The 133,619-nt window shown below is 42.8% G+C and overlaps 3 protein-coding genes, 1 non-coding gene and 2 pseudogenes across 6 annotated transcripts; 3 read left to right on the top strand and 3 right to left on the bottom strand.

The window, feature by feature from the left end:
* Positions 1–14,573: 14,573 nt before the first annotated feature.
* On the top strand, positions 14,574–31,411 carry LOC106612404 (matrix metalloproteinase-23-like; annotated as a pseudogene).
* Positions 31,412–32,623: 1,212 nt separating this feature from the next.
* Positions 32,624–62,000, bottom strand: LOC106612410 (choline-phosphate cytidylyltransferase A). 2 transcript variants are annotated; one of them, XM_014213512.3, is made up of 9 exons: positions 61,804–62,000; positions 61,062–61,191; positions 56,171–56,267; positions 50,825–50,941; positions 45,033–45,184; positions 43,520–43,598; positions 40,896–41,038; positions 38,114–38,302; positions 32,624–35,953 (listed from the first exon to the last, which is right to left on the bottom strand). In XM_014213512.3, the coding sequence occupies exons 2-9, from the start codon at positions 61,182–61,184 to the stop codon at positions 35,756–35,758; spliced, it is 1,098 nt and encodes a 365-aa protein (XP_014068987.1). In that variant the 5' UTR covers positions 61,185–61,191; positions 61,804–62,000; the 3' UTR covers positions 32,624–35,755. The 2 variants fall into 2 exon arrangements, with proteins under 2 accessions (XP_014068987.1, XP_082812260.1); XM_082956134.1 differs by lacking the exons at positions 61,062–61,191; positions 61,804–62,000 and adding an exon at positions 58,664–58,783.
* On the top strand, positions 47,227–47,302 carry trnav-uac (transfer RNA valine (anticodon UAC)). Its single transcript has one exon. It is a non-coding gene; the product is annotated as a tRNA-Val (tRNA).
* Positions 62,001–62,271: 271 nt separating the features above from the next.
* LOC106612411 (stress-associated endoplasmic reticulum protein 1) lies at positions 62,272–67,140 on the bottom strand. The gene is made up of 3 exons (XM_014213515.2): positions 66,743–67,140; positions 66,499–66,574; positions 62,272–62,874 (listed from the first exon to the last, which is right to left on the bottom strand). The coding sequence occupies exons 1-3, from the start codon at positions 66,824–66,826 to the stop codon at positions 62,834–62,836; spliced, it is 201 nt and encodes a 66-aa protein (XP_014068990.1). The 5' UTR covers positions 66,827–67,140; the 3' UTR covers positions 62,272–62,833.
* LOC106612409 (eukaryotic translation initiation factor 2A-like) lies at positions 67,141–86,621 on the top strand (annotated as a pseudogene). The gene is made up of 14 exons (XR_014378849.1): positions 67,141–67,364; positions 67,723–67,792; positions 67,900–67,971; positions 68,215–68,333; positions 68,767–68,866; positions 79,252–79,334; positions 79,565–79,638; positions 79,753–79,897; positions 81,189–81,755; positions 82,227–82,340; positions 82,529–82,645; positions 82,962–83,027; positions 83,160–83,219; positions 85,936–86,621. The product of XR_014378849.1 is annotated as a eukaryotic translation initiation factor 2A-like (transcript).
* A 17,031-nt stretch (positions 86,622–103,652) lies between these two features.
* Positions 103,653–133,178, bottom strand: LOC106612412 (clarin-1). The gene is made up of 3 exons (XM_045724313.1): positions 132,608–133,178; positions 106,060–106,239; positions 103,653–104,697 (listed from the first exon to the last, which is right to left on the bottom strand). Exons 1-3 carry the CDS (start codon positions 132,858–132,860, stop codon positions 104,432–104,434), a joined length of 699 nt encoding a protein of 232 aa, XP_045580269.1. The 5' UTR covers positions 132,861–133,178; the 3' UTR covers positions 103,653–104,431.
* Positions 133,179–133,619: the final 441 nt, after the last annotated feature.

Raw genomic sequence — 133,619 nt, 5'->3', positions numbered from 1 at the left:
GTGCTTCTCTAAAGCTCTCTAGCCCCCATTCCATCGTGCTCACTGTCTTTTCCTACACTCAAGTCCTCTACTATTTCCAATAGCTGTGAGTTAGTGTTATTGTCATTTATGATTCCTCTATTTACGCAGATATAATAATGAAGATTTTTTATCTGTGGTTCCTGTTGTTTTCTGTCTAAGTGCTGCACATTTCTATATTGTATGAATCGAGCAGAGCCAGTTGTTACGGTCTCAAGAGTCTGCTGTTAGTGACAGTGTCTGTTTAGGAGTCTCAGTTGAGCAGATCTCTGTGTGTGTCTGTGTTGCTATTCTTCCCCAGGACCATGTTCTGCTCAACATCTTTTAGGAGTCTGGAATTCTCACCCTCCCATACGCTTTACTTTAGCATGGGTGTATTTCTTGTCCAGTTAAAGGGATAGTTCACCTAAATTACACTGGCATTGGTTTCCTTACCCTGTAAGCCAGTCTATGGACAAGGTATGACAACCAACATGCTTTGGTTTACTTTCCCTGGCACTGTTTTCACGTGCTAACGTTTTAGCATTTTTAGCACAAATCTCATTCAAGTCATGGGACCAATATTGGCATTTGTCATGCATCATGTTCATACATTTGGACATGATGAATACGAATTTGTTCTGACTTTTGTTCTGACTAACTGACTTGCCTAGTTAAATAAAGGTCAATTTTGGTCATTTTAACATCTTGACCATGTTCTGTTATAATATCCACCCGGCACAGCCAGAAGAGGACTGGCCACCCCTCATAGCCTGGTTCCTCTCTAGGTTTCTTCCTAGGTTTTGGCCTTTCTAGGGAGTTTTTCCTAGGGAGTTTTTCCTAGCCACCGTGCTTCTTTCACATGCATTGCTTGCTGTTTGGGGTTTTAGGCTGGGTTTCTGTACAGCACTTTGAGATATCAGCTGATGTACGAAGGGCTATATAAATACATTTGATTTGCTTTGTTAGATTAAAAAAATATGCGTAAAAATTGCTAATATCAGTCCCAAGACTTCAATGGGACTTGTGGCCCAAATGCTAAAATGTTAGCATGTAGCAACGGTGCCAGGGAAACTAAACCAAAGCATGGCTTGCTCTCCTACCTTGTCTAAAGACTGCTTACAGGGTAAGAAAACCAAATCGTAATTTGGGGGAACTAGCCTTTTAAGCTTCAATAAACCGCTATACTCCATGTGCACTGATTCCCCCACCCGTACAAAAATATTGTTTACAACTTCATTTTGAAATCCGTTTAATGAAGGGGTTTGGATTTATGGAACAATGGTGTGTGTTACCAGAGAGCAAGAGATGAACTGCGTCCCAAATGGCTCCATATATAGTACATTACTTTTAGTCTCGATCCCAAATGGCACCCTGAGTGCTCAACTCCTCTCAGCCTACTAGACTGCATTTCAAATTAACATTTTAAAACATTCCACATTTTCACTGAGTGCGGGTTGAGATAGCATTCCTCTTCCTCCCATATTCCTTCTACTTCCATCATGGCTTTTGTGTGTATTAAACAAAGGCTATCAGATTGTCTGAGCAGTTGCAACAAACACTGAGTGACACTACAAAGTTTCCATTCTCTTTTTCTCTGTCACTACATTCTACTAATTAACACTAAAATTGGTTCTGCTAACTTCTGAAAAACCCTATCTCTCTGGCTGTCTGTAATGGCACACTATTCCCAAAACCCCATGGGTCCTGGCCAAAAGTAGTGCACTATATAGGCAATAGGGTGCCATTTCAGACCTAGTCTCTTTCTCTGGTCAATGCCCACTATGTCATGCCACACCCTGAGAGATGGGGAGGGAGAGTCCTGGGGGCTTGCCCCCTCCGCTTCAATGTTTCAATGGGCTCCATTTGGTAACTTTGTGACTGTCAAGGTAATCCCAATAAAAAGAAAGGTGTAACCAATGGAATCGTGTCTATTGACTTATTTCTGCAGCAGAAGTTCAGTTTCTGCCTTGCCGGTTCAGTGCCTTCAGAAATTATTCCCACCCCTTGACCTTTTCCACATTTTGTTGTGTTACAGCCTGAATTTAAAATGGATTCAAATAGTATTTTTTGTCACTGGAATTGTTTTTTTTATTGTTTATTATTCATCAAAAAACAAATGTGTTGAGTCAAGTATTCAACCACTGTTATGGCAAGCCTAAATAAGTTTAGGAGTAAAAATGTGCTTATCAAGTCACATAAGTTGCATGGACTAATTGTGTGTGCAATAATAGTGTTTCACATTATTTTTTTAATGACTACCTCATCTCTGTACCCCACACATACAATTATCTGTAAGGTCCCTAAGTCGAGCAGGTGAATTTTAAACAGATTCAACCACAAAGACCAATGCCTTGCAAAGAAGAGCACTTATTGGTGGATGGGTACAAAAAAAAAGCATAAATTGAGTATCTCTTTGAGCATGGTGAAGTTATTAATTAAACTTTGGATGGGGCATCAACATACCCAGTCACTACTGTGGAAGGAGCACCAGGGGGCAGGCTGGTCCCACGGATAGTTGCCCAGCCGGCATGTAAGTAAAGGTGATCAGAGGCAGTTAAGCACAGCTGACAGTACTAATCACCTATTTTCTTCCCCCTACAAGAGAGAAGAGGGAACCAGCAGTGAGGGAGACTGGAGGAAAAAAACAGTGATTCATTCTCCAAAGGACCGGATTTACCTGACGGAAGGGAGAAGAGGACAAATTACTTCTTGGGAATGGCAACCACGGATCCGCACCACCACCCGAAAGGAGCTCTCCACAAATGGATAGTTGAGGCGGTGACACAACCGTGATTTATGTTATAGTTAAAAGTTACTGACCTTGTGTTCCTTCTTCCTGTAAAGAAGAAGATTTCTGTTATCCTTGTGAGATCATCCTTGATTGTTTAACAAGAAAAAAATACTTCAATAGAGAACTTTGTTCAATGTAAGAAAACCTGCTACCGTCTCATTTATTCTACCTTTCTGCTTTAGAGCAACCGAAAAATACTTGGTCCGCTCACTACAAAGATACAGGCATCATTCCTAACTCTGTTCCCGCTCAGGGATTTCACCATGAGGCCAATGGTGACTTTAAAACAGTTAGTTTAATGGCTGTGACAGGGAAAAAAACTGAGGTAGATCAAAAACATTGTAGTTTCTGTGAAAAGGAGGAAGCCTGTACAAAATACAAATATTTTACAGTTTTGACTTAAATATGCTTGAAAATCTATGGCAAGACATGAAAATGGTTGTCTAGCAATGATCAACAACCAATTTGACAGAGCTTGAAGGTGTTGAAAGCTATTAGAGACTTACCCAGAAAGACTCACAGCTGTAATTGCTGACAAAGGTGATTCTAACATGTTGACTCGGGCTTAAATACTTATCTAATCAAGATATATTAGTGTTTTATTACATTTTTAATATTTTTTTACTAATGTTGCAATGTTTGTTCCACTTGGACAGAGTATTTTGTGTAGATCGTTGACAAAAAAAGGACAAATTTTAATCCCAGTTTAACACAAAATGTGGAAAAAGTAAAGGCATGTGAATACTTTCTGAAGGCACTATATATTAATGTTTACACTTAAGCAATAAGGCACGAGGGGGTTTGTGGTATGTGGCTAATATACCCCGGCTAAGGTCTGTTCTTATGCACGACGCAATGCGGAGTGCCTGGATACAGCCGTTAGCCGTGGTATATTGGCCATATATCACAAACCCACGAGGTGCCTTATTGCTATTATAAACTGGTTACCAATGTAATTAGAGCAGTAAAAATACATGTTTGGTCATACCCGGCTGATATACCATGGCTTTCAGCCAATCAGCATTCAGGGCTCGAACCACCCAGTTTATAATAAACTATATAATAATCCATCAAATGTGTATGAATTGTAATGCTTATATATCATTCATAAATGGGGGAGGACTCATTAGTAGCCTACCCACTACTTATGAACAATTAATGAATGTGCATTCATGAACGTCAATATGTTAGCAAAGGGATTTTTCTGTCTAATTTAAAAGGAAAAAATGTAAATGTTTAAGCGTGGTTGAGTGTTGTGTAGGCTAAGTCTAATAGTGTGTTACTGACTTTAAAGTAAAACTGTGGGTATAAGCAAAGGCTTCAAGTAAAACTATGTGGGGATAAGTTTGAATGGGTTATAAAGTGTTTGTAGGGAGGGGGTTAACTGGAAAAATGTGTGGAAGGTGGCTGTTTAGAAAAGTTAGCTTGTGCAGTGTTGGTGTGGATGGACAGATGAATAAAGAGATGTGTAATTCAATTCTCATCTTTCAGGGTCCCATGAAAGATCTCCTGTCCAGCTTTTCTTTTCAACTACCCCTTTTTCCTCCTTCCTTCCCTATTTTCTCTCTGCTCCTTCCCAGGGTGGGTGACATCGTCGGATCAGGCCGCCCCAAGTTCCGCAGTCACCTGGAGTGCAGCCAGACCCTGGGCACAGAGCCAAGTCCAGTGAGGGGTGAAAGTTATGAGACTGCCATTCAGGTGCCCTTTATTAAAATGTCTGTTTCTAGAAAGCATTTTTTCCCCCTTTTTTTACCTCATGTGAACCAACGTGGACGTCTTAGGCTACACTCTTTAGGTTTAGGTTTATTTGAACATCTTGATACATACAGACATGTACAGAAAATGTGATATCATACAATATATAAACATAAATAAAAATATATACTTTTAATGCGTTAATAGTTTAGATATGTGTTAAAGAGAAGTAGTTTTACAGCATTTAAAAATGTGTGATATTCTCTGACGGTTCTTTCAGTATTCCTCATCTCTCATTTCTGGTTTTGTGTCAGGGCAATTTTAAGTTAACCGTAGGCCTGCAACTAGCTAACTTTCTCAGTCAAAAAGTGATTAATTGATCATAACTCTTTCGAAAAAAGATTGCAGTCAGAGTGCAGTATAACTGCATTTAGAGTGCAGTATAACTGCAGTATACTGCAAAAACTGCCCAAAATAACTTTTTTTACTGCAATAATTTTGCAGTGTAATTGCAGTTAGAGTGCAGTGTAACTGCAGTTAAGCTGCAGTACACTGCAATTATTCTGCAATTACTGCATCCAAATACCACAGTCAATTGCAGTTACTGCACTTTTACTGCAGTTTCAAAACTGCAATATGTTTTGTAAGGGAATTTATTGGAGGAACGACGGGACAACAAAAGCATTTTCGTTGGGCCTGATCCGTAAATATCATGCAACATAACCTCCAAATTCTTTCTATATGTTCTTAAGAGTCACAGGGGCCTCTTCTATTGAAAACCATAGGCTGTCTCGGGGTCTTCCTTAGGTCTGTCACGTCCTGACCAGCAGAGGGAGCAATTGTATTAATTTTGGTCAGGACGTGGCAGAGTCGTGACAAGGTCAGCCCGAGTGATGGGGATAGGGGGAAACTGTGGACCACTTGGCCAGCCAGACCATGGGCAATGCCAAAAAGTTCCATTGAAAAACATTTTACCTCATTCTGCACAATGGATTTTTTTTTAATGAGAGCACACACTTCACATGCAGTTGAGTTTCGATTTGACACCGTGGGCACTTTCTGAAGGTGACTGAAGGGAGCTAGGGTAGAACAAATCCCTGGTGAAGCCTAAAGCCTGTTCCTGAGCCACAGCATTGCAGATGAGACACATTGCTGTAGCCTAACCAGAATGGGGCATACTGTGGGCTAGTCATGATAGCCTTCCTCTTCAATGGATGATCCATCATTTGCTGAGGAGCTATCACACCTAGATGGGGTTCAGGGAGAGTTGAGATAGGCTAGATGTATGCCTAGCTTTCAATAATTATTTGATAATTACCATTCCAGTGTTTAATTGCTATATTGTAATTACTTCGCCACCATGACCTATTTATTGCCTTAACTCCCTTATCTTACCTCATTTGCAATCACTGTATATAGACTTTTTTTTTATCCTAGGGGAAAAGCGCAGGATTCTGAATGATATGAGTTTGATGGTGAGGGATAATTTGGAGCTCCATGCACAAATCCCCAATTCTCTGCAGAATTTGGTTTCCACGTTGTGATACGCACCGTGTTCTGGTTCAGAGGAAGGATAGCCTACTCATGCTTTCTGCATGAAAACACCTGAATAAGGTGAACCATGTGCTGAACCATTTAGCTGAACCATGTGCTGTCAACATTGATTGTAGGCTACCATTGACTGTCAATTGTAAAACTACTACAGGTTCCAATGGAGCACAGGAAGCAGACGTTCATGAGTTCGCCCAAGGGCTTCGTGGCTGTGTTCGAGATACGCAGAACTCGTCCAATACTTGTTCTACTAGTGCTGATGTTGGTAGGGTTGGATGGGGTCGGCGGACTCCGGACGTGTAGGAGGAAAACGGTAATTATATATATTATATTTTTTATTTAGGGTGTGTTTGCATTAATTTATTGTGTTTGGTATCGTTTTTAACAGAAGAAATAAGTGTTTTAAGTTGACTACACTTATTATAAAACAATTCTGTTTTGATCCTAATGTATATTTGTGCATGTTTATTTTTTGATGAGTGATATATATAGCCATCTATACTAATGCATTGATCAGTGTTACAATAGCCTAGAACAGGGGGATAAATGGGGGGAATGAAGAAAAGAAAGGAAGGAGTGGTGGTGGTGGTGGTGTTGGTGGGGAGGGGAGGGCTGGAGGAGTATGCTTCTGTTCACATGTGGGTGACAGATATTTTAGCATGGATAGATGGAGAGGGACTGTCAATGGATGATAGCAGAGGAGGATTCCACATCTGTGTAGGATTAAGTTGTGATTCGGTTCCTTATTGCACTTGTGCCACATGTGTTTTCCTAGAGGCCAGACATGCTCCCTTTGCCAGGAAGCCTGAAAAATGCAATGATTTGACTCCTTTTTAACTCCTAGTGGAAGAACAACTCTAACAAACTATTTTGAGTTGAAATCCTCTCCCAGTTGCAGATTTTGTCATCATTGAAGTGATTTTAGTCCTGTCTTGTTCCACAGGCTATTGCTAATTTGTTTCAGGCGCTGTACCATTCTCTACTGCAACATACAGACTGTGCCACACACACACACTTTCAGGGGAGAGGAGGGGGATGAATGAGCCAATTGTAAGCTGGGGATGATTAGGTGGCCATGATGGTATGAGGGCCAGATTGGGAATTTATCCAGGACACCATGGTTAACACCCCTACTCTTACAATAAGTGCAATGGGATCTTTAATGACCTCAGAGAGTCAGGACACCCGTTTAACATCCCATCCAAAAAACAGGTGCATCCTGATTCCATTGATCATCCTTGAGCTGTTACTACAACTTGATTGGAGTCCACCTGTGGTAAATTCAATTGATTGGACATGATTTGGAAAGGCATAGACCTGTCTATATAGTTGACAGTGCATGTCAGAGCAAAAACCAAGCCATGAGGTTGAAGGAATTGTCCGTAGAGCCCTGAGACAGGATTGTGTAGAGGCACAGATCTGGGAAGGGTACCAAAACATTTCTGCATCATTGGAGATCCCCAAAGACACAGTGGCCACCATCATTCTTAAATGGAAGAAGTTTGTAACCACCAAGACTCTTCCTAGAGCTGGCCGCCCAGCCAATCGGAGGAGAAGGGCCTTTGTCAGAGAGGTGACCAAGAATCTGATGGTCACTCTGACAGAGCTTTAGAATTACTCTGTGGAGATGGGAGAACCTTCCAGAAGGACAACCATCTCTGCAGCACTCCACAAATCAGGCCTTTATGGTAGAGTGGCCAGACGGAAGCCACTCCTCAGTAAAAGGCACATGACAGCCCGCTTGAAGTTTGCCAAAAGGCCCCTAAAGACTCTCAGACCATGAGAAACAATGATGAAACCAATAACTATTTTGTCTGGAGGAAACCTGGCACCATGCTTCACCGTAGGGTGAAGGGGACGTGGGGATGTTTTTCAGCAGCAGGTCCTGGGAGACTAGTCAGGATTGAGGCATAGATGAACGGAGCAAAGTACAGAGAGATCCTTGATGAAAATCTACTCCAGAGCACCCAGGACCTCAGACTGGGGCGAAGGTACACCTTGCAACAGGACAACAACCCAAAAAACATAGCCAAGACAACGCAGGAGTGGCTTCGGGACAAGTCTCTGAATGTCCTTGAGTGGCTCAGCCAGAGCCTGGACTTGAACCCGAGAGAACATCTCTAGAGAGACCTGAAAATAGCTATGCAGCAATGCACCCCATCCAACCTGACAGAGCTTGAGAGGATTTGCAGAGAAGAATGGGTGAAACTCCCCAAATGCAGGTGTGCCAAGCTTGTAGCGTCATACCCAATGAAACTCGAGGCTGTAATCCCTGCCAAAGGTGCTTCAACAAAGTACTGAGTAACGGTCAGAATACTTATGTCAATGTGTTATTTCAGTTTTGTATTTTTTATACTTTCGCAAAAATAACATAACAAATGTGGAAAAAGTCAAGGGGTCTGAATACTTTCTGAATGCATTGTATAGTGTATCTATAACTGAGCATTTACACACGACCACTCATGCTGTAAACACAGTCCAGTTTAAAGAGAATGGCACAGATCCATATATGTCACTGGTCTATCTGCAGCTCTGATTGGTGCTGAATCGTACTCCGATGCGTTCTGCTTACAACAAAATCTCTTGCATAGTTAATTTTGCATACTAAGTCTTGCATAGTTCATTTTGTTTCAGTATGTTGTGTTGAAAGTGACTAATATTGCGTTGATTTGATCACAATTCCCACAGTAAAGGGAAACGTTAACTAAGGGGAAAAACTGTAGAAAGTTAAGTGAAGTTCAATCTCGTCCTTCTCTGCGTAGGCTGATGGTTCTTCTGCTTGGAAGTGCCGGATCAGCTGCACGCCCATGCGCAGTTTAAAGGGAACATTGTTCACTCCCCTTGACATTTTCATATTTTGTGGTTACAGCCTGAAATTAAAATGAATGAAATTGAGATTTTTGGTCTCTGGCGTAACACACAATACCCCATAATTTCAAGGTGGAATTATGTTTTTAGAATTGTGTTATAAATGAATTAAAATTGAAAAGCTGTAATGTCTTGAGTTAATTCAAACCCTTTGTTTATGCCAAGCCTAAATCATTTCAGGAGCAAACATTTGATTAACAAGTCACATAATAAGTTGCATGGACTCACTCTGTGTGCAATAATAGTGTTTAACATGATTTATTTAATGACACATAATTTCTGTACCCCACAATTCTGTACCCCACAATTATCTGTAAGGTCCCTCAGTCAAGCAGCGAATTTCAAACACAGATTCAACCACAAAGACCAGGGAGGTTTTCCATTGCCCCGCAAAGAAGGGCACCTACTGGTAGATTGGTCAAAATAAAAAAAGCAGACATTGAATATCCCTTTCAATATAATGAGGTTGGTGTATAAATACACCTAGTCACTACAAAGATACAGGCGTCCTTCCTAACTCTGTTGCCGGAGAGGAAGGAAACCGTAATGCTAACATATATGACAGAAGGAAGCCTGTACAGAATACAAATATTCCAAAACATGCATCCTGTTTGCAATAAGGCACTAAAGTAAAACTGCAAAAAATGTGCCAAATAAACTAACTACATGTCATGAATACAAAGCATTATGTTTGGGGCAAATACAAAACATCATTGAGTACTACTCTTCATTTTTTCAAGCATGGTGGTGGCTGCATCATGTTACGGATATGCTTGTCATTGGCAAGGACGAGGGAGTTCTTTAGGCTAAAAAGAAATGGAATAGAGCTAAGCACAGTCAAACTCCGAGCAGGGAAACCTGGTTCAGTCTGCTTTCCAACAGACACTGGGAGACAAATTCCCCTTTCAGCAGGACAACAACCTAACACACAAGGCCAAATATACAATGATCAACAACCAACTTGACAGAGCTTGAAGAATTAAAAAAATAATAATGTGCAAATATTGTACAACCCAGGTGTGCAAAGCTCTTAGAGATTTTCCTAGAAAGATTCACACCTATAATGGCTGCCAGAGGTGATTCTAACATATATTGACTCAGGGGTGTGAATGCTTATGTAAATGTGATACATCTGTATTTAATTTTCACTAAATAGGCACAAAAAACATGTTTTTACTTTGTTATTATGTGTAGATGAGTGAGAACAAAAATACAATCCATTTTGAATTCAGGCTGTAACACAACAAAATATGGAATAAGTTAAGGGGTATGAATACTTTCTTAAGGCACTGTAGATAAGAAATATAGCAGCAATTCCACCTAACCTATCAGTGGGCAAGGTTCCACCATATTACTGACACCTATCCAATCCTCTCAGATGTAGTGTCGAGGGGGAAGTGACTAGGGTTGACTTGGGATTCAGGGAGTGAGAGAGGAAGACGCCAATGGGAAAGAGATGGAAGAGACTGGGAGGTCGGCTTCTGAGTAGTGCTTTGAGAATTAGAGCTTCAGAGAATGTTGGGGGATGGCCCACTGGCCAGATATACAAATATTATTTCTGTCATCAAAATTGATAATGTACAGTTATTAATACAACTATTGTTCCCTGAAGGGAAATCAACAACCATTCATATTCCCCTGAAAACTGAAATCACGCCCAACTGGCCAATGGATGCCAAGCCTGCCCTCGGAAGCCGCGCCTTCCTGGCTATAATACCAGGGCATTAGTTTCCTCAATTCAGTAATGCTTTTCAGTGAGCCCAAATCCCCTGCGCAAAATATGTTATACCTCATTACCTCCTTAACCTGTTGGGGGTAGGGGGCAGTATTGACACGGCCGGATAAAAAAGGTACCCGATTTAATCTGGTTACTACTCCTGCCCAGTAACTAGAATATGCATATAATTATTGGCTGTGGATAGAAAACACCCTAAAGTTTCTAAAACTGTTTGAATGGTGTCTGTGAGTATAACAGAACTCATATGGCAGGCAAAAACCTGAGAAGATTCCTTACAGGAAGTGCCCTCTCTGACAAGATCTTGTTCTTCTTGTCTCTGTTTATTGAAGACTGAGGATCTTTGCTGTAACGTGACACTTCCTACGGCTCCCATAGGCTCTCAGAGCCCGGGAAAAAGCTGAATGATATCGAGGCAGCCCCAGGCTGAAACTCATTAGCGCATTTGGCAAGTGGCCGATCAGAGGACAATGGGCTTAGGCGCGTGCACGAGTCGACCCTGTGCTTTATTTTATTTAGTCTGTTTACCTAAATGCAGATTCCCGGTCGGAATATTATCGCTTTTTTACGAGAAAAATGGCATAAAAATTGATTTTAAACAGCGGTTGACATGCTTCGAAGTACGGTAATGGAATATTTACAATTTTTTTGTCACGAATTGCGCCATGCGCGCGACCTTTCTTTACCATTTCGGATAGTGTCTGGAACGCACGAACAAAACGCCGCTATTCGGATATAACGATGGATTATTTGGGACCAAACCAACATTTGTTATTGAAGTAGAAGTCCTGGGAGTGCATTCTGACGAAGAACACCAAAGGTAATAACATTTTTCTTATAGTAAATCTGACTTTGGTGAGTGCTAAACTTGCTGGGTGTCTAAATAGCTAGCCCTGTGATGCCGGGCTATCTACTGAGAATATTGCAAAATGTGCTTTTAAAAGCTATTTTAAAATCGGACATATCGAGTGAATAGAGGAGTTCTGTATCTATAATTCTTAAAATAATTGTTATGCTTTTTGTGAACGTTTATCGTGAGTAATTTAGTAATTTTTTAGTAAATTCACCGGAAGTTTGCGGGGGGTATGCTAGTTCTGAACGTCACATGCTAATGTAAAAAGCTAGTTTTTGATATAAATATGAACTTGATTGAACAAAACATGCATGTATTGTATAACATAATGTCCTAGGTGTGTCATCTGATGAAGATCATCAAAGGTTAGTGCTGCATTTAGCTGTCTTCTGGGTTTTTGTGACATTATATGCTAGCTTGAAAAATGGGTGTCTGATTATTTCTGGCTGGGTACTCTGCTGACATAATCTAATGTTTTGCTTTCGTTGTAAAGCCTTTTTGAAATCGGACAGTGTGGTTAGATTAACGAGAGTCTTGTCTTTAAAATGGTGTAAAATAGTCATATGTTTGAGAAATTGAAGTAAAAGCATTTCTAAGGTATTTGAATAACGCGCCATGGGATTCCACTGGCTGTTACGTAGGTGGGACGATTTCGTCCCGCTGACCTTAGAGAGGTTAACTGAACAGTAGTTATTTTCATACATTCCCTTTCAGTCGGTCACTTGGTATAACATACTATGGGGACATACAATCAAGTCCCAAGCTGGCTCATTGGGTACCAAACTAGGAGACGCATGGCAGCCCAAGCATACACACGTTCTATCAGTCAAAACAGGGTCTACAGAAGCCACTTTTTCCCCTAATACTTACCCGAGAAGCCTGAACTGTCAGAGCCTCATGAAGCCTGAACTGTCAGAGCCCCATATAGGGAACCAGAATCTGCTGCAACTTGACACGCTGCCACTGCAGCCCAAGTCCATAGACCCCCTGGTTCCAAGAACAATACTTACCTTATGAGCCTGAAATGTCAGAACTTGTACAAGGAACCGTAAGTCCAAAACAACAGAACACCTGTCGTGACATGGTAAAGCGCACACTCGCGCTGCATAGCATCAACCAGAGTCAATGAATCACGGCAAGGTTACTGTGGTAACCTTGATAATGCACACTTTACGCGCTGCCGCACCCCAAGGCAGCCCATGGCTCAAACCACAGGGAATTGTGGTCAACCGGATAAATGTGCAACCTGTACGCTGCCAACACCCACTCCTGGACCCAACCTTAAGAACACTATGAGCCACACTAGGAGAAGTTACATCCAAGTGTTAAAATCTCACAAGGGTATGTCGGGAACCCTAACTCGCTGAAGCACAGATATCACCAATCATCATGCCCCAGAACAATGCCCAAGCAGCCGCCACACCCCTAGTGGAGCGAGCATGCACACCTATAGGCAACCCTTGTCCTTGTCAAAAGTGAGGGACCTGTAAGACATAGGCATAACCTTCGGAGCAAAAGCTGCATTAGGACGTTACATCATTTTGGAATCGGCAGGTGTGGACTCCAAACAGGAGTGTGTGGAGATCTCCAACATGCTAGGCCGATGCCAAGGCCACGAGCAGGGCAGTCTTGTAGGAAAGGAGCTTCAGGTCCACAGACTCTAATGGTTCAAACGGAGACTCACACTGAGCGTCCAGGACCAAGGCCCGGTCCCTGGTCGGCGTCATGAGTCGACACGCCTTTTAGGAACCACACCACCGGAGGATCAGTCCCCGGGGTGGAGCTGTCCATCCCTACATGACACGCAGAGATGGCTGCCATATAAACCTTCAATGTGGAAAAAGAAAGGTCCTGCTCAAAAAGCTCCTTCAAGAACATCAAAATGTCTACCAAAGAGCTCTGAAATGGAGAAACCCTTTTAACCATCCCTAATGTATACAACCCTCTTGTAGAGGACACACGTACTGACTGTATAGTCGTAATCATGTTCGATGGTAAACCCCTAGCCTTCAAATTCAACCTTTCAGAGGCCAAACCCGCAAATCCCATATCTGCAGTTGTGGGTGCCAAACTCCCGTGTACCTGGGACAATAGATCCCAACGACACAGAACCCAACACGGGTCCCCACCCAACAGGCGGATGATCTCCGGGAACCAGGGTTGTCTGGGCCAACAGGGAGCAGCCAGAATCATCAACTGACCCTCCTGACGGACCCTCTCCATGGTGGCCTGAATCAGGTCCACCGGAGGAAATGCACAGAGCAGGATCCTAGGACACTGATGCGCCAAAGCATCTGTTCCCAACGGAGTGCCCAGATCCCTCATTGAGAAGAACAGATGACAACATGTGTTTTCTCACGAAGCGTAAAGATCTACGTAGGCCCTGTCGAACCGGTTCCATATCTGGGCAACCATTGAGGGGTGCAATAGGACCCCCCCCCCCCCCCCCCCGGAAAGTAGATCCGCACCCAAGTTGATAGATCCAGGAAGATACATCGCCCTGAGTGACAGGAAATGCGCACTGCTCCATACGAGCAAATAACGGGCCAGGTTTAGGAGAGAGCGAGACCGTGTCCCCCCCTGACTGTTGATGTACGCCACCGCCGTCCTGTTTGTCGGACCTTACCATCACATACTGGCCTTCCAACATTGGAAGGAAACGTCTCAGCACCAGCGAAACAGTCAGTAGCTCTAGGTAATTGATATGCAACTCCCTTTATGCTGTTGACCAAATCCCTCTTTGAGTAGCCCACACACAGTACTCCCCATCTCATAAAGGATGCGTCTGTCATGAGCACCCTGCGGGACATTACCCGGCCCATGAGAACCACCTGCAACAGAGAACCCGCAAAACAGACTCATCAACAGCACTGAAACAGACATATCAACAGAAGTCCTAGAGACACAATAGCTATCATAAAAGAACTGTACCAGAAGAGCTGGAATGCGAACCTACTTTGTTGGGACCAAAACGCATGATTCAGAACTGAGTCCAGGAATTGAACATGCTGAGTCAAACCACTTTTCCTGTGATTCACTCTGAACCCCAGAGACTGAATATGGGAAACCAGTGTGGCAATATGGAGCTCCACCTGTACCCTCGACTCCACTACGACCAGCTAATCGTCCAGATAGGCCAATACTCTGATCCCCTGGCACAGCATCATAGAAAAGGTGCGGGGAGATAAAGTCCAAAAGGCAGGACCAGAAATTCATAGGCTACACCCTCGAAATGAAACCTCCGGAACTTTCTGTGTGGAAGATGTATAGCCACATGAAAGTACGTATCCTTCAGATCTATGGACATGAACCAATCACAGGGATGCGCTGACTGCAATAGCCAGCAAAGTGTGAGCATTTTGAACTTGCAAAACCAATTAATGCCAATAGTGTGCAAAGCTGTCATCAAGGCAAAGGGTGGCTACTTTGAAGAATTTCAAATATAAAATATATTTTGATTTGTCTACATGATTCCATATGTGTTATTTCATAGTATTGATGTCTTCACTATTCTTCTACAATGTAGAAAATAGTAAAAATCAAGAAAAACCCTTGAATGAGTAGGTGTGTCCAAACTTTTGACTGGTACTGTGTTTTATAATTTTTCTTTCATACTTGTTTTCATATCCACCACCCTTAACAACCGTGTGTCTGAATGTGGGGAATGAACTTTGTTTATTATGCCCACATCTGGACGATGCCGTACTCTCGATACCCCTGAACGCAGAGAAACCTTGGGTAGAAACACTGTGCTTTCGTGGTACCGCCATTCTGATACCCAGCCAACACCGGGTTTGGGGTCTTTGGCAACCAGTAACTTGCCCCCATTGACCGAGCCACTTGAAAGCACTGTTGCCATTAGTAAATGTGGAGGAGGGCTCCGAGAGCATGCCCCTCCCCCGGCCTCAAGCTAGGGTCGTGAGGTCTGCTCATTCCCCCACGCCGCGGAAGAATCAGCTTTCGCCCCACTCTCCTTCGACCCAGCACAGCATCTGTGCCAAGACTTCCGCTGCTTCCCAGAAACACCAATACGGTCAAAAACCAACCTCAATGCCAGCCTCTGGCCTGGACTCTTTCCTGGAACTGCAAAGCTGCCCCCACAAAGGATCTTTCGTGGGAAAGGGACCTGTAGAGCTGGGTCCTGTTTTTGTTTCTTCTCGAAACAGGCCTATAAGGACTCCATAGCAGAGCCAAACAACCTTGTTGGCGAAACTGGCTCATCCAAATACTGCCGCCTGTCCCTTTCAAGAACCACACCCTCAGCCTGGTATACTTTGTCCAACTGTTCCGCCTAGAACCGGGACTGTTTATTCAGAATCACTGATTAGCCTCTGGAGCTAAGTAACTCGGCAGCTTTCCATCCATCGGTGGTGTCCAAATGAGCCCCGCCTCCTCCATACTGTACATTCATGAACTCACCATAACCTGGTAGCACCAGCCTGGCAGAATAAGGGGAATCGCAGGTCGCCTCTAGCGCATCAGCGACAGAGTTGAATCTCATAGTCTTCGTGTGCTTGAAAAGTTTGTCATTTGCATTACACGGTCTTCCTTCAGGCGGGCTGAAGAGAGAAGAATTGAGGAAATGGATGTGAGCCCCGGTATTATAGTCAGGAAGGCAGGACTTCTGGGGGTTGGCTTGGCATCCATCGCCCATTGGGCGATTTCAGTTTTTTCAGGTGAATATAGTTGGTCATTGACTCCCCATAATGTTATACTGAGTGACTGACTGAAAGGGAACAGCGCTGTGTTTTTGGGAATCCAAGTTAGTCGCATTGTCTGTCACTTTCCTGTCTGTCTTTCTGTTTACATCTGTATGTCTGTCTGTCTATGTTTGTCTGTTTGTCTGCGTGTCCGTTCACATCTGTCAGGATCGTGAAGTTTCCCAACACGCTGAACAAAGATGACACCCGTCAGGCCATCAACATTGCGTTCTCTAAGTGGAGCGACGTGTCCCCTCTCTACTTCGCCAAAATAAAAAACCCCAACAAGAGTGCTGACATTATCATCGGTGAGACCACATAATTCATTAGAACCACATTGTATCACTATGGGTGAGACCTTAAGATAAGGGTGTGTGTGAGTATCTCAATATTTGTTAAGTCTTTAATACCCTGTTGTGTCTCTAGTATGATTAAATGAGATGACATACTATTTTATCAAATCGAGTACCTAACTTCTTACATCTAGACGTTCCGAAATACAAACTCCTCGAAAATCCGAAAACTTCAATTTTTCAAACATATGACTATTTTACACAATTTTAAAGACAAGACTCTCCTTTATCTAACCACACTGTCCGATTTCAAAAAGGCTTTACAACGAAAGCAAAACATTAGATTATATCAGCAGAGTACCCAGCCAGAAATAATCAGACACCCATTTTTCAAGCTAGCATATAATGTCACAAAAACCAAAACCACAGCTAAATGCAGCACTAACCTTTGATGATCTTCATCAGATGACACTCCTAGGACATTATGTTATACAATACATGCATGTTTTGTTCAATCAAGTACATATTTATATCAAAAACCAGCTTTTTACATTAGCATGTGACGTTCAGAACTAGCATTCCCACCGAACACTTCCGGTGAATTTACTAAATTACTCACGATAAACGTTCACAAAAAACATAACAATTATTTTAAGAATTATAGATACAGAACTCCTTTATGCAATCGCGGTGTCCGATTTTAAAATAGCTTTTCGGTGAAAGCACATTTTGCAATATTCTGAGTAGATAGCTCGCCATCACGGGCTAGCTAATTTGACACCCACCAAGTTTGGTACTCACCAAACTCAGATTTACTATAAGAAAAATTGGATTACCTTTGCTGTTCTTCGTCAGAATGCACTCCCAGGACTTCTACTTCAACAACAAATGTTGGTTTGGTTCCAAATAATCCATAGTTATATCCAAATAGCGACGCGTATCGTGACAAAAAAATTCGAAATATTCCATTACCGTACTTCGAAGCATGTCAAACGCTGTTTAAAATAAATTTTTATGCGATTTTTCTCGTAAAAAAGCGATAATATTCTGACCGGGAGACGTCCTTTCCGTTCAAAGACTCAAAATCTAAAATGGACTCTTCACGTGCACGCGCGCACCCGTGTCATTGTTCTCAGATCGACCACTTACCAAATGCGCTACTGTTTTTCAGCCAGTAACTGCAGAGTCATCATTCAACGTTCTGGCGCCTTCTGAGAGCCTATGGGAGCCTTAGAAAGTGTCACGTTACAGCAGAGATCCTTTGTTTTGGATAGAGATGACAAAGAAGGCCAAGAAATGGTCAGACAGGCTACTTCCTGTACAGGATCTTCTCAGGTTTTGGCCTGCCATTTGAGTTCTGTTATACTCACAGACACTATTCAAACAGTTTTAGAAACTTTGGAGTGTTTTCTATCCAAAGCTACTAATTATATGCATATTCTAATTTCTGGGCAGAAGTAATAACCAGATCAAATCGGGTACGTTTTTTATCCGGCCGTGAAAATACTGCCCCCTATCCATAACAGGCTAACATTTAATTACGTGATTTGAATTAAACCATGCAACAATTAACTTGTTAATAACCTGGGGAACCACAGAAGTGTTTATAGAGCTGCTGTCTTCTGAATAAACTCTTAAAGATCTGAAGGTCTTTTATATCAATAGCAGTCAATTATTAATCGTCACCTTATTCAGTCTCATCTGAACGTCGTAATTTTCTTGGTTATCTGCACGAACCCTGGCTAACAAGTTGAATCAGTAATACAAAAATTGGCGTAATGATTTGTTTACTAAATACCTAAATTATCACACAGAGTTACATATATATGCACAGGATAGATCATACATCGATTAATAATCATGTCATAAAAGAAAAAGTCCGGATGAAACCGATATGATGGCTGGTTACACAAAGAAAGGGTTTGAATGAAAGAGCGGGAAGACTGAGGGACAAAGGGGATTAGGTCTATATCGGACCTTGAGAAGCTATGCTACCGTAAATACAGAATCTTATGCATTCTAATAACCGCCCATTCGGAAGAGGAAAATGCATGATATATATTTACTCTGAGTTGCGTTTTGATAGATGGGTCGAAGAAGGAAGACTGGTTTGCCCAGCAGAGATCGCCATTGTTCTTTGAAGAATCTTTCTGGTCGTAGTGTTGTAGAGCGGATATCGTTCTTCTGAGATTGTCTGTCCTTTCCTAGGCCATGTACGTTTACAGCTGCAGCTGATAACCCGACGTCTAGGAGGTATCACTTCTTCTTTAGTGAATAATCATTCAAAGTTCCTACCAAGTTGCCATAATCAGCTCGCGCTGTATTCTGGCAGGTCTAGTCGAAATTCACCATTCCAGCGTGGTGATCGTCACCTCCACATTGAAATTCGCCCTTTTAAAGAATATGATGTCAGATCAGTTGTTGTCTGGGACATTATATCTGATGATAGGACAACAAATTGTATCTTGGAAAGTCTACACATTCTAGTTATATTCACATGGAACTGATGTGCAATTTAAATGTTTAAATATGAAACTATTTGTGAGAAGACGAAATGTGATTTTAGCTTCTAAATTAGATAATTGTTTTCATAAGTAAACTTATGCTCACTCAGTGGCCACACCCAAGTGAACAGACATTGGTTGAGAACTATGAAACACGCCCTTCTCTCCCCCAGTACAAAAGCCCGTTGACGGAAGTCAACCTCAGTTCCCGATGACGTGAGGACTGGTGTCCAGATGTTTAAAAGGGCTAATTTCACCTACAACCTAACGAAATTAACATTTAGTTCCAGAAATGTCAGGACTGCTGGACTTTCTCTGTGGTAACACAGGGCTTTTCAGGAGTCCATTCTGTAGAGTGGAGAGAAAAGGGGGAAATGTACTTATGTGGGGGTCATAAACCTCACCCAACAGGGCAACGTCATGACAACCCCCTGGTGTGTGTGTGTGTGTGTGTGTGTGTGTGTGTGTGTGTGTGTGTGTGTGTGTGTGTGTGTGTGTGTGTGTGTGTGTGTGTGTGTGTGTGTGTGTGTGTGTGTGTGTGTGTGTGTGTGTGTGTGTGTGTGTGCGCACATGCTTCCAGGCTTCTACACATGGAACCACACAGACTGCTGGTGGTCTCCATTGCATCCCTGTTTTGATGGGCTAAACGGGGAGTTGGCCCATGCCTTCCTGCCCCCACGCGGGGAGATCCAATTTGACAATCATGAGTTCTGGATCCTGGGGAGGTCCCACTTCAGCTGGAAACAAGGTGCAAATAATATCTACTTTCTGTCTGTCTGTGCTCCGATTCGCTACCCTACCCCCAAAAAGTGTACTCATTCACTTTCTCCCACCCATGGATTTCAAAGGAATCGATTGACGTCTGTGACATCATTTTAGATGTTTTTATCAGATATAATCTTGAAAGAAATCTCTTTACCTGGTTGTAACAGAGACCAGTTGGTTATAATCTGGTTGATGTATCCTCAACCAGAAAACCAGTTTACAACCAGAGAAGGACATCATTAAGTTGTCATTTGCCACATTTTGCCTGCTGGGTAGATGCACTTGATATTGTGTGGTAGATGGGCGCGAAGAGTTTTCACTTTTGTGCCAACTCTGCTCGCGAGACGAGCTAAATCGAACATACTTCCGTTAGCCCCCTTGTCCTTTTTTTGGGGCGGAACATTTTATTTATTGGTTTTCACATTAAATAAATCTTTCATGTGACATTCAATAATTACATTTTATAAGCACAGCAAATAATAACAACAACAAACAAAAAAAATACAGAATATAGACACATCACACATACAGTGCATTCGGACAGTATTCAGACCTCTTGACTTTTTCCACATTTTGTTACGTTACAGCCTAATTCTAAAAAGGTTGTTTTTCCCCCTCATCAATCTACACACAATACCCCATATTGACAAAGCAAAATAGGTTTTAGAAAATGTTGCACATTTATTACAAATAAAAAACTGATATCACATTTACATAAGTATTCAGACCCTTTACTCAGTAATTTGTTGAAGCACCTTTGGCAGCGATTACAGCATCGAGTCTTCTTGGGTATGATGCTACAAGCTTGGCACACCTGTATTTGGGGAGTTTCTCCCATTCTTCTCTGCAGACCCTCTCTAGCTTTTCAAACACCTAAAACAGCCTTTGGGTAAAAGATTGAAAGCCTGTGAGTCTTACTCAGTACATTTAATAGTTGCTTGCTTTTCTAAAGTCTACCAACCTTGCCAGCAGGCATGCCAGCAAAAATCGTTAGTCAAGCTAGCTACTCTAACTTGATTGATAGCCTGAAATGGCTTCTTAGTAGCTTGTTATGAGGTTGGGAGATTGGGACCCTATCTGGGCTAGCTAAAGCCAACTTCATGAAATTGCTAGTTGGCTAGTAGTATTACAGATAAACAAACAAACAAAAGCATATATAGAGTAAAGTATTCACACCCCTTGACTTTTTAAAAACATTTTGTTGTGTTAAAAAGTGAGATTAAATTTTGTCAGCAATCTACACAAAATACTATATGAAAAGTGGACATTTAAAATATCTTGATTAGATAAGTATTCCACCCCCTGGGTCAATAAATGTTAGAATCACCTTTGGCAGTGATTACAGCTGTGAGTCTCTAAGAGCTTTGCCCACCGGGATTGTACAATATTTGCCCATTATTCTTAAAGCAATTCTTCAAGCTTTGTCAAATTTGTTGTTGATCATTGCTAGACATCCATGTTCAAGTATTGCCATAGATTTTCAAGACGATTTAAGTCAAAACTGTAACTAGGCTACTCAGGAACATTAACTGTTGTCTTGATAAGTAACTCCAGTGTCTTTGGCCTTGTGTTTTAGGTTATTGTCCTGTTGAAAGTTGATTTTGTCTACCAGTATCTGTTGGAAAGCAGACTGAACCTGGTTTTCCTCTAGGATTTTGCTTGTGCTTAGCTTTATTCCGTTTATTTCTTTTTTTTAAACGCTCTAGTCCTTGCCGATGACAAGCATACCCATAACATGATGCAGCCACCACCATGCTAAAATATGAAGAGTGGTACCATGTGTTGTTGGATTTAACCCCAAACATAATGCTTTGTATTCAGGACAAAGTTAATTTATTTGCCAATTTCTTTTGCAGTTTTACTTTATTACAAACAAGATGCATGTTTTGGAATATTTTTATTCTGTACAGACTTTTAGTATTGTGGAGTAACTACAATATTGTTGATCCATCCTCAGAGTTTAATGGCTATGATAGGAGATAACTGTTTTAAAATCACCATTGGCCTCATGGTGAAATCTCTGAGCGGTTTCCTTCCTCTCCAGCAACTGATTTAGGAAGGGTGCCTGTATCTTTTTAGTGACTGGGTGTATTGATACACCATCCAAAGTGTAATTAATAATTGCATCATGCTCAAAAGTATAATCAATGGTTTTTTCTACCAATAGGTGCTCTTCTTTGCGAACCATTGGAAAACTCCATGGTCTTTGTGGTTGAATTCTTGCTTGAAATTCACTGCTCGACCGTGGAACCTTTTGTATGTGCGGGGTACAGAAATGGGGTAGTCATTTACAATATTATTGCACACAGTGACTTCATGCAACTTTATCTGTGGCTTGCCATAACAAAAGGGTTGATATAAGACATTTCAGCTTGACATTTTTTATTAATTTGTAAACCTTTCTAAAAACATAATTCTGCTAAGAAATTATGGGCTATTGTGTGTAGATCAGTGACACAAATTCTCAATTTAATCCATTCCCCATGAAGCTGGTTGAGAGAATGCCAAGAGTGTGCAAAGCTGCCATCAAGGCAAAGAGTGGATACTTTGAAGAATCTCATGTGAAATATATTTTGATTTGTTTAACACTTTTTTTGGTTACTACATGATTCCATATGTGTTATTTCATAGTTTTGATGTCTTCACTATTTTTCTACAATGTAGAAAATAGTAAAAATAAAGAACAACCTTGAATGAGGTGTCCAAACTTTTGACTGGTGCTATATATATATATATATACAGACAGACAGACAGACTTGAAGTCAGAAGTTGACATGCACTTAGGTTGGGGTCATTAACACTCATTTTTCAACCACTCCACAAATTTCTTGTTATCAAACTAGTTTTGGCAAGTTGGTTAGGATATCTACTTTGTGCATGACACACAAGTAATATTTCCAACAATTGTTTACAGACAGATTATTTCACTTAATAATTCACTGTATGACAATTCCAGTGGGTCAGCAGTTTACATACACTAAATTGCCTTTAAACAGCTTGGAAAATTCCAGAAAATGATGTCATGGCTTTAGAAGCTTCTGATAGACTAATTGACATAATTTGAGTCAATTGGAGGTGTACCTGTGGATGTATTTCAAGGCCTACCTACAAACTCAGTGCCTCTTTGCTTGACATCATGGGAAAATCAAAAGAAATCAGCCAATACCTCAGAAAAAAATTGTATACCTCCACAAGTCTGGTTCATCCTGGGGAGCAATTTCCAAATGCCTTAAGGTACCACGTTCATCTGCACAAACAATAGTACGCAAGTATAAACACCATGGGACCACGCTGCTGTCATACCACTCAGGAAGGAGACGCGTTTTGTCTCCTAGAGATTAACGCACTTCGGTGCGAAAAGTGCAAATCAATCACAGAACAACAGCAAAGGACCTTGTGAAGATGCTGGAGGAAACAGGTACAAAAGTATATATATCCACAGTAAATCGAGTCCTATATCGACATAACCTGAAAGGCCGCGCAGCAAGGAAGAAGCCACTGCTCCAAAACCGCCATAAAAAAGCCAGACTACGGTTTGCAACTGCACATGAGGACAAAGATCGTACTTTTTGGAGAAATGTCCTCTGGTTTCATGAAACAAAAATAGAACTGTTTGGCCATAATGACCATCGTTATGTTTGGAGGAAAAAGGGGGAGGCTTGCAAGCCGAAGAACGTTCCAACCATGAAGCACGGGGGTAGCAGCATCATGTTGTGGGGGTGCTTGGCTGCAGGAGGGACTGGTGCACTTCACAAAATAGATGGCATCTCGAGGAAGGAAAACTATGTGGATATATTGAAGCAACATCTCAAGACATCAGTCAGGAAGTTAAAGCTTGGTCGCAATTGGGTCTTCCAAATGGACAATGACCCCAAGCATACTTCCAAAGTTGTGGCAAAATGGCTTAAGGACAACAAAGTCAAGGTATTGGAGTGGTCATCACAAAGCCCTGACCTCAATCCTATAGAAAATGTGTGGGCAGAACTGAAAAAGTGTGTGCAAGCAAAGAGGCCTACAAACCTGACTCAGTTTTATCAGCTCTGTCAGGAGTAATGGGCCAAAATTCACCCAAATTATTGTGGGAAGCTTGTGGAAGGCTACTCGAAACGTTTGACCCAAGGTAAACAAATTGAGTGTATGTAAACTTCTGACCCACTGGGAATGTGATGAAAGAAATAAAAACTGAAATAAATCATTCTCTCTACTATTATTCTGACATTTCACATTCTTAAAATAAAGTGGTGATCCTAACTGACTTAAGACAGGGAATTTTTACTAGGATTAACCTCTCTTGGGTAGGGGGCAGTATTTTGACGTCCAGATGAAAAGCGCGCCCAAAATAAACTGCCTGTTACTCAGGCCCAGAAGCTTGGATCTGAATATAATTGGTAGATTTGCATAGAAAACACTCTATAGTTTCTAAAACGGTTAAAATTATGTCTGTGAGTATAACAGAACTGATATGGCAGGCGAAACCCCGAGGACAAACCATCTCCCCCTCCCCAAAAAATCCAGCCTACCATTATTTTCAATGGCTTTCACTTTTATTATAAGGCCAAGTCCTCCCAGATTGCAGTTCCTAGGGCTTCCACTAGATGTCAACAGTCTTTAGAAAGTGTTTCAGGCTGGTTTTTGGAAAAATCACCCAGAAATTGTTGTTTTACTAGGTGGCTCCCATTTTGGCAGTAGTGTTTCCAAGCGCGTGGAAGAGAGCGCATTCTTTGGTATTTTTCTCCGGTAAAGACTAACGATTCTCCATCTTAAATTTTATCGTTTATTTACGTATTAACCTCTTACATCTAGACGTTCCGCTAGCGGAACACCTGCTCCAATATCCAATGGCGTGGCGCGAATTACAAATTCCTCAAAAAACCCAAAACTTCAATTTTTCAAACATATGACCATTTTTCACCATTTTAAAGACAAGACTCTCCTTTATCTAACCACACTGTCCGATTTCAAAAAGGCTTTACAGCGAAAGCAAAACATTAGATTATGTCAGCAGAGTACCCAGCCAGAAATAATCAGACACCCATTTTTCAAGCTAGCATAGAATGTCACATAAACCCAAATCACAGCTAAATGCAGCACTAACCTTTGATGATCTTCATCAGATGACAATCTTAGGACATTATGTTATACAATACATGCATGTTTTGTTCAATCAAGTTCATATTTATATCCAAAAACCAGCTTTTTACATTAGCATGTGACGTTCAGAACTAGCATACCCCCGCAAACCTCCGGTGAATTTACTAAATTACTCATGATAAACGTTGACAAAATACATAACAAATATTTTAAGAATTATAGATACAGAACTCCTTTGTGCAATCGAGGTGTCCGATTTTAAAATAGCTTTTCGGTGAAAGCACATTTTGCAATATTCTGAGTAGATAGCCCAGCCATCACGGCTAGCTATTTTGACACTCACCAAGTTTAGCCCTGACCAAACTCCGATTTACTATTAGAAAAGTTTGATTATCTTTGGTGTTCTTCGTCAGAATGCACTCCCAGGACTTCTACTTCAATAACAAATGTTGGTTTGGTTCAAAATAATCCATAGTTATATCCAAATAGCGGCGTTTTGTTCGTGCGTTCAAGACACTCACTATCCAAGGGTGACGAAGGGTTACGCGCCCGACGCGTTTCGTGACAAAAAAATTCTAAATATTCCATTACCGTACTTCGAAGCATGTCAACCGCTGTTTAAAATACATTTTTATGCAATTTTTCTCGTAAAAAAGCGATAATATTCCGACCGGGAGTGGTGGTTTTCGTTCAAAGATAGAGAAAGTAAACATGGAGTCGACTCGTGCACGAGCCTGAGTCTCATAGTACTGTGACCGGCCACTATCCAAACGCGCTAATGTTTTTCAGCCTGAGCCTGCAAAGCCACGATTCAGCTTTTTGCCGCCTTCTGAGAGCCCATGGGAGCCGTAGGAAGTGTCATGTAACAGCAGAGATCCCCTGTTTTGGATAGAGATAATCAAGAAGGCCAAGAAATGGTCAGACCGGGTACTTCCTGTACAGAATCTTCTCAGGTTTTGGCCTGCCAAATGAGTTCTGTTACACTCACAGACACCATTCAAACAGTTTTAGAAACTTTGGAGTGTTTTCCATCCAAAGCTAATAATTATATGCATATTCTAGTTTCTGGGCAGTAGTAATAATCAGATTCAATCGGGTACGTTTTTTATCCGGCCGTGAAAATACTGCCCCCTATCCATAACAGGTTAAGGTACCTAAGGTTTGATTATAAACGTTGTTTGACTTGTTTGGAAAAATGTATTAGTAACGTTTGGGATTCAATTTGTATGCGTTTTGATGCAGGGAAACTGGGTGGATTATTGACTGAAGCGCGCCAGCTAAACTGAGTTTTTATGGATATAAAGAAGGACATTATCGAACAAAAGGACCATGTGTGATGTAACTGGGACCTTTTGGAGTGCCAACAGAAGAAGATCATCAAAGGTAAGGTATTTTTTATATCGCAATTTCTGACTTTCGTGTCGCACCTGCCTGGTTATAATATGTTTTTCATGTGTTTGTATGCGGGGCGCTGTCCTCAGATAATTGCATGGTTTGCTTTCGCTGTAAAGCCTTTTTGAAATCTGACACAGCGGCTGGATTAACAAGAGGTTAAGCTTTATTTTGATGTATTACACTTGTGATATTTTGAAAGTTAAATATTTATAGTACAGTCATTTGAATTTCGCGCTCTGCAATTTCACCGGATGTTGGCCAGGTGGGACGCTACCGTCCCACCTGCCCATAAGAAGTTTTAAATGTCAGGAATTGTTAAATACTGAGTTTAAATGTATTTGGCTAAGGTGTGTGTAAACTTCCGACTTCAACTGTGTGTGTGTGTATATATATATACACACACACACACACACACACACACACACACACACACACACACACACACACACACACACACACACACACACATACTACCGTTCAAAAGTTTGGGGTCACTTAGAAATGTCCATGTTTTTGAAAGAAAAGCAAAATAAATTGTCCATTAAAATAACATGAAATTTATCAAAAATAAAGTGTAGACATTGTTAATGTTGTAAATGACAGAGGCCTATTAACTGCAACCATCACTCCTGTGTTCCAATGGCACGTTGTGTTAGCTAATCCAAGTTGATCATTTTAAAAAGGCTAATTGATCATTAGAAAATCCTTTTGGAATTACGTTAGCACAGCTGAAAACTTTTCTGATTTAAAGAAGCAATAAAACTGGCCTTCTTTAGACTAGTTGAGTATCTGGAGCATCAGCATTTGTGGGTTCGATTACAGGCTCAAAATGGCCAGAAACAAATACCTTTTTTATGAAACTCGTCAGGCTATTCTTGTTCTGAGAAATGAAGGCTATTTCATACGAGAAATTGCATGGAATAGCCTCCCTTCACACAACAGCACAAACTGGCTCCAACCAGAATAAAAAGAGTGGGAGGCTCCGGTGCACAACTGAGCAAGAGGACATTAGAGTGTACATTAGAGTGTCTAGTTTGAGAAACAGATGCCTCAAGTCCTCAACTGGGAGCTTCATTAAATAGTACCCGCAAAACATCAGTCTCAACGTCAACAGTGAAGAGGCGACTCCGGGATGCTGGCATTCTAGGCAGAGTTGCAAAGAAAAAGCCATATCTCAGACTGGCCAATAAAAATAAAAGATTAGGATGGGCAAAACACTGGAAGATTGTAAATAAGTGTTATGGACAGACGAATCTAAGTTTGAGGTGTTCGGATCACAAAGAACATTCGTGAGTCGCAGAAAAAAATGTAAAGATGCTAGAGAAGTGCTTGACGCCATCTGTCAAGCATGGTGGAGGCAATGTGATGGTCTGGGGGATGCTTTGGGGGTGGTACAGTTGGAGATTTGTACAGGGTAAAAGGGATCTTGAAGAAGGAAGGCTATCACTCCATTTTGCAACGCCATGCCATACCCTGTGGATGGCGCTTAATTGGAACCAATTTCCTTCTACAACAGGACAATGACCCAAAGTACAGCTCCAATCTATGCAAGAACTGTTTAGGGAAGAAGCAGTCAGCTGGTATTCTGTCTATAATGGAGTGGCCAGTACTGTCACCGGATCTCAACCCTATTGAGCTGTTGTGGGAGCAGCTTGACCGTATGGTATGTAAGAAGTGCCCATCAAGCCAATCCAACTTGTGGGAGGTGCCTCAGGAAGCATGGGGTGAAATCTCTTCAGATTACCTCAACAAACTGTCCACTAGAATGCCAAAGGTCTGCAAGGCTGTAATTGCTGCAAATGGAGGATTCTTTGACGAAAGCAAATTTTAAAGGACACAATTATTATTTATAACATTGTCAATGTCTTGACTAGATTTCCTATTCATTTCGCAACTAATTTCATGTATGTTTTCATGGAAAACAAGGGAATTTCTAAGTGACACCAAACCTTTGAACGGTAGTGTATATATATATATATATATATTTTTTAACAGGACAAATATGAGGGGGCGTGACGCCTCTGGCATAGATTCTACAAGTGTCTGGAACTCTATTGGAGGGATGCAGCAACATTGTTCCACAAGAAATTCCGTAATTTTGTTGATGTTGGCTGTCAGCCGCCGCTACAGAATCTCCCATAAGTTTTCAAATGGGTTGAAATCTGGTGACTGTGAGATGCGCGTGCACACACACACACTTTAAATCCCCTAAGCTCCTTTGAGACCCCTCTTTTAAAGTCACTGAGATATCTTGTTCTAGCCATGGTATCCAAAATAATGGTTAACTGAGCATTTATATGCATAACCTTAAGCATTACTTTCTTAATTAACTCTGAAAACTACACCTGTGTAGAAGCACCTGCTTTCAATATACTTTGATCCCTCATTTACTCAAATGTTTCCTTTATTTTGGCAGTTACCTGTATATACCAACACACCATTCTAGAATCTACATGTTATCTCAAATCACACACCATATACACAAGACTGATCACATGACTATGTATTCTATCCAGGGATCCCAATCCCCCTTGTTCTTTGATATAATTTGTGCACGTGCCTAATTGGGTCTGTTCCCTTCCCCAGGTGTGTGGTTGAATGACCTGGTACAGGTGGCGGCTCATGAGATTGGGCACGCCCTGGGGCTGTGGCACTCCCGTGACCCCCAGGCCCTGATGCACCCCAATGCCACCTACACGGGCCAGAGGAACATTGCTCAGGACGACATCTGGGAATCCAGCGCCTCTATGGTAAAGGAACACACAGATCAAACATGTTTGTTTTGTTTGTTTATGATGATAAATCAAGACTTTCTATTTTTTTTGTATACATTTATTGTAATGATGTAATTTCTAACATTGTTTTAATATTGTCTAAACATTTGTATTAACATTCTCTGTTCAAATTCACGCTCAACTCATTATGCAATTACAACACGATAGCAATACAATTACTACAGTACTATGTAACATGTTAATACAATGTTATTGCTACACGAGTAATTACAGTTTTATTACACAGGTATAAGACATAACACTAAGAAAGCATTAATACCACAAATGTCTATATATGTGTTGTATTCCAGGATGCATGGACAAGAAGCGCGTGTGTGATCCATGGGCTCGCCTTGGATTCTGCGAAAGGAGGAAGAGCTTCATGAAGAAACACTGTGCCCGACGATGTGATCTCTGCTATGGTCAGACAGTCATATTGTCCACTCTTGATTGGACATGACTTTAACTACACCGCAGTTCACCAGTTGGAATTTAAAGTTGCAATCTCCATATACACTATCTACATGAGATCCGATTAATGGAATGCTTTTAGGACTGTCTTAAGCCAGCAAATGGATCAGGACTTGATAGTTAAATGTGGATCTAGCCTGATTTTGGACGTTTTAACACAAACTGGCTGCCTGGTAGGTGTCTTTCCTATGAATTACCATTGATTATGTCTCCAAATCAGATGTGTAATTATGGACCTGCCTGGATTTGTAAGGCACATTGAATGACAGAATTTGTTAAATGGATAACTAAAATGTTTAACCACGTGCTATGTTGCCAACATTCAGGCTTTAGCTTGCCCAATGATGTGTCCTGTGTCATCCCATCTCCTACTGTACTGATAACACCTCTGTGGCATATGTTTTATCCCCAATAAACTATATTTCAAATCTTTACACGATTCCTCGCATCCTCTCTTCTCCTCTTTCTCAACCATATTGGAGAACGCCCAAGGTCTCTTCCCTCATACCTTCTTCTCCTATTTGTTTTGAGAAGGAGGTGAGGAAAGAGGATGTGAGGAATTGAGGAAAGATTCATTGAGAAAAAGCCATAGAGGAATATCTTGTGGGGGAAGTCTTATGACTATCCTGGTATTTCACTCACTTCCTGTAGAGCCTCTTGAGGCCGTTACCACGCTAAGTCCACCGCCTGCCAACGTCAAGATCAAGATAGTTCCTCGTGGAAAGGTTGTGGGCTTCCGCTGTGGGACGAAGAATCCTAGATCGCCTCCCAAAGTCAGGTGAGAGAATAGTCTAAATACAGTAATGTACAAATGGTATTTTTTTGTGTTTATTGGACAGGATAGAGGTAGATAGGAGGAGAGAGGGTGCTAGAGCAGTGTGTTGGATTCAAACCAATACACGCAATGGCAGTACACAATACATGTGCTCCAAAGGCAGGGGCTTAGACCGCTTGACAACCTTGGACCACTATATACCATAATTACTGGTCGGATTCTCCCATCGTTTTATCAGGTCTTTTTATAGGAGCATTTAAACAGCATGCAGGTCGTTTTTTCTTATTTACTATGACTATGTTTCTGGCAAAGGTTGTTAGACATACATGACATTTGAATTGTTGATTCCTCTCTCCCCGTGCTCTTCCCTGGTATGACCTTTGACCTTGCTCTAGTTGGTACAAGGATGGAGAGCAGCTCGTGATCTCTATCCCTGGCTACATCACCATGAAGGACCGTGACCTCCTGTGTCGTCGCCAACGAGTTTAACGAGGGCACTTATATCTGTCACGTCAATCGTGGCGGCAATGTGGTCTCTGCAAACTCCTGGGTCAGCCGCCTGAACAGCCGAGCTGAATGAAGAGAGTGAGGGAAGAATGAGAGCTGGGAAGGAAAGAATGAGGCATGGAGGAAAAGAGGACGAACCCACCGCAACAATTACAATATTATAGGTGAACTCAGCAATACAACATCCTCATACACAGCATGACGACTTCCTGCTTACTAATATTAAATATGCCAAGACTGCCACATATTGGACCTTATTCACGCAGGGATTGTGAGCTTTCAAAATACAGCTTTGTGTGATAAAAAAAAACAAAAAACTTAAGGTTAACCTTGGAATCAACATATAATTGACCAATGGAAACAACCCTCTATTCTAGAGCCAATAGTGTCAGTCTTACCACATCAAAATTCTGTTGTTGATGTCTGTAAACTGGAAGTTGCCCCGGTTTGAAGGATGTCGTCATATGGCTGAGTCTAACTTCAAGCAGGCTGTGTACTCTGACAGTACCCTCTTGAATCCAGGTCATAAATGGAATAGATCCCAGAACTCAACCTTGTCCTTGATGATGAATGAAATGTCAGACTTTAACATCCAGTCAGGAAAGACTAGCTTTGCTCACCCTTTAAACATGATGACTGTTATTTTTATGCAGTTGTTGTATTGATACATCTCACTTTGTTAAAATGTCTAGGGCAGAGTTGATATTTCTATGTCCTGTGTCACTTAACAGTATACTAATTTGTTTTGAGATAAAGGGTGTAAATATGATGCAGCTATCACTGTGTACAGTGCTTATGGAAAGTATTCTCTCCCCTGTTTTCTATTACTTGCCTTGCATTTAGAGGGGGAAAAAAACATTACATTGGGATTTATTCACAACAACCTTTCAAAAAAGGTATTTATTCGTACCCCAGAATCAATACTTGGTGGAAGCACCTTTAACAGCAGTTTTACCCACTTTTTGAAAAAGTCTCCACCAACTCAATCGGAAGTTACCTTTAAATGTAAATAGTACTGTAACATGGATCTTCAGCACTAGATCAGGACAAATGTTAGAACTGTGTAAAAACAGGGTTTCAGAGACATTGAACATCTTGGCAAGTCACTCCAGTGCAGCATTGGTCTTATTTTGGGTTATTGTCTTGGTGAAATGTCAACGGCTTATCCAGTGTCAGGCATTCAACAGACTGAATATGTTTTACGTGGCCTTTGCACCATTTTTCTTTTGACCCTGCTAGTATTGGAGTGACTGCACTGTTGATCTTTCCCCCCCATCCGAACCAAGAAACTATTTTACAATCACCATGGTCTCACCGTGACATTGCATTATCTTCTTCTGAGCCTGGGTGATGTGATAAATCATTCACAGCTTAATTATTAACTTGACCATGCTTAAAAGGACCCTCCCCTATCTGTACCTGCCTACAAATGTATTAATGAGATGTTCTGAAAGCTCCAGGGTAGCTTTGAGGTTAACTCTTTGCTTGAAATCGATTAACTGAAGGACCTTACAAAGATGGGTATTTATTCTGAAATATTGTAAACAAATATTGTTGCAAAGGGGGTGGATACGTATGCATTCAAGCAGAAGTTCATTTTAGAACTTTCTAGATTTTGTCTCACTTAAAATGTGGTGTAGGATGTGCAGATCAGTGAAAAATGCCAATGTTTTTCATTTTTATATTTAAGGCAACATGTAAAAACTGTGCAATTGAAGTGAATACTATTGCCTGTTTTTCTACCATGTTAAATTGTTTGGTATATATTTTCCCTCCTGTGTAACAAGGAATGGTTGCCAGAACTGTATATGCACAAACACCACTTTAGAAATATGCAACAACACATTGCCAAACAGACAGTATATAAGTGATTTTACTTCAAAATTGAATATTCTTCTTTGTACATATTTATTTTAGTCCTGTTATAACTGATAGTAGTCAACAGGTTGACAGTTCATATGACAAGACAGACATTTCCTTTGCCGATTAAAGGGCAGAGAAACAATGAGGACATTTAAAAACAGGACGGTGCTGTGTTGGCCCTCATTCTCATAAGCCTGCCACTGGAATGCATACATTTTGGTCAAGGTGACCAGCAAAAACACAATGGAAGCAGTCACGAGCTGCTTTTTTCACACACACACAGAAAATATTCAGACCCCTTGACTTTTTCCACTTTGTTACAGCCTTATTCTAAAATTGATTAAATTGTTTTTACTCATCAATTTACACATAATATCCCATAATGACGAAGCAAATAATTATCAATTGATTGGACATGATTTGGAACGACACACACCTGTCTATACAAAAGGTCCCACAGTTGTCAGAGCAAAAACCAAACCATGAGGTAAAAAGAACTGTCCGGAGAGCCCCGAGACAGGATTGTGTCAAGGCACAGATCTGGGGAAGGCTACCAAAAAGATATCTGCATCATTAAAAGTCCCCAAGAACACAGTGGCCTCCATCATTCTTAAATGGAAGAAGTTTGAAACCACCAAGACTCTTCCTAGAGCTGGACGCCCGGCCAAACTGAGCAATCGGGGGAGAAGGGCCTTGGTCAAGGAGGTGACCAAGAACCCGATGGTCACTTTGACAGAGCTCCAGAGTTCCTCTGTGGAGATGGGAAAACCTTCAAGAAGGACAACCATCTCTGCAGCCAGACAGAAGCTACTCCTCAGTAAAAGGCACGACAGCCTAAATGACTCTCTGGTCTAATGAAACCAAGATTGAACTATGTTTGAGAACTTTGAATTATGACATTTTGTGGTTTTAAATTCGGCGCTCGGATTTGTCACTGGCTGTTGAATAGTGTGGGACGATTTCGTCCCACCTCCCCTAGAGAGGTTAATAAATCATGTCTGGGAGGAATGTTACAATGCAGCTCTGATTACACATAGCATCAGCACTCTGGGAAATGTAATAAATCACCCCCCAAAAAATCATGTCTGGGAGGAATGCCACAATGCAGCTCTGATTACACATAGCATCAGCACTTTGGGAAATGTTTAATAAATCACGTCTGGGAGGAATGTTACAATGCAGCACTGATTACACATAGCATCAGCACTCTGGATAAATGTTTAATAAATCACCCCCAAAAAATTATTTGGAATCTATTGGCATAAAGTTGTGGAGATGCACAATGCATTTGGAATTACTGATTAGTGGAATTACTATTTTCTACAACAAAAAAAGAAGAAAAATCAGCAGAAGGTTTTTCCAGGAGGTATACAAAAATGACATCTATACAAGATGAAAGTACATACAGTAGATCGCCTTTAACACAAACCAACACACTTAGTACATATTAAATAAAAGTAAATTACAAAATACGAGGATAAAACAACAACTTTTTTTTGGTGACTAATCTTGTGACCAATGTAGTCAAAAGTCCTCGATCAACCTAATTACAGTTACAGAGTAGGGAGGTTATTAAGTGGAATGGAGTATGGTCAAGTTCCCCCTGATCTTGGGTCAGTTTAGCATTTTCTCCACTAATGGGAGGTGTATTGGGGGAGGAAGCTGATCCTAGATCTGTCCCTAGTGGAACTTCACTCCTGAGCAAGTGGAACAGCCTTAGGCACACCTTTAGGTCAACTGGCCTAGTTCACACTCAGGTTGTACAACGCATTTGATACAACAGGTATTTGTTATGCATTTGTCTGCACAAAAATATTTACCCAACCGCTCTGGAGACACCAAACAACAATATTTTAAACGTTTCAGTTAAAAAAAAATATCCATTGCATCACAACTGTTGAGTCCAATGCATTGTACATCAGTTGTACAGCCTCAGTGTATCCTAGGCCTAAAAGGACTGAATAGGTGTATCCAACACGGTGAAAATGCCACCCTGCCAGAACGCAAAAGCTATCTCATCCTTTCAGATCTACAGGAGTGCCTAGGCCCTAAGGGGTGGTAGGGGGCTATTCGGAATTCTGCACAAGGCTTTCTTTCTACCCAAGTTGTATTTTTCTGTGGAGGCAGTTGAAGAGAATGCATCTACGAGGGGAGGGAGGCTCACTATGTCTTTCATTGATAACAAAAGGCTGCTGTGTTGCTCCTGTAGCGCGATCACTAGAGGGAGGAGGGATGGCATTCTACTACTTCATATTGGAGGAACCCCCCCCACCCCCACCCCCCCACCCACCCATGTTTGAAACCAGCTTTTGTTATGGGATAAAGAGGCAGACAGCTGGTATGAGGTGCCAGCTTGTTTTAGACTGGGAAACAGTCTTTTTGCTCACTCCGGTACGATGGTTAACCCCTACTAGATTCAATAGATTCTTACCCATTGTCGTGCTATATCCATGTGAACTATGCTTTCACCAGAGAAGTTTAAAAATCCAGACGACTTAAGCGATTACTTCATGTAACTCCCATAAAGAAAATTCAGAATGAAATCAAATGGGAAAGTAGAAAGTTATTATTTACAGAAAGTACCGGTTATCACTTGTTCAATTTTCTCTGGCGCTACTATGGATTTAGCATGGCAAATACAATTCAGTGTGTGTTCGGAAGAACATGCAAGTCATTTATGAGCGAATGAGTGTCCCATCACTCACGCCCGTATTGGCTGACACATTCCCATGTTCATTAATTCATTTTATACATCATCAATGAAACATTTGAAAATCGATTTTGTGAATAACAACAACACTGTGACCCCAAAGAACAGCCGTTTTACAGAGAGTTATGATTAAACTTGCTATGCAATTGTGTCGTGGTTTGCTTCCAACACCTAAACATGACAAAGGCCTGACTGACACTGGAGGCCTGGTAAAGAGAACCAGTAATGTGAGCGGGAGTGGAAAAAACGCAACATGGCATCCTAATTCAAGCGCATGTGAATAATCAATTCCTTGTGAGCACTTGGGCTGGGGTCAATTCCATTTCAATTCAATCAATTGACTGAATTGAAATGGTATTTACCCTAACCCTGACCATCTCAGCCACAGGGAGAGAAAGGAATGGAGGGAGGCTCCTAATCGTCATCCTCGCTTATGCTGTCTGCTCCACTGAGGTGGTAGGGCGAGGAGGGAGGGGAGGTCTTGGTGAAGAAGGGCAGACGGAAGGAGGGCGGCGGAGAGGGCGAGCGCTCTCTGGTCGGGCTGCTGTTGGGGCTCTGCCTGGGGCTTATGGCTTGCAGCATCCGCCCCTTCCCCTCCTTTAGCATGTGCTTCTATAGAGGGAGAAGAGAAGAAATGAAAGAGAGAAAGATATTGAAAGACAGATCCTGCGTCTCAATATGGGCTACACAAGGATGTTTCCATCATATTTCTTATTCTACCAGTTATTTAGTTTCAAATACATTATTGTGTCTCTAGTATGGTTAAATGAGATGACATGCTATTTTCAAATAGATTATCTAACGTTTAATTATTTGATTCAATTAATCAGGCAATAACTGACTCATTAGGAATCCTGGGCACCACGGAAGTATTCGTTTATATAGAGCGGTTATCTCCTGAATCCACTCTTAAAGATCTGAAGATCTTTTATATCAATAGCAGTCAATTATTAATTATTCTTTACCTTCTATCAGTCTCATCTGAACGTCGTAAAATTCTTGGTTATCTGCACGAACCCTAGCATAAATTATGAATCAGCAATACACAAATTGACTTAGTAAATAAATAATTAACTAACTAAATAATCACAGAAATAATAAACAGTAGATATTGGTTACTAACAATGATGGAAAAGTCCCTAGTGGGCTAAGCCGATATGACAACTTGGTAGAGTGAGAAAGAGCGGGAAAGACAAATGGATTCATTACACAGTCTATAATTATATTAATTGAAATGCTAATCCTTTGCACATGAACGGCCACTCATTCGAGAATAATTGCAATGAATATATATTTACGCCCGTATGTCGTTGTTGTCTTCTCTGTTAGAATCCTCGATCGTCCTGTAGGGTTCATCAGTCTCTGGTTAACTTTCATTGAAGTTAAAGTCTTTCGTGGTTGTAGGTGGTTGGAATGGATACTTCAGAGTACCATTCAGAAATGTTCTCATAGATTAGATACATCGGCGGTTGTCTGTTTTCTCGTCCGAGGTTTACGTAATTTCTAGCTGCAGAATAGTAATTATACGTCTAAGATTTGCTCTTATTCTGTAGGGATTGATAGTCTCAGAGTTGAACCATTTCCAGTCGTGTAACCAATGCTCCACGTGGTATAGCCTTGTCCTTTGGTAGAGTTGTAGTTTAAACCACTTCACACACCAGCGTCACCAGGCATGTTTTGGGCCTCATAAATTCAACCATTTGCAACCTTAGCTTACACCGGGGTTTGTGTGGTCTGGTGTGAATTTCATCAGGAGTGGGTTTTATACGTTTCAGTAGAAAAGGGCGGTTCCATGACACCTAATGTGATATCTGGGCTCATGGGGGTGTGGCCACTGACTAGTTCATCTTTATATGAAAATACATGCTCTCATTGAGAAGGTTAACATCACATTACATCTTTTCACAAATAGTTTCATGTTTAATCACATATGTTTCACAAGATTTAAATGTAAACTTGACAGCTGGGAAATGTACACTTTAACAGATACCATTGTGTGTTTCCTGTCCTTCATGAGATCACCAAATGAAACACACTCAACATAACTGTCCCTTAAGAGTCCATGGATCATTCCCACATTCTCAAAAGTAGAAAGACTGTTTAATTCTCCCATTTTGGGGATTTAGGAGTTTGGCTAAGTGAAGTCCATTGTTCTCGCTCTGTCCTCTCCCTCTCCCTTTCTGCATGACCAGGGGGATAACAAAACCTGGGTTTAGGAGAGAGAGTGGGGGGGGGGGGGTGGGGGGGGGGGGGGGTGGCACGATCTACACCCAGAAAGGGGCACGTCATGACAACATGAAGAAAAGTGAACCCATGCACACTTCGGGAGAAAGGATAATGTCAAAAAGGATAGTTCAGAAATTCTGAAACAACAACCCATAGCAACTGACAGAGGGGCTTCACTGAGCTAGCTTGATGCAGAACAGTGGCTAGATCTGATTGGTGTTGGACAAAACAAAGCAATTAGCCTAACCTACTTTCCTGGGAAGAATGGGACCCCTAGCTGCTCATGAATGGGGAGCCAGGAAATTTTGCTGACCAGGAAACATGTGGGGCCCTAGTAACAGCCTATAACTGGGGCCTAGTCACAGGGTCAGGAAAAACTCCTGGGTCATGACCCACACCCTGACATTCTCAAAGGTTCTGTTCCAAGTGTCACCATATTCCCTACACAGTGCGCTACTTTGGACCAGAACATTATGGGTCCTGGTTAAAAGTAGTGCACTACATAGGGAATAGGGTACCATTTAGGACGCATGTAGTGACACTCACCAGTGCTCCCTCTGGGCCAAACATTTGCAGGAAGTTGGCGATGAACTCTCGGGACTTCTCTTCCCACTTCTGGATCAGGTCGATGCTCTTTGTCTCCACCTTCTGCACAAACTCCTTGGATCGCTCCTCCACATCCTTCACCCTCTTCTTCACCTTGTCCACACGCTCCTGCAGGTGGTACTTCTTCTCCTGGAAAGATAGGGGGCAATGTTGAGACGCACACCAAGGTCCGTAACCACAAAGCTGATCTAGGATCAGGTCCCCAACTGTCCATATGATCTTATTCATTATGATCTAAAAGGCTAAACTGATCGTGCTTATTCTGAGGCCCTGTTTGAATACTTAATAAATGCCTCCTTCCTTCGTTCCTCCCTTTCTTTGAGGTAACAAATGATATAAGGTGAGTGATGTACACTACAGTTGAATGACAAATCACAAAGAAAGGAATGAAAGGCGGATGCATTTTCAGAGTATTCGAAGAAGGCCATAGGCTAACTAAATTCAAAAGGAATGCCAGAGGTAAAATGAGGCTTTTCTGATGAAATGTTTTTATTGTTATAGTCCTGTAGATACAGTTGAAGTCGGAAGTTTACATACACTTAGGTTGGAGTCATTAAAACTAGTTTTTCAACCACTCCACAAATTTCTTGTTAACAAACTATAGTTTTGGCAAGTTGGTTTGGACATCTACTTTGTGCATGATACAAGTAATATTTCCAACAATTGTTTACAGACAGATTATTTCACTTAATAATTCACTGTATGACAATTCCAGTGGGTCAGCAGTTTACATACACTAAGTTGCCTTTAAACAGCTTGGAAAATTCCAGAAAATGATGTCATGGCTTTAGAAGCTTCTGATAGACTAATTGACATAATTTAAGTCAATTGGAGGTGTACCTGTGGATGTATTTCAAGGCCTACCTACAAACGCAGTGCCTCTTTGCTTGACATCATGGGAAAATCAAAAGAAATTAGCCAATACCTCAGAAAAAAAATTCTATACCTCGACAAGTCTGGTTCATCCTGGGGAGCAATTTCCAAATGCCTGAAGGTACCACGTTCATCTGCACAAACAATAGTACGCAAGTATAAACACCATGGGACCACGCTGCTGTCATACCGCTCAGGAAGGAGACGCGTTTTGTCTCCTAGAGATTAACGCACTTTGGTGTGAAAAGTGCAAATCAATCACAGAACAACAGCAAAGGACCTTGTGAAGATGCTGGAGGAAACAGGTACAAAAGTATATATATCCACAGTAAAACGAGTCCTATATCGACATAACCTGAAAGGCCGCTCAGCAAGGAAGAAGCCACTGCTCCAAAACCGCCATAAAAAAGCCAGACTACAGTTTGCAACTGCACATGGGGACAAAGATTGTACTTTTTGGAGAAATGTCCTCTGGTCTGATGAAACAAAAATAGAACTGTTTGGCCAAAATGACCATTGTTATGTTCAAGGAAAAAGGGGGAGGCTTGCAAGCCGAAGAACACCATCCCAACCATGAAGCATGGGGGTGGCAGCATCATGTTGTGGGGGTGCTTTGCTGCAGGAGGGACTGGTGCACTTCACAAAATAGATGGCATCATGAGGCAGGAAAATTAAGTGGATATATTGAAGCAACATCTCAAGACATCAGTCAGGAAGTTAAAGCTTGGTCGCAAATTGGTCTGCCAAATGGACAATGACCCCAAGCATACTTCCAAAGTTGTGGCAAAATGGCTTAAGGACAACAAAGTCAAGGTATTAGAGTGGCCATCACAAAGCCCTGACCTCAATCCCAATTTGTGGGCAGAACTGAAAAAGCGTGGGAAGCTTGTGGAAGGCTTATTTTGGGAAGCTTGTGGAAGGCTACCCAAAACGTTTGACCCAAGTTAAACAATTTAAAGGCAATGCTACCAAATACTAATTGAGTGTATGTAAACATCTGACCCACTGGGAATGTGATGAAAGATACAAAAGCTGAAATAAATCACTCTACTATTATTCTGACATTTCACATTCTTAAAATAAAGTGGTGATCCTAACTGACCTAAGACAGGGAATTTTTACTAGGATTAAATTTCAGAAATTGTGAAAAACTGAGTTTAAATGTATTTGGCTAAGGTGTATGTAAACTTCTGACTTCAACTGTACATTTCTGGCCCCAAAATGTACTGTTTAGTGAAACTGTTATTTTTGGCCTGAAATATCAAACTTAGAAACTTTGACTGACAAGGAAGAAGGGGTCATGGTGATTACGATGACTTTATTCATCCAATTGTACACAAGGTCCAACGGATTTGACTTCTGCTTAATCCCAACCCCTCCAAAAGACACAAACAAGGTTGGAGCTGGGGGCTGCTATACTATGGCGGCCATGGAGCAGTTGTTGTGGAGAGTTAAGTGCTTTGCTCAAGGGCACAACGCCAGGCAATGGCATCTAATATTTGATTTCAGCAACCCTCCGCTCACTTCCCGCCAGACCAGGGATTTGGAACTGGCAACCCTCTGGTTTCTGGCTCACCTCTCTAACAGCAAGTCCCTCCAATTATGAATACATTTGAAGTAATGCAAGTTTGATGTACTGCAAATGAAAAATAAATAGAACTAAAGTCAAAGTCAGTGTGTTTTTCTACACTTGTTTAGAATGCAAGCTTCAGTGGGACATTTTTTTTCAAAAGAAAAGTTGGAAAGACATTGACACATGAATGAACCATTGGGATATCCATTCCTATGGTCTAAAATGTATACATCCTTATGAAGTTGACTACATTGCTAGAAAAGGTGAAGAACTCACATTGATGAAGCTGACATTGAGCTCTTTGGCAGTGTAGCCTCTCTGCAGGTTTCTGCGTGCGTACACGTCATAGTCGCGGACAATACGGGTGATGATGTCAGAAGTGGAGATGCCTTCTGTCCGCTGTGTGGGTGCGAACATGCCTGAAGGTGAGGGGAGAAGTCAGCTAAACCCAATGCAGCAAAGCCACACTGGCATCAATATTTTATTTTATTTCACCTTTATTTAACCAGGTAAGCTAGTTGAGAACAAGTTCTCATTTACAACTGCGACCTGGCCAAGATAAAGCAAAGCAGTGCGACAGAAACAACAACACAGAGTTACACATGGAATGAACAAGCGCACAGTCAATAACATAATAGAAAAAAAATTAGGTCTATATACAGTGTGTGCAAATGGCATGAAGGCAATAAAAGGCAATAAATAGGCCATAATAGCAAAGTAATTACAATTTAGCAGATTAACACTGGAGTGATAGATGAGCAGATGATGATGAGCGATGATAGTGTGTAAGTAGTGATACTGGTGTGCAAAAGAGCAGCAAAGTAAATAAAAACAATATGGGGATGAGGTAGGTAGATTGGGTGGGCTATTTACAGAAGGACTATGTACAGCTGCAGCGATCGGGTCGCTGCTCAGACAGCTGATGTTTAAAGTTAGTGAGGGAAATGTAAGTCGCCAGCTTCAGCAATTTTTGCAATTCGTTCCAGTCACTGGCAGCAGAGAACTGGAAGGAAAGGCGGCCAAAGGAGGTGTTGGCTTTGGAGATGACCAGTGAGATACACCTGCTGGAGCGTGTGCTACGGGTGGGTGTTGTTATCGTGACCAGTGAGCTGAGATAAGGCGGAGCTTTACCTAGCATAGACTTATAGATGACCTGGAGCCAGTGGGTCTGGCGACAAATATCGAGCGAGGGCCAGCCGACTAAAGCATACAGGTCGCAGTGGTGGGTGGTATAAGGTGCTTTGGTAACAAAACGGATGGCACTGTGATAGACTACATCCCATTTGCTGAGTAGAGTATTGGAAGCTATTTTGTAGATGACATCGCCGAAGTCGAGGATTGGTAGGATAGTCAGTTTTACTAGGGTAAGTTTGGCGGTGTGAGTGAAGGAGGCTTTGTTGCGGAATAGAAAGCTGATTCTAGATTTGATTTTGGATTGGAGATGTTTGATATGAGTCTGGAAGGAGAGTTTACAGTCTAGCCAGACACCTAGGTATTTGTAGCTGTCCACATATTCTAGGTCTGAACTGTCCAGAGTAGTGATGCTAGTTGGGCGGGCGGGTGCGGGCAGCGAACAGTTGAAAAGCATGCATTTGGTTTTGCTAGCGTTTAAGAGCAGTTGGAGGCCACAGAAGGAGTGTTGTATGGCATTGAAGCTCGTTTGGAGGTTAGTTAACACAGTGTCCAAAGAAGGGCCAGATGTATACAGAATGGTGTCGTCTGCATAGAGGTGGATCAGGAAATCACCCACAGCAAGAGCAACATCGTTGATATATACAGAGAAAAGAGTTGGCGCGAGAATTGAACCTGTGGTACCCCCATAGAGACTGCCAAAGGTCCGGACAACAGGCCCTCTGATTTTACACATTGAACTGTGAAGTAGTTGGTGAACCAGGCGAGGTAGTCATTTGAGAAACCAAGGCTATTGAGTCTGCAGATAAGAATATGGTGATTGACAGAGTCGAAAGCCTTGGCCAGGTCGATGAAGATGGCTGCACAGTACTGTCGATGGCGGTTATGATATCGTTTAGTACCTTGTGCGTGGCTGAGGTGCACCCATGACCAGCTCGGAAACCGGATTGCACAGCGGAGAAGGTACGGTGGGATTCGAAATGGTCAGTGATCTGTTTATTAACTTGGCTTTCAAAGACTTTAGAAAGGCAGGGCAGGATGGATATAGGTCTGTAACAGTTTGGGTCTAGAGTGTCACCCCCTTTGAAGAGGGGGATGACTGCAGCAGCTTTCCAATCTTTAGGGATCTCGGACAAAACGAAAGAGAGGTTGAACAGACTGGTAATAGGGGTTGCAACAATGGTGCCGGATAATTTTAGAAAGAGAGGGTCCAGATTGTCTAGCCCAGCTGATTTGTACAGGTCCAGGTTTTGCAGCTCTTTCAGAACATCTGCGATCTGGATTTGGGTGAAGGAGAAGCTGGGGAGGCTTGGGCAAGTAGCTGCGAGGGGTGCGGAGCTGTTGGCCGGGGTTGGGGTAGCCAGGAGGAAAGCATGGCCAGCCATAGAGAAATGCTTATTGAAATTATCGATTATCATGGATTTATCGGTGGTGACCGTGTCACCTAGCCTCAGTGCAGTGGGCAGCTGGGAGGAGGTGCTCTTGTTCTCCATGGACTTTACAGTGTCCCAAAACTGTCAGGCGCTGCCCAGAAGCAGCCCCTAACCTAGCCCCTGCACACCCTTGGCACTTCCTCTAAACATTAAAAGGAATAAGAAATATGGCAGTTGCTCCACCTAACCTTCTGATAGGCTTAGTAGAACATTCACCATATTGCTTACACCTATCTGATGCTTTCAACTGCAAGTTCCTAGGGGCTAGGGTTTTTTTCTGGACTGGGCCTAAGTCTTGCCGGTGCAGCCTTTACTAAATGTGGCGACTATACCCACCTGCCGCCTTGATGTGCTTGTAAACATCGTCACTTCCTGCCGAAGAATATGGGTAATCATCATGGGCGACAAAGTCAATCTGTCAAATGTAAGACAAACAAAATGTTAGCAGAACTGATGATAGTGACAGATGGCCAACACACCGCCTGGAGAACTACAGTGCCTTCAGAAAGTATTCACACCCTTTGACTTTTTTCACATTTTGTTGTGTTAAAGCCTGAATTGAAAATATATTTCTTACAAATGAATTTAAAATGAAAAGCTGTCTTTCATTTTAAAGTGTCTTGAGTCAACAAGCCTAAATAAGCTTAACAAGTCACATAAGTTACAGGGATTTCACCAAGAGGCCAATGGTGACTTTAAAACAGTTACAGAGTTTAATGGCTGTGATAGGAGAAAACTGAGGATGGATCAACATTGTACTGTAGTTATTACTCCACAATACAAACCTAAATGACAAGAGTGAAAAAAGATGGACACCTGTACAGAATAAAATCTTGTTTGCAATAAGGCACTAAACATTAACTTTATGTCCTGAATAGAAAGCATTATGTTTGGGGCAAATCACTGAGTACCACTCTTCATATTTTCAAGTACGGCAAGGACTAGGGAGTTTTTTTATGCTAAAAATAAACTGAATATAGCTAGGGACAGGCTAGAGGAAAACCTGGTTCACTTCCATCAGCCACTGGGAGACAAATTCTACTTTCAGCAGGACAATAACCAAAAACAGAAATATACACTGGAGTTGCTTAACAATATGACATTGAATGTTCCTGAGTGGCCTAGTGTGGCCTAATTTGAGTGGCCTAATTTGGACTTAAAATTGACTTGAAAATATATGGCAAGACTTGAAAATGGCTGTCTAGCAATTATCAACAACCAACTTGACAGAGCTTGAAGAATTTTTAAAGAATAAGGTGCAAATACTGTACAATCCACGTGTGTAAAGCACTTAGAGACTTACAGCTGTAATCACTGACTTAAGGGAGTGAATACTTATGTAAATGAGATGTGTTTAAATTTCTATATATTAGCAAAAATGTCAAAAAAATATGCGTTTTAACTTTGTCATCATGGGGCACTGCATGAAATGGGTGAGTTTATTTTTCATACATTTTGAATAAGTCAAGGGGTATGAATGGATAAAATTCAAAATGGATAAAAAAAATTATATAATCTCATCCATTTCAACACAATACCCCCTGATGACAAAGTGAAAACAGGATTTTGGGAAATTTTTGCAAATTCTTCCTGAAGGCACTGTACAGGTGTGCAGGCTTTAACTCCAGCCCTTCTCTAAGACAGAATTATACTCATCAGTTGCTCATTTAGGACCTTGTTTAGCTGAATCAGCTGTTTTCAAGTAGGGCTGTATCAAAAGCATTCATACCCAATAGCTCTAGTAGTTTTAGCCATCCCTAATACAGAGTGCAAAAATCTTGTGAAAAGTTATATTCTTCAGTGCAGACTGAGTGCAAGCGAGTCCTGTCCTCTGACATTTCTCACTCACCCTGTGGTCAGCCAGGAATTCCGGCGTGAGCGTCCACGGTGCGTTCCGTACGATCTCATCAACGTAGCGACAATGACTGACGGTGTCGTAGCGTTCGTCCTCGTTCATTACGGTGAAGCCCTTTAAGTTGTGTGTCAGGTCGTCACTGCATACTGAGGAAAGGGAGGTCACAGGGACTATGGTCACTTGATCTGATCGGTCAGTAAGAGAAGGATTATATAATCCATGAGCCAGATCCCCAAATTTGGGCCATTGTGATTTTGTTGAAGGTAGGGCTGCTGCGGTGACCGTATTACCGCCACACAGGAGGTCACAAGTCATGATGGCAGTCAAATTCCACGTGACCGTTTAGTCACAGTAATTAGGCTTCTCCAAAGCTCTGATGCTGCTGATGGTCATTAGTAGCCTACCAAACTTGCTACCTGCCTGGTACTCAGCACTCATGAGTGCCCATGAGCTCATGTTGCCCAACATTTCTATAGGCTATGCAATTGCGTGAGAAAACAGAGTTTTGATGGACTCTATTAAAAAGAGGATCCCATCAGCTTTCTACAGGCCAGGCCTGCAAAATGTTATTTATCAACTTTCCTAATATTAAGAACATTGACAGGAACATAGCCTACCTGGCTGGTATGAAAGTCAACCATGGGAAAAGCATCCTCTATTCGCTATTTAAGTGCATAGATGGCAAGTATTTTTTCCCCCCTGCTGAGACAGGTGCATGATAATGGTCCCATTCAAAATCTAAACTAATTTCACACATATATTGTGCTGGGCGGGGTCTGTTACCTACGGCAACGGCAGACCTTCCGTGGGGACTACTACACCAAGCAGTACCTAGGGCCTTCAGACATGCAGAAGGCTCCTCCACAGCACGAGCTCCACCCCTCCAAGCCTGCCAATAACGTTTTTGTAGACAAGGACCGCGAGGAGTGGGGTGACCGCGAACGCAACCACGAGCGGGACCGCGAGCGACACCACCTGCATCCAACATCAACAACCATCATGAACAGCCACAACCACAGAGAGCCAGAGCGCCAGCCCAATGGCCGCACGAGGGCGATGAGAAATGGAGAACACCATGACCACGACCACCTGCGTAGCTACCCCAGCCCCCACCAGACTAGCCATGCCAGATACGCTGCCCCACCACACCCGCTGAGCAATGGCTCCCCCTACTTGTCGGATGACTGCTATGACAGTGGGGCCGAGGGGGACTATGTCTCTCATATGGATGGCTCAGTGATCTCACGCAGGGAGTGGTACGTCTGACCCCACCACCACCAGGCACGCTACTCTGCCAACAGACTCTGCCACCAGAGAGAAGAGAGACAACGCTGCAGAAATCACAGGAGGATTTCATACATTATTCAACAAAAGAGAATACTCACACGTTCTGCCTCTCTCTCAAGCTGTCATACATTTTGGCATCATCTCCTTAGTTCCTTCTCTTTTTCAACATGGTTTGTCATTTCGCAGTTATTTTCACTTGATTTTGATGGTCATCATGGAAGGTGTGTGAATTGCCTAGCCACACTGTGGACATGCCTTCATTCTGCACTAGAGGGCAAATCTGTGTTAACTAGCTAATGTGGGGAGGGAGGGCTTTCCCCAAAGAAAGATTAAGTAGGAAGGGAAGAGAGAAATCAAAAAGTGTAGAGTATTTCTGGCACATACGATATTATTTGGTGCAGTACGTGGATAGCATGGCTACAAATCACACAACATTATACTCATTATGTTCTGTCCCACACGTGTGTGTGTGTGTGTGTGTGTGTGTGTGTGTGTGTGTGTGTGTGTGTGTGTGTGTGTGTGTGTGTGTTATGAGTACCAGTGCCAACTTCGTCAGTAGATGCTGTCATTGCAGCAGGATGTCATAGGCTAGAACTAAGTCTGCAATGTTATGTATCAGTGTGGTGGTCTGTTTCACTGTCTCAGATAGCAGTACCGTAATGATAACTAATGAGTTAGAACTGGGTTTTAGTTAACCTTTTATATCACCTTTTCATACAGCGATTTTCAGCCCTATATAGAATATAAAAAAAGAAACTGACATGAGGGGGCGGCTGTATATTGTAAGAGGAGTTGCATGCGTTCTGTAAGCTCTCCTTGTCTTTATTTATTTATGCTTTAGTATGCGTTAATATATAATCTGAAATGCCCGTAGTAATAGAATACGATTAGTAGACTGCAGGGTCCCGTGTGGCTCAGTTGGTAGAGCATGGTGCTTACAACGCCAGTGTTGTGGGTTCTATTCCCACGGGGGACCAGTACGAAAAGGTATGCACTCACTACTGTATGTCGCTCTGGATAAGAGCGTCTGCTAAATGACAAAAATGTAATGTAATGATATATTAATTAGTATATCTAAAGACAAGATCAAATTAAGAATAGTCTGATGGGTCACCATATTAGCCTATCACTTCTGAAGGATGTATTATCACTTGTGAATGATGCCCAGCTTGTGCATTAAGGCACGAAACGGAGCATACCATTTTCCCTCCGACTTTTTCAAATCATAGCCGCACACCTCATGTATCCTAGCCCATATGCATATATGTTTTGATAAGGTTTGTATCACACAACTAAATAACCAAATTACTTCTTAAAATTAAGCACATGAATCCGCTTTATAACCAGTGTAGAGCCTAACTGGCATACATAGGCTGTGCGTGAGTTTCAAGTTTGGGGAAGATCATTTTCACCATAAAAATTCACCTTTATAATAAAGCATTAGATGCATAATCACATTTGCCATCACTTTAGAGAACAGTGTTTTCCCACTAATTGATTGCATTTTGGAACATTTGCGCTTATAGCCTAATGCAGTGTGCGCATTGCTGCACTTATAATGTGAAGAAAATAGCCTGATCATTTAGCTTTAAAATGTTGATAAACTATCAGCCTCATTGCTTCTAAAAGTTTATTTTTTTTATGTGAGTGGTTGTATTAATTTGGGATCTATCGCATCCCACAACTGTCCAAGAGTATGTTTGGAATATTTGTTTATTGCACAGAAGGACAAATTGACCAATAGAATTGGTCAACTTCTGTGCTATGGGGATGTTAGATTGACATAGGCTAGTGCTTTTGCTGTTCGTTAGTCCTACTCATCCTGTTGGCTGATGAAAAGTAAGCTAATTGTGGACAGTTCTAACATCAATATGCACCTCGGAATTCGTTAAGAGTGTCTGTCTTCATTCACTTGTAGCCTAATTCTTAGCTGAAATGCCTGTTAGCAGGACCCGATCACATGACGGGCATTGGCTACATCTGAAAGAGCCATGTGAGTGAGAGGTGCTTCGTAGCACGGAGAATATTATCAAGTTCTTGTCAAATTGTGAATGAGAGACTGATGAAGTATGTGCAGCTTACAACTTTTTTCTAAATCATCATTAGAGTCCCATCATGGAGCCTTAGAATGTATTAAAAATCTAAACATATAGCTGCATGTGTGCACTTCCTTTGAAATCGTTTCAGAAAATATCCTATTTTATTAGTCTAACGTCAAATGTATTCTTTTGACTATAAAATCATAAAAAAATAATGCCACAGAATTCTAAGCAATCTTGTCTGCTAAATGAACTAGTGTAGCCCACAGCTATATGGCATAGCAATTTCAGGGCCTAACATAAGGACAACTCAGAGTATGCTATTCTGTTCTTCTGAAATAGACTACATATTCTTCATATCATGTTTCTTTAGACCCGTCTAAAATAAATACATGTGTAATACCCTTGGTAGAACCAAGTATTGAGTTGATTTGTTATAATTAATTGGTAATGTACAAGTGAATAGGTTGGTTTACTTTTAAGTCTTGACCAATAAGGTCGCTTGCTAAGCTGTGGCCAATGGGAGTTGACCTGGTTAATGGAAGACCTGGGGGTAAAAAAAGAGGGAGAGACATTGAGAAAAGGATGGACATTACGACCATTGGTGAAGAAAAATGATAAAAGATCACGATAAAAATAGAACAAAACCCATACCTACCGAGTTTTGAATGGAAATACCGATTTTATTTTATAAGAGTTATAATTTTGTTAAGAAAGACTTAGTAAAGACTGAAGCTACCGTCTCATAGTGGAGATATTTGAGAGCCTTGAGGTTAGCCTAGCATCGTGAAACACCAAGAGAGAATTGCTTGGGAAAGATTAACGAATTCATGTTTCTATGAGATATTGGTTACTGCTAGAGAGTACTGTCTGCATTGATAGCTGTGCTTTCTGTGGCTCTTGTGAGGAAACCTGCACGGAACTGCCATACTTCGCTGAGGGAATATCTACGAGTAGTGAGTAACCACAACAGTGGACTGCTTCTGGACTTTATGTGTGTCGTCAATTTGTTTTGGAGCTCCAATGCACGCCAACGGGGTTAAGCAAGCTCGAAATAATTTGGACATGGGTTGTGCACGACTCATTGGGATTTATTATTTATTTTTATTTTGATGTGGTGCATTGAAAATGTAATAATACACATCGTGAACCTTATGTATGTTGCCTTGGTGGAGTAATTTCCTGTTTCAATTTCATTTAATGCATGGGATAGCATATCCTTATACAATTACATCTGAAGTTAATACCCTATTTGTCATCACCCTAGATAGTTTACAATAGGGATTCTTATTGGACATGTCCTTCTCACCTAATATCCCATGCGGTTGAGATATTCTTTGTAAGGTAATATCGTGAGAGTCAAATTCGAGCCTGGTGAGAGGGTTACACATGTATTTATTGTGATGGTGTAGGCTATATTAAATGGATTTATTAGACTTGTAGGTATTCCAAAGGTCTGCATCAGTAGGCTATGCGTGGAAGCCAGGAGATGCTAAACGTGTTTATGCTAATTGCAAAATTGTCCAATAAGACTCCATTGAGTTGTTTGGTGGCCATATTGGCTTCTGTGGGGTTAATGCGTGAATTCTGTGATGCCACATCTACAAATATTTTAAAAACCATGTTCTAGCTTTGTGTGTGCAATTTGGTGCCTCTATAACCAAAGTTACAATTCAAAAACATAGCTGTCCCAATACATGTATTTCTATGGCTAAGCTTCCAACATTCTAACACCAATGGCACAATATGGGTGATATGGTATTTTTAAACAATAGTTGTAGCTTTGCTTTCAAAGTTGGTTATATTATACCCATATAATTTGAAATATAATTTCATGACCTTTTAGAAGCACTTGTCAAACATAGCTTAAAATGTATCAGGGTGTCCTTTATAAAGCCATTTATACATGTCATTCTGATATGTCCCCTAGAGGACAAAGGTCAAATTTCTGTTGAAATGAACATTCCGAGAATTAGTCTGATGGATTGCTGTGAATCGAAGCTTTCCAATTATATATGATTTAAGAGTATAAGTGAGCAATAACTTGTATACTGACATTGTTTGTCAAAGGGTAAAATCCCTGTGGGAAAAATTTATGGGATGGGGGGGATGAATGAAATAGTTATAAGTTAACAAATGCTGCACCGTTATCACAAATTTTCCAACTCTAGGGACATAGACCTTCAAAAAAATCACAATGAGACATCGTTGACCCAAGAGAGCCTGACTGACCCCCCTGACTCATGGATTAATAGGGCAAGGAGTTGCCTTGGCCATGTGACCTGCCCAGGAAAAACTCTGGGTACCGTAGTTTAACTATGGCATTCATCAATTTAGTGTGACTGACCAGAATGTATAGGAGTGAGGATAATTTGGCAAAAGTGACATTCAGAGATGCCTTGCCCCTTCTGGTGATGAAGAGGTCAAGAGAGAAAATATACAGTACTTATCAACCCTGACCTCCAACAATTAGATGGGTGTTTGGGAAGAGCCCCTTGGCTTGCATCAGTGCTCGGGCGTGGCCGGAATGGAACATGTCAAAGATCCCATCTGCATATACCCGCACTGGACGCTCTTCTGAAAGAGCGAAATGGGGAGTGTGAGGGTGTGCGAGTGAAAAAAGGGAGAAAAAACAGAGAGAGATGGAATGTTAACACCAGGGTTGTGTTCACTAGGCACAAGGCAGTAGTAAACGGTCCTTCTATAGGACGGTCCAAAACTTCCATAGGATGTACTTCCAATACAGAACTTTTCATTGCGGAAAGTTTTGAAACATTCTGCTACAGTGTGCACAAATGAACACAACTCAGAAGTGCAAAACTTTAGCTGGGGCCAGGGGGAGCTCTGATATTTCTCTAAATATGAGTCATAATACCCATAAAACCTAGCGGTCAAACAAGGAAATGGTTCCAATCATTTTTCCACCATTCATTTTTCCCCATAGGTAATTTTAGTAACACTTGAAATAAGGGCTGTGTTTCATGTAGGCTTACCCTGGTGTGATGTTTTGATAACCGTGTAAATCTCCCAAGAACAAGGTAACTTTTATCAATATATTCGCCTGTATTTACCCCCCCCCCCCCCCCCAAAATGAAATGATAATTAGCTGCTAATGTGGCTATCATAAATAACTAAAAATGTCAAGATGATCTGGACTAGACTGATAAATCGGGGCAAAGGTAAGAATCTCTGGATCTAATGTTAGCTACATTTTGTAAAGAATAAATTGGATACATTTCTTTAAATTGACAATTCTGTGAACTGTCTGTGCTAATTTCTTACTGAAACAATACCTGTTAGCAAAGGTGTCAGCTAGAGATGACGTGCAAGAGTTTGCAGGGATTTGTAATCTTGCGTGATGTCTACCTTGATACTAATTACCATTTTCGAATCAGAGTAAATTTGTATTTATTATGGATCCCCATTAGCTGCTACTCTTCCTGGGGTCCAGCAAAATTAAGGCAGTTATATAAAACAATTTTAAACAATACAATACATTCACAACACATTAAGTGTATGCCCTCAGGCCACTACTCTAATACCACATAGCTACAACAAAAAATCCATGATTACGTGTGTGTATAGTGCGTATGTTATCGTATGTGTATGCATGTGTCTATGCCTATTTGTGTTGCTTCACTGTCCCATAAGGTGTATTTTTATCGTTTTTTTTAAATAACATTTTACTGCTTGCATGAGCTACTTGATGTGGAATAAAGTTCCATGTAGTCATGGCTCTATGTAGTACTGTGCGCCTCCCATAGTCTGTTCTGGACTTGGGTACTGTGAAGAGACCTCTGGTGGCACGTCTTGTGGGGTATGTATTTGTGTCCGAGCCAGGGCTGTGGCGGTCACGAAATTTCGTCAGCCGGTGATTGTCAAGCAAATAACTGTTGGTCTCACGGTAATTGACCGTTAATTATTATGAACACATTTAGCAACTCCTGGCTTCCACACACAGCCTTCAAGCCATTTAGAAAAGTCTAATAAATCCATGTAATATAGCCTACACCTTCACAATAAATCCATTATTTTAGACAGGTCTAAAGAAGCATGATATGAAGAAAATGTAGTCTATTTCAGATGAACAGAATAGCATACTCTGAGTTGTCCTTATGTTGGGTCCTGATCTGGCTATGCCAAATGGCTGTGGGCTACACTAGTTCATTTAGCAGAAAATATTTGCTTATTATTCCGTGCCATTATTTTATAGTATGTAGAATACAATTGAACAAAGCTGAATAAAATAGATATTTCTCCAAAACGATGAGGGAATATTCTGTGTTGAGCAGTTAACAAAGAAACAGGTACACCTATATGCTTAATTTAGAGTTATTAATGTAACTTTAATAGTTCTACAAATGTTGGTCTATATGTTTTAATTTTGAATACATTGTAAGGCTGCATGATGAGACTAATGATGATTTGAAAAAAGTTGCTTGAAAGGCATGAGCTCTGCTTTGTTTTTTTGCGCAGGCTGTACACACTCCAATAGTCTCTCACTCACAATATGACAAGCACTTGATAATGCCTCAAATTTTACGGCGACATCCCCTGGTGGCCATAATGCACCCTAAAAAAAAACATGCCTTTTGCGGCCCAGAATGCTGCGTTGTGCCATTCTCCCAGAGTGTGCTGCACAATCCGAAGTGCCTCTCACTCACATGGCTCTCCGTCACGTGATCGGGTCTTTCTCACAGGCTACAAGTGAAGACAGACACATTGGGGACGCAACTGCGCGCATCCTGATCCAATTCCGAGGTGCATATTGAAGATATTGGAAGAGCTGTCCACATTTACTTCGCCAGCCAACAAGATGAGTAGGCCTAACGAACAGCAAAAGCACTAGCCTATGTCAATCTACTATCCCCCATAGTACAAATGTCAACCTATTCTATTCTGTGCAATAAATAAATATTCCAAACATAGTCTGGGACAGTTGTGGGATGCGATAGATCCCAAATTAATTACAACCACTAGCATCAAAAAAACTTTTTTACGCAATGTGTCTGACGCAACCGATCAGAACGTTTAGCTCAAAATGTTGATCAACTATTAGGCTATTTCTTCACATTATAAGCGCAGCAATGCGCACATAGTAGTAGGCTATAAGCGTCAATGTTCCATTAGCGGGAAAACACCATTCTCAAAAGTGACCGCAAATGCAATTATGCATGTAATGCTTTTATTATTCCTGATTGTACCTGGATTATGTTGGCGGCTTCCATTAAAGAACACCCTCTGATCTGATAGACAGGTAACTCTTTATAATAATATAGTAGGGGGTGTAAAGCCATAACACATATGTTATTCCAGCAGCAGACTGATAGATAATGTCAAAAGCAGCACTGAAGTGTAACAGCCACCAATCTTTTTATCATCAATTTCACTCAGCCAATCATCAGTCATTTGTGTAAGTGCTGTGCTTGTTAAATGTCCTTCCCTATAAGTGTGCTGAAAGTCTGTTGTCAATTTGTTTACTGTAAAATGGCATTGCATCTTGTCAAACACCATTTTTTCCAAAAGTTTATTAACCTGTTGGGGCTAGGGGGCAGTATTTTCACGGCCGGATAAAAAAAACGTACCCGATTTAAACTGGTTACTACTCTTACCCAGAAACGAGAATATGCATATAATTAGTAGATTTGGATAGAAAACACTAAAGTTTCTAAAACTGTTTGAATGGTGTCTGTGAGTATAACAGAACTCATATGGCAGGCCAAAACCTGAGAAGATTCCATGCAGGAAGTGCCCTGTCTGACAATTTGTTGTCCTTCTAGGGCATCTCTATCAAAAATACAGCATCTCTGCTGTAACGTGACATTTTCTAAGGCTTCCATTGGCTCTAAGAAGGCGCCAGAAAGTGGAATGAGAGCTCTGCAGTCTCTGGGCGAAAAACAGCAGGAGTGTTTGTGAGTGGTCAGGCAGGGAACACTGACACTGGAGTGCGCGTGCACGAGAGGACTCCATTTTTTTCTTTCTCTCTTTGAACGAATACAACGTCGCCCGGTTGGAATATTATCGCTATTTTACGAGAAAAATCGCATACAAATTTATTTTAAACAGCGTTTGACATGCTTCGAAGTACGGTAATGGAATATTTAGACATTTTTTGTCACGAAATGCGCCCGCGCGTCACCCTTCGGATACTGACCTCAACGCACGAACAAAACGGAGCTATATCAATATAACTATGGATTATTTCGAACCAAAACAACATTTGTTGTTGAAGTAGAAGTCCTGGGAGTGCATTCTCACGAAGAACAGCAAAGGTAATCCAATTTTTCTAATAGTAAATCTGAGTTTGGTGAGGGCCAAACTTGGTGGGTGTCAAATTAGCTAGCCGTGATGGCCGGGCTATCTACTCAGAATATTGCAAAATGTGCTTTCGCCGAAAAGCTATTTTAAAATCTGACACCGAGATTGCATAAAGGAGTTCTGTATCTATAATTCTTAAAATAATTATGTATTTTGTGAACGTTAATCGTGAGTAATTAAGTAAATTCACCGGAAGTTTGCGGTGGGTATGCTAGTTCTGAACATCACATGCTAATGTAAAAAGCTGGTTTTTGATATAAATATGAACTTGATTGAACAAAACATGCATGTATTGTATAACAATGTCCTAGGAGTGTCATCTGATGAAGATCAAAGGTTAGTGCTGCATTTAGCTGTGGTTTTGGTTTTTGTGACATATATGCATGCTTTGAAAATGGCTGTGTGATTATTTTTGGCAGGGTACTCTCCTGACATAATCTAATGTTTTGCTTTCGCTGTAAAGCCTTTTTGAAATCGGACAGTGTGATTAGATCAACAAGAGTCTTGTCTTTAAAATTTACATTTAAGTCATTTAGCAGACGCTCTTATCCAGAGCGACTTACAAATTGGTGCATTCACCTTATGATATCCAGTGGAACAACCACTTTACAATAGTGCATCTAAATCTTTTAAGGGGGGGGGGGTGGGGGGGTGGGGTTAGAAGGATGAATTTATCCTATCCTAGGTATTCCTTAAAGAGGTGGGGTTTCAGGTGTCTCCGGAAGGTGGTGATTGACTCCGCTGTCCTGGCATCGTGAGGGAGCTTGTTCCACCATTGGGGTGCCAGAGCAGCGAACAGTTTTGACTGGGCTGAGCGGGAACTGTGCTTCCTCAGAGGTAGGGGGGCCAGCAGGCCAGAGGTGGATGAACGCAGTGCCCTTGTTTGGGTGTAGGGCCTGATCAGAGCCTGAAGGTATGGAGGTGCCGTTCCCTTCACAGCTCCGTAGGCAATCAAAATGGTGTAAAATAGTCATATGTTTGAGAAATTGAAGTTATAGCATTTATGAGGTATTTGTATTTCGCGCCACACGATTCCACTGGCTGTTGACTAGGGTGGGACCTTGCCCAGGGAGGTTAAGGGATGGTAACAGGCTGACTGGTCGACTATTTGAGCCAGTTAAGGGGGTTTTACTATTCTTAGGTTGCGGAATGACTTGCTTCCCTCCAGGGCTGAGGTCACACACTTTCTAGTATTGCCACTCCTATTTGCCATACATCGTCAAATATGGATAAAAAGTGACTTTGTCCAAGAGAGATTTACATAGTGTTCAAAATGTCACGCCAGGATAAGCCTATACGAAACACAGTCCTTATTTTAAGTGTTTCTAAAATTTCCAATGGGAAAAATGGTGGAAAAAAGATTGGAACCATTTCCCCGTTTGACCGCTAGGTTTTATGGGTATTATGACACCTCCACTCAGGGGCTTTATGAACCTAGTTTAGCTGTGGTGAGCTATAAAAATGGAGGGATGAGTGAGAGAAACTTACGTGGGGTGCCCTGGCATGCCTCCTCCATACTGACACGCACGTATGGAGCGGTATCTGGTTCTAGCTGGTCAGCAAATGGGGCTGGATCTGTCAGGCCCTATAAACACAAACACACACACACACACAGTATGACAATGTGTTTGGGTGAAAGTCTTCAACCCATCACTTCCTTAAGTCCCATTCACATTAACCATAAGCACTCTGTTATGTTATGCTGGATGTCATTCATTTGAACGGGGAATGTCCCCAAAGAAATATGCATTTTCTGTTAAGCCAATTCTACTTTATGACTGTTGCCTCCAGTTTTAGTTTATTGTGATTAGTTTTTTATTATAATTATTAGGTGCAGAGGTCGTTAGCTTCAGTTTATACAACGGGTGGGTCTAATCCTGGATGCTGATTGGTTAAAACTGAATTTCAGACGGTGTCTATTCCACAAGTTAACACTGGCTAAATCGATGACGTTAAAATGTTCTGTTCCATCTGACTGCGCAATCCACTGTCATCAGCCCAACCAGGCAATTTATAAACTTGATCCACTATAAAAAGCATTTAGACATTATCTCCCATTTCATTTAGACTAGCATTTGATTTAACAGTGGAGATTTGTATAAACGTTGGTTGTCTGTCTCTCCGACACCTGCAACATTGTTTCAATTTTGAAATTTGATCTCCAGCTGTCCCATAGTAATGAATGTGTCAGTAGTTAGGACGAGACAGACAGACACCTTTTCTCAGCCAGTCAAAATCATGAATCAGCTGGCATCAATATTTATGGATATATACAGTACCAATCAAAACAGTACCACACCTACTCATTCCAGGTATTTTTTTTTTTACTATTTTATACATTGTAGAATAATAGTGAAGACATCAAAGCTATGAAATAACACATATGGAATCATGTACAAATCCGCCCCCAAAAGTGTTAAATCTATTTTATATTTGAGATTCTTCAAAGTAGCCACCCTTTGCCTTGATGACAGCTCTTGGCATTCTCTAAACCAGCTTCATGAGGTAGTCACCTGGAATGCAAATCAAAAAAGGGGGAAAAGAGGGGGGACAGATGCCCGGGACTGCCCATTATGGCAACAACAGCCCAAATAAGCAAAGAGAAATGACAGTCCATCATTACTTCAAGCCATGAAGGTCTGTCAAATTTCAAGAACTTTGAAAGTTTCAAGTGCAGTCACAAAAACCATCAAGCGCTATGATAAAACTGGCTCTCATGAGGACGACCACAGGACAGGAAGACCCAGAGTTACCTCTGCTGAGGACAAGTTCATTAGTTACCAGCTTCAGAAAATCGGCAATTAACTGCACCTCAGATTGCAGCCCAAATAAATGCTTCAGAGTTCAAGTAAAATACACATCTCAACATCAACTTTTCAGAAGAGACTGCATGAATCAGGCCTTCATGGTCGAATTGAGAAGAAACCACTACTAAAGGACACCAATAATAAGAAGAGACTTGCTTGGGCCAAGAAACACGAGCAATGGACATTAGACAGGTGGAAATCTGTCCTTTGGTCTGATGAGTCCAAATTTGAGGTTTTTGGTTCCAACCGTCGTCTTTGAGACGCAGAGTAGGTGAAATGATGATCTCTGCATGTGTGGTTCCCAACGTGAAGCATGAAGGAAGATGGTGTGGGGGTGCTTTGCTGGTGACACTGTCAGAGATTTATTTAGAACTCAAGGCACACAACTAGCATGGCTACCACAGCATTCTGCATTGATACGCCATCCCATCTAGTTTGCGCTAAGTGTGACTATCATTTGTTTTTCAACAGGACAATGACCTAAAACACACCTCCAGGCTGTTTAAGGGCTATTTGACCAAGGAGGAGAGTGATGGAGTGCTGCATCAGATGATCTGGCCTCCACAATCACCCGACCTCAACCCAATTGAGATGGTTTGGGATGAGTTGGACCGCAGAGTGAAGGAAAAGCAGCCAACAAGTGCTCAGTATATGTGGGAACTCCTTCAAGACTGTTGGAAAAGCATTCCAGGTGAAGCTGGTTGAGAGAATGCCTAGAGTGTGCAAAGCTGTCATCAAGCTAAAGGGTGGCTACTTTGAAGAATCTAAAACATATTTTGATTTGTTTAACACTTTTTTGCTTACTACATGATTCCATATGTATTATTTCATAGTGTTGATGTCTTCACTATTATTCTACAATGTAGAAAATAGTAAAAATAAAGAAAAACCCTTTAATAAATAGGTGTGTCCAACATTTTGACTGGTACTGTATATAAATAAATGTCAATAGAACACAGGTAAAATGAAACGAAATGCAGTTAGTTTGCTGTCTTTCCAGCTTCAGTTTGAAGTGATTGTGCTAGCTGTGTGGTTAGCTAGCTCCTCTGAACAACGGTGTCCCGAGAGCACATTCTCTCTGCCAGGCGAAATCTCGCATCATTCGCTCATTGTTGTGGACATATCCAAATACATCTCACTAGAAAACAGCTTAAAGAAACGCAAATGCACCTACTTTGCTGTTTTTCTGGGTGGACTGTTTGACGTGACTGTAAGTTAGCCGCAGCTGTTGGCTAGCTAGCAAGTAAGGGATCAGAATGAACGACTAGGTCACGTCCATAGATACAGAACAAAAATACTTAACGACACGTCTCTGGCAACTGAACGGATAGAACGGCTTGGATAGCAACCTTAGATTTGTGTCGGGACGATATCTCATGGAAGGATGAAATTGTATTAACACATTAATCAAAATAAAGTTATATCAATCATTACTTTAATATGTTGGTAACCCGTTGTATAAAAGTGATTATAAACTTGGTGGTTCGAGCCCTGAATACTGATTGGCTGACAGCCAAGCCAAGGCAGTTAACCCACTGTTCCTAGGCGTCATTGAAAATAAGAATTTGTTCTTAAATGACTTGCCTAGTTAAATAAAAAGGTTAAAAAAATAATAATTAAATGAGACCGTATACCACAGGTATGACAAAACATTTATTTTTCCTGCTCTAATTACGTACGAAGCCAGTTTATAATAGCATTAAGGTACCTCGGGGGTTTGTATATTGCCAATATACCACGGCTGAGGGCTGTGTCCAGGCACTCCGTATTGCGTCGTGCTTATGAACAGTCCTTAGCCATGGTATATTGGCCATATACCACACCTCTCGGGCCTTCCAGGCAAAACTGCTCCAGCTCCTTCAAGTTGGATGGGTTACGCTGGTGTACAGCAATCTAAGTCATACCACAGATTCTCAATTGGATTGAGGACTGGGCTTTGACTAGGCCATTCCAAGAAATGTAAATGTTTCCCCTTAAACCAATCGAGTGTTGCTTTAGCAGTATGCTTAGGGTCATTGTCCTGCTGGAAGGTGAACCTCTGTCCCAGTCTCAAATCTCTGGAAGACTGAAACAGGTTTCCCTCAAGAATTTCCCTGTATTTAGCGCCAGCCATCATTTCTTCCAGTACATTCTTCCATATGCTTGGGGAGCCTCCCACATTCCTTTTGGCAAACACCAAACGTGTTTGCTTATTATTTTCTTTAAGCAATGGCTTTTTTTCTGGCCACTCTTCCGTAAAGCCCAGCTCTGTGGAGTGTACGGCTTAAAGTGGTCCTATGGACAGATACTCCAATCTCCGCTGTGGAGCTTTGCAATCCTCCAGGGTTATCTTTGGTCTCTTTGTTGCCTCTCTGATTAATGCCCTCCTTGCCTGGTCCGTGAGTTTTGGTGGGCGGCCCTCTCCATTTTTTAACAATGGATTTAAATGGTGCTCCGTGGGATGTTCAAAGTTTCTGATATTTTTTTTATAACCCAACCCTGATCTGTACATCTCCACAACTTTGTCCCTGTCCTATTTGGAGAGCTCCTGGGTCTTCATAGTATCGCTTGCTTGGTGGTGTTGCAGACTCTGGGGCCTTTCAGAACAGGTGTGTGTATATTATATATATAATATACACACTCCCAGATCATGTGACAGATCATGTGACACTTAAATAAAGTCCACCTGTGTGCAATCTAACTAATTATGTGACTTCTGAAGTTAATTGGTTGCACCAGATCTCATTTAGAGGTTTCATAGCAAAGGGGGTGAATACATATGCACGGACCACTTTTCCGTTTAATTTGTTTTCTCCAAAAAATAAAGGGAACACTTAAACAACACAATGTAACTCCAAGTCAATCACACTTCTGTGAAATCAAACTGTCCACTTAGGAAGCAACACTGATTGACAATAAATTTCACATGCTGTTGTGCAAATGGAATAGACAACAGGTGGAAATTATAGGCAATTAGCAAGACACCCCCAATAAAGGAGTGGTTCTGCAGGTGGGGACCACAGACCACTTCTCAGTACAAATCTCCACTGTTGAAAACTATGTTAGTCTAAAAGAAATGTGAGCTAACATCTAGATACTTTTTATAGTGGAGATCAAGTTTATAAATTGCTTGGCTGGGCTGATGAGACAGTGGATTGCGCAGTCAGATGGAACAGAGAAAATAGAAATTTTAAAGTAATAGATTTAGATGGTGGTAACTTGCGGAATAGACACCGGCTGGAATGCGGTTTTAACCAATCAGCATTCAGGATTATACTCACCCATTGTATAAAATGAATTATAAACTGGGTGGTTCGAATGCTGATTGGTATATGAGACCGTATACCACGGGTATGACAAAACATTTATTTGTACTGCTCTAATTACGTTGGTAACCAGTTTATAATGGCAATAAGGCACCTCAGGGGTTTGTGGTATATGGCCAATATACCATGGCTAAGGGTTGTATCCAGGCACTCCACGTTGTGTCGTGCTTAAGAACAGCCCATAGCCTCAATATATTGGCCATATACCACAACCCCCGAGGTGCCTTATTGCTTAAATAGGTCGTGATGTAAACGGGCGTCACTCACCACTGTGGATCGTCGGACCTTAACGGGCTGCTCTCCCTCCATCTCTCCATTGATTTCATCCCTCCTCCTCTTTCTTGATGTTTTCCCAGGCAGTCGGTGACAACTGTGTGCTTCTGCTTCCATGGTCGCACTTCGATATGGATAGAGAATAAATTATTTTTCTGAAAAAGCTGTGCTCTGGCTTTTAATCTTAACCACTGGATGGGGCTGTTATGCACGTTTACAATATTTTTTCTTTGCAACTTTCACAATTAGCTACAACTTTTTGATGTCAATTGGTGATTTCACCAGATACGCATTTACTGTATACAAAGGATCAAGAAGAGGGTCGAGATTTCTAGGCCACTCAACTACGTGGAAATGTTATTTTATACTAGGCAGTCACAACAATTGCTCATTGTATTTAGTCAGAATATCAATTAAAAACATAACATAAAGAGTCAATGAACGAATCTATCTGGGGGACAACTCCCAAACTGGCAAAAATGCAATCACGCGGGTGAGATTGACACTGGTGCTTCTCTGACGTGTGACAGACAGGAATGATGACAGATATATCAATATCTAGCTAGCTAACGTTAGCTGCCTAAGAGTCAATGATTAGTTTTAGCTCCACACTTTTCTCAAAAGGTTGTGAAATTGGGCCATTTCCTTATTTCGGCAAGGGAAAAATGCCTACTACTGGCTGGCTCAAACAACTGTTAGCTAACCTAGCTAGGTAGCCCAAGCGTTAGCTACTAACCTGTCTGTGTAAACGCAGCTAGTCTCACTTATTAGTCCCTCTTCCGGGTTTGATGTCCAAGCCCGCAAAGTTTGCTTCAAAAGTCGGAAATGTGTGGTTCTGATTAAGTTGCTTTCAAAGACAGAGTACCAGACAACAATCGATTGACAGCTTGTCGGAACTACAACGCTACAGTAGGAAATGACATAACTCAACTCATCAGTTAACCATGCACGTGTTGCCATCTGGTGGATACTATGTGCAACAAAACAATTCTAAAGACGTTGCATTTTCTATCATAATTCATCAAGCTTAGCTAATTAACTAGCTAGTTGCCTAGTTCTAATGCAATACAGTATAACCAGTGCAAAGTGGTTTTCCAATCTCTCTTATAGTTGTGTGTTTATGTTCCTTTCCATACAACATTTGAAGTGCATGAACCACTAAAATGTTATTCGGCATGCAGCCCCTCAAGAAAATAACATGTCAAACAAGGATACACCATTTTAATTTGTTTTAGAGGTTTGTTTAGGCAGAAATAGTGAATGTCATTGTCTTAGCGAAAATCTTCTGATTCAAAAGACCATTTAGTTGCGTTGACTGAAGAAATGACTGGAAATACGAAAAAGGCGTCACATAATATTCATTATAATATGAAGGGTATAAGACACCAGATACTGTCCATGTACAACCAAGAAGAGTTAAGAGTTTAGTTCTAGAATTAAGTCACTCTGGTCTTGTGTTCTGGAATTTATACCACAGGAGAATATCAGACATTCATACCATTTGGTTTTGGGACATCAATCAACACATACAGCAGTCATCACTGTAGAAATACCCATGTAGTTCCCTGAAACAAAATCCTTCGATCATTCTCCAATCTTTTGGCAAAGATGACAAGGGTGTCCTTTCTTAAAAAGGGGAAAAGAGAAATAGGAAAAAGGGAATGGACAGATGGTAGTTGATCATCTTTGATCTTGTGAGGGACCATGAAACCACTTGATGTGTAGAGGAATACTGGAAACAGGTGATGACGGTAGGGCTCCTGATATTACATTCCCATTCGAATGCTTTGAATGATCTGGAAGATTGCTGAAACAAAATATCAGAGGACTCTATTAAGCATTCGATAAGTTTGGGGGGGGGGGGGGGGGGGGGGGGGTGTAAATAGGGCCCTCAATCACATTACAGAACTGAGGTTTATGTACTCTTGATTTACTGATTAATTTATCCCACTTGTGGAAGGGAAATAAACATTTGTGATAGTATGACGCTGCAAAAACAAGCCCATCTTATCTTTAGATTGAGCATTTTAATACAGAGGCTATTACTGCTTCTATCAAATAGCACAGGGGGACTGATTAGATTGTGATGAATCTGAAAAATGTATTGTGCTCCCATTCGCAGTAACCTACTAGCTATTGTGTTACTGTACAGCATACAGGCATGCAGAGGCCAAATTGAGCTCTGTACGCATCGCCATGCGCCTCCCAAATTGTGTAACAATGCGGAAGGCTCCGTATAGCTCCACATTGAGATGATTCGTTGACGATAGGTCCTGTTTGAACACAAACTCACTTCCTTGACAAAAGCTCTGCCTGCGATATACCGCGAAGAGCAAGAAGTATGAATGCCCAGACTTCTGCAGAGGCCGTATCACCATAAATGCTGCACGGCCAATGCAGACGTCAGATTGACCATGCAGCGCCTTTTCATATCCAAGGATCTTATTTTATTTTCAGATGTAGACTGGCTCTGGCAGCCAAAACCTCCATCTAAACGTTAATCAATTCTCAATTGCAATACGGTTCTAGAAACATGAAGCCCTTTCATATCACATAAAAATAATTTCACAAATGCAAATTATACACTTAATGTACATTATGTTATCCAGATTTATCGTAGTTACAGCCAACAGTATTTTCAGTGACAACATGTTTCTGGTGGCCTTCTTCCATTACACACAGGTATTTGAAGCATGCTTTATAGCTAATTAGCACAGGTGGTCGCCGTTGTCTTCCGCAAACACGCACTGTAACATGGAGAATGGAGGTGTGGTTGCTAGAAGATACTGACCCTACCGTTACACTCGTTTACAGTGAGCTGCACTGAGGTCGGGAACGCAATTAAAAAATTGTATTTGTCACATGTCCCGAATACAACAGGTATAATAATCCTTACAGTGAAATGCTTACTTACAAGCCCTTAACCAACAATGCAGTTCAGAAAAAATAAAGTGTTAAGAAAGTATTTACTAAATAAACTGAAGTAAACAATAAATACAAATTAAAATGAAAAAAAGAAATAGAAAAATAATTCAATAGCAACAATAAAATGAGAGTAACAAGGCTATATACAGGGGGTACCGGTCTAGAGCCAATTTGTGGGGGCACAGGTTAGTCGAGGTAATATGTACATGTAGGCAGAGGTAAAGTGACTATGCATAGATAATAAACAGAGAGTAGCAGCAGTGTAACAAAAAAAAAAAAAAAGGGGGGGGGGTGAATGCAAATAATCTGGGTAGCCATTTGATTAGCTGTTCAGGAGTCTTATGGCTTGGGGGTAGAAGCTGTTAAGAAACCTTTTGGACCAAGACTTGGCGCTCCAGTACCGCTTGCCGTGCGATAGCAGGGAGAACAGTCTTTGACTAGGGTGGCTGGAGTCTTTGACAATTTTTAGGGCCTTCCTCTGACACCGCCTGGTATAGAGGTCCTGGATGGCAGAAAGCTTGGCCTCAGTGATGTACTGGGGCATACGCACTACCCTCTGTAGTGCCTTGTGGTCGGAGGTCGAGCAGTTGCCATACCAACTAGTGGTGCAACCAGTCAGAATGCTCTCGATGGTGCAGCTGTAGAACTTTGAGGATCTGAGGACCCATGCCAAATTTGATCAGTCTCCTGAGGGGAAATAGGCGTCATCGTGCCCTCTTCACAACTGTCTTGGTGTGTTGATAGTTTGTTGGTGACGAGAGCTTCAAGTTCCTTGGTCCACAACATGCTACACTACAGCCCTGTCGATGAGAATGGGGGTGTGCTCAGCCCTCCTTTTCCTGTAGTCCACAATCATCTCCTTTGCCTTGATCATATTGAGGCACCACACGGCCAGGTCTCTGACCTCCTCCCTATAGGCCGTCTCATCGTTGTCGGTGAACAGGACTACCACTTTTGTGTCGTCTGCAAACTTAATGATGGTGTTGGAGTCATGCTTAGCCATGCAGTTATGAGTGAACAGGGAGTACCATGTCCCGTTGGTAGGATAGTCTTGATCGGAGCTCATCCAGTTTATTAACCAATGATTGCAAGTTGGCTAATAGGACTGATGGTAGAGGCGGATTACCCACTCGGTGTCGGATTCTTACAAGGCACCCTGACCTACAACCCATATATCTCTGTCTCTTCTTAATGTGAATGACGGGGATTTGGAACTTTGCCTCCGACTCGTCAAATAAAAAAAATCTTTGTCCAGTACGAGGAGAATGCCTCCCTGTTCTGATATCCAGAAGCTATTTCGGTCATACGAGACAGTGACAGAAATATAATATACAAAATAAGTTACAAATAATGTCAAAAAAACACTAAATAGCACAATTGGTTAGGAGCCTGTAAAACGGCAGCCATCTCCTCCGGCACCGTCAATTATTACTATTAACCATGACTGCAATCTGACCTCAGTTCAGCTCAGTGTAAATAAGCGTAATGGTAGGGTCGGTATCTTCTGGCAAGGCCGTGTGGGAACACTAACCAAAACCCTATAAAAAGATGTGTAGTAAATTATTAGATATATTTTTTTTTTAATTATTTCTTGCTGATATGTTTACAAAACTGTACCACAAGCCATGCATGTTCATGTTTAGACCTAGCCCTTGATCATGACTCTCAGTTCTGGAATGATGAAGGAGTCTTCTGTATGGGGGAGTTTTGTTAAGAGCCAAGACTCTCAGTCTGAACATTAAGACGAAACGCTCGTGTTAAGGTTTTGGAAGCATGAGGACCTTTTCTTTCATATCAGCTATTTTTTCTCTCCAAAAAACAAAACTTGATATACACGTTGTGTAGGGCTAGTATTCTCACAAAGCCATATCTCCATGTTACAGCGGGTGTTTACGGAAGACAAAGGGACCACCTGTGCTAATGAGTTATCTATAGCATGCTCTGAACACCTGTGTGTAAAGGATGAAGGCCGCCAGAAACATGTTGTCACTGAAAAATACTGTCGGCTGCAACTGTGATAAAGGTGGTTTAAAACAGTGTTGTGTAATTTAGCATTTGTGAAATTATTTTGATGTGATATGAAAGTAAAGGCTTTATGTTTCTATAACCATATCGCAATTGAGAATCGATTCAAGTTTAAGAGTACCGTATGTCTTTTTTGACTGCTATAGCCAGTCTACCTCAGAAAAATAGCACAAGGTCCTTGGACCTGAAGGAGTAACGGTAAGCTCATTGAGTGTACATATTGGGCTAGTTCAGACCAATCAGAAGAAGTTGTTCATCAATAGGGGCTAAAGGTAGTTATAGCGTCTATGAATAGGGTACTCTTAACCTGAATCACGTAATATTAGCCGCTCTAACACAAATTGGTTTATTATGAGACTTTGGCCTCGAGAAATGTAAAATGTTCTAAAACATGGGGGAATAAACCAATCATTTATAACATGTGTTTGTATATATCATTGGAAAAGAAACATTCGTGTACACTGTACATATATGCATTTACCTGATCCGCAGACGACAAAGATGAATAACGCCAGAAGCCATGGTCCCACTGCCACCTTGTCATCACCTGGATTTCTCTGCAGAAATAGATCAGAAACCAACATCAAGATGCATCAAAATGTTAAAGTAAACTTTTAGATATTTTGAAACCATTCAAACAAGTAGCTTGGCTATTATTTCAAGCAAAATAGAAATGCATCTAGAAGACTTCACTGACTATTGATTGATTGTATCTCAAAACTTGCCGTGGATTTGGCCACATTGCCTCTCAGCGTGATGTTTTTGCTGTGTTTCTCGTTGGCCGTGCGTATTCTCTGTTTTGCCACCATTGTTTAAGCTTATTGTAGCCTTTTAGCGATCGATTACTTATGAAGTTGTAGCTGTCAAATGTATACAGTAGGCTAATTTCCAGAGCTCGGTCGCCGTTTAGTGATGAGTGAATGCTGGAGTTCGGGCGTAATGGACTTGACTCATTTTAGACCATTCCATTGGTCCTTCAGTGAAATCTGCATCCACCGGGCAGCGTGTCTAGAGTTTGGCTACGTACACACAATGTAGACCACTCCCACACAGGAAGGGCAATTCCTTGGTCTTGTCATTCCACAAATCGTCTTTCGTTTCATAGAAAGAATGGCTAAAAGCGATTCATTTTGTAATTTTTTTTATCGATCAACATGTATTTGTTAGTAAACAACATTCAATGCAGGAGTGAATTTATTATGGCAAAACATGTGATTAGTCACACATTTTCTGATGATGTGGCCAACGTTCCAATGACACGCCCCTTCTTTCTTGAGACTGGCATTTCCTTTTGCAGATTATTCTCTTTCCGGTACATCATGGCTCCCCCCACACCTCTCTTAGCAGGTGGGTTATTTCATTGAAGAGTAAATTCTTTATTTGTTGTTTACGTATTGTTTTAGATGTTAACCTGGGTTGTAGAATATACGCCACGGCCACTCTGAACTGTCAAGTGTTTTGGAATGTTGAATCATTTCCTTACTTTCGATTGTGACCTGCTCTTGTCAGAGTAATGTTACAAGCTTGCCAAATGTTTTCTAAACATTTTGCCAGATGCTGTAGCATGCTGTAGTATTATATCTTGCAAGCCCAGTTCCGTTCAAATCAGATTTACCTCCTGATGATAATGTAGCTAATTCTTTCATCTTACATAGCTATTACATCAGTGATTTTAGACTAACTGCTGCTGTTATTGTGATCACAGTCCGGGGATCTGACGGGACAGTGCTGCTCCGTGGACCACCAAACTGCGAGAAGAATGCAGATTTTCAAAGGTCATTCCCGTTCTATCAGACGTAACATAATGTTACATTGTTAGACAAATCAATCACTGTGCATGTGTTGCAAATGCAATTTTATTTATTAAACCTTTCATTTTCAGGGACCCTCGGCAAAGTAGATATGTTGCTTTCAGCAAGGATGGGACATTGTTTGCATGGTGCAATGGAGAGAAGTAAGAAAAGCTACATCATAACACTAAATCTGCATCCCAAATGGCACACGATTTCCTATATAGTACACCAGTTTTGCCCCGAGCCCAATGTATCAGTACACAGAAGTAGTATAAAACCCTTGCATGCTGTAGTGTGAGTGACATTAGTCATGTAGACTACTTCTTAAGTCATTGGAATCTTTTGCATGCATTGAGACTCTGGTCCGATCACAGTAGTTGTCATGCCCATGTTTTGTTTGTCAGGGTCACTGTTGTGAAGGTTGCAGATGGCTCACAAGTCAGGTCATTTGACCTTCCAAAGACTGCAATGTTGGAGTTCTCTCCGCTGAACACTGTACTGGCTACATGGCAGGTGTATAGCAGTAAGTTTACATAACTACATTGAAATGCAATACAAATTCTAACACGGTTTGATTAGATGATGAAAATGGAAAGCACTGACTATTGATATTGTGCTCCTTAGCCTTTTTCTGGAATCTATTAATGACTAAAGGGCTCGACACACTACGCAAATGGAGCGACGGAGCATCACTTTCTACGTACAGTAGTTCTATGTACTTTCGTTTCACTGAATTTTTGTCCAGCGGAATTTTTTTAACAGACCGTATGTCACTCTGTTTGCGTAGTGTGTAGAACCCTTAAGCGGGCACACAAGTAGGGAGTCTAAATGTATTATGTTTTAAACTAGATATAATTTAAATGTCATGTCCATTTATGGTTTGTGGTTGGTTGTGCTGCACTAGCACTCATCTTTACAATAGGTAATGTAATGGTATTTTCCCTTTCTCTTGTCAGAGACACAAGAAAACCCACAGGGAGATGCCAACTTGCAGCTGTGGGATTTGCAAACTGGGACCTGCCTCAAGGCTCTCTACCATAAGAAGGTACAGGGATGGTGAGTTTGCACGGTTTTCTATTATTGTGTGTTTGTCCATCTGAGGAAATACAGAGGATTAGCAAGCAGCATAACACCCTGCTTGCCTCTGAAGCTAAGTAGGGTCGGTCCTGTTCGGTCCCTGGATGGGAAATCAGATGCTGCTGGAAGTGGTGTTGAAGGTCCAGTAGGGGGCACTCTTCCCTCTGGTCTAAGGAGATTCCAATGCCCCGGGACAGTGAAGGGAACATTGCCCTGCGTAAGGTGCCGTCTTTCAGATGGGCCATTCGAACGGATGTCCTGACTCTCTGTGGTCACTAAAGATCCCATGGCACCTATCATAAAAGTAGGGGTGTTAACCGTGGTGTCTTGGTTAAAATCCCAATCTGGCCCCTTTCAATCATCCTCAGCTTCCAATTGGCTCATTCATCCCCTTTCCTTCCCCCTGTAACTCTTCCCCAGGTCATTGCTGTAAAAGAGAATATGTTCTCAGTCAACTTACCTGGTAAAATAAGGGTAAATAACTAAATGAGTATGTGTTGCCCATCACAATATGACTGAATTAGAACCTGGGTCTCCTGTGTGGCCGCTAAGCTAAATCCTAGGCCCAAGTCTTGGACAAGGTTATCAAATCAAATTTTATTGGTCACATACACAGCAGATGTTAATGCAAGTGTAGCGAAATGCTTGTGCTTCTAGTTCCAACAATGCAGTAATATCTAACAAAATCCCCAGAACTGCCTTATACACACAAATGTAAAGGTATGAATAAGAATATGTACATATGGATGAGCGATGGCCGTGCGGCATAGACAAGATTCAGTAGATGGTATAGAATACAGTATATACATATGAGATGAGTATTGTAGGATATGTAGACATTATTAAAGTGTCGTTATTTAAAGTGACTAGTGATACCTTTTATTAAATCCATTTATTAAAGTGGCCAGAGATTTGAGTCTATATGTTGGCAGCAGCCACTCTGTTAGTGATGGCCTTGAGATAGACTGAAAAACAGGTTCTCTCTGTCCCGGCTTTGATGCACCTGTACTGACCTCGCCTTCTGGACGATAGCAGGGTGAACAGGCAGTGGCTCGGGTGGTTGTTGTCCTTGATGATCTTTCTGGCCTTCCTGTGACATTGGGTGCTGTAGGTGTTCTGGGGGGGCAGGTAGTTTGCCCCTGGTGATGCGTTGTGCAGACCGCACTACCCTCTGGAGAGCCTTACGGTTGTGGGCGGAGCAGTTGCCGTACCAAGCGGTGATACATTCTGAAAGGATGCTCTCGATTGTGCATCTGTAAAAGGATGCCAAATTTCTTCAGCCTCCTGACGTTGAAGAGGTGCTGTTGCGCCTTCTTCACCACGCTGTCTGTGTGGCTGGACCATTTCAGTTTGTCCATGATGTGTACGCCGAGGAACTTAGAACTTTCCACCTTCTCCACTACTGTCCCATTGATGTGGATGGGGGGATGCTTCCACTGCTGTTTCCTGAAGTCCACAACCTCATCCTTTGTTTTGTTGACATTGAGTGAGAGGTTATTTTCCTGACACCACATTCCGAGGGCCCTAACCTCTTCCCTGTAGGCCGTCTCGTCGTTGTTGGTAATCAAGCCTACCACTGTAGTGTCGTCTGCAAACTTTATGATTGAGTTGGAGGTCACGCAGTCATGGGTGAACAGGGAGTACAGGAGAGGGTTGAGAATGCACCCTTGTGTGGACCCAGTGTTGAGGTTCAACGGGGTGGAGATGTTGTTTCCTACCCTCACCACCTGGGGGCGGCCCGTCAGAAAGTCCAGGACCCAATTGTACAGGGCGTGGTCGAGGCCCAGGGTTTCAAGCTTAATGACAAGTTTGGAGGGTACTATGGTGTTAAATGCTGAGGTTTAGTCAATAAACAGCATTCTTACGTTGGTATTCCTCTTGTCCAGATAGGGCAGGGCAGTGTGATTGCGACGTCTGTGGACCTATTGGGGCGGTAAGCAAATTGGAGTGGGTCTAGGGTATCAGGTAGGGTGGAGGTGATATGATTCTTGACTAGTCTCTCAAAGCACTTCATGATGACAGAAGTGAGTGCTACGGGGCAATAGTAATTTAGTTCAGTTACCTTAGCTTTCTTGGGAACAGGAACAAAGGTGGCCATCTTGAAGCATGTGGGCACAGCAGACTTGGATAGGGATTGATTGAATATGTACGTAAACACACCAGCCAGCTGGTCTGCGCATGCTCTGAAGACGCGGCTAGGGATGCTGTCTGGGCCGGCAGCCTTGCGAGGGTTAACGCGTTCAAATGTTTCACTCACGTTGGCCACGGTGAAGGAGAGCCCACAGGCTTTGGTAGCGGCCCGTGTCAGTGACACTGTATTGTCCTCAAAGCGAGCAAAGAAGTTGTTTAATTTGTCTGGGAGCAAGATATTGATGTCCGTGATGGGGCTGGTTTTCTTTTTGTAATCCGTGATTGACTGTAGACCCTGCCACATACGTCTCGTGTTTGAGCTGTTGAATTGCAACTCTACTTTGTCTCTATACTGACGCTTCGCTTGTTTGATTGTCTTGCGGAGGGAATAGCTACACTGTTTGTATTCGGTCATGTTTCCAGTCGCCTTGCCATGATTAACCTCTTACATCTAGACGTTCCGCTAGCGGAACACCTGCTCTAATATCCAATGATAGGCGTGGCGCGAATTACAAATTCCTCAAAAATACAAAAACTTCAATTTTTCAAACATATGACTATTTCACAGCATTTTAAAGATAAGACTCTCCTTTATCTAACCACACTGTCCGATTTCAAAAAGGCTTTACAACGAAAGCAAAACATTAGATTATGTCAGCAGAGTACCAAGCCAGAAATAATCAGACACCCATTTTTCAAGCTAGCATATAATGTCACAAAAACCCAGAAGACAGCTAAATGCAGCACTAACCTTTGATGATCTTAATCAGATGACAACCCTAGGACATTATGTTATACAATACATGCATGTTTTGTTCAATCAAGTTCGTATTTATATCAAAAACCAGCTTTTTACATTAGCATGTGACGTTCAGAACTAGCATACCCCCCGCAAACTTCCGGCGAATTCACAAAGAATTTACTAAATTACTCACGATAAACGTTCACAAAAAGCATAACAATTATTTTAAGAATTATAGATACAGACCTCTATGCACTCGATATGTCCGATTTTAAAATAGCTTTTTGGTGAAAGCACATTTTGCAATATTCTAAGTACATAGCCCAGCCATCACGGGCTAGCTATTTAGACACCCGGCAAGTTTAGCACTCACCAATATCAGGTTTACTATTATAAAAGTTTGATTACCTTTTGTTGTCTTCGTCAGAATGCACTCCCAGGACTGCTACTTCAATAACAAATGTTGGTTTGGTCCAAAATAATCCATCGTTATATCCGAATAGCGGCGTTTTGTTCGTGCGTCCCAGACACTATCTGAAATGGTAAATCAGGGTCGTGCGCATGGCGCAATTCGTGACAAAAAAAATCTAAATGTTCCATTACCGTACTTCGAAGCATGTCAACCGCTGTTTAAAATCCATTTTTATGCCATTTTTCTCGTAAAAAAGCGATAATATTCCGACCGGGAATCTCCTTTTAGCTAAACAGAGGAAAGTAAACAAAGCTTTCGGTCGACGCGGGCACGAGCCTGAGTCTCACAGTACTGTAACCAGCCACTACCCAAACGCGCTACTTTTTTTCAGCCAGAGCCTGCAAAGCCACGATTCAGCTTTTTACCGCCTTCTGAGACCCTTTGGCAGCCGTAGGAAGTGTCACGGGACAGCTAAGATCCTCACTCTTCAATAAACAGAGACAAGAAGAACGACACCTTGTCAGACAGGCCACTTCCTGCCTGAAACCTTGTCAGGTTTTTGCCTGCCAAATGAGTTCTGTTATACTCACAGACACCATTCAAACAGTTTTAGAAACTTTAGGGTGTTTTCTATCCATATGTAATGGATAGAAAAGTATATGCATATTCTAGTTACTGGGTAGGAGTGGTAACCAGATTAAATCGGGTACGTTTTTTATCCAGCCGTGAAAATACTGCCCCCTAGCCATAACAGGTTGAAAGCGGTGGTTCGCGCTTTCAGTTCTACGCGAATGCTGGAATCAATCAACGGTTTCTGGTTAGGGAAGGTTTCAATAGTCACAGTGGGTACAACATCACCAATGCACTTGCTATTAAACTCGCTCACAGAGTCAGCATGTTGTTGTCTGAGGCTACCCGGAACATATCCCAGTCCACGTGATCGAAGCAATCTTGAAGCGTGGAATCCGATTGGTCAGATCAGCACTGGATAGAACTGAGCATGGGCGTTTCCTGTTTTATTTTCTGTCTATAGGCTGGGAGCAACAAAATGGAGTCATGGTCTGGTTTGCCAAAGGGAGGGCGGGGGAGGGCTTTGAATGTATCGCGGAAGTTAGAGTAGCAATGATCCAGAATGTTACCAGCTCGTGTCGTGCATTCCATATGCTGACAGAATTTAGAAAGCCTTGTTCTCAGATTAGCTTTGTTAAAATCCCCAGATATAATAAATGCAACCTCAGGATATATGGTTTCCAGTTTACATAGAGTCCAGTGAAGTCCTTTCAGGGCCGTCGAGGTATCTGCTTGGGGGGGATATACGGCTGTGACTATAATCGAAGAGAATTCTCTTGGTAGATAATACAATCGGCATTTGATTGTAAGGAATTCTAGGTCAGGTGAACAAAAGGACTTGAGTTCCTGTTCTTATGATTACACCACGAGCCGTTAATCATAAGGCATACACCCCTGCCCTTCTTCTTACCAAAGAGATGTTTGTTTGCCGGCGCGATAAGTGAAGAAACCAGGTGGCTGTACCGACTGACAACATCCCAAGTGAGCCATGTTTCCATGAAACAGAGAATGTTACAATCTCTGTCTCTCTGGAAGGCAACTCGTGCCCTAATTTCGTCCACCTTGTTATCTAGAGATTGGACATTGGCAAGTAATATGCTCGGAAGCAGTGGATGGTGTGCTCGCCTTCTAAGTCTGACCAGTAGGACGCTCCGTCTGCCTCTCCTGCGGCGACCGCGTTGTTATGGGTTGGCCTCTGGGATAAGATCCCATGTCCAGGGTGGAGGTCCAAACAAAGGATCTGCTTCGGGAAAGTCGTGTTCCTGGTCGTAATGTTGGTAAGTTGACGTCGCTTTTATATCCAGTAGTTCTTCACGGCTGTATGTAATACAGTGAGGGGAAAAAGTATTTGATCCCCTGCTGATTTTGTACATTTGCCCACTGACAAAGAAATGATCAGTCTAATTTTAATGGTAGGTTTATTTGAACAGTGAGAGACAGAATAACAACAACAAAATCCAGAAAAACGCATGTCAAAAATGTTATAAAATGATTTGCATTTTAATGAGGGAAATAAGTATTTGACCCCCTCTGCAAAACATGACTTAGTACTTGGTGGCAAAACCCTTAATGGCAATCACAGAGGTCAGATGTTTCTTGTAGTTAGCCACCAGGTTTGCACACGTCTCAGGAGGGATTTTGTCCCACTCCTCTTTGCAGATTTTCTCCAAGTCATTAAGGTTTCGAGGCAGACGTTTGGCAACTCGAACCTTCAGCTCCCTCCACAGATTTTCTATGGGATTAAGGTCTGGAGACTGGCTAGGCCACTCCAGGACCTTAATGTGCTTCTTCTTGAGCCACTCCTTTGTTGCCTTGGCTGTGTGTTTTGGGTCATTGTCATGCTGGAATAACCATCCATGACCCATTTTCAATGCCCTGGCTGAGGGAAGGAGGTTCTCACCCAAGATTTGACGGTACATGGCCCCGTCCATAGTCCCTTTGATGCTGTGAAGTTGTCCTGTCCCCTTAGCAGAAAAACACCCCCAAAGCATAATGTTTCCACCTCCATGTTTGACGGTGGGGATGGTGTACTTGGGGTCATAGGCAGCATTCCTCCTCCTCCAAACACGGCAAGTTGAGTTGATGCCAAAGAGCTCCATTGTGGTCTCATCTGACCACAACACTTTCACCCAGTTGTCCTCTGAATCATTCAGATGTTCATTGGCAAACTTCAGACGGGCATGTACAGTGGGGCAAAAAAGTATTTAGTCAGCCACCAATTGTGCAAGTTCTCCCACTTAAAAAGATGAGAGAGGCCTGTAATTTTCATCATAGGCACACCTCAACTATGACGTACGAAATGAGAAAAGAATCCAGAAAATCACATTGTAGGATTTTTAAGTAATTTATTTGCAAATTATGGTGGAAAATAAGTATTTGGTCACCTACAAACAAGCAAGATTTCTGGCTCTCACAGACCTGTAACTTCTTCTTTAAGAGGCTCCTCTGTCCTCCACTCGTTACCTGTATTAATGGCACCTGTTTGAACTTATCAGTATAAAAGACACCTGTCCACAACCTCACAGTCACACTCCAAACTCCACTATGGCCAAGACCAAAGAGCTGTCAAAGGACACCAGAAACAAAATTGTAGACCTGCACCAGGCTGGGAAGACTGAATCTGCAATAGGTAAGCAGCTTGGTTTGAAGAAATCAACTGTGGGAGCAATTATTAGGAAATGGAAGACATACAAGACCACTGATAATCTCCCTCGATCTGGGGCTCCACGCAAGATCTCACCCCGTGGGGTCAAAATGATCACAAGAACGGTGAGCAAAAATCCCAGAACCACACGGGGGGACCTAGTGAATGACCTGCAGAGAGCTGGGACCAAAGTAACAAAGCCTACCATCAGTAACACACTACGCCGCCAGGGACTCAAATCCTGCAGTGCCAGACGTGTCCCCCTGCTTAAGCCAGTACATGTCCAGGCCCGTCTGAAGTTTGCTAGAGAGCATTTGGATGATCCAGAAGAGGATTGGGAGAATGTCATATGGTCAGATGAAACCAAAATAGAACTTTTTGGTAAAAACTCAACTCGTCGTGTTTGGAGGACAAAGAATGCTGAGTTGCATCCAAAGAACACCATACCTACTGTGAAGCATGGGGGTGGAAACATCATGCTTTGGGGCTGTTTTTCTGCAAAGGGACCAGGACGACTGATCCGTGTAAAGGAAAGAATGAATGGGGCCATGTATCGTGAGATTTTGAGTGAAAACCTCCTTCCATCAGCAAGGGCATTGAAGATGAAACGTGGCTGGGTCTTTCAGCATGACAATGATCCCAAACACACCGCCCGGGCAACAAAGGAGTGGCTTCGTAAGAAGCATTTCAAGGTCCTGGAGTGGCCTAGCCAGTCTCCAGATCTCAACCCCATAGAAAATCTTTGGAGGGAGTTGAAAGTCCGTGTTGCCCAGCGACAGCCCCAAAACATCACTGCTCTAGAGGAGATCTGCATGGAGGATTGGGCCAAAATACCAGCAACAGTGTGTGAAAACCTTGTGAAGACTTACAGAAAACGTTTGACCTGTGTCATTGCCAACAAAGGGTATATAACAAAGTATTGAGATAAACTTTTGTTATTGACCAAAATACTTATTTTCCACCATAATTTGCAAATAAATTAATAAAAAATCCTACAATGTGGTTTTCTGGATTTTTTTTTCTTCTCATTTTGTCTGTCATAGTTGAAGTGTACCTATGATGAAAATTACAGGCCTCATCTTTTTAAGTGGGAGAACTTGCACAACTGGTGGCTGACTAAATACTTTTTTGCCCCACTGTATATGTGCTTTCTTGAGCAGGGGGACCTTGCGGGCGCTGCAGGATTTCAGTCCTTCATGGCGTAGTGTGTTACCACTTGTTTTCTTGGTGGCTATGTTCCCAGCTGCCTTGAGATCATTGGCAAGATCCTCCAGTGTAGTTCTGGGCTGATTCCTCACCGTTCTCATGATCATTGCAACTCCACGAGGTGAGATCTTGCATGGAGCCCCAGGCCGGAGGGAGATTAACAGTTCTTTTGTGTTTCTTCCATTTGCGATTAATCGCACCAACTGTTGTCACCTTCTCACCAAGCTGCTTGGCAATGGTCTTGTAGCCCATTCCAGCCTTGTGTAGGTCTACAATCTTGTCCCTGACATCCTTGGAGAGCTCTTTGGTCTTGGCCATGGTGGAGAGTTTGGAATCTGATTGATTTATTGCTTCTGTGGACAGGTGTCTTTTATACAGGTAACAAATTGAGATTAGGAGCACTCCCTTTAAGAGTGTGCTCCTAATCTCAGCTCGTTACCTGTATAAAAGACACCTGGGAGCCAGAAATCTTTCTGATTGAGAGGGGGTCAAATACTTATTTCCCACATTAAAATGCAAATCAATTCATAACATTTTTGACATGTGTTTTTCTGGATTTTCTTGTTGTTATTCTGTCTCTCACTGTTCAAATAAACCGACCATTAAAATTATAGACTGATCATTTCTGTCAGTGGGCAAACGTACAAAATCAGCAGGGGATCAAATACTTTTTTCCCCTCACTGTAACACTTGAGATTTTCTGGGCTATCAATGTAAGAAATAATACATTTAAAAAAATATACACTGCTCAAAAAAATAAAAGGAACACTTAAACAACACAATGTAACTCCAAGTCAATCACACTTCTGTGAAATCAAACTGTTCACTTAGGAAGCAACACTGATTGACAATAAATTTCACATGCTATTGTGCAAATGGAATAGACAACAGGTGGAAATTATAGGCAATTAGCAAGACACCCCCAATAAAGGAGTGGTTCTGCAGGTGGGGACCACAGACCATTTCTCACGTCCTATGCTTCCTGGCTGATGTTTTGGTCACTTTTGAATGCTGGCGGCGCTTTCACTCTAGTGGTAGCATGAGACGGAGTCTACAACCCACACAAGTGGCTCAGGTAGTGCAGCTCATCCAGGATGGCACATCAACGCGAGCTGTGACAAGAAGGTTTGCTGTGTCTGTCAGCGTAGTGTCCAGAGCATGGAGGCGCTACCAGGAGACAGGCCAGTACATCAGGAGACGTGGAGGAGGCCGTCGGAGGGCAACAACCCAGCAGCAGGACCGCTACCTCCGCCTTAGTGCAAGGAGGAGCAGGAGGAGCACTGCCAGAGCCCTGCAAAATGACCTCCAGCAGGCCACAAATGTGCATGTGTCTGCTCAAACTGTCAGAAACAGACTCCATGAGGGTGGTATGAGGGCCCGACGTCCACAGGTGGGGGTTGTGCTTACAGCCCAACACCGTGCAGGACGTTTGGCATTTGCCAGAAAACACCAAGATTGGCAAATTTGCCACTGGCGCCCTGTGCTCTTCACAGATGAAAGCAGGTTCACACTGAGCACGTGACAAACGTGACAGAGTCTGGAGACGCTGTGGAGAACGTTCTGCTGCCTGCAACATCCTCCAGCATGACCAGTTTGGCGGTGGGTCAGTCATGGTGTGGGGTGGCATTTCTTTGGGGGGCCGCACAGCCCTCCATGTGCTCGCCAGAGGTAGCCTGACTGCCATTAGGTACCGAGATGAGATCCTCAGCCCCTTGTGAGACCATATGCTGGTGTGGTTGGCCCTGGGTTACTCCTAATGCAAGACAATGCTAGACCTCATGTGGCTGGAGTGTGTCAGCAGTTCCTGCAAGAGGAAGGCATTGATGCAATGGACTGGCCCGCCCGTTCCCCAGACCTGAATCCAATTGAGCACATCTGGGACATCATGTCTCGCTCCATCCACCAATGCCATGTTGCACCACAGACTGTCCAGGAGTTGGTGGATGCTTTAGTCCAGGTCTGGGAGGAGATCACTCAGGAGACCATCCGCCACCTCATCAGGAGCATGCCCAGGCATTGTAGGGAGGTTATAAAGGCACGTGGAGGCCTCACACACTACTGAGCCTCATTTTGACTTGTTTTAAGGACATTACATCAAAGTTGGATCAGCCTGTAGTGTGGTTTTCCACTTTAATTTTGAGTGTGACTCCAAATCCAGACCTCCATGGGTTGATAAATTGGATTTCCATTGATTATTTTTGTGTGATTTTGTTGTCAGCACATTCAACTATGTAAAGAAAAAAGTATTTAATAAGATTATTTCATTCATTCAGATCTAGGATGTTATTTTAGTGTTCCCTTTATTTTTTTGAGCAGTATATATTACTGCGTAGTTTCCTAAAGACCTGAAGTGAGGCGACCATCTCTGTCGGCGCCATGATGACACAATTGTTCCCTGTGTGTGTGTCCAGGAGTTGTTCCCTATGTGTGTCCAAGAGTTGTTCCCTAGATTACTGATCATGTGAGTGTGATTCAATGAACCATCTCTGTTACACAGATGATGCACTTGGGAAGGCTAGATAATGTCTGCCACCACTTTATCATTATCACCCCTCACTGCTTTGAATAGAAACTGAAAATTATGATAGTTTTTAGTTATATGTTTGCATCATGACCTTTATTTTCTGAACAGATTGTTTTTGTCTTGTCAATGTGTACAGGTGTCCAAGCTGGTCAGATGATGAGAAGATTGCAGTCAGGAGTGTTAACAATGAACTTCATTTTTTTGAGAACAACGATTTTAGTAAGTATCTTTCTTGTCCACATAGATTTTATTTATTGAAAGTTTATTCAACCAGGAATTCCCATTGAGGTCAAGAGATCTCCTTAACAATGGATAAATAGCCATGATGTCAGCTCCATACTGATGTGACACACAGAACCAAGCATTTATTGAGAGCACTAGGTAGCGCTTGTGCACTTTCTATAATAAAAGTAACAATGTTTGTATTAGTTAATTTTCTCTTTTTCCAGACACCATTGCCAATAAGCTTCACTTGCAGAAGGTGTCCGAGTTTGTGCTGTCCCCGGGAAGTCAGCCTAGTAAGGTATACCTCGGTTTTATCTTGTTTCCTGCCGATAAACTTAACAATTCATATATCTATTTGGTTAGCTGACTGTAGAAGAGGGTATTGACATTTGCCACTGTGTTTCTGCTGAAGGTGGCTGTTTATGTCCCTGGGAGCAAAGGTGCCCCCTCGTTTGTCCGGCTATACCGGTACCCCAACTTTGGTGGCCCGACCTGTGCTCTGGCCAACAAGAGTTTCTTTAAGGCTGACAGGGTGACCATGCTGTGGAACAAAAAAGGTTGGTCAATGTTTATAATAGAATTATGTTAAGTAAATGTTATGGAGAATGTGTGGTTTGCGTTATCCTAATAGTTTGTTGTTGTAGAAGATGAATGCCATGACGGCTTTATTATATATTTTTTCAATCAGCCACTGCGGTTCTGGTGCAGGCCAACATAGAGGTGGATAAAACGGGGGCCTCATACTATGGAGAACAGACTTTACACTACTTGGCCACCAATGGAGAGACTTCTGCCGTGCAGCTACGCGAGTCTGCATAATTTTTATATAGTGTGTTTTTACTCCACTTTACTTATTTGTACGTCTGAAGGCAAAGATATGTAAAATACCAGTGGAGCTACACTGGCGCGATGGTCATTCAGTATGTTTTTTATCTGTAACACGGAACCCAAACCGGCTGCGCGCGTGCGCCATCATGCATAAATGTATTTTGTCCCCCCACACTAAACGCGATCACGACACGCAGGTTAAAATATCATAACAAACTCTGAACCAATTACATTAATTTGGGGGCAGGTCAAAAAGCATTAAACCTTTTATGGCAATTTAGCTAGCTAGCTTGCACTTGCTAGCTAATTTGTCCTGTTTAGCTAGCTTGCTGTTGCTAGCTAATTTGTCCTGCGATATAAACATTGAGTTGTTATTTTACCTGACATGCACAAGGTCCTCTACTTCGCCAATTAATCCACACACAAAACGGTCAACCGAATTGTTTCTAGTCATCTCTCCTCCTTCCAGGCTTTTTCTTCTCTTGACTTTATATTGCGATTGGCAACTTTCATAAATTAGGTGCATTACCGCCACTGACCTCGTTCGTCTTTCAGTCACCCACGTGGGTATACCTACGTGCCATCTCATTGGTTATCTGCTTCTATAAACCAATGAGGAGATGGGAGAGGCAGGACTTGCAGCGTGATCTGCGTCACAAATAAAACTGACTTCTATTATAGCCCTTGGCAACGCAGATGCTCGTTGGCGCGCGTGAGCAGTGTGGGTGCAATAATTTAATAATATAGATTTCTACATTTATTTTGCAATGCACGCGTCGCGAGCGGTGTAGTCAGCCTGTTACACTGGACTTATAGCTTTTGCCGGCGTGTGCGCGAGCCACATTATCAAGTGTTCTCGAGCGTGAGAAGCGCGTCATTCTTAAAAAAATATAACCAGAGCACAATTGTACACTGAGCAGCTCGAGCATCTCCTGGAGCCTCGCTGCTTACACCCAGGATTAATTTTAGATGATGCTCTGTGGTTCATAAACATATAGTATCTATCTGTGTTGTGAACAGAGAAGAACGGGCCCATCTACGATGTGGCATGGAGCCCAAGCTCCGCAGAGTTCTGCGTGGTCTATGGCTTCATGCCCGCCAAGGCTACTGTCTACAACCTGAAGTGCGACCCTGTCTTCGACTTCGGCACAGGCCCCCGCAATGCCGTCTACTACAGCCCCCAGGGCCACATCCTGGTCTTGGCCGGCTTCGGGAACCTGCGGGGCCAGATGGAGGTGTGGGATGTCAAGAAGTGGAAGCAGGTGTCCAAGCCCCAGGCGCCCGACTCCACCCACTTCGCCTGGTGCCCGGATGGTGAACACGTCGACCTGTGCCCCCCGGCTACGTGTCAGCAACGGCTACAAGATCTGGCACTACACCGGCACAGTTCTGTACAAGCAGGACACGCCGACGGGCACAGAGCTCTGGGAGACTGTGTGGCAGCCCTTCCCAGACGGGATGTTCCCTGAGAGGCCGGTGAAGTACCAGGCAGCACCCAGCGAGCTGGGCAGCACAGAAGCCAAGCCAGCTCAGGCCTACCGCCCTCCTGCCCTACGGAATAAACCGGTCACAGCCAGCTCCAAACTAGTGAGTAGAGGAGGGCCAGGGGTCAGGTTTTGGTTGTTTTCAGTAGGCATTCAATTGTAAAACAAAAATGAGCATTTTAAAGGGATAGTTCCTCAAATTCCAATTAGCATATTTCTTGTTTCATGTCCAAATCATATTTTAAGTAACTTTATTGAAGTCCACAATCGATTTTAGACACTTTGGGAGGATTTGGACATAAAATGCTAATATTAGTGATACCAAGCATTGGTTTTGTGCTGTAAATGCTGAAAAGTTAGCATTTGGAGACAGTGACCAGGCAAACCAAAGCATGGATTGCTGTCTTACCTTATCCATAGACTGATTACAGAGTAAGCAAACCAATATAGAATTTGGGTGAACTATCCTTTTAAAGGGCCAAATAAAGTTGTATTGTATTAAATCCACCCCTGATGAGGAAGACCTAATAGTGATGAAAAAGGTCCGTAAATATCCACTCTTTTTTTCTGTCAGCATGAAGAGGAGCCTCCACAGAACATGAGGCCTGGCGCCACCGGGGACAAGCAGCTGTCCAAGACGGCTCTGAAGAACCAGAAAAAACGAGAGGCAAAGAAAGCAGCCAAACAGGTAAAGATGCTTTGCATGATCTTCTCCTAATGTGCTGGAATGTATGACTGAAGTGGAGAATTGCTCTTGTCTAAGTTATCAGATGGGGGGAGTGGAAGGTGGTTAGGTAAGCGATCAAGTTGTGTGTGATTTTTGTGACGTTTTAAAGCCTTCTAGGGTTGAACAAGTTGTGTTTTCTGCTTGTGTAGGAGATAAACCCAGATGCCCTTGAGCCCCAGTCAGATCCCTCTCCAGCCAGCAGCGCTCAGCCTGAACTCTCCTGTGGCGACCCAGAGACTGACAAGAAGATCAAGAACGTAAAGAAGGTGAAAAAATATGGTCACTGTTTAATAGTCAGTAGTAACTGTATCAGTTGGTGACTGAAGTACCTGTTAGTAAGCTGTTTGTGTTTCTTCCAAATTTACCTTACAGTATTTTTACAGATTCAATATGCGTCTTTGGGGAAGCAGGTTTTACTTCATAATGTAATTGACCTTTTAATTTTCACTGCAATGAAAAGGATTTATCACAAGCATACTGTCGACAAATGAGTCTTGAGTAAGTTTCACGTCAAGTGTTGCCCTTGGTGTTGAGAATGGCTTAGCTGTACATTAATTCTGTTCAATGCAAACTGACCCCTAGAAACTGAAAGCAATCGACGAGCTGAAAGCGCTGCAAGCAACTGGGAAAAGCATTCAAAAGAACCAGGTATTATTCTGGCAAACTACTGTCACGCACACGTTCAATAAATATCCAGTTTATACATTTGTATATTCAACTTGAAAATAGAGAATTGTTGCTAAAATGTGTTATTTTTGTCCCTTGTCGTTTCTCTTTTAGCTTGAAAAGATGGAAAAGGAGGCTCAACTCATGAAAGAGCTTGAGGATCTTCAACTAGTAGTATAAAAGAAAATATTTAATTTGTTCATGAAAACACAACATCCTTGCCATATGATCAAGAGCACACCCAAAGCTATCTATAATGGACACCCCCTCAATCTACACACAATACCCCATAATGACAAAGCAAAAACAGGTTTGACATTTTTGTAAATGTATAAAAAAAATAAAACCACATTTACATAAGTACTCAGACCCTTTACTCAGTTCTTTGTTGAAGCACTTTTGGCAGCGACTACAGCCTCGAGTCTTCTTGGGTATGACGCTACAAGCTTGGCACACCTGTATTTTGGGAGTTTCTTCCGTTCTTCTCTGCAAATACTCTCAAGCTCTGTCAGGTTAGATGGGGAGCGTCTGCACTGCTATTTTCAGGTCTCTCCAGAGATGTTCGATTGGGTTCAAGTCTGGGCTCTGGCTGGGCCACTCAACTCCTACATTGTGTTGCTTAGGGTTGTTGTCCTGTTGGAAGGTGAACCTTCGCCCCCAGTCTGATGTCCTGAGCGCTCTGGAGCAGGTTTTTATCAGGGATCTCTTTGCTCAGTTCATCTTTCCCTCGATCCTGACTAATCTCCCAATCCCTGACGCTGAAAAACATCCCCACAGCATGATGCTGCCACCACCATGCTTCACCGTAGGGATGGTATTGGCCAGGTGATGAGCAGTGCCTGGTTTCCTCCAGATGTGATGCTTGGCATTCAGGCCAAAGAGTCTTGGTTTCATCAGATCAGAGAATCTAGTTTCTCATGGTCTGAGAGTCCTTTAGGTGCCTTTTGGCAAACTGTCATGTTCCTTTTACTGTGGCCACTCTACAATAAAGGCCTGATTGGTAGAGTGCTGCAGAGATGGTTGTCCTTCTGGAAGATTCTCGCATCCCCACAGAGGAACTCTGGATCTCTATCAAAGTGAACATCGGGTTCTTGGTCACCTCCCTGACCAAGGCCCTTCTCCCCCGATTGCTCAGTTTGGCCGGGCGGCCAGCTCTAGGAAGAGTCTTGGTGGTTCCAAACTTCTTCCATTTAAGAATGATAGAGGCCACAGTGTTCTTGGACATTCAATGCTGCAGACATTTTTTGGTACACTTCCCCAGATCTGTGCTTTGACACAATCCTGTCTTGGAGTGCTACAGACAATTCCTTCGACCTCATTGACTTTACCACAGGTGGACTCCAATCAAGTTCTAGAAACATCAAGGATGATTCATGGAAACAGAATGCACCTGAGCTCAAATTCGAGTCATAGCAACGGGTCTGAATACTCATGCAAATAAGCTATTTGTTTTATTTTGATAAATTTGCTAAAATTAAAAAAATCTGTTTTCTCTTTGTCATTATGGGGTATTGTATGTAGATTGAGGGGGGAATTTTAGAATGAGGCTGTAACATAACAATGTGTAAACTGAAGGGGTCTGATTACTTTCCGAATGCACTGTATGTACAGGTTATTAAATCCATTGATGATACCTAATAAACACTTAAAGGTGTCAACAGCTAGAAATTGTTGGTTTTTACTTTAAGTTGAATGAACTCGTTTCAGTTCATTGAGATGTAAAAATACATTTTATTAAATGTATTCCCGCCAAAACAGTTATTCTTCATGGTTCCAATAAAAGGTTGCAAATTTCATTAATCGTCACCAAAAAAATTGGAGAATAGTTTGTGCGATATCACTTGATTGGCAATGCTTTTGACCCAATTCAATCACGGTTCTTCCTTGCCATTGGCTACCACACAACACACCGGTGATATTGTTCCCACCCACAAGGAAATGCCAGAGCTCTCCCACACTTTCACTGCACATCACGCATGCTCAATATTTTAGGGATGTTTGTGTGTTTGACTGTCGTGTCATTTCTCTTGATTCTACTGTTCCAAATAGCTGCTTCAACCCAAGGAGTCATTCGATTATTGTGCTTTTCAGCATGTGCCAATACGCATCCAGATCAGAACTCATGTGGACACCACCCGGTGTATGCGACAGTTCAGTGCATGAACATTTAATTCAAAATCGACCTCAAAAGTATCCCATGGGCGGGTATGTCACAGTCCGATGGATTCGCCAAAGACAAGGAAAACTGTCCAAAGATGATACGAGTGAAGAAAGCATGGCGAACAGCCGCCAGGTCATCGGATTAAACTTCTGTGGGTCCACGCCTCTGATGTTGCGTGTGGACGACTTGAATGCAGCCCGTGAACTAGGCATCATAGGGACCCTGGTGGGCGTCTCTGGCCCGACAACCTAGGCAGAACACCCAGTTTCTTCCCCCTCAAGCCCTACACGCTCAGTTTGGTTTAATTGATCCTTACAGAATCCCGAGGTGAATCCAGAGCAAGTGGAGCAGTACCATGTGGGACTCGAGAATAGCTTTGAGTGCCTTGGAGGACAGGAAGACGACATTGCTGAGAGTTATAACTGAGAAACATAATGGTGTTGGGGCCCATTACTCACATCAGATGACTAGTAGTAGCCCGAATACAGGCATTTGTACGGGACATGGCCATTCACAAGTGTCCTGGCACTGACGGCCAGGACACTTATATATAATAATAATTGATCAAATTTGATTGAGCTCAGCTCAGTGCATGATTCTAGTATTTTGCAGGTGGCTTTTTTTTGTCCGATCTTGCCAACTTGGGAAGCCCATCATTCTCTACAAAACAGAACCTATGGTCACGTGTCAGTCTTTCTATGAATCTCTTCTCTATCCCCTTTCTCTCAGGTGACCCCCTCTGTTTCCACGACCATTTCATGGCTGTATGCGTCTCCATGGACGACTCGATGCCCCTGTGTGATGTTCTGACCATTGCCAGTCGAGGGTCCAACGTGAAGAGACAGCCCTGCTGTGTTCATCAGGGGAAAGCCAGGATGATGACAGGGAGGAGGGGGTGTACACATCACAACAGTGGAGTGGAATGGTGTAGCACCACAGTGGCTAGACTATAGGTGGAAGCAATATGGCAACATCTCATCTAGCCAGAGGCTACATGTCACAACAGTGAAGTGGAATGTTGTAGGCAGCACCACAGTAGGACACCATATATGGTGATATCTTTCACTGAGCCAGAAGTTATAATAATGCTTATATCTTTCAAATTCATTCTTCAGCACAACAGGATTGCCAAGGGTTTAAATGGAAACGTTAGACCTCTCTGTAACTACCCCCCTCTAAGTAAATGAACTAACCAGTCACTGGAGTTCTGCAGCTGCAGAACATAATGAAATATTGTTAAACATTAATAAACATGATCTATAGGAGTACCCCTGTATGATGAGTCATTGTTATCAAAGCACTTGTGAATGCAACAAGGAAAATATGTGCCTCATCCCTTCCAGCACATGGATCATTTTATAACCCAATAAAACAATTGTGCTAAATTATACAATTAAACAGATGTTTTGAAAACAGTCCATGTGAAATCTTTGAAAGCTGACCAGGACCTGTACAGTGTTATATTTCCACTTGAAACATTAGAGTTTTTTGTTTTATACTGAACAAAAGTATAAACGCAACATGTAACAATTTCTAAGATTTTACTGAGTTACAGTTCATATGAGGATATCAGTCAATTGAAATGAAATCATTAGGCCCTAATCTATGGACTAAACATGACTGGGAATAGAGATATGCATCTGTTGGTCAAAGGAACCTTTTAAAAAAAAATGGATCTCAGGATCTCACAGTATTTCTGTGCATTCAAATTGCCATCGTTGTCCATAGCTTATGCTTGCCCATACCAAAACCCGACCGCCGCCATGGGGTACTCTGTTCACAACGTTGACATCAGCCAACCGCTCGCCCACAGGACGCCTTACACGTGGTCTGCGGTTGTGAGGCTGGTTGGACGTACTGCCAAATTCCTTAAAAACGGCTTATGGTAAAGAAATGAGCATTCAATTCTCCGGCAACAGCTCTGGTGGACATTCCTGCAGTCAGTATGTCAATTGCACGCTCCCTCAAAACTTGAGACATCTGTGGCATTGTGTTGTGTGACAAAGCTGCGCATTTTTGAGTGGGCTTTGACTGTCCCCAGCACAAGGTGCACTTGTGTAATGATCATGCTGTTTAATCTGCTTCCTGATATGCCACACCTGTCAGGTGGATGGATTATCTTGGCAAAGGAGAAATGCTCACTAACAGGAATGTGTGCACAAAATTTGAGAGAAAGAAGCCTTTTTGTGTATGGATCTTTTATTTCAGATCATGAAACATGGGACCAACACTTTACATGTTGCGTTTATATTTCTTGTTCAGTGTAGTTCAACAATTTTCTTGAGGAGATGTAATCAGTTTTATTAGTCATACCTAGTTGAATTACCATGGTTAAAAGGACATTAGGTCATAGTCCAAAATCTAAGTTTGTCTGTTTTCAGAGTTCAAAAGTGTTCTTCTGTTGAGATAAGTCCACGTCACAGGCCATCTGTTTTGTAGCTGCAGCCACGTCCCACAATCCAAAATTAATGGATTAGAATAGCACCACATTCTTTTTTATGCTTATATTTTCATTCATTTTGGGTTGAGCGGCAATGGGCATACAGCTACAGTGCATTCAGAAAGTATTCAGACCCCTTGACTTTTTCCACATTTTGTTATGTTATAGCCTTATTCTAAAATGGATTAAATTGTATTTTTCCCCTCACAAATCTACACAAAATACCCATAATGACAAAGCAAAAACTGTTTTTTTCAGTACTTTGTTGAAGCACCTTTGGCAGAAATTACAGCCGAGTCTTCTTGGGTATGATGCTAGAAGCTTAGGAGACCTGTATTTGGGGAGTTTCTCCTATTCTTCTCTGCAGATCATCTCAAGTTCTGTCAGGTTGGATGGGGAGCATCGCTGCACAGCTATTGTCAGGTCTCTCTAAAGATGTGCGATCGGGTTCAAGTCTGGGCTCTGGCTGGGCCACTCAAGGACATTGAGGCTTGTTCCAAAGCCACTCCTGCGTTGTCTTGGCTGTGTGCTTAGGGTTGTTGTCCTGTTGGAAGGTGATCTTTCGCCCCAGGTTGAGGTCCTGAGCAGGTTTTCATCAAGGATCTCTCTGTACTTTGCTCCGTTCATCTTTCCCTCGATCCTGTCTTCCAGTCCTTGCTGCTGAAAAACATCTCCACAACATGATGCTACAACCACCATGCTTCACCGTAGGAATTCCCATTCAGGCTAAAGAGTCTGATATTGGTTTCATCAGACTTGAGACATCAGACTTTGGCAAACTCCAAGTGGGCTGTCATGTGCCTTTTACTGAGGAGTGGTTCCGTCTGGCCAATCTACAAAAAAGGCCTGATTGGTGGAGTGCTGCAGAGGCTGTTGACCTTCTGGAAGGTTCTCCCATCTCCACAGAGGAACACTGCAGCTCTATCACAGTGACCATCGGGTTCTTGGTCACCTCCCTGACCAAGGCCCTTCTCCCCCGATTGCTCAGTTTGGCAGGGCGGCCAGCTCTAGGAAGAGTCTTGGTGGTTCAAAACGTTTTCCATTTAAGAATGATAGAGGCCACTGTGTTCTTGGGGACATTCAATGATGCAGAAATGTTTTGGTACAATTCCCCAGATCTGTGCCTTGACACAATCCGGTCTCCGAGCTCGGTTTTTGGTTTTTGCTCAGACATGCACTGTCAACTGTGGGACTAGCCTTCCCTGTAGCTCAGTTGGTAGAGCATGGTGTTTGCAACGCGTTTGCAACGCCAGGGTTGTGGGTTCGATTCCCACGGGGGGCCAGCACAGGAAAAAAAATGTATGAAATGTATGCATTCACTACTGTAAGTCGCTCTGGATAAGAGCGTCTGCTAAATGACTAAAATGTAAAATGTAAATGTAATATAGACAGGTGTGTGCCTTTTAAAATCATGTCTAATCAAATTAATTTACCACAGGTGGACTCCAATCAAGTTCTAGAAACATCTTAAGGATGATTAATGGAAATAGGATGCACCTGAGCTCAATTTCAAGTCTCATAGCAAAGGGTCTGAATACATGTAATTAAGGTATTATTATTATTTATTATTTATTTAATCCATTTTAGAATAAGGTTGTAATGTAACACAATGTGGAAAAAGTCAAGGGGTCTGAATACTTTCCGAATGCACTGTAGATCTACACAGGTTTGAGGGGCATATAAACCCAGAAAAAAAAGAAACGTCACTTTTTCAGGACCCTGTCTTTCAAAGACCATTTGTAGAAATCCAAATAACTTTACAGATCTTCATTGTAAAGGGTTTAAACACTGTTTCCCATGCTTGTTCAATGAACCATAAACAATTAATGAACATGCAACTGTGGAACGGTCATTAAGACACTAACAGTTTACAGACGGTAGGCAATTAAGGTCACAGTTATGAAAACTTAGGACACTAAATAGGCCTTTCTACTGACTCTGAAAAACACTAAAAGAAAGATGCCCAGGGTCCCTGCTCATCTGCGTGAACGTGCCTTAGGCATGCTGCAAGGAGGCATGAGGACTGCAGATGTGGCCAGGGCAATAAATTGCAATGTCCGTACTGTGAGACGCCTAAGACAGCGCTACAGGGAGACAGGACGGACAGCTGATCGTCCTCGCAGTGGCAGACCACGTGTAACAACACCTGCACAGGATCAGTACATTCGAACATCACACCTGCGGGACAGGTACAGGATGGCAACAACAACTGCCCGAGTTACACCAGGAACGAACAATCCCTCCATCAGTGATCAGACTCCACAATAGGCTGAGAGAGGCTGGACTGAGGGCTTGTAGGCCTTTTGTAAGGCAGGTCCTCACCAGACATCACTGGCAACAACGTCACCTATGGGCACAAACCCACCGTCGCTGGACCAGACAGGACTGGCAAAAAGTGCTCTTTTGTCTCGGTTTTGTCTCACCAGGGGTGATGGTCAGATTTGCATTTATCGTCGAAGGAATAAGCGTTACACCGAGGCCTGTACTCTGGAGCGGGAACGATTTGGAGGTGGAGGGTCCGTCATGGTCTGTGGCGGTGTGTCACAGCATCATCGGACTGAGCTTGTTGTCATTGCAGGAAATCTCAATGCTGTGCGTTACAGGGAACCAATCCTCCTCCCTCATGTGGTACCCTTCTGGCAGGCACATCCTGACATGACCCTGCAGCATGACAATGCCACCAGTCATACTGCTCGTTCTGTGTTTGATTTCCGGCAAGACAGGAATGTCAGTGTTCTACCATGGCCAGCGAAGAGCCCTAATCTCAATCCCATTGAGCACATCTGAGACCTGTTGGATCTGGGGGTGAGGGCTAGGGCCATTCCCCCCAGAAATGTCCGGGAACTTGCAGGTGCCTTGGTGGAAGAGTGGGGTAAACATCTCACAGCAAGAACTGGCATATCTGGTATAGTCCATGAGGAGGAGATGCACTGCACTACTTAATGGAGCTGGTGGCCACACCAGATACAGACTGTTACTTTTGATTTTAACCCCCCATTTGCTCAGGGACACATTATTCCATTTCTGTTAGTCACATGTCTGTGGAACTTGTTCAGTTTGTCTCAGTTGTTAAATCTTTTTATGTTCATACAAATATTTTCACATGTTAAGTTTGCTGAAAATAAACGCAGTTTATGAGAGAACGTTTATTTTTCTGCTGAGTTTTCAATAACTGGATCAACGCAACCAATGTTGAGGGATGTGGATTCATCTTGACATCAGACTACTTTTTTAGACTACTTTTGAGGTTTGAAAAACTGTCTTTAACTTTAATTCTTTAATCTGTTGTCTAATGCAGAATCTCAATTTCATGCTTCCTCATTCATTTAATCAACCATGAAAATCTGACACCCACCTTTCATTAGCATACTAAGTCAAAGATAACATTCACTTCATGCAGCTCAATTTTAAAGTGCAATGAAGTCATTGCAATGATTAGGCTCTATCAACGTGCAATTTAGCTCTATATGCAATCATGAATTAATCATAGGACAAACTTGTAACCAAATGAATATAGAATAAGAATAAGAAAAACTTACCTTGCGTCTCAGTGCTACTATGTAGACTTAAAATAGCTAGGTGAGGAAGGCTGTCAATTTGGGCCGCTGTTGTAGAAGCTTGTTGCTGGAGAAGAGTTAAGTTGAATGAAGCCTTTGAAGGTTGGCAGAAGACCAACGTAACCTGACACTTTTTATAGGCATCTGTTGCATATTCATGACCCGGTAACCACAGCCCCCTCATAGAAGACAACTTTGAATGTTGTTTGAATACTATTGCACTGTTATGCACTAATGGGGGTGGCTTCCGCACCTCTCTGATTCAGAGGGGTTAAATGCGACAGACACATTTCAGTTGAATGCATTCAGTTGTACAACTGACTAGGTATCCCCCTTTCCCTTTGAATGTGCTCATGTATGTCGATGTTTGATGCGCTTCCATGGCGACGTTGTTGTGCTGTATTGTATTATGCACAGAAAACAACTCTGCTTTCACTGTAAATGTTCGCGTACATACTGACTGTCCTACTTGTTCAAGTCCATTAAGCTGTGACGTGATTTTACCTTAGAGTTCTGTTGCTTGGATTTGGTCTGAACTGATGCACTGTACCGTGTATGTACATACTGCCACCTTGTGAAATTAAGGTAAGGAATAAGACGTTTTAAAATGTCTCGAATTCAACCAATTTACTAAACAGTGAGACCTCAGTGTCGATAAAATGTATTTACGAATTAGATTCGTTTTTTAATATTCAGTGCCTTATAAGAAGATGCAAGATAGATCAATTCATTGTATTAAACTATCAATCATAGCTATAATTCATAGTTGTAATTCAAGCTATAATTCAAAGAACATTACCACACCCACTTTTCAAGTTGGCGGCAAGCATGTCTTTTTCTCTGATCAGTGTTTGTAGCTGAAAAGCTTTTCATGGTTTTTGTCTCCATTTAGCTTTGTTTCATCTGGCTGTGAACACATTGGACAATTAGGCAATATTGCATTGAGTTTTTAAGGAGAATAAAATAAAACAGGTCTGCTGAAACTTTTGAGGCCTACTGTGATATACCTGGGCACCCGACTCTGCACTGGGGCCTGCACTGGGGTATTATCTGAGTAGACACCTGCCTACTGTGATATACCTGGGCATCCTACTCTGCACTGGGGCATGCATTGGGGCATTATCTGAGCAGAAACCTGGCTACTGCTGCTTTCATCCTACCACTTGACATTGTGCCTTGGATGTTTTTGGACTACTGCCAAACACTTGGTTTAGCCTACTTGGATATACTTTATTTTACACTCCTGCGACCTGGTGTAGAGCTTGCCTCCCTCCCAACTTCCACCGTCCTGTACTAGAAACTATTCTAAACAAAAATGTAAATGCAACATGTGAAGTGTTGGCCCCATGTTTCATGAGCAGAAATAAAAGATCAAAAAGCACAAAAAGCTTATTTATCTCAAACATTGTGGACAAATTTGTTTGCATCCCTGTTAGTGAGCATTTCCCCTTTGCCAAGATAATCCATCCACCTGACAGGTGTGGCATATCAAGAAGCTGATTAAACAGCATGAACATTACACAAGTGCACCTTGTGCTGGGGAAAATCAAAGGCCACTCTAAAATGTGCAGTTTTGTCAAACAACACAATGCCACAGATGTCTCAAGTTTTGAGGAAGTGTGCAATTGGCATGCTGACTGCAGGAATGTCCACCAGAGCTGTTGTCAGAGAATTTAATGTTAATTTCTCTATAAACCGCCTCCAACGTTGTTTTAGAGAATTTGGCAGTACGTCCAACCAGCCTCACAACCGCAGACCACGTGTAAGGTGTCCTGTGGGCAAGCGGTTTGCTGATGTCAACGTTGTGAACAGAGTGCCCCATGGCGGCGGTCGGGTTTTGGTATGGGCAGGCATAAGCTATGGACAACGATAGAAATTTGAATGCACAAAAATACTGTGAGATCCTGAGATCAATTATTTTTTTAAATGGTTCCTGTGACCAACAGATGCATATCTGTATTCCCAGCCACCCGGACAGCTGATGTATGAGACCAGCCACCTGGACAGCTGATGAAACGGAGGAGTATTTCTGTCTGTAATAAAGCCCTTTTGTGTGGAAGAAAACTCATTCTGATTGGCTGGGCCTGGCTCCCCAGTGGGTGGGCCTGGCTCCCAAGTGGATGGGCCTATGCCCTCCCAGGCCCACCCATGGCTGCGCCCCTGCCCAGTTATATGAAATACACCAATTAGCGCCTATCGACTGATTTCCTTATATGAACTCTAACTCAGTAAAATCGTTGCATGTTACGTTTATATTTTTGTTCAGTATAAATCCCCTCCAATGTGCTTCTCTCCTGGCTATCGTACTGGTAACACGGCCTCCGTTGTGCTATTGTTTTGACGGGCCCCAGCATTTAATCGCATTGAGTAAGTCACCGCTCTCTCGTTGCTGTTATTAGGCTGGTGAGTTTTGTGCCTTGGTTGTGTTTATTGTGGGTCCTAGTGCTGGCTGGTTTATAGTCTGTGGTTGGGTTCTGGTTTGCTACCTATAACTGTGGTGATCATACAAAATGTGTGATTCAATGTAACTATCACATTGTGTGGATTTATTGAGTTTTAGCTGATTCCTCGCCAACCTATTTTATTTGTGTGGATTTTAACTGACTTTTTCCAGATTGGCGGCTACCACTTTCAGAGACTACAGTGATCGTTTCATCCCATGTAGGAGCTTCATCTATTTTGCACAGTTCTGGGCAAATTTTGAATTTAGAAACTGTCAACTTATTGAGGAATATACACTACCGTTCAAAAGTTTGGGGTCACTTAGAAATGTCCTTGTTTTCCATGAAAACATACATGCAATGAGTTGCAAAAGGAATAGGAAATATAGTCAAGATATTGATAAGGTTATAAATAATAATTGTCCTTTAAAATTTGCTTTTGTCAAAGAATCCTCAATTTCCAGCAATTACAGCCTTGCAGACCTTTGGCATTCTAGTGGTCAGTTTTTTGAAGTAATCTGAAGAGATTTCACCCCATGCTTCCTGAAGCACCTCCCACAAGTTGGATTGGCTTGATGGGCACTTCTTACATACCATACGGTCAAGCTGCTCCCACAACAACTCAATAGGGTTGAGATCCGGTGACTGTACTGGCCACTCCATTATAGACAGAATACCAGCTGACTGCTTCTTCACTAAATAGTTCTTGCATAGATTGGATCTGTACTTTGGGTCATTGTCCTGTTGTAGGAGACAATTGGCTCCAATTAAGCACCGTCCACAGGGTATGGTATGGCGTTGCAAAATGGAGTGATAGCCTTCCTACTTCAAGATCCATTTTACCCTGTACAAATCTCCCACTTTTACCACCCCCAAAGCACCCCCAGACCCTCACTTTGCCTCCACCATTCTTGACAGATGGCGTCAAGCACTCCTCCAGCATCTTTTCATTTTTTCTGCGTCTCACGAATGTTCTTCTTTGTGATCAGAACATCTCAAACTTAGATTCATCTGTCCATAACACTTTTTTCCCATCTTCCTCTGTCCAGTGTCTGTGTTTTGCCCATCCTAATCTTTTATTTTATTGGCCAGTCTGAGATATGGCTTTTTCTTTGCAACTCTGCCTAGAAGGCCAGCATCTCAGAGTCACCTCTTCACTGTTGACGTTGAGGCTGGTGTTTTGCGGGTACTATTTAATGAAGCTGCCAGTTGAGGTCTTGTGAGGCATCTTCCACAGTTGTTCACCGGAGCCTCCCACTCCTCTTTCTATTCTGGTTAGAGCCAGTTTGCACAGATCTGTGAAGGGAGTAGTACACAGCGCTGTACGAGATCTTCAGTTTCTTGGCAATTTCTCGCATGGAATAGCCTTCATTTCTCAGAACAAGAATAGACTGACGAGTTTCAGAAGAAAGTTATTTGTTTTTGGCCATCTTGAGCCTGTAATCGAACCTACAAATGATGATGCTCCAGATACTCAACTGGTCTAAATGTAACAGGTGTAAAATATACTTTATGTATTTCACAGAAAATCCTTCATATTTATTTTAATTTGTTATTTTGAGATGTATTACACTACATTCAAGAGGGAATTATTTTAATGTATTTATTTTCTAAATTGTGTTAATGCTGTGATGTCATCAACGGGAGCCATGCTTTTTAGTTTACTCAGAAAGTGATGAGGAGAGTTATGTATGCTCCGGTCTTTTGAATGCACAAGTTTAGACAAGCAAAAGTTATATCGTCACTGACTTAGTGTTGCATTACTGTTTATAGGAATATATATTAAGGTGAATGGGAATAATAACTGCAAGGCTAGCCCAGCTACCGTTAGCTTTGTTGCGGGAGAGGGTCTCTTTCAGGTGCAGACAGCATGAGTTTTCAGATGATTTTCTTACGGGCATTCAGCACTGTCTTTTATCAGGCAAATATACTTGTATGGGAGTCCAGACGGCAGCATTAACTTTTGCCTTGTATTTGTACCCATTCCATGTAGGTATGTTGTGAAATTTTACGATTTTGTATTTCATGTTTTATGTGCCTAGTTAGCTGTCGTTCATTTTGTTAGCTGTCCGGTCATTTAAAAAATGGCGTTGTTGTTTCATTACTATGCCTCATGTGTAATGGTACATACACTCTTTAAGAAATATTTAGCACTTATTAGCAAATTATTGGTGTACAACATTTATAAAACGAAATGTGAGTCTTTTGAAAATATGAACATGTACATTTTGTACAATGCGTTTTTTTGTTGATGCTTTTACTCCTGAGTTTGCTCTGCGCGTGATGAGGAGAGGCAAATATACTTGTATGGGAGTCCAGACGGCAGCTTTAACTTTTGCCTTGTATTTGTACCCATTCCATGCAGTCAATAAAATAGAGACAACCTGCAGAATTGTGTCCAGAGCATTCTCTTCCATCTACACCTTACCAAAGCACAATGCAGGTTGTCGGTTAAATAAAGGCCAGTTGTATTACTTCTTTAATCAGGACAACCGTTTTCAGCTGTGTTAACATAATTGCCAAAGGGTTTTCTAATGATCAGTTAGCCTTTTAAAATGATCAACTTGGATTAGCTAACACACCGTGCAAATTGGAACACAGGAGTGATGGTTGCTGACAATGGGCCTCTGTACACCTATGTAGATATGCCATTAAAAATCAGTTTCCAGCTACAATAGTGATTTACAACATTAACAATGTCTACACTGTATTTGATCAATTTGATGTTATTTTAATGAACCAAAAAAAAAGTTTCTTTCAAAAACAAGCTTTTCCTTTTCTACTCCTGGCCCAGGCTGCCCTACAGAGACCCCTCCCAAATGAAGTCACCCCCCCCCCCCCCCGGAGAATAAAAGATCAAGGGCACTTTATGAGGAGCTGATGGATGCTGCGGTTACTGAATCTGCATCCCAGTGGAGGCACATCACACACCGTAAACACAACGCAAGATAGCGGTCTTTGGTGAATGGGGCTGAAATGGCTTTGGGGGATCCCATCCTGCTTCCAGAGATTCCTGCACTACCCTGTCTCCTGAGGGTCCAGCTCAGGGGGTTTCTACCACTGGCCCATACCCTCTGGCTCCCTCTCACATCAGGCCTCGAGGGTGTCTGAGGCTCAAGGGCTTCTATTGATGACGTGGGTCCTCCACCCCCCATCTCCCGTTGGTCCTCAAGGAGGCTCAGAAAAGGCCTGTCGTCAAAAAGGGTAAATCAGAGCTAATGAATATTATATTATTGAGCTGATCAACAACCCTGAAAGGTTCAGCATGCTCTTCATATCTGGCTTAAAGACTACTGCCACTGTTTGCATAACTTTTATTGACAATTTTGGAAACAAAAGATGCTATATAGAGATGATGTACTCCATCCAAAACCATCTAGGAGCCTTTACATTTCAAGGCCGGGTTAAAATAATTATTCAGAGACAGACCAAGCCCCACTCAGAAAGGACGGGAGGTATTACCTAAGCGCTATCGTCATACTGTTGTCTACACTGCCAGGGGTGTTGTCAGTTGTAATCTTCTGGGCTAATCAGACAAATCCGGACATTCTGGTATTGACTGAAACTTGGATCTCTGGGGACATTTTGGGCTCTGATATTAAGAGGGTTATAATGTGTTCAGCACTGACAAACAAGGTAGTATGGTGGTAGAGTGGTCATTCATATAAAAAATAATTTCTCTGTCTCTACTGAAATCCATTACTTGCATTTTATTTTTTGCTACCATCTTTAAGCCTTTGTCTGGGGAAAAATGTATCCGTAACTGTTATAGGGGTCTACCGTCCTCCCTCGTCTAACCTTTGTGCACTCGAGGAGTTAACTAGTCCGTCTTCTTTTATTAAATCATAAGTTATTATTCTGGGTGACCTACAGTTTAAGTCGGAAGTTTACATACACTTTAGCCAAATACATTTAAACTCCGTTTTTCACAATTCCTGACATTTAAACCTAGTAAACATACCCTGTCTTAGGTCAGTTAGGATCAGCACTTTATTTTAAGAATGTGAAATGTCAGAATAATAGAAGGATTTATTTCAGCTTTTATTTCTTTCATCACATTCCCAGTGGGTCAGAAGTTTACATACACTTAATTAGTATTTGGTAGCATTGCCTTTAAATTGTTTAACAAACATTTCGGGTAGCCACAAGCTCCCTACAATAAGTTGGGTGAATTTTGGCCCATTCCCCCTGACAGAGCTGCCGTAACTGAGTCAGGTTTTTAGGCCTCCTTGCGCACACATCCTTTTTCAGTTCTGCCCACAAATTTTCTCTAGGATTGAGGTCAGGGCTTTGTGATGGCCACTCCAATACCTTGACTTTGTTGTCCTTAAGCCATTTTGCCACAACTTTGGAAGTATGCTTGGGGTCATTGTTCATTTGGAAGACCCAAGCTTCAACTGACTGATGTCTTGAGATGTTGCTTCAATATATCCACATAATTGTCCTGCCTCATGATGCCATCTATTTTGTGAAGTGCACCAGTCCCTCCTGCAGCAAAGCACCCCCACAACATGATGCTGCCACCCCCGTGCTTCACGGTTGGGATGGTGTTCTTCGGCTTGCAAGCTTCCCCCTTTTTCCTCCAAACATAACGATGGTCATTATGGGCAAACAGTTCTATTTTTGTCAGACCAGAGGGCATTTCTCCAAAAAGTACGATCTTTGTCCCCATGTGCAGTTGCAAACAGTAGTCTAGCTTTTTTATGGCAGTTTCGGAGCAGTGGCTTCTTCCTTGCTGAGCGGCCTTTCAGGTTATGTTGATATAGGACTCATTTTACTGTGGATATAGATACTTTTGTACCCGTTTCCTCCAGCATCTTCACAAGGTCCTTTGCTGTTGTTCTGGGATTGATTTGCACTTTTCGCACCAAAGTACGTTCATCTCTAGGAGACAGAACGCGTCTCCTTCCTGAGGGGTATGACGGATGCGTGGTCCCATGGTGTTTATACTTGCGTACTATCACTGGAATTGTGATACAGTGAATTATAAGTGAAATAATCTGTATGTAAACAATTGTTGAAAAAATTACTTGTGTCGTGCGCAAAGTAGATGTCCTAACCAACTTGCCAAAACTATAGTTTGTTAACAAGAAATTTGTGGAGTGTTTGAAAAACGAGATTTAATGACTCCAACCTAAGTGTATGTAAACATCCGACTTCAACTGTACATTGTGATTGATTAGGAAATGCATGCTTCAGACAATCTAAAAGACGTGTAATGATCTAAACCAGCTGGTGACTAAACCTACACGGCCCAACCCTTAAGATCCTTCAAAGTACTCTGATCTTATTTGAACAAATACACCAGATAAATATGTTTCTACAGGTGTATTCGCCCAACACATTAGTGACCATTGCCCAGCTGTTTGAGTAAGAGATGTGAGAATACAAAAATCTAAGCTTCATGTCATCACGAAGAGGAACTTTTAAGTACTTCAGTGAACAGGCGTGATTTACATTTACATTTTAGTCATTTAGCAGACGCTCTTATCCAGAGCGACTTACAGTAGTGAATGCATACATTTCATTTTCATTTCATGCATTTTTTGTTAATTGTATTTCAGCTATCCCTGAGCCAGGTTTAGCTTTCAACCTTTTTGTAGATGTCTTCAATACAATTGTGGATAGTCATGCTCCCTTCAAAAAATGTAGAGTTAAAGGTAGATCAATTGCCTAGTACACTCCGGAATTATCAGAAGTCATTCATAAAAGGGAAGACTCGTGTCAAGTCCAGGAACACAGGCTTAGGCCCGGACTGGCAAGCTTTTAAGCAACTGAGGAATCATTGTTGAAGACAAGTCAGAAAAGCCAAATCTGATTTATGTAACCAATCTTTCGGATTGTATTGGGAACCTGGCAAAATTCTGGAAAACTGTCATCTCAGCTCTTTGACAGAACTTCTAAGCCTATTCAATGATTTTGGTCTGGATGCTGATAGGGGAAACTTGCTGAATGATCAGAGAAATTATAGTCAAAGCTTTTCTTTTGGGCTATTTACAGAAAACTAAGTCCTGGATGCTTTGCTAGCAATAGACAACAAAAAATACACCCCGGCCGACCAATTAGATCCTAGTCTGCTTAAGTGTGCAGCGCCATTGTTCATTGTTGGCTCAATAACCCACATTTTCTGTTTAACAGTTATCAGGAAATATTCCAAAATTATGGAAATCAGCTCGTGCTGCCACTGCATAAGGGCGGGATACTAGTGATCGTAATAATTATCACCCCATTTCAAGGCTTCCTTGTCTAGCTAAGATTCTCGAATTCTTGGTAAATGTACAACTTAGCTTTTTTTTTTATCAGATAAATGTATTTAGAATGTAAACCAATCAGGGTTTAGGACCTAAGCATAGCACTATTACAGCAACCACTTTAGGTCTTAATGATCTTGTCAATGCTGTAGACACTAAAATGAAATGTGCTGCTTTGTTTGTAGACCTGCCAAAAGCTTTTGATACTGTTGATCATGCTATTGTTAGGGTTTAACCAACTATTTGTTTGCATAACCTATATAATATAACAAAGAAGTTATGCTATAATATTAAGTTAATACTCTATATAATAAGAGCATACTGCTGTGTGAGAGGAAGTGGCTCATGGGATGGTGGGTCATGTGGAAAGAATGCAGATGCTGTAAAATCAGGGTTTTGGAAGAGCTTGTTAAAAGATAACGGCAAATAACAAGATATGGGTGAAATGTATATGCGGGGGGGTGTCGGGGTTTTAGAGAACTGTGCATTGTGCAGTCACAAGATAAGTCAACTGCCAAAGATAATAGGATGCGTCTCGAGGTTGGGACCAACCTGCACGCCAACGACAGGATGAGTAAGTTTAAACCACGCTCATCCTCCCTCTGACAGGCCAGCATTGAGTGGGAACTATCTCTGTCTGAGTATTTAATGAAAAGCAAAGGATGTGTCACTCAGTTCTCTGTCTGCCCTGCGTGGTGTTACAGCGAGCCCGTATATACGAACATCATATTTACCATAAATGTGTTTGCATTAATTAAAGTACAAAGAAATCAGAAGTTACTCTGTGTTAACTGTTTTATTCCAATACCAGATTGAATTGACGCAACTCGACACACTTTTACTTTCTTCTCCAACACTGTGTTTTTGCATTATTTAAACCAAATTGAACATAATACATAAATAAATAATGAAACAAGTTAAAATAAAAGGGTTCATTCAGTATTGTTGTAATTGTCATTATTACAAAAAAACCAAAAACAAACACACAAAAAAAATAAAAATCGCCCGATTAATCGGTATCGGCTTTTTTTGGTCCACCAATAAATCGGTATTGGTGTTGAAAAATCATAAAAATCGGTCGACCTCTAATTCAGAGCCCCTGACTTTTTCTACGTTTTGTTATGTTACAGCCTTAGTCTAAAATGGATTGTGTTTTTTCCTTCATCAATCTACACACAATACCCCATAATGACAAAGAAAATACAGGTTTAGAAATTTTAGCAAATTTATATAAATAAAAAGGAAATATCACATTTATACTCAGTACTTTGTTGAAGCACCTTTGGCAGCGATTACAGCCTCGAGCCTTCTTTGGTCTGATGCTACAAGCCTGGCACAACTGTATTTGGGGAGTTTCTTCCGTTCTTCTCTGCAAATACTCTCAAGCTTTATCAGGTTGGATGGGGAGCGTCACTTCACAACTATTTTCAGGTCTCTCCAGAGATGTTTGCTCAGGTTCAAGTCCAGGCTCTGGCTGGGCCGCTCAAGGACAGAGACTTGTCCCGAAGCCACTCCTGCGTTCTCTTGGCTGTGTGCTTAGGATCATTGTCCTGTTGAAAGAGGAACCTTTGCCCCAGTCTGAGGTCCTGAGCGCTCTGGAGCAGGTTTTCATTAAGGATCTCTCAGTACTTTGCTCTGTTCACGTTTCCTCTCGATCCTGACTAGTCAACCAATCCCACCCGCTGAAAAACATCCCCACAGCATGATGCTGCCACCACGCGTCACCGTAGGGATGGTGCCAGGTTTCCTCCAGACGTGACGCTTGGCATTCAGGCCAAATAGTTCAATCTTGGGTTCATCAGACCTTTGGCAAACTCCAAGTGTGCTGTCATTTGCCTTTTACCTAGGAGTTGCTTCCGTCTGGCCACTCTACCAAAAATACCTGATTGTTGGAGTGCTGCAGAGATGGTTGTCCTTCTGGAAGGTTCTCCCATCTCCACAGAGGAGCTCTGTCAGAGTGACCATCAGGATCTTGGTCACCTCCCTGACCAAGGTCCTTCTCCCCTGATTGCTCAGTTAGGCCCGGCAGCCAGCTGTAGGAAGAGTCTTGGTGGTTCCAAACTTCTTCCATTTAAGATTGATGGAGGCCACTGTGTTCTTATGGACTTCATCCAATTTTTTGGTACCCTTCCCCAGATCTGCGCCTCGACACAATCCTGTCTCGGAGCGGTACGGACAATTCCTTCGACCTCATGGCTTGTTTTTTGCTCTGACATGCATTGTTAACTGTGGGACCTTATATGGACAGGTGTGTGCCTTTCCAAATCATGTCCACTCAATTTAATTTACAGTGAAATGCTTACCTACAGGCCCTTAACCAACAATGCAGTTAAGAAAAAGTGTTAAGTAAAAAATAGTCAATGTGCGGGGGCACAGGTTAGTCGAGGTAATTGAGGTAATACGTACACTACCGTTCAAAAGTTTGGGGTCACTTTGAAATGTCCTTGTTTTTGAAAGATATTTTTTTTCTTCCATTAAAATAACATCAAATTTATCAGAAATACAGTGCAGACATTGTTAATGTTGTAAATGACTATTGTAGCTGGAAACGGCTGATTTAATGGAATATCTACATAGGCGTACAGAGGCCCATTATCAGCAACCATCACTCCTGTGTCCCAATGGCACGTTGTGTTAGCTAATCCAAGTTTATCATTTTAAAAGGCTAACTGATCATTAGAAAACCCTTTTGCAAGTATGTTAGCACAGATGAAAACTGTTGTCCTGATTAAAGAAGCAATAAAACTGGCCTTCTTTAGACTAGTTGAGTATCTGGAGCATCAGCATTTGTGAGTTCGATTACAGGCTCAAAATAACCAGAAACAACAACCTTTCTTCTGAAATGCAGTCTATTCTTGTTCTGAGAAATGAAGGCGAGAAATGCGAGAAATTGCCAAGAAACTGAAGATCTCGTACAACGCTGTGTACTACTCCCTTCACAGAACAGCACAAACTGGCTCTAACCAGAATAGAAAGAGCGGGAGGCCTCGGTGGACAACTGTGCAAGAGGACAAGTACATTAGAGTGTCTAGTTTGAGAAACAGACGCCTCGAAAGTCCTCAACTGGCAGCTTCATTAAATTGTACCCGCCATAACACCAGTCTCAACGTCAACAGTGAAGAGGCGACTCTGGGATGCTGGCTTTCTAGGCAGAGTTGCAAAGGAAAAGCCATTATCTCAGACTGGCCAATAAAAAGAAAAGATTAAGATGGGAAAAATAACACAAGACACTGGACAGAGGAACTCTGCAGGTTAAAATATCAAAACAAACTCTGAACCAATTATATTACATTTGGGGACAGGTCGAAAAGCATTAAACATTTATGGCAATTTAGCTTGCAAATTCGTCCTATTTAGCTAGCTTGCTGTTGTTAGCTAATTTGTCCTGGGATGTAAACGTTGAGTTGTTATTTTACCTGAAATGCACAAGGTCCTCTACTCCGACAATTAATCCACACATAAAACGGTCAACCGAATCGTTTCTAGTCATCTCTCTTCCTTCCAGGCTTTTTCTTCTTTGGACTTTATATGGCGATTGGCATCTCATAGTTACCACGACGACCGACCGAACTCAGCTCATCTTTCAATCACCCACGTGGGTATAACCAATGAGGAGATGGCACGTGGGTACCTGCTTCTATAAACCAATGAGGAGATGGGAGAGGCAGGACTTGCACTGCGATCGGTGTCACAAATAGAACTGACTACTATTTTATCCCTTGGCAATGCAGGCGTGCGTGAGCAGTGGGTGCAATAATTGAATAACGTATGTTGAAATTTATTTTGGAACGCTCGCACATGCGAGCGGTGGTCAGCATGTCAGACTTACATCAACAGAATATAAATCTACAACAAATCTAAATAGCTCTACACATTTCATAAAATAAATGTTGTATTAGGAATGATCATTAAAACCATTCAAATTGGCAAGTCACATGATTCTGAATACATAATCTGACTAAACAATGAAGCGACATGACCTCTAGGACTTCTAAATATGTAAGTAAAAACCAATATGAAGCACAAGGCATAGAGAAACTGCTCTGTTTAAGTTGTACAGTTGTGGTCTTTCAATACATTTCGGGGGCACTAATGAAACACACACGGTATCTATTCTGGTCAATCAATCGTCACATACTGTTTAACAGTCCCCCTTCATTGATAGAACTTCGGACTGCCAAGGGAGGGACTGCCAATTCTTGGACAAACCTGATAAAAGGAGTGGAACCAAACAAAGTCTCTGCTTTTCTACAGCCGAGTGAAATCCTGGCCTTTAATTGGCCCACCGCCTAACGAGATATCACCAATTAATATGACACAATGGAAAGAAAAACAAGACCCCTCCCCCCGCTTGTCATTGGAAGGGGAATAGAAGTGGCTTAGGACGGTCACATTTGCTTGGACCTTTCAACAGCGCATGGGCACCAAGGAGCTATGGCCCCAAGTCTCCCATTGAGACATGCCAATAGCCGAGGCTCAGTGTCACTAGAATGGGGGGGCCCAGCCAGCGGCCACACAAACAAACAAAAGCCCTGGTCAGTACATGAGATCTGATGCCCCAGTGTTGGCGTTCGACTCTTTGGCCTCCTGGAAGGGGAACTGGATCCCGGCCACACGGATCAGCAGGATGTTAAGACCATGGACGAGGAAGGTGAGGAAGATGAGCCAGAAGGAGTGGTCAAATTGCTCTGTGTGCGTCTTGTACATAAACGTGCCCTCGTTGAAGTTGGCGATGTGGTCGGACAGCCGGTGAAGTTTCACCTCGGAAGCAAACAGAACCATCACCAGGCAGCTGCAGAGGCCTGTTCAGAAGGTCAGACAGACAGACAGGCACACAATATTATACTATTACAGTTGACAACACTGGGAGTTAAAATAAGAAGTCAAAGGAATCCAAATGATCAGTTACTGTAAACACGTTCCTATAAGGCAGAATACCTTTTCCCTCCCTCACCACATTAAAAGGAAATATGTTAATGCTACAGTAGTTGCAATCACTAAAAGGTTACCAAAACAATTAAGCATAGGTCATTCACTGCAGCGAGAGATTTTAATTATCATGGTGACATGTTTCACATAATCGTAAAAATCGGTTCATTGATCAGATGAATCCAAACTTGCATTCTAGTGTAAACCTGGCAAGCAGTTTTGATTGAATAGGCCCCCTAAGGTAGGGCCTTGGTTCCAGATAACTGAAAAATATCTCCTTTAACTCTGGTGCTGTTTTTCTTCATTTGTGCCATTATTTGGATGGGAGGTCAAGTAGCCCACTGTCTCCTGATGAGATGGTAGGCTACTGGATACTGGTTTTAAAGCTGAAAAAGGCAATAGGGAAGTGGATCCTTTTCGCAATAACGTACAGCCGACCACTCATGGCTTGGCTGTTGTGTTTGAATGACTGATATGCACTTATAACTAATATTGAAGTCTTAAAGGAAACCTTTGTTGGACCCCAATCATGTTCTCTATAGCAGTGGTTCTCAACCTTTTTTGGTTACTGTACCAGCATGAGTCTTCTCAAGTACCCAGTGTATAGGCCAAGTACCCCTGGTTGAGAACCACTGCTCTATCGCCCCGTTTATACATGGAGCTAACATTTGTTCTGATCTTGTCCACATTTTGATTGGGCCCACATTTTCAGAATTATTGGTCCCTTGCTGTATGCAAATTATTTGAGATTTATTTTAAGACACAATGGTGCCACCTGTCAATGATTTTAGAGTGCGGGATAATGATCATTTAAATAGTTTCGCTAGGTCTACTATTGTAATATATCCAGACACAATGTGTGCCTGACTACCTTCAGAGGTGGTCAGGAAGAGCTGATACAATCAGATCACCAGGAGTCTTTTAATTGTGTATACATGTCTAAAAATGTGGAAAACATCACGAAAAATGACACGTTGAACGTGGCTCCTGTTTAGCCTACTGCGAGCTATTTATATCTGAAGATGGAATGCATGTGTGTAATAGAGCCGTTTACCTGTGATGTGAGCGGTGTGTTAGATTTTGTGTTTATGTTGCAGAGTATGGGGGGCTTGTGCTTAGCCAATGTTCATATGGTAGGCTGCTTGTTCACAACTTAGAAGGTGATTCGGCTACCATGTGAAGGATAGCACCCTAGAAAGAAAAAGGTTAAGATGTTATTTTTTTTGTGTGCTTACAGCAGACGAAGTTCCAGAGGTAGAGTCCCAGGGGTCCGTGCAGAGTCTCGTAGGGACTACCAAAGGCGTTGTACATAAAGAAGCCTGTGGCCACAGAGGAGAAGAGGATGAGCACTCCGCAGAAGAAGATCACAGTGACGTGAAGACTGGCTGGGATGACGTCCACCAAGTTCGGAAAAACTACAAGGAGAGGGACAATATGGAGAGGTGTGGGAATGTTCATGAACATATTCTACAATTATTAAACAGTAAATAGTATTTTTTCCCCCACAACTTTCACATGATGAAACACATGCATGAGTCTCTGTGTTCTACTTGTTTAATGTGCAAGGCAAATGGAGCAAACCATCAGAGAACAAATTGTTTTTTGTTCATCTAAAAAGTCATCATAATGGTTAGTAAGCCTGCCGGTCAAGCGAAAAGATAATGTGTGTGTGTGCCAAATCTCATTAGTGAACAGTTGCTGATGATGCATGTGTCACGGTCCAATAAAGATTCAGTCCATTGTGCTTGTGTAGGATTCTTGTTACTGCAACCTCAAAACATGTACTGCTGAGTTATAAGAGATGCCCTCTTATGAATGGCCAATTAACCTAGTTGAAGGCAGTTGGGTTTCCCCTGTAAGGCTAGCCTACATGATTTTGATAACGGGTTCTCTTTACTCCATTTACATTTCTCCTCTCGCTTTGTTTGATTTGAGTTTGTTGTTAGCACTAAATAATAATGTTCTGCTGACATTTCAAAACATGTCAACTTCAAATTAATCATCTCCAGCATGTGAAAACGGTGGATTTCTATGTTTTATAGTCAAAAAGATGAACACCAGATAAAAATAAAACATTCCTGATTTTAACCAACTATGAGTTGGCAAAGTAAAGTAATGTCAAATACATTTCCACTATCTTTTTAACTAAAAAACATAGAAATATGCAGTTTTCACATACATTAATGGTGGGGTAGTGCTGTAGATGATAAATATGAATTTTAAGGTATTTCTACCACTGAGGGTAGCCTATGTGCGCATTTACACGTGGTCATCAGGGCTCCATGACCCACATGTGTGTACAGGCTTACTGTATGTGTAGCCTAGTCTAGTCTCATTAGAGATGTGACTGTTCAATCAATTTTCCAATACCTTGAACAACAGAGGTCAATTTTACAGCAGCGTTATACTTCTCCGCAGCCTGTAAATCTATTATCATAAAACAGGTTGCTTGGATCTAGGATTCTGATTGGTTGATAGTAGTGAGTTATAGCACAACAATGCCACATCCTCCAGGTAATGCCTGTTAACAGTTCCATTAGATTATCCCACAGCCCAGCCAGTCAATGTATAAACGTAATCTCCCCTGGAAAAAAGTGTTTAGACAATATTTCCTCATGCCACTAGGCTAGCATTTGTGACCAGATTCAGGATAGTAGGCATTCGATGCCATTTCCTACACAGTAGGACCATTTGATTTTGTATTTATTGAATTTTTTCCAGAAATGCCTTCTTGAACATGTACATTTTCACATGCCTTAATTACAAACTTGTATGAGATCCGTAAATATGAATAAAACATTTAAATTACTAGCCTAGTTTAGCCAAGAAGAGAGCACTGAGCTTTTTAGAGAAAAAGAAAGGCAGGATCCATGATCGGCAGAGATAATGGAGGGGGATAATAGGGTTCCCACTAGACAGCACAGTGACAAAGTCAAAATTGTCTATAATCGTAAAAATGGGGAAAATAATTGCTTTTTGGTATTCATTTAAGTTTAGGCATAAGGTTAGCAGTGTGGTTAGGTTTAAAATCGTATTTAAAGAACATAAAACCATGCCTATTTCTACAATTTATGACTTAACTAGTGACAATCAGATAATAGAGAGACAACTTTCTGGAGGGCAATGCCATGCTGACTCATGCAATAACACGGGAATTCTTAAAGAGATAGGTGGGGCTAAGGCTTAAGCGGATGTGGACAATGCTGAACGGGCATAAACAAAGATGAGCTCTCCCGTGTGGAAATTATTGTAACGACCCGGTATTGTGTTCTGTGTTTGTGGGTGTGTTATGGTTCTCATGGCTACTAGCAGGGGTTAAATATGTCAGGACAGAGGGAAAGGCTGGGGGGGTATGATGGGTAATCCCGCGGGACTTGGAAATGATAAATAGGGATTACTGTCTCATCTTCTCTCTCTTTCTGTTCGGGGCCTTGATCTGTTCCTATGGGAGTAAACATTAATTAGACTTGGTATAGTTGTGTACATTCGGCATTTAGCGGCGTGGGCTGTGGCCTGAACAATAGCCCAGTTTAGGAATAAACCTGTGTTCTGACCTGCACACCTAGAGTCCGTCTCTTTTTCCTTTATGACCCGGCCGGGTCATTACATTGGCGTCAGAAGTGCTTTCGAACTACGGGACCAAGACTAGGCGAGTTAGCTGTTTAGTATAGGCTGGGTTAGCTTTAGCGTGACTCGCATCTACGGTCATGATGCTTGGGGCGAGGCGGAAAATTAAGGAAGAGTCGGACAATGTGTCCGTTGTGGGCTCGGGGGTACCCGGTCGGGAGGGTCGGGCGGCGACTGCCGTGGAAGAACTGGAGGGCCACATGGCGGGAGTTAAATTGTCAGTCAGCAAGATGGCAGAACTGGCGGGTTTTCCTTCACGCCGCTCGAGAGCAGACGTCACGGCGACGGGGATATCGACGTCACCAGGTGCGGAAATGGCGGGGCCTGCTTATGTAAACAGAGATGGCAGCGGCCTATTGCCATTAGCCACGGTAGCGGCTAAACTGCCAAAGTTCAATGGACAAGGTAAATGGGAAGTTTTTTTCACTCAATTCGAGTTGTTGGCTAGAGCCGGGAGGTGGTCTGACGAGACGAAAGCGTTACAGCTTGCCCTAAGCCTGACAGAGGAGGCGTCGGAATGCCTGTTAACGCTAGCCCCGGACGAGAGGGGCGACTACGGTGCGCTAGTGGAGGCATTGGGGGGTCGTTTCGGCAGCGACGCACAGCCCAACATGCTGCGGATTGAACTGAGTAACAAAAAGAGACTTCAGGGGGAATCATTAAAGGCGTTGGCAAGTGGTATTCTGAGCCTGACCAGGCGGGCTTATGCAACTATGCCGATTGGGGTGCAAGACGAGCTGGCACGGGACAGTTTTATTAGAGCGCTCTCTTCCACCGAACTGGGTAAGCATGTTCAGATGGCGGACCCACCATCTCTGCGGGCTGCAGTGGAGATAGCTAGGAAGAGGGAGCTGATCTGGGGTGAGGGAGTGGGAGTGGAAGTCGCCAGTCAACCAGAGGTGAGAGCAGTGGTGGCTGGGGTGCCAGGGGTCACGAAACCAGAGTGGGTCGACGAGTTGGGCGGGCTAGTCAAGACTGCTTCGCTTGTCATGGAGAGGGGCTCCAGGCAGCGTCGCAGTGTCAGCTCAACTCCTATTGTCTGCTGGGGTTGTGGCCAGCCTGGCCACATTCAGCGGGAGTGTGGCAGATTCCTCCGTCACCAGGGAAACGACGGCGGGTTCTCGCGCAGGGTGCAGCGCGGACCCACCCCCCCGCCCCCAAACCCACTGTAAGCAAAAGAGGTACCCAGCAGCGCAGACAAGAGGGTGGGGACCTGCTCCCCCAGGGTGTAGCTGCCGCCGTGTTTCCTAGTCCGGTAGTTGTGGTGGGACGTACCACCGTTGGGGACTTCTGCAATGTCATCGTCAAGGTAGAGGGGGTGGAATGTTTGGCCCTGGTCGACACGGGCTCTACAGTAACCCTGGTGAGACCAGACATACTACCTGTTGGGGTGCGGGTGGAGCCGACCCTTGTCCAGCTACGGACTGTCACGGGGGAGCTAGCCCCCATGTTAGGGAAGTGTCAGCTATCTGTGACTGTGGGGGGGAGAACTGTGGGGTGTCTGGCGTGGGTAGCAGCGGTGCAGGACCCCTGTATACTGGGAATGGACTTTTTGAAAAACTGTGGGGCTCAGTTGGACTTAGCGTCGGGCACTTTGAGGCTGTCGGGGGGGCCCACAGTGGGAATGTCGCCTTCGGGAGAGCCAGCTGGGGGCAGGGCTGTCCCTCCGTCTTCCTCCAAGCTTGCAGAAACTCCACCGGTCATCCCGGCTGCTCCCTTGGTCGTTGTGCCATTCCAGCAGCTGTCTCCGGCGGCGACGGCCTTCACTCCCCATCATGGTGCAAGCACAGGCAGCTCAGTAGCCCAAAACACACTGGCTCCTTCACCCCATCAGCCCGACGGGGGGAAGGAGGAAGCTATCGACGCCGTCGAGGCTGTGTGGCTGAAGAACTGTCAGGGTCTGGATGACAGACAACAGAGACAGTTAAAGCAGCTGCTGTTGGACTTTAAAGATAGCTTCGCTTGGGGGGAAGATGAGGTAGGACAAACGCACCTAGTTCAGCACGAAATAGACACTGGTGACGCCCGACCCATTAAAATTCGGCCCCGTCATATTCCCCTTGCCAGGAGGGAAGCAGCAGACACAGCTATTGTTGACATGTTGCGGGCTGATTTCATTGAGCCATCAGATAGCCCATGGTCCGCGCCGGTCGTCATGGTGCCTAAGAAAGGGGGTAAACTTAGGTTTTGTGTTGACTACAGGGGCCTAAATTCTGTCACCACTAAAGACTCTTATCCCCTACCGAGGATTGATGAGTCGCTAGAACACGTGAGAGGGTCCTCGTGGTTCTCCTCCCTTGATCTGCGCAGTGGCTACTGGCAGGTGCCCCTCTCGCCAGGGGCACGTGAAAAAACGGCCTTCTCCACAGATAGGGGCCATTGGCAGTTCAAGGTGCTGTGCTTCGGGCTCTGTAATGCTCCTGCCACCTTTGAGAGGCTCATGGACAGAGTGCTGGCGGGGGTTCCGAGAGACGAGTGTGTTGTGTACCTAGACGACATATTGGTGCACGGCACATCGTTTGAGGGGGCACTGGGGGCACTTAGGCGAGTGTTAGAGAGGATCTCGGGGGCGGGGCTAAAATTACATCCGGGAAAGTGCCATTTCATGCAAAGGGAGGTGGCGTTCCTGGGGCATCAGCTGGGTGGTGAGGGCATCAGCACGATGCCAGACAAAGTAGAGGCTGTGAGGGGGTGGCCAGTTCCAGGGGGAAAAAAAGAGGTTAAGAGCTTCCTGGGGCTGGCATCCTACTATCGTAGGTTTGTGAAGGGGTTTGCGGGGGTAGCGGCTCCGTTGAACCACCTTCTCAAGGAGGACACTGTTTTTCAGTGGACCGAAGAGCACCAGCGGGCGTTTGAGGCTCTCAAACGTGCCCTGATGGAGGCCCCTGTCCTGGCCTCACCAGACCCGAACCGTCCGTTCATCCTGGACACCGACGCAAGCAATGAGGGTTTGGGGGCTGTGCTGGCTCAGCGTGGTCCTGATGGGGAACACGTAGTAGCTTATTACAGCAGGACTTTTGATAAGGCTGAAAAACACTACTGCGTGACAAGGAGAGAGCTTTTGGCTGTCGTGGCAGCAGTACGCCATTTCAAGTACTACCTGGGGGGCCTGCCGTTTGTGGTCCGGACGGATCACTCCGCCCTGCAGTGGCTTCTCTCCTTCAAGGAGCCAGAGGGTCAGATTGCCCGCTGGCTGGAGGAGCTGCAACCCTACGACTTCCAGGTGGAGCACAGAGCCGGCCTTCGCCACAGCAATGCAGACGCCTTGTCCCGCCGCCCGTGTGCTGAGGATGGCTGTGGGTACTGCGCCAAACGGGTGGAGCGAGAGAGAGAACTGTGCAGGGAGGAGGGAGTCACCGCCACGGTGAGTCAGCTGAGTGTGACAGAGTGCCGGGAGCTTGAGGCTGTGGACGTTGGGGAGTGGAGGCGTCGCCAGGAGGAGGACGCAGAGCTGCGTCCTGTGCTGCGGTGGGTGGAAGAGAGAAGACGACCGCCGTGGGGGGAAGTAGCCCCTCTATCACCAGTCACCAAGGGACTGTGGGCTAAATTCACAGTCCTTAGAGTGGCTGAGGGAGTGCTCCAGAGGGGGTGGAAAAAGCCAGCGACTGGAGAAATTACGTGGCAGGTAGTGGTGCCCAAAAGGCTGCAGGGGAGCGTGTTACAGCAGCTTCATGGGGGAGTTGGCGCAGGGCATTTTGGGGTCTCCAAAACGTTAAAGCGCATGCGTAAAGGCTTCTATTGGGCCAGGCACAGGAGGGATGTTGAGGACTTTTGTAGGCAGTGCGACGAGTGTGCTGCTAAAAAAGGACCTCCAGGTCAGTCACACGCCCTCCTACAACAATTCCCAGTAGGGGAGCCCATGGAGAGACTGGGGGTAGACATAGTGGGGCCGTTTCCAACCACAGACAGAGGTAACAGGTGGATTCTAACCGCTATGGACTACTTCACCAAGTGGCCGGAGGCTTACGCTCTCCCAGACCAGGAGGCAGAGACAGTAGCTGATGCGTTGGTGGGGGGAATAATCAGTCGGTTTGGGGTGCCACAGTCTATTCACAGCGACCAGGGGAGAAACTTCGAGTCACGGGTGTTCTCAGAGTTGTGTAGACGGTTAGGCGCGGAGAAGACGCGCACTACTCCGCTTCACCCCCAGAGTGATGGGCTGGTGGAAAGATTTAACAGAACGTAAGCACAGCAGCTGGCCATCGTTACCTCAAAACACCAGAGAGATTGGGACACCCACTTACCGTTTATTCTTATGGCATGTAGGTCGGCTGTTCAAGAATCGACTGCGTGCTCCCCAGCGCTACTAATGTTAGGTCGTGAGTTGCGCACCCCAGCCGAACTGACGTTTGGCCACCCTCCTGATAATGACGACGGGGTTTTGCCTGGCCCGAACTATGTGTGTCGTCTGCAGAACCGGTTAGAAGCGGCTCACACCTTCGCAAGAGAGCAACTCGAGAACGCAGGGGTGCGCCAAAAGCGCCACTACGACTCGCGCGCTAGGGGGAGGCACTTTGGAGCGGGAGAATGTGTGTGGCTTCACAACCCCACGCGCAAGAAGGGGCGGTGCCCAAAGCTGGACAGTGCATGGGTGGGGCCGTGTCTGGTGATAGAGAGAGTGGGGGAGGTGACGTACCGGGTGGAGGTCCCCCCACGGAGCAGGAAGGTGGTGGTCCACCGGGACCGATTGGCACCCTACAGAGGGAGGAAAACGGTAGGAAATGGGAGTGAGGTCTCTGATGTGAGCCCACGGGAACAGTCTAACGAGGAGACTCTAGCGCAACCTGAGCCTGGGATGGGGGCTGCTTCTTCGGAGGGCGCTGGAAATGACATTGGGGCAGATGAGTGTTCTGGGGGTTCACTGGTGAGAGCCACGGGGAGGCCCAAGAGACTGATGCGACCTCCGGGTCGTTTTAAGGATTTTGTTGTGTAACCCTAGGGGCTAGGGTTTAGAAAGGGGGGGGGGCTATGTAACGACCCGGTATTGTGTTCTGTGTTTGTGGGTGTGTTATGGTTCTCATGGCTACTAGCAGGGGTTAAATATGTCAGGACAGAGGGAAAGGCTGGGGGGGTATGATGGGTAATCCCGCGGGACTTGGAAATGATAAATAGGGATTACTGTCTCATCTTCTCTCTCTTTCTGTTCGGGGCCTTGATCTGTTCCTATGGGAGTAAACATTAATTAGACTTGGTATAGTTGTGTACATTCGGCATTTAGCGGCGTGGGCTGTGGCCTGAACAATAGCCCAGTTTAGGAATAAACCTGTGTTCTGACCTGCACACCTAGAGTCCGTCTCTTTTTCCTTTATGACCCGGCCGGGTCATTACATTATTAAAGTGCATTTTCTCCTACATGTCTCTAAAGTGGGTTAACAAGTTGATCGCATTTCAAAGCAGCATATCTTTCCAATGTTTCCCCCAACTACCATTTTGAATTCTGTACTTTTATAAAATGTTTGGTTTGAGGGGGCCTCCCGAGAGGCACAGCAGTCTTAGGAATTGCATCGCAGTGCTAGAGGCATTACTACAGACCCGGGTTCATTCCCGGGCTATGCAACAACCGGCTGTGAAGGCACAGTTGGCCCAGCGTCGTCCGGGTTTGGCCGGAGGTGCTTTACTTGGCTCATCGCGCCCGAGTGACTTCTTGTGTTGAACAGTGTTTCCTTCGACACATTGGTGCTTCTGGGTTAAGCTGGAGGGTGTTAAGGAGCGCGGTTAGGTGGGTCATGTTTCGGAGGACGCATGACTCCACCTTCGCCCCTCGGGGAGTAAAAAAATAAATAAGTGTTTGGGTTTGTTTAAACTTTGCTGTCTGCATCTCCGACCTGTGGAGCAAAGTTTCTTTTGCGATTTCCACCGTGCCATGCATATAAAACGTGACGAGACGAACAGCTTCTCTGAGCCAGGTAAATTAATTTATCAGGATCATTATAATGGATATAGCCAAAGACACTATATATGCCAAAGACACTATATATACAAAAGTATGTGGACACCCCTTCAAATTAGTGGATTCGGCTATTTCCGCCTCACCCATTGCTGACAGGTGTATAAAGTCAAACATACAACCATGCAATCTCTATAGATAAACATTGGCAGTAGAATAGTCTTACTGAAGAGCCCTGTGACTTTCAACATGGCACCATCATCGGATGCCACCTTTCCAACACGTCAGTTCGTCTAGTCACCTTACCCCTAAACATATCTACCTCAATCGCACCAGTATCCCTGCACATTGTTAATATGGTATTGAAACTGACCCTGTATATAGCTTCTTACTTTGTGTTCTTATTTCTTATCTTTATTTCTAGTGTTTTTGTTCTACCTTGTGTTATTGTTAGTGCTACATTGATATTGATTACAGCATTGCTGGGTTTGGAGCTGGCAAGAAAGGCATTTCACTGTACTTGTGCATGTGACATTAAGATTTGAAAAACTTGAAACATTGTACTGTTGGCTAAACATATTGGTAAATAGACCTAGACTTTTCTCCAACCAACGTAGCCCTACCCAGCGAATTTAAGCTAACATTATCCCCTTTTCAACATTGTTTTTTTTAAGAGTTTTTAATCACAATTGCTGCTGACATACTTTATAGGCTACATTGATTGATGGACCTCAAATTGTCTAGCTAGCAAATAAAAGATCCCGTCATGACTAGTTAACAAGCTAACTTTAAGGGGATAAACCAGATGGCTATATCCAAATATTGTTTGATTTGCTTGCCATCTATAGTGGCAATGACAGTAGTCTGACTGACAACTTTACCAGGATGAGGACTTGCAATGTCAAGCTCTTTCTAAAACCCTAACCTCTGATGAAGAAACCTAAATGACAAGTTTTTTGTTTAGCTAGTTAGCTACATGCCAAATGGATAGGCTACCCTCACGTATCTGAAAATATATGATTAATTTATGTTTACAGATCACGAAAAGCATGCAGTTAATAAACTCAGCAAAAAATAAACGTCCTCTCACTGTCAACTGCATTTATTTTCAGCAAACGTAACATGTGTAAATATTTGTATGAACACAAGATTCAACAACTGAGACAAACTGAACAAGTTCCACAGACATGTGACTAACAGAAATTGAATAATGTGTCCCTGAACAAAGGGGGTGGGGGGGGTCAAAATCAAAAGTAACAGTCAGTATCTGGTGTGGCCACCAGCTGCATTAAGTACTGCAGTGCATCTCCTCCTCATGGACAGCACCAGATTTGCCAGTTCTTGCCGTTACATGTTACCCCACTTTTCCACCAAGGCACCTGCAAGTTCCCGGACATTTCTGGGGGGAATGGCCCTAGCCCTCACCCCCCGATCCAACAGGTCCCAGATGTGCTCAATGGGATTGAGATCTGGGCTCTTCGCTGACCATGGCAGAACACTGACATTCCTGTCTTACAGGAAATCATGCACAGAACGAGCAGTATGGCTGGTGGCATTGTCATGCTGGAGGGTCATGTCAAGATGAGCCTGCAGGAAGGGTACCACATGAGGGAGGAGGATGTCTTCCCTGTAACGCACAGCAGTGAGATTTCCTGCAATGACAACAAGCTCAGTCCGATGATGCTGTGACACACCGCCCCAGACCATGACGGACACTCCACCTCCAAATCGATCCCGCTCCAGAGTACAGGCCAGGGTGTAACGCTCATTACTTCGACGATAAACATGAATCCGACCATCACCCCTAGTGAGACAAAACCACGACTCGTCAGTGAAGAGCACTTTTTGCCAGTCCTGTCTGGTCCAGCGACGGTGGGTTTGTGCCCATAGGCAATATCGGTGCCAGTGATGTCTGGTGAGGACGTGCCTTACAACAGGCCTACAAGCCCTCAGTCCAGCCTCTCTCAGCCTATTGCGGACAGTCTGAGCACTGATGGAGGGAATGTGCGTTCCTGGTGTAAGTCGGGCAGTTGTTGTTGCCATCCTGTACCTGTCCCGCAGGTGTGACGTTCGAATGTACCGATCCTGTGCAGGTGTTGTTACACGTGGTCTGCCACTGCGAGGACGATCAGCTGTCCATCATGTCTCCCTGTAGCACTGTCTTAGGCGTCTCACAGTACAGACATTGCAATGTATTGCCCTGGCCACATCTGCAGTCCTCATGCCTCCTTGCAGCATGCCTAAGGCGTTTTCACGCAGATGAGCAGGATCCCTGAGCATCTTTCCTTTGGTCTTTTTCAGAGTCAGTGGAAAGGCCTCTTTAGTGTCCTAAGTTTTCATAACTGTGACCTTAATTACCTACCGTCTGTAAACTGTTAGTGTCTTAACGATTGTTCCACAGGTGCATGTTCATTAACTCTTTATGGTTCATTGAACAAGCATGAGAAAGAGTGTTTAAACCCTTTACAATGAAGATCTGTGAAGTTATTTGTATTTTTATGAATTATTTTTGAAAGAGGGCCCTGAAAAAGAGACATTTCTTTTTTTGCTGAATTTAGCTGTATAACTCTGATGATCGAGCTAAATCTGGAATAATCTGAAAAGTGTAGTTCGGACTATGCACTTCTAGTCCGAACTACACACGCTCTTCAAGAGGTGATGATATTAAAGCCAAATAGCTAACGATTATTTAACAATCCCTTGAAAACGGCATGTAGTTGTCAATGGTTTTAGCAGAGCTGGGGGTCTCTTTGCCCCCCAGCAGCCAAAATCGAACGCTCTGCACCTTATGACATTTTATTGATAATGAACTATGAATATTGAATAGCAACCATTACAAATAGAATGGATAGACTGAAGAAAAAGACAGACTTAATTTCTCAGAACAAGAATAGACTGACGAGTTTCAGAAAAAAAGGTATTTGTTTCTGGCCATTTTGAGCTTGTAATCGAACCCACAAATGCTGATGCTCCAGATACCTAACTAGTCTAAAGGCCAGTTTTATTGCTTCTTTAAATCAGAACAACAGTTTTAAGCTGTGCTAACATAATTGCAAAAGGGTTTTCTAATGATCAATTAGCCTTTTAAAATGATAAACTTGGATTAGCTAACACAACGTGCCATTGGAACACAGGAGTGATGGTTGCTGATAATGGGCCTCTGAACGCCTGTGTAGATATTCCATTAAAAATCTGCCGTTTCCAGCTACAATAGTCATTTACAACAATTCTACACTGAATTTCTGATCAATTTGATGTTATTTTAATGGACCCCAAAAAATTATTTCATAAAACAAGGACATTTCTAAGTGACCCCAAACTTTTGAACGGTAGTGTATATACAGTGGGCTCCAAAATTACTGCCACCCGACTGCCAATGCACAATACTTTAAAAAATATAAACAATATAATTAGAGATAAACTGAAATACCAACATGTGAGAAATACTGTACTTTATTAATGTTTCAATGGAAGACACCAAAATTATTTATTGATTTAATTAAAAATCGATGTCCTCCAAATCAAGGTTTCACAATTAATGGCACCCTTAAAGATTATTGTAAATAAAATCTACCAAAATTAAACCAGGAATTAAATCTACTTATTTAAGTTTATCTAAGTCTTAAGGAACTACATTGAGCCATTACATCACTTGCTGTTTCACTAGGGTATAAAAATGAGGTAACACGCATGCAATATCCCTTTGTTATCCAACCCCATGAAGAAAACAAAAGAACTGGCAGTTCAAAAGAGACAGATTGTCACTGACCTTCATAAATCTGGTAATGGCTACAAGAAGATCCACAAACGATTGAGCCCTGTCAGGTCAATTATTAAAAAATTCTAAATATATGGAACAGTTGAAAACCTCACGGCTAGAGGACGCAAATGCATTTTGCCCCCCCCCCCCCAGGATAGGGAGGATGGTGAGAGAAGCAACAAAATCCCCAAGAATCACTGTGAAAGAATTGCAGGCCTTGGTGGCGTCATGGGGTCACCAGGTTTCAAAAAGCACCATCATGCAAACAAAGGTTTCTGTACCAAATATAAAGTTCTGCTTTTCTGATGTATCAAATACTTACATTTAACATTTAAGTCATTTAGCAGATGCTCTTATCCAGAGCGACTTACAAATTGGTGCATTCACCTTATGATATCCAGTGGAACAACCACTTTACAATAGTGCATCTAAATCTTTAAGGGAGGGGGGGGGGGTTAGAAGGATTACTTTATCCTATCCTAGGTATTCCTTAAAAGAGGTGGGGTTTCAGGTGTCTCCGGAAGGTGGTGATTGACTCCGCTGTCCTGGCGTCGTGAGGGAGCTTGTTCCACAATAGGGGTGCCAGAGCAGCGAACAGTTTTGACTGGGCTGAGCGGGAACTGTGCTTCCTCAGAGGTAGGGGGGCCAGCAGGCCAGAGGTGGATGAGCGCAGTGCCCTCGTTTGGGTGTAGGGACTGATCAGAGCCTGAAGGTACGGAGGTGCCGTTCCCCTCACGGCGCCGTAGGCAAGCACCATGGTCTTGTAGCGGATGTGAGCTTCAACTGGAAGCCAGTGGAGAGAGCAGAGGATCGGGGTGACGTGAAAGAACTTGGGAAGGTTGAACACCAGACGGGCTGCGGCGTTCTGGATGAGTTGTAGGGGTTTAATGGCACAGGCAGGGAGCCCAGCCAACAGCGAGTTGCAGTAATCCAGACGGGAGATGACAAGTGCCTAGATTAGGACCTGCGCCGCTTCCTGTGTGAGGCAGGGTCGTACTCTGCGAATGTTGTAGAGCATGAACCTACAGGATCGGGTCACCGCCTTGATGTTAGTGGAGAACGACAGGGTGTTGTCCAGGGTCACGCCAAGGTTCTTAGCACTCTGGGAGGAGGACACAATGGAGTTGTCAACCGTGATGGCGAGATCATGGAACGGGCAGTCCTTCCCCGGGAGGAAAAGCAGCTCCGTCTTGCCGAGGTTCAGCTTGAGGTGGTGATCCGTCATCCACACTGATATGTCTGCCAGACATGCAGAGATGCGATTCGCCACCTGGTTATCAGAAGGGGGAAAGGAGAAGATTAATTGTGTGTCGTCTGCATAGCAATGATAGGAGAGACCATGTGAGGATATGACAGAGCCAAGTGACTTGGTGTATAGCGAGAATAGGAGAGGGCCTAGAACAGAGCCCTGGGGGACACCAGTGGTGAGAGCACGTGGTGCGGAGACAGATTCTCGCCACGCCCCCTGGTAGGAGCGACCTGTCAGGTAGGACGCAATCCAAGCGTGGGCCGCGCCGGAGATGCCCAACTCGGAGAGGAGGATCTGGTGGTTCACAGTATAAAAGGCAGCAGATAGGTCTAAAAGGATGAGAGCAGAGGAGAGAGTTAGCTTTAGCAGTGCGGAGAGCCTCCGTGACACAGAGAAGAGCAGTCTCAGTTGAATGACCAGTCTTGAAACCTGACTGATTTGGATCAAGAAGGTAATTCTGAGAGAGATAGCAAGAGAGCTGGCAAGGACGGCACGCTCAAGCGTTTTGGAGAGAAAAGAAAGAAGGGAAACTGGTCTGTAGTTGTTGACATCGGAGGGATCGAGTGTAGGTTTTTTGAGAAGGGGTGCAACTCTCGCTCTCTTGAGGACGGAAGGGACGTATCCAGTGGTCAAGGATGAGTTGATGAACGAGGTGAGATAAGGGAGAAGGTCTCCGGAAATGGTCTGGAGGAGAGAGGAGGGGATAGGGTCAAGCGGGCAGGTTGTTGGGCGGCCGGCCGTTACAAGTCGCAAGATTTCATCTGGAGAGAGAGGGGAGAAAGAGGTCAAAGCATAGGGTAGGGCAATGTGAGCAGGACCAGTGGTAGAAAGTGGACCAGCGGTGTCGTTTGACTTAACAAACGAGGAGCGGATGTCGTCAACCTTCTTTTCAAAATGGTTGACGAAGTCATCCGCAGAGAGGGAGGGGGGGGGGGGGGGGGGGAGGAGGATTCAGGAGGGAGGAGAAAGTGGCAAAGAGCTTCCTAGGGTTCGAGGCAGATCCTAGGTATTTAGAGTACTTATGTCATGCAATAAAATGCAAATTAATTACTTAAAAATCATACAATGTGATTTTCTGGATTTTTGTTTTAGATTCCGTCTCTCACAGTTGAAGTGTACCTATGATAAAAATTACAGACCTCTACATGCTTTGTAAGTAGGAAAACCTGCAAAATCAGCAGTGTATCAAATACTTGTTCTCCCCACTGTATATCCATCCAGCAGTGCCTTTCTAAAGTCTTCGAAAGCCAAGTTAATAAACAGATCACTGACCATTTCGAATCCCACAGTACCTTCTCCGCTGTGCAATCCGGTTTCCGAGCTGGTCATGGGTGCACCTCAGCCACGTTCATGGTACTAAACGATATAACCGCCATCGATAAAAGACAGTACTGTGCAGCGGTCTTCATCGACCTGGCCAAGGCTTTCGACTCTGTCAATCACCGTATTCTAAATCGGCAGACTCAATAGCTTTGGTTTCTCAAATGACTGCCTCGCCTGGTTCACCAACTACTTCGCAGACAGAGGTCAGTGTGTCAAATCGGAGGGCCTGTTGTCTGGACCTCTGGCAGTCTATGGGGGTACCACAGGGTTCAATTCTCGGGCTGACTCTTTTCTCTGTATATATCAACGATGTCGCTCTTGCTGCGGGTGATTCTCTGATCCACCTCTACGCAGACGACACCATTCTGTATACATCTGGGCCTTCTTTGGACACTGTTAACCTCTTACATCTAGACGTTCCGCTAGCGGAACACCTGCTCCAATATCCAATGATAGGCGTGGCGCGAATTACAAATTCCTCCAAAAAAAAAAAACTTCAATTTTTCAAACATATGACTATTTTACAGCATTTTAAAGACAAGACTCTCCTTTATCTAACCACACTGTCCGATTTCAAAAAGGCTTTACAGCGAAAGCAAAACATTAGATTATGTCAGCAGAGTACCCAGCCAGAAATAATCAGACACCCATTTTTCAAGCTAGCATAGAATGTCACATAAACCCAAATCACAGCTAAATGCAGCACTCACCTTTGATGATCTTCATCAGATGACAATCTTAGGACATTATGTTATACAATACATGCATGTTTTGTTCAATCAAGTTCATATTTATATCAAAAACCAGCTTTTTACATTAGCATGTGACGTTCAGAACTAGCATACCCCCCGCAAACTTCCGGTGAATTTACTAAATTACTCATGATAAACGTTGACAAAAAGCACAACAATTATTTTAAGAATTATAGATACAGAACACCTTTGTGCAATCGAGGTGTCCGATTTTAAAATAGCGCAAGCGTCCCACCTAGCCCATAGAGGTTAAAATAAATTTTTATGCCATTTTTCTCTTAAAAAAGCGATAATATTCCGACCGGGAGTGGTGGTTTTCGTTCAAAGGGAGAGAAAGTAAACATGGAGTCGACTCGTGCACGAGCCTCAGTCTCATAGTACTCTGACCGGCCACTATCCAAACGCGCTAATGTTTTTCAGCCAGGGCCTGCAAAGCCACGATTCAGCTTTTTGCCGCCTTCTGAGAGCCCATGGGAGCCGTAGGAAGTGTCACGTAACAGCAGAGATCCCCTGTATTGGATAGAGATAATCAAGAAGGCCAAGAAATGGTCAGACAGGGTACTTCCTGTACAGAATCTTCTCAGGTTTTGGCCTGCCAAATTAGTTCTGTTATACTCACAGACACCATTCAAACAGTTTTAGAAACTTTGGAGTGTTTTCTATCCAAAGCTAATAATTATATTCTAGTTTCTGGGCAGGAGTAATAATCAGATTAAATCGGGTACGTTTTTTATCCGGCCGTGAAAATACTGCCCCCTATCCATAACAGGTTAACTAACCTCCAAACGAACTTCAATGCCATACAACACTCCTTCCGTGGCCTCCAACTGCACTTAAACGCTAGTAAAACCAAATACATGCTTTTCAACCGTTCGCTGCCCGCACCCGCCCGCCCAACTAGCATCACTACTCCGGACGGTTCTGACTTAGAATATGTGGACAGCTACAAATACCTAGGTGTCTGGCTAGACTGTAAACTCTCCTTCCAGACTCATATTAAACATCTCAAATCCAAAATTAAATCTAGAATCGGCTTCCTATTTTGCAACAAAGCCTCCTTCACGCCACCAAACATACCCTCATAAAACTAACTATCCTATTGATCCTCGACTTCGGCAATTACAAAACAGCTTCCAATATTCTACTCAGCAAACTGGATGCAGTCTATCACAGTGCCATCCGTTTTGTCACCAAAACCCCTTATACCACCCACCACTGCGACCTGTATGCTCTAGTCGGCTGGCCCTCGCTACATATTCGTCGCCAGACCCACTGGCTCCAGGTCATCTATAAGTCGATGCTAGGTAAAGCTTCACCTTATCTCAGCGCACTGGTCACGAAAACAACACCCACCCGTAGCACGCGCTCCAGCAGGTATATCTCACTGGTCATCCCCAAAGCCAACACCTCCTTTGGCCGCCTTTTCTTCCAGTTCTCTGCTGCCAATGACTGGAACGAATTGCAAAAATCGCTGAAGCTGGAGACTTATATTTCCCTCACTAACTTTAAACATCAGCTATCTGAGCAGCTAACCGATCGCTGCAGCTGTACATAGCCCATCTGTAAATAGCCCACCCAATCTACCTACCTCATCCCCATATTGTTTTTATTTAGTTTTCTGCTCTTTTGCACATCAGTATTTATACTTGCACATCATCATCTGCTCATCTATCACTCCAGTGTTAATCTGCTAGATTGTAATTACTCCGCTACTATGGCCTATTTATTGCCTTACCTCCTCACGCCATTTGCACACACTGTATATAGACTTTATTTTTTTATATTGTGTTATTGACTGTACGCTTGTTTATTCCATGTGTAATTCTGTGTTGTTGTTTGTGTCGCACTGCTTTGCTTTATCTTGGCCAGGTTGCAGTTGTAAATGAGAACTTGTTCTCAACTAGCCTACCAGGTTAAATAAAGGTGAAATAAAAAAATAAAAAGGCCTACAGAAATAAATGACTATAAAAACATATCTAACTGATGGGATGGATACAGAAGCTACATTCCTTGTCAAATTCAATATAGACTGGTTGATTGGAGTAGGGAAGGCCTGCTGATTTTGTACGTTTGTCCACTGATAAAGAAAGGATCAGTCTATAATTTTAATGGTAGGTTTATTTGAACACTGAAAGACAGAATAACAAAGAAAATATCCAGAAAAAAGCATGTCAAAAATGTTATAAATTGATTTGCATTTTAATGAGGGAAATAAGTATTTGACCCCCTCTCAAATCAGAAAGATTTCTGGCTCCCAGGTGTCTTTTATACAGGTAACGAGCTGAGATTAGGAGCACACTCTTAAAGGGAGTGCTCCTAACCACAGCTTGTTACCTGTAAAAAAGACACCTGTCCACAGAAGCAATCAATCAATCAGATTCCAAACTCTCCACCATGGCCAAGATTGTAGACCTACACAAGGCTGGAATGGGCTACAAGACCATCGCCAAGCAGCTTGGTGAGAAGGCGACAACATTTGTGTGCGATTATTCGCAAAAATGGAAGAAACACAAAAGAACTGTCAATATCACTCGGCCTGGGCCTCCATGCAAGATCTCACCTCGTGGGGTTGCAATGATCATTAGAACAGTGAGGAATCAGCCCAGAACTACACGGGAGGATCTTGTCAATGATCTCAAGGCAGCTGGGACCATAGTCACCAAGAAAACAATTGATAACACACTACGCCGTGAAGGACTGAAATCCTGCAGTGCCCGCAAGGTCCCCCTGCTCAAGAATACATATACATGCCCGTCTGAAGTTTGCCAATGAACATCTGAATGATTCAGAGGACAACTGGTGAAAGTGTTGTGGTCAGATGAGACCAAAATGGAGCTCTTTGGCATCAACTCAACTCGCCGTGTTTGGAGGAGGAGGAATGCTGCCTATGACCCCAAGAACACCATCCCCACCGTCAAACATGGAGGTGGAAACATTATGCTTTTGGGGTGTTTTTCTGCTAAGGTGACAGGACAACTTCACCGCATCAAAGGGACGATGGACGGGGCCATGTACCGTCAAATCTTGGGTGAGAACATCCTTCCCTCAGCCAGGACATTGAAAATGGGTTGTGGATGGGTATTCCAGCATGACAATGACCCAAAACACACGGCCAAGGCAACAAAGGAGTGGCTCAAGAAGAAGCACATTAACCTCTTAGGGCTAGGGGGCAGTATTTACACCGCCGGATAAAAAACGTACCCGATTTAATCTGGTTACTACTCCTACCCAGTAACTAGAATATGCATATACTTATTAGATATGGATAGAAAACACCCTAAAGTTTCTAAAACTGTTTGAATGGTGTCTGTGAGTATAACAGAACTCATATGGCAGGCAAAAACCTGAGAGATTCCTTTACAGGAAGTGGCCTGTCTGACCATTTATTGGCTTTCTTTGACATCTCTTTCCAAAACAAAGGATCTCTGCGGTAACGTGACACTTCCCACGGCTCCCATAGGCTCTCAGAGCCCGGGAAAAAGCTGAATGTCGTCATTCCAGCCCCAGGCTGAAACACATTATGGCCTTTCTCAAGTGGCCGATCAGGGGACAGTGGGCTTAGGCGCGTGCACTGGTCGCCCCCGTCTTTCTTTTTTTTCCTCTATTTACCGAAACGCAGATTCCCGGTCGGAATATTATCGCTTTTTTACGAGATAAATTGCATAAAAATAGATTTTAAACAGCGGTTGACATGCTTCGAAGTACGGTAATGGAATATTTAGAATTTTTTGGTCACGAAATGCGCCATGCTCGTAACCCTGATTTACCATTTTGGATAGTGTCTAGAACGCACGACCAAAACGCCGCTGTTTGGATATAACGATGGATTATTTGGGACCAAACCAACATTTGTTATTGAAGTAGAAGTCCTGGGAGTGCATTCTGATGAAGAACAGCAAAGGTAATAACATTTTTGTTATAGTAAATCTGATTTTGGTGAAGGCTAAACTTGCTGGGTGTCTAAATAGCTAGCCCGTGATGGCTGGGCTATGTACTTAGAATATTGCAAAATGTGCTTTCACCGAAAAGCTATTTTAAAATCGGACATATCGAGTGCATAGAGGAGTTCTGTATCTATAATTCTTAAAATAATTGTTATGCTTTTTGTGAACGTTTATCGTGAGTAATTTAGTAAATTCCCCGGAAGTTTGCGGGGGGTATGCTAGTTCTGAAAGTCACATGCTAATGTAAAAAGCTGTTTTTTTATATAAATATGAACTTGATTGAACAAAACATGCATGTATTGTATAACATAATGTTCTAGGGTTGTCATCTGATGAAGATCATCAAAGGGTAGTGCTGCATTTAGCTGTGGTTTGGGTTTATGTGACATTATATGCTAGCTTGAAAAATGGACAGTGTGGTTAGATAAAGGAGAGTCTTGTCTTTAAAATGGTGTAAAATAGTTATATGTTTGAGAAATTGAAGTAATAGCATTTTTAAGGTATTTGAATATCGCGCCACGGGATTAGACTGGCTGTTGCGTAGGTGGGATGATTTGGTGCCACCTACCCTAGAGAGGTTAAGGTCCTGGAGTGGCCTAGCCAGTCTCCAGACCTTAATCCCATAGAAAATCTGTGGAGGGAGCTGAAGGTTCGAGTTGCCAAACGTCAGCCTCGAAACCTTAATGACTTGGAGAAGATCTGCAAAGAGGAGTGGGACAAAATCCCTCCTAAGATGTGTGCAAACCTGGTGGCTAACTACAAGAAACGTCTGACCTCTTATTGCCAACAAGGGTTTTGCCACCAAGTACTAAGTCATGTTTTGCAGAGGGGGTCAAATACTTATTTCCCTCATTAAAATGCAAATAATTTTATAACATTTTTGACATGCGTTTTTCTGGATTCTTTTGTTATTATTCTGTCTCTCACTGTTCAAATAAACCTACCATTAAAATTATAGACTGATAATTTCTTTGTAAGTTGGCAAATGTACAAAATCAGCAGGGGATCAAATACTTTTTTCCCCCACTGTAATTGCGTCTTGTCTTAGGCTACTTTGCGAACTGCTAGTGCCATTTTACGGCCTCCTAACCAATTGTGCTCTTTTGTGTGTGTTTTTTTGGGGGCGTTATTTCTAACTTATTTTGTACCTAATGTTTCTGCCACTGTCTCTTATGACCGAAAAGAGCTTCTGGATATCAGGACAGCGATTACTCACCTCGTACTGATTGAAGATTTTTTCTTTAATGAGTCGGATGCGAAGGATTTATCTCAGACACCCGACAAGAACAAAATCCCTGTCATTTGCATGAGAAAGAGACTGAGATAGAGGACGTAGGTCGGGGTGCCTTGTAAGGATCCGACGGCGAGTATGTAATCTGCCTCTACCATCAGTCCTATTAGCCAACATACAATCATTGGATAACAAAATAGACGAGCTACAATCACGAACATCCTACCAATGGGACATTAAAAACTGTAATATCTTATGTTTCACTGAGTCGTGGCTCACGACGACATGGATAAAATACAGCTGCCGGATTTTACGCTGCATCGGCAAGATAGAACAGCTGCCTCCGGTAAGAAAACGGATGTCGGTCTGTGTATATTTGTAAACAGCTGGTGTACGAAATATAATATTAAAGAAGTCTCAAGGTTTTGCTCGCCTGAGGTCGAGTATCTCATGATAAGCTGTAGACCACACTATTTACCAAGATAGTTTTTAATATATATTTTTTGTAGCTGTCTATGTACCACCACAAACCGATGCTGGCACTAAGACCGCACTCAATGAGCTGTATAAGGCCATAAGCAAACAGGAAAACGCTCATTCAGAGGCGGTGCTCCTAGTGGCCAGGGACTTTATTGCAGGGAAACTTAAATTAGTTTGACCTCATTTCTACCAGCATGTTAAATGTGCAACCAGAGATTACATTTTTTTTTTTTTTACTCTAGACCAACTTTACTCCAACACAGAGACACACAAAACTCTCCCTCGCCCTCAATTTGGCAAATCTGACCATAATTCTATCCTCCTGATTCCTGCTTACAAGCAAAAACTAACGCAGGAAGCACCAGTGACCATGTCAATAAAGAAGTGGTCAGATGAAGCAGATGCTAAGTTACAGGACTGTTTTGCTAGCTCAGACTGGAATATGTTCCAGAGTTCTTCCTATGGCATTGAGGAGTACACCGCAGCAGTCACTGGCTTCATCAATATGTGCATCGTTGACGTCGTCCCCACAGTGACTGTACGTACATACCACCATCCAGAAGCTCAGGCAACATCCGCACTGAGCTAAAGGCTAGAGCTGCCGCTTTCAAGGAGTGGGACTTTAACACGAACGCTTATAATAAATCCCGCTATGCCCTTTGACGAACCATCAAACAGGCAAAGCGTCAAAACAGGACTAAGATTGAATCGTACTACACCAGCTCCGACATTCATCGGATGTGGCAGGGCTAGCAAACTATTACAGACTACAAAGGGAAGCACAGCCACGAGCCTACCAGATGAGCTGAATTACTTTTATGCTCGCTTCGATGCTAGCAACACTGAAGCATGCATGAGAGCTTCAGCATTTCCGGATGACTGTGTGATCACTCTCTCCATAGCCGATGTGAGTAAGACCTTTAAAGAGGTCAACATTCACAAGGCCGCAGGGCCAGACGGATTACCAGGACGTGTACTGCGACATGCGCTGACCAACTGGCAAGTGTCTTCACTGACATTTTCATCCTGTTCCTGACAGTCTGTAATACCAATATGTTTCAAGCAGACCACCATAGTCCCTGTGCCCAAGAACACTGAGGTAACCTGCCTAAATGACTACTGACCCGTAGCACTCACGTCTGTAGCTTTGAAAGGCTGGTCATGGCTCACCATCAACACCATTATCCCAGAAACCCTAAATCCACTCCAATTTGGAAACCGCCCAACAGATCCACGGATGATGCAATCTCTATTGCACTCCACACTGCCCTTTCCCACCTGGACAAAAGGAACACCTACGTGAGAATGTTCTTCATTGACTACAGCTCAGCGTTCAACACCATAGTGCCCTCAAAGCTCATCACTAAGCTAAGCTCTAATGAACTGATCCTCTGCAGGAGAGGTAACTCTGGGTCTTCCTTTCCTGTGGCGGTCCTCATGAGAGCCAGTTTCATCATTGCGCTTGATGCTTTTTGCAAATGCACTTGACTTTCTTAAAAATGTTCTGCATTGACTGACCTTCATGTCTTAAAGTAATGATGGACTGTCGTTTCTCTTTGCTTTTTGAGCGGTTCTTGCCATAATATGGACTTGGCCTCTTACCAAATAGGGCTATCTTCTGTATACCACCCCTACCTTGTCACAACGCAACTGATTGGCTCAAATGCATTAAGAAGAAAATTAATTCCACAAATTAACAAGGCACATCTGTTAATGGAAATGCATTCCAGGTGACTACCTCATGAAGCTGGTTGAGAAAATGCCAAGAGTGTGCAAAGCTGTCATCAAGGCAAAGGGTGGCTACTTAGAAGAATATCAAATATATTTTGATTTAAAAAGATTGTGGGTTACAACATGATTCCATGTGTTATTTCATAGTTTTATTCTACAATTTAGAAAATAGTCAAATAAAATAAAAACCTTGAATGAGTAGGTGTGTCCAAACTTTTGACTGGTACTGTATATACCGGGCAGTGTCAAAGGAAAGCCCAAAAGCCCAAATGTTCAAATACTCCAGCCACCCTAGTCATAGACTTCTCTCTGCTACTGCACGGCAAGTGGTACTGGAGAACCAAGTCTAGGTCCAAAAGGCTCTTTAACAGCTTCTACCCCCAAGCCATAAGACTGCTGAACAATTAATCAAATGGCCACCCGAACTATTTGCATTGACACGCCCCCCCCCCCCCCTCCCCCCCTCCTCTCTCTATTTTTACACTGCTGCTACTCGCTGTTTATTATCTATGCATAGTCACTTTACCCCTACCTACATGTACAAATTACCTTGACTAACCTGTACCCCGGTACATTTACTCGGTACCGGTAACCCCCGTATATAGCCTCGTGATTGTTATTTTATTGTGTTACTTTAAAAAAAAAAAAATTGTACTTTAGATTATTTCGTAAATATTTTATTAACTCTATTTCTTGAACTGCATTGTTGGTTAACTTCACTAGGGTAGGGGGCAGCATTCGGAATTTTAGATGAAAAGCGTGCCCAAATTAAACTGCCTGATACTCAGGCCCAGAAGCTAGGATATGCATATAATTGGTAGAATTGGATAGAACACACTCAAAAGTTTCCAAAACTGTTAAAATAATGTCTGTGATTATAACAGAACTGATATGGCAGGCAAAAACCTGAGGAAAATCCATCCAGGAAGTACTATTATTTTGAAAGGCTGTTTTTCCATTGAGAGCCTATCCACCATACAAAGACTTAGGACCCAGTTCACAATCTCCATGGCTTCCTCTACATGTGGCCAGTCTTTAGGCATTGTTTCAGGCTTTTACTCTGAAAAATGTGGGAGATACAGCACTTTTAATGAGTGGACAGTGGAAATTTCCAGACATGAGTCCAGCGTGTGATTGGGAGCGCGCCTTTCTTGTTTCTCCTTTTCTATTGACAAAGCTTTTGTCCGGTTGAAATATTATTCATTATTTATGACAAAAACAACCTGAGGATTGATTTTAAACATCGTTTGACATGTTTCTACGAACTTTTATTGTAGTTTTTTTACTTTTCGTCTGGATGATGAGAGCGCGCTTTGTGCCTTTGGATTACTGAACTAAATGCACCAACAAAACTGAGGTTTTTGGACATAAAGAGGGACATTACCGAACAAAACAAACATTTATTGTGTAACATGGAGTGCTGGGAGTGCCACCAGATGAAGATCAAAGGTTAGTGATTCATTTAATTGCTATTTCTGACTTTTGTGAGTCCTCTCCTTGGCTGGAAAATGTCTGTATGGTTTCTTGTGGCTAGGCACTGTCCTAACATAATTGCATGGTGTGCTTTCGCTGTAAAGCCTTTTTAAAATTGGACACTGTGGTTGGATTAACTAGAAGTTTATCTTTAAAATGGTGTATAATACTTGTATGTTTGAGGAATTTTAATTATGGGATTTCTGTTGTTTGAATTTGGCGCCCTGCAATTTCACTGGCTGTTGTCGAGGCGGGACGCTAGAGTCCCAATGATACCAGAGAGGTTAAGGGCTTGTAAGTAAGCATTTCACGGTAAGGTCTACAGCAGTTGTGCTCAGCGCATGTGACAAAGAACATTTGATTTGAATGTGCCCTTTTCAATTGGGTGGACTGCAACTACGAAAAACATAGCCTATAGTGAATGCAACATTTTTCGATTCTCTAAATTAGGGACCATCTCTGATAGCTATAGGACCGCAGTGTCACAAATTTGAGCTTTAATGACCTAGCAAATTCAATAACTTGGAGGTGAAATAGTTCACGTTTCTTAGTTAAAAAAAAAAAAGAAGGTATTTCATCACCTGCCGAATAAAAAAACTCGTCCTACTCCTGAAAAAGTTTATCGGACCGGATAAGCTGAAGTAAACTCGGCCAAGGACCATTAACCGGAGCCTAGAGTAATATGATTCTGCATGAAGCCCCCCCAGAGACTGAGTCCATGCTAAGACTCCGGGTCTCGAATGGAATAAGCCAAAGCCCAGTGTGTTGACTGGGTACAGTATGCCACGAGACCCTAACACGCTTTGGTGCGCTCTGCCAACTGTTGCTTTCCAATTGTGCTTAGTTGAATCATGCAAACACTGCTGAAAATAAACATTACTCAAATGTGTATAATTGTAATGGTTCTAGTGTCTTATATGCAATGGGTGCATGGTCCACAAAAACTATGCACATGTTTATATAGATTTAGTTTATATTAATTGAGTAGCATTTAGATAACTGGTCGGTAGTTCAATCAGATTTCAACTAAAATAAGACTTATTTTTCATGATGTCAAAAATAGGCTATGTAGAAAACATCTTAATTTGGTTGTGATCAGGTTATGTCCAGACCTGATTTCAACCAGTAAAATACATCTTTATCATGTCGAATGCCCGTTGGGTAATCATTTGTATTTTATTTTTCACCTGCAAATATACTAAACAAAAATGTTTCATGAGTTGAATTCAAAGAACCCAGAAATGTTCCATACACACAAAAAGCTTCTCTCTCAATTTGTGGACACATTTGTTTACATCCCTGTTAGTGAGCATTTCTCCTTTGCCAAGATAATCCATCCACCTGACAGGTGTGGCATATCAAGAAGATGATTAAACCGAATGATCATTACACAGGTGCACCTTGTGCTGGGGATTATAAAAGGCCACTCTAAAATGTAATTTTTTTGTCACAACACAATGCCACAGATGTCTAAAATTTTGAGGGAGGGTTTAATTGGCATGCTAACTGCAGGAATGTCCACCAGAGCTGTTGCCAGAGAATTGAATGTTAATTTCTCTACCATAAGCCGTTTGAGAATTTGGCAGTACGTTCAACTGGCCTCACAACCGCGTGTTGCCACGCCAACCCAGGACCTCCACATCCGGCTTCTCAACTGGCCTCACAACCGCGTGTTGCCACGCCAGCCCGGGACCTCCACATCCGGCTTCTTCACCTGTGGCATCATCTGAAACTGCGGAGTATTTCTGTCTGTAATAAAGCCCTTTTCTGGGGCCAATCAGAATTCTGAATTCTGAATTCTGATTGGCTGGGCCTGGCTCCCCAGTGGGTGGGCAATGCCCTCCCAGGCCCACCCATGGCTGCGCCCCTGCCCAGTCATGTGAAATCCATAGATTAGGGCAAAATGAATTAATTTCAATTGACTGATTTCCTTATATGAACTGTAACTCAGTAAAATCGTTAATTGTTGACTGTTGTATTTAGATTTTTGTTCAGTATACTTTATTGTAAAGGAGATTTTTTTTTTACAGTCTATAAGTGTAGGCTTTATACTGTGCCAATCCTGCCAAGCGAATTAATGCTAAACATCACATTTGATTTAATCAAATAGATCCTTAAGTCACAGGGATAGGACTCAATTAAAACAGAGTGTAGTATATCTACAGTCATTTGCATTATTAATGGTGTGGGTAATCGCTTGTCTCATTGTTATTCACTTTTCATAATAGATACTCAAATGAGAACATGATGTTTCAACCCAGCAGTAATCTTTAAAACCACCGTTTTTCACTAACGTCTCATGCAATTCACATGGACTTCTACTCACATGAAAATCTGAAGGGTCTTCCACCAAGTCCACATTGCTTCACTGTCTGTCCGTGAAAGAGACCATAGTTAACCCTACCGACAAATTTATCAAGCTCTTGTCCTGTGGCATTTACAAGCTGCGCCCCGGTTGTACACAGCATAGTCCCCTGGACCCAAAATTGCGACCCCATCGCGGCCGCAACAATGAGGACGCAACCGAAACTCAACACACCGGCAACAGAGAATATAATTTTCTTTTGACGACTTGGCATGGTGTCAGAAGTATGTGGGAAAATAATTAGTCTGACCAGTCCATGGTGTTCAATTCATCTCCAGTTGGTAGCAAATTCTTGCTGAGGCAAATGATCCAAAACGAAAACGCTAAATATCTGTGTTAAGCTATTATGACAAGTCTCATTGAAATAGCTAAATGTGTATACCGTATTGATGCTGTTCTAACGTGGACGTTGTGTATTACGTTACATTGATAGTTTTCCCCCTTGCTCATTGTTTCCAAGTAACCAAGGTTTTAAATTCGGGAGACGCTTCTCAAAGACAGCGAGATTGACGACTTTAGCCTCGGTGACCTGTTGTCTGATTGGGTACGAAGCTCATCTGCTGCACTGAACACGTGAGTTTTCTTCTTCGGTGGAGTTTATCGGCGGTTGGCATTCAATGTCATGGTGCATTACCACCACCTACTGTACTGGAGTGGGCCAGAGATGGGGAGAAAATAAATCCTACGTGGCAGCACGTTTCCCTTTGTCTCAAATATTTTGTAATTATTTTTTATCTAATGACGTTCTAGTCAGTATACTCTTTAAACTCATTTCCTGTATCCCCTTCTCCATCATACTGGATCTCATCCTCATACTGTCCACACTGTATCAGTACATGCTCCACTGTCATTATTTCCTGGCTAACAATAATCACACTTTCCTGTTGGATGCTTTCCTATCATGTTTAAAGTCTTATTCAACTGTCTGTGTCCCACCCGTAAACATGTAAAATAGCCTCCTCTCTTCTGTCTC

This window comes from Salmo salar, chromosome 09, assembly GCF_965601325.2.
Source record: "Salmo salar chromosome 09, fSalSal1, whole genome shotgun sequence".
NCBI lineage: Eukaryota > Metazoa > Chordata > Actinopteri > Salmoniformes > Salmonidae > Salmo > Salmo salar.
This window is presented reverse-complemented; position numbering and strand designations above follow the sequence as displayed.

Excerpts from the sequence above, each read along its gene's own strand:
- LOC106612410 (XM_014213512.3), bottom strand. The coding sequence starts at position 61,184 with ATGGAAGCAGAAGCACACAGTTGTCACCGACTGCCTGGGAAAACATCA. Across the intron at positions 56,268-61,061 it reads AGGTCCGACGATCCACAGTG|GGCCTGACAGATCCAGCCCC; the intron begins GTGAGTGACGCC and ends TTGTGTTTATAG. Across the intron at positions 35,954-38,113 it reads TTGGCCCAGAGGGAGCACTG|AAGCACATGCTAAAGGAGGG; the intron begins GTGAGTGTCACT and ends CTCCCTCTATAG.
- LOC106612412 (XM_045724313.1), bottom strand. The coding sequence starts at position 132,860 with ATGCCAAGTCGTCAAAAGAAAATTATATTCTCTGTTGCCGGTGTGTTG. Across the intron at positions 106,240-132,607 it reads AAGACCCTTCAGATTTTCAT|TTTTTCCGAACTTGGTGGAC; the intron begins GTGAGTAGAAGT and ends CTCTCCTTGTAG. Across the intron at positions 104,698-106,059 it reads CCTCTGGAACTTCGTCTGCT|GCCTCTGCAGCTGCCTGGTG; the intron begins GTAAGCACACAA and ends CCTTCTGAACAG.
- LOC106612411 (XM_014213515.2), bottom strand. The coding sequence starts at position 66,826 with ATGGTGGCAAAACAGAGAATACGCACGGCCAACGAGAAACACAGCAAA. Across the intron at positions 66,575-66,742 it reads GCAATGTGGCCAAATCCACG|AGAAATCCAGGTGATGACAA; the intron begins GCAAGTTTTGAG and ends CTATTTCTGCAG. Across the intron at positions 62,875-66,498 it reads CTTTGTCGTCTGCGGATCAG|CAATCTTCCAGATCATTCAA; the intron begins GTAAATGCATAT and ends ATTTTGTTTCAG.